This window comes from Emydura macquarii, unplaced genomic scaffold (assembly GCF_026122565.2).
Source record: "Emydura macquarii macquarii isolate MOO-44397 ecotype Brisbane River unplaced genomic scaffold, CSIRO-AGI_Emac_v2 contig_705, whole genome shotgun sequence".
Lineage (NCBI taxonomy): Eukaryota > Metazoa > Chordata > Testudines > Chelidae > Emydura > Emydura macquarii.
In genome coordinates, this window is record NW_027130842.1 from 14,163,335 (window position 1) to 14,307,513 (window position 144,179).

A 144,179-nucleotide genomic window follows, 5' to 3' on the forward strand; every position below is an offset into this window, starting at 1 on the left:
AAAAAAGCACCATGAGAAGCCATTGGTTGGAATACTTTGAGCAATCATTGTCTGTATAAGAACTTTTGATAACCAATAGCTGTCTCAGATGCTTTACAAGGACTGGTTCCAACCACTAGTTTTTGACTGAACTCTTGCCAGCTACAAAAAGGAACAAGAAGTCAGGCCTCCTTATGCTGTTGTCTAATTCAGCATTAAACATTTATATTACATTATTAGCCAAGCCCACAGACCAGATCAGGGCTACATTGTGCTAGTTGCTGGACAAATACATAGGAAGATGAGATCCTGCCCCAAAGATCTTACAAAAATGAGCTTGCAAGGACAAGCAAGAGGACCATCAACTGATGTCTTTGCAATAGTTAGAAGCAAAGCCTGTTTCCAGGGAGCCCCCTAATTACTAGCCCACTTTTGGCCTCTGCCAAAACAATAATTAAGTGAGCTGGAACATTTAGAAATCTGGATGTGTGTGCATGTCTATCAGGAATCAAACTGAGAACTGAGGACATTATTTATGTTCTCGCATATGCCTTCCGATCAGAGCCAAGAAAATAGTTTTAAAAAAATAAAGACGTTTCCATCCTCTGAAATGCCACAATTTGTGAACTTTTTTCGGTTGTTCCAGTTGGTTTTATTTATGCGGAGACACAACCATGGTAAATTTCAGAGCTATAATTTGTGGCTTTCTGACTCCAGGATCATTCTGAAGAAGTTCTCATGTGGCCATTCGGCTAGCTAAATGTTTACACACATACACTGTGCATAACTTTTACTTATACGTGTGGGCAAGAGCTCCACATATTTCACATAATTTTTCAGAGTCTACATGTGTTTCAGATCATGACAACATGTTGAAAATATGTGCCTACAAAACACATCTTAAATGTCTTTATAAAAAACATTATGTGCTTGTCCTTGAGGTGTTTTCTATATATAGAAAAACTGAAGATTTGATTTCCTGTTCTCCTTCCCCTCCCCTCAAGATCTTCTCTCATTATTAATCACTTCCAGGCCTTCAGTGGGGATCAATTGTGTATTGTTTTTATCAGTGTTTTATAAACTCAAAAGTTAAGTGAGATAAGAGACACACAACATCCAAAAAAACACCCAACTTATAAAAAAAACCCTGAAGAAATAAGTGACATTTAATAATTTTACAGTTATGGTGCAATACTTATAATACTTAGTCCTGCCTTGAGTGCAGGGGACTGGACTAGAAGATCTCTCCAGGTCCCTTCCAGTCCTCCAATTCTGTGGGACAGTACAATGAATTGCTTTATAGCCATTAAGGCCATATCTGTTAAGAAGCCACTTCTGATAGGTCCTGAATGCACAGCAAAACAACTGGGATTAAGAACGGTTGATAAACTCGGTTGTGGCTGGAACTCAATCATATATTTTTTTAAACCTGTTTACAAAACAGTTTGGCTTTGGAACAAATTGCGTTAGAACCTGATCCAGGCACAGTTCAGCTCCACTGCTTATGCTGTGGTTTTTACTGTATGGACAGGGTCATAAAGGCATTCTAAATCCACTGAGATCTCCTCCTCACTATAAGATCCAAGGGTCTTTGTTCTCAATAATTCTTAGGTCCTGCTTCTGCAATAAGTTATACACGGGATGAGTAGCCTCATTGATTTCAAATGGAAATACTCATCAAGCTAAGAGTTATCTATGGCCCCACTACTGAAGGGTTTGAGCACCTCAGAATCCTTAATGGTATTTATCCTCACAGCATCCCTATGAGGTAGGGCAGCACTGCAATTCCCATTTACAGATGGGGAACTGAAACAGATCCACAAAAGGACTGTAGTGCTTCGGATTTAGCCACCTAAGTCCCAATTTTAGGCACCCCTGTGATCCACAAAACCCTCACTTAGCTGTTGCCTAACCCGGTAGGTGCCTATACTCACCAGGCACCTACATTTCTGCTATTAAAGTTCCCTAGGCACCTAACTTTATGCCGTTCTCCTGCCTAAATTCTTTCATCATGCAGAGGGAGAATTGAACTGGAGGGTCTCCCACATCCCAGCTGAGTGTTCTAACCACTGGGTTAATGATTATTACAAACATTGTTCTCCTCCTCCTTCTGCCCCCTGTCTGTTTTATGTGGAGTTAGGCATCTCAGATCATGCCTACTGGATCAGGCCCTGCAGGCAAGATAGGTGCTCTTCTGGATGGACTGCCAGAGACACTCACATGTTATTTCACCCTCTAGTGCCTGATGTATAAAGAGGATAAAAGCCTTACCACTGCTGACAGTTTGCCCGGGTGGTAATATTATGTGTGTCACACACTTTCAGTGAGAAAATAGTCATTTCTTGGCAATTTCATGAAAAACAACATTTCAGCAAATAGCACAGAACCAAATGGCAAAATGTGCTGCCCAAAATGAGGTGAAAAAGTAAGCCCTTTTGCACAGCTTTGTTTAAATTATAAAATTTAAAAAAGGATTTGGGAAGGTGCATGCAAACCATTATTTATTAACCACCATCAATATTGCTCATGTGCTAGCCGCCATCTTGGCCAACACTCCATTGGTAGATCTGGGGACCTCCAGTGCTAAAAGCAAAAGCTGCTGCCAATTAAGCTAAAACTCTGTAGCTCATAGCTTCAAACTCATAGCCTGTGCAGATCAGGCCCAGACAAGCACCTGTCACATATACTCACAGATGGGTTACACTCACTACTGTGAAAACATAGAGGAAGACTTGGTCCTTGTCCATAGAAGTGGACATTCTAAATGAGATAGTGTATATAGTCCAAACACACAATGTCCGAGGGCCCCAGATGCTGGTCATACTGAAAACAATGCTGATGCCCCTGCCCTGGGCATTTCATGGGATCAGTTCCAGAAAAAATACTAGACAAGATATACTAGGCTGCTCCAGCCACTGGCTAATCCCAGCCTACAGTGAGGAGCAGAGGTGGCTTCAAGCCACATTTACACCTTTCTTATTCTGGGCTGTTCCAGAAGTCAGAGTGGCCCTGAGGGGCCTTCTGCAGCCCAGAACTGCCACAGCACCCACCCCTCCCCCCAATATAGGGGGCTGCATTGGAGGATAGGGGACAGCCATATACACCAACTGAGAGAATGCCCCTGGTAGCAGCTGAAGCCCCCTTTACGCCCTGGAAACAATGTAAAGGAATCATAGATTGAGCCAGCATCTGGTCCACTGTCCCCCCCTCTTGAGAAGATGCCACACCTTCTGCTGGGGTTGTTGGACAATGGAAGTAGATTCTGAAAAGAAGAGGAGCTGCTTCTGGCGGTGAGAGGGAGGAAGGAGCCAGTAGTGGCGAGGTACTCACCTGCCAGTGCCAGGGCAGCATTTGAGCATGCTTTGAAGGCACGTACCTTTCTGCTGGGTCTCTTAGCACTAATGTTCTCACCTTTGTTCAGTCTCCTAGTGTTAACCAAGTGTCAGAGGCAGAGATTGCAACTAAAAAAGCAGCACCAGGCATCATAAGCTCACCAGCCAGGAAAGGCAGAAACATGGGGATTTTCTTTCCAAAATACTTATTGCGCTTTTCTGACTCTCATACCAGGTTTCAGGTCTGTTTTAAGATTGGGGTAAAAGTTCAGGCCAGCTCTTGTTTTATCCAAATAGATTTGTTCATCCCTACTTAAGATGGGAATTCATTCAGAAATATAGGGCCATAATCTCTGCAGATAAAAACGAGCACAGCTTCATGGATCTGCACCCATTTTCACCAGCAGAAAGTCACTTTAACATTACAGTTAATCTGAAATGCCTTACCTTATCCAAGTGGACAGAGAAAGGTTGAGCCAAAGGATAAATGTGTCTATATAACCAATCGAGGCAAAATAAAGCATATTTTAAGAAGTGTAAGTGGCGCCTCGTAGTCTACAATCTGTCAAGTTAAGCAAACAAAAAAAAACAACAACTCACCTTGTAAATAAAGTGATTAGAAATCTAGTTTCTAAATTCTGGAATGAGGCCAGGATCTAAGTGTGAAGGGGTGAAAGGGAAATCTGTTGTAAATTCCTTCAAGTGAAAGTCTGTGTTTAAAAGGCACAGGATACCAGTTTCAGAAAGGTCATGAAGTCACAACAGCATTTCCAAAGCAGAACACAAAACAAAGCATAAATCTGTGGACTCTAGCAAGTTTAGCGTTCAACCTGGCACATTGTTAAAGACAGGCAGCCACCACAGAGAAGCAAATCCTTATAAGAATAGTGATTCATGAGAAAATTTTGCACTGAACTGTGTATATACTACTAGGCAGCAATGACCAAAAATTAAAATATTTCCAAGACATTGCATAAACATCAGTATCTGAACTATTATAAAGAATATTGGTTTTATATTCCAAAACTAAACAGAAGAAGTGTCAAAGAGTCACACCCTCCCCCACATACAGAGGTGCTGAAACTAGGAGCGCTGGCTTGAAGTGGTTTCCATCACATTTGGGGTTTACTCTTTAGTTCAATAGCTCTCAGCACCCTCACTATACAAATTGTTCCAATTTCCCTACTCACATATGTGTAAAATAGCAATTGAGGTATGTCACAGGGCGAGCTGTAGCTGATTTAACCTGCTTCCAGGTCATGGGATTGAATCCAAGGGTCAGCTGATAGTCATGTGACTTGGCTACAGTATATAAGGAGAAGCACACGGCTGCTGGGAGTGGTTGTGATAATGGTGAAAAAGTGGAAGCAGCTGATTTGGTAGTTTTCTGAAGGAAGCATGACAAACATCTAGCAAGTGCTTTCTGTGGTTTATTTGACCAGACTAAAGGCAATGGTTGAACCTAGGGAGGGTTGTAAGTAAGGGAAAGCCCTAATAAGAGTTAGTGAGGCTGGGGATGAGGGCTGTAAGCTCTGCTTTATGATAAGATGATAATTTATTTTAATAAACTAGACCCCAATATGGTAAACTAATTGAAAAGCACCAGTTGTAGGCCCTTTGACTGGAAGAGGTAAACTGCAGCAGTGGATGGGCCTGACACCACACCCGGTAAGAGACTGCTGCTCCAGACCTCTCATTGGACATTTGGCTGAACTCAAGCAAGCTTCAGTGTTATCGAGAGCTGGCAATCCCTGGACAGTGCTGGGAGTCTGGTAGTGTGTAGTCAGTCACGCTTCTGCTGTAACTACTTGCCTAATAATGCTGCTAAGCTTGCATGTATCAGTAGCTATTACAAACATTTCATTTCTCTCTTTTTTTTTTTTTTTTTTTTTTTTTAAGATGGAAACACCTGATCCTGCTGCTTCCCTAATTAAGTCAATGGGAGTGTGTCCATAGACTTCAGAGATTCCAGGATGGGGCCATGCTCAAAAAAGGGAGAAATGGGGAACCTAACTTTCCTCTCCCTGCCCCAGTTTTACACTGGTGTAACTGATTCCATTCCACCCACCTTGTGTTGTCCTGTGTGCTTGTGTAAAGGAGATGGGAAATGCTACCACTATGCTTTGACAGCATTTTGCATCCACTCTACACAGGTGTAAATGACTGCACAAGGAGTATTGGGCTAGGTTCTCTTCTTTGTCTAGCCCCTCTGTGCTGCTTCAAGTCAGAGAGTTTTTTGGATCATCCCAGCTAAGGATTCTGCTGACATGCACCAGCTTCCCTAGAGCCCCCCTGTGAAGTACCTGAAAATGGGTAAGAGAGTGTAGTCATAGCACTACTGTGCTCCAGTAAGCTCCAGCTGACAAAGTAGCTGCTGAGAGCCACAGTTGCTAATGTACTGTAGAGCACCCCAGCGATTGTGCTAAATTATGCTGGCGTTTGCTTTGACCAGGGAGCCCCAACTAGCTCTTTTGCCGTTCCCTGCTCCCATCTGAACCTAGCTGATGCTATGAATTTGGGCCTGGATTTTTAAATAACTTTAAAAATGTTGTTTGCACTGCGGCTTGGCTTTGTGTGTACATCCAAAGTTTAAAATTCAAGCAGCCAGTCACACACTGCTGTGACAAAGAACAAATTAAATACCCTTTAATATGACCACCTTCCTACTGTCCCATTAAATTGCTGTAATGAAACTATTTTCCACCTATTTGCATGTGTAACCAGTACTTGGCATGAACATAGTTTTTTCATCATAAAAGCAATTTACAAGCTAATTACACTTAAAATGCCTTATTTGAAAAATCTAACCAAAAAGGTATCTTAATTTTGGAAGAAATAATTCTTATAGGTGAATTAACGCACAGAGCAGTCTAACTCTTGCCTCCCAAACAAAATAGCCTCTTTATCAGTGCATTGCACTAGGCTCACAACCTGCCTAATGAGTGATAGTGACACGGCTGAAGAGGCATGTGTGTTACTTGTGGAAAGTGTCTAGGAGAGAAGGCCAGTGCCAGATGTTGCTCAGTGATATCACTGAGTCTCGAAGGAAGGAAGGATGGATTAGACCAGTGGTTCTCAACCAAGGGCATGCAGAGGTCTTCCAGGGGGTACATCAACTCATCTAGAAATTTGCCTAGTTTTACAACAGGCTATAAAGAAAGCACTAGTGAAGTCAGTACAAACTAAAACTTCATACAGACAATGACATGTTTATACTGCTTGTGATTTATTTTATAATTACATGGTAAAGATGAGCAAGTAAGCAACTTCTCAGTAATAGTCTGCTGTGACATTTTTATCTGATTTTTGTAAGCAAGTAGTTTTTAGGTGAGGTGAAACTTTGACTATGCAAGACCAATCAGTCTCCTGAAAGAGGTACAGTAGTCTGGAAAGGTCCAGGACTACGGGACTAGTCTACTAGCTAGTAAATTGTAAATAGGATAGATTGTAGTGTCCAGGCATGTCTCAATCTACTCCTGCTGCAGAGGACCTTGAAACACATCTATTATGCTAAAGTGAAAAAAGTTCCATGCCTGTGGGGGGCTTTTGCCACCTGATAAAAGGGTTCTTCCACGTGCTGCTCTTGTATTACTTTTGAGCTGTCTAAAGCCGGCTATGCCAGTGTAGATGGGTTACTGTGCTGCTCCATCTGAAAGAAGCAGCCCTAAATTTAGTGAATCCGGGCACTGAGAATTCATCCTGCATAAAGTCACAGTCGCACCCCTATAATCCACTCCCCTTTGGGCCACTGGTAGCCAGGTAGGACAAGGGACCCCAAATGTGATTTTGCACGTGCATCCCTGAGATGAACTGATGGTTCCTCAACTGCTCATCAGGATCTTCGTCATTATGGTTTCTCCTCTTGGGACACCAAATGGGAGATTTCTCTTCCCCTCAATAACCAAAAGGGATAGAAACTTAAGTCATTTTACATGACACTTTACAATCTGTGAAGTCATCTAGAGCAATGTGAGGCCATAGCATTCTTAAGCTGAGTTATTTTCCCCTTTTACAAGAGTGAGAATTAAAATGGGATTGGGCAAAAGAAATGATCTCTTACCTGATCACTTCTGTATCAGGGATGATCCTTCCTGGTATCTATAGTGTATGAAGAGAAGATTTAAAAGGCCAGTGTAATAACAATGTTTGGTTTTTTGTTTTTGTTGAAAAGTTCCAGAGGGGTAACCATGTTAGTTTGTATACAGCAAAAACAACTGATGAAGTGGGTTGCAGCCCACAAAAGCTTATGCCTGCAGAAATTAAATTTGTTAGTCTTTAAAGTGCTACTGGACTCTCGGGGGATGGGAGGTGTTTGTTTTTGTTATTTTTTAAGCTAAGCCACACAAAGTTTTGGCACAGTCAATCCTTCACTTGACGAGCCATCTAATCCCTAATACCTCCCCTTTCTATGCAAACAACTTAAATAGATTATTAGAAGAAATACCATTCACTTTCTTCATCTACAGAAACTGATGGAGCAACATTTCTGCCAGTAGGAAACGAGGGGTTTAATCGAACAAGCTGTCAAATTACAAAAAGGGGTAGTTTTTAGATGAGACTGTTTTTCAAAGTAAACTGGTGCTCCGACAATGCATCTCACAAGTTTGCTTTATCTCAAGGCATTATTCCACCTCCTTTATTGCAAATCTAATAAGCAATAGAAGGTAGTGATCTGAAGATTTTTTTTATAGCACCTTTCACCGATATTAACTTCGCTAAAAGATTGTGCAGATGATGGGCCTGCTCATCGTCATGCGTGACTTACTCAAATGAGGAGCAAAAACACTTCACTTATCTGTTCACAAAGGATGTTATTTAGTTGTCTTCCCCACATCCTCTTTTGTGGGTTTCGCGCCTCCAAACCCATGTGTGGAAATACAGTAAATCTGCTGGAAATGCAGGCTGCTATTCTGGTCTCCTGGGGGCTCCTATTCTATTGTCCTGCTTCAATAAGAGCTTCAATCGGTTCAGAGTTGGAATATTAATAATCTGGTGTGCTTGACATACACTCAAGATATGTGAATATCCTACTGGCATGTTCCTGTTGGCTTAGGAAAGCAAGAATTTGAGCCAGAGAACAGGATCTCCAAATGGTCTTCATAGGGTTGCCAACCGTCTATAAACATAGACGATCAGTAAAAAATTGTACAACTTTAACATTGTCCATAAACCTGTAAAAAAAACCGAAACTGTCTGTGAAATTGGGGTAGAAATAAAACATTGTATTTTGACACTGATTGTTGTAGTTCAGAATCACTTCTTGTATCAAAACTACACTGACCACGACTTTATCAATTTCCTGTTTTTTATTACTGAACAGGCCCAGAGAACCCGCTTGATCAATTAACTGCAGCTAAAACAACTGTGTAAGTCTGAATTCCTGTGTACAGAATATCATGAGTGAATGCACACTGTTGTGACATTAGTGTATTGTTTATGGTATTTTTAGTGATGTCGGTAAGAAATTTATCTGGGGGAGGGGGGAAATCAGCTTCAGATCTTCAGGTCAGTAAAAACTAAAATGCAAGGTTGGCAACCTTGGGTCTTCATTGGTGGGATACTCCATTCTGATCCAAAGCATTTGCTTCTGTCCCTTAAGCCTGTTGAACTCTTGCTATTATTTATTATGGTTGTGCCTAGAGGTCAAGTTAGATCAGAGCCCCAATGTCCTATTCACTGTACAAACATAGAACAAGAGAGTCTCTGCATCAAAGAATTTACAATCTAAATAGAATGGACAGGCACAGGGTCAACACTTGGAATATGGCACAAAATCAGTATGAACGTTTTGCAAAGGGTATGTATGTTCCAAAGTTTCTTTCTTGTTTTATTTGAATCTAAATCCCCTACTTTAATCTAAAAGTGGAGAGAGTTTCTCAAAGTAGGTGCAGGGAACAGGCAGCTAATGTTCTCACCACCTAAACTGCTTGTGTCCTATTCATGGGGGAACAGGAATGTGAGAACTGTATTAAATAGTGTTATGCCACATAGATATTTCTCTGGAGCAGCTGTTTATTTTAAATCGAGTGGCATTCTACCAAATTCTAGGGAGAGGATGAGATCCTGGGCTATGATCTATACCTCTTGTACCATTCTAGTGGCACCAAGTGCAGCCATATCTTATGTGGGGGAGATTCCTCCAGCATGGTGCAATTCCTAGTTGATACAGAGCCTGCATAGATGGTGTTTGTCATCCCATCCCCTTGTACCTCTTGATATAGGGGGCATATTGGGGGTGGGCATGCTGCACTTCCTGGCTAGAGGATGAAACCCCCACATCCTTTTAGTGGCCACTGCCTTCTGGTAAACTTCAGAGCAACCTCTATGCTACTCTAAAGTGGACCAGGGTCTGTCCAGAACATGCCCTAGGTTCAAGGAGAGACAGCCTGAATGAAGTTGAGCCTTTAGGCCAAGAAATGCTGCTAGAAATATACCCAAGTGTAACAAAAACAAAGCTGAGAATTACTTGATAATTATAAATAAAGAGTGCCTGGGGGAAGCACAGAACCATACCATACACATCTCCACTCCCCTGGATATCTTTTATTTAACCAGAGAGCACCCCCACTAATTCTAGAGAGTCTGCATTTGAAGCGGGAGTGTGGCATTTTTTCCTTTTGACTCTGCTTTCTTACGATCTATTGATTATCTCCTGGGGGACTAAAGGAGAGGAGACATCTCCAGCAGCATGCAGAAGACAATAGCAGTCCAATGAAGCGTGCCTCATTCCGACAACTCCTATTACATAGTTTTTTCCATGTGAACTTTGCAGAAAATGCATAAATGGTACATTGTGCTTTTTTTAATCAAATCCCCAGTTAATAGACCAAGTACATATCAACACAATCTATAACTGAGAAACAGAGGCATGGCATGTTTAACTATACAGAGAGTAGCACATTCAGATCAATGGCTGACAACAGCTACAGTTCTTGCTTGTCAGTATTTTTAATAACCTTTTTCCTGAGTTATTCTCTCATTGAAGTGTATAGCTATGGTAGTGGACTTATTTAATACTGCCAGCCTTTACTATCCATAGAAATCTATTCTAAAGCTGCATAATAAAAGAAAAATGTACAAAAGAGGATCTAGACAATGACTCACCAATTTTAACACCATGATACGTGTTGGTTTTAGGGGAAAAAAACAAAACCAAACAAACCAGGCTGTTTCTCTCACAGTAGACTGCAAAGACTCATACTTACCGGGCAGCAAGCGGAGAAGCAGTGCGGGTTTGAAAGCTCTCTTTCCCTCGCTGTAGCTGCATTTTGAAAACTAGTAATGCTCTAAGTCAGAAAGTGTTAATATTAGAGCCTATTAGAACAGCATTAAGTCTGGAGATCTCTGAGCAGGGGGGAACCGCTAGCTAATACAAACTTGCACCCAGTAAGCGCTCTGTAAAGATGAGGAAGTGCCTGTTTTACTTCTCTAATTGCAGTGCCCTTTTGTTGAAACCGTCAATTTAATACTCTGCACTTAAGGCTCCTTTTCTCCTCCTCTCACTCATGCCAGTGCAAATCAGGAGCAACTCCATTAAATCCAATGGAGTTGGTGTAAAACCAGTGTGAGGGAAGAATCAGGCCCAGTGCATTCTGGGAAAGCACTCCATGCCAGACTAACTGCTCACTCCCAGTATTGTTTTTCAGGACAAACATACAAAATATGAAACTCTGCCGGAGGGTAGAACAGTCTGTTTACAGAAATCTAAGTCTTTATTATAGAAATCGTGCCAGTTGTGCCATTAATAAAGATAAACCATGGCTAAGGCTGTCCAGAGGAACATATTACCGCCCGAGTTCTGCAGCAGTCCCGGCAACCTCCTCAGAGCCAGGCTAAAGGAAGGTGACACTTTGAATGTACAGTTCATCTTTGGAAATGGTTTAATATCCCTGGGAATAATGGTACATAGTGGCTCCTCAAGTGACAATAGAGTGCCATTGGATTATGGGAAATGTCCATTTCCATTGGTTGAGGGGGAGGGGATTTTTGGTCACAGGTGAGAATCATCAATGGGTGGACGGGGCCATTAGGACACTGCCTGTGGAGCATGCTATGGGGGTGCCTCTTAGCCAGTGGCTTTGTTTTCTTTCATAATGACCTTCATCGTCCCAATTCGTAGATTTAAACACAGTAAAGCCAGAAAGGATTGCTATGATCAGCATAACACAGGCCATAGAATTTCACCCAAGAACTCCTGCATCAAGCCCATATCTTGAGACCCTCCCTATGTAGAAGCAGGTGTCTCAGACAAATGCTCAACCATGCAAGCAACCTTATGGCTTCAGCAGCTGGGAGCGTGTTTCCCCCAGGGCAGGTAGACAGACATGCACTAGCTATGCTAGAGCTACTACACTAAACATAGCCGCATGGCCACAGCTGCATGGCTGGCAGCTCTAGCTACCCACCGAGTAGAAGTGGGATTGGGCATGACTGTATGTGGGTGGCTAACCCGAGTCACTGCCTGCAGCCCCATGGCCCTGCTATTTTTAATGTGCTGGCTTTAGCAGAGTTAGTACGCATGTGTCTACTTGCCCTAGGAATCTCTACCTACTAGAGTTAACTCCCTTCCAAAACCTGGCTTGGAGTGCAGCGTGGACATACCTGTAGAGAACTACACAAAATCAACAAAGTGATCAAAACCTGCTAAATGTGTACTTTTCATCAAAATTAAGAATGATTGTTTTTTATTTGATTATAAAACTGAGGCTTTCTAAATTTAGAAATTCTGATTAAATTTTGCATGGGGAGGGGACAGTAGAGGGGCTGAAATTTCAACATGGCGAACGGGGGCAGAAATTTTTCACAAAAAAAAATCTTTTTTTTTTGGACCAGATCTCAAAATTCACTTTTTTGATAAAATAACAATTACATGTTTTTTTTCCTTTTCTGTCATTTTATGTGTACACGTGCATGCACCCTCTTTAAATTATATTTTTAAAATGTAGGTATGTTTATCACTACTTGCGGAAACAAATATTGCTGAGAATAATGTGCAACAAAAACTTTATATGGCTTACAAATTTTCCATTCACAATTGCAGTATTGCCAGATTATTTGTGATTCAAATAGATTCACAGATTTCATCAGCAAATTATTCTTGGTCTGCAGTTCATCAAAACTGTGAATATTGTAATCAAATACACGAGGGATTCTCAAGCTGAGACTTTGCAATTCCCAGCGGATCAGAAAAAGGGTCACAAAAAAATGACAGGGGTGGAGGCAGCCCAGCCTTTTCCATATTGCTAATGGGAAGTAGTTACTACCGATTTCCCAGTTAATGAGAGAAATATTGGTGGGAATCCCAGTATGGAAAAATCTGAGAAGCACAACTAACTCAAAAATTGCCAGTTGAGTAACTTTTGTGACAAACAAAGGGATCCATTTAGGCAGATCCTCGACTAGGACCTCAAAGCCCTCTCCCACTCCATGCTGCTAGAAGATGACCCCACTGAGGTAGTTGATGGCCTATGGCCTTTGGGGGTTAATTCCCAGCCAGGTTTCAGAAGTAGCCCAGCAAGGCCTTCCTAGCACCTAAGACTATCTTTTGTACACTTTGTGTTTATGAGTTTATTTCTTAAAAGCACCTGCAAAAGGCTTTTGTCTCTGTAGTTAGAGGCTCCGAGTTGGTGTTCTAAAGGCCATAGCAGAGACTCTGCAATAAGACCCAATCCAATGGGAGTGATTTTATGTTGAAACCTGAACTTCTGGTTTTCCTCTCTTGTTGCACTCCTTGTCCTGGTATGTTATGTATTATGTTTACTGCCCTGAAGTAGATCTTCACATAAATTTAACAACAAATTGATTCTGCTTACACAATAGCTTTTGTCAATGTACCCTAAGTAATTTGTGTTCTCTCTAGGACTTCTTAGTGGTGCTGCAGTCATTTTAGTTAGCCCATGAAACAAATATACAAATTCTTGGTGGAAATTCCCAAGGCCTGCTCATTCTGTATTGCTCTTCTTTCATGTATACAAATGTGGAGGCCAGGAGGAGGTATTTCTCAGAACACCACACTTCAGTAGCAACTGAAAAGAGCAGACAGAGCCTCTTGCCCCCTCTGTATCAGTGTTCTCAATACATTAGTTCTCCCATAGCTCTGTTCATCGCAGGCTGGACATAATATTGGTTTAAGAGCTTGTGCCCACTATGGAAGGATATGCTAGGAAACCAGATTTTAAAAAACACTTAATTACATCAGGGAGCCTGATTACATTCTCCCACCCCCCCACACACTTAAAATAGTTTTTGAGAATTGTTCGAGTCTAGTAATTCAAACTGTCTAAAGCAAGTTCTGCCCTTTCTGCATGTGGTCAGGGGAGCAATAGCTGAAACAGATCTTAATGTTTTCTGCTGTTTGTCTGGGGAGCTTCTGAGACTCCCAACCTTCTGGCCAGTAGATGGAGCAGTACTAGCAGCTGATAGGGAAGAGTTTTCCCAGCTGGGAGATGCTTATTTCACTTCCTCCTCTCCACAGGAAACTGTGTGTGCATCTTCTCTGCCATGCAACTGGCTCTTCCCTATAGAGGGAAGAAAAGAAAAAAAGAATGGAAAGAAAGGAGGAGATGGGAATATAGCTCCTCCTCCTTTTACTAACAGAGGCTGCAATCTGGATTTACACTTCAGAGACCAGGAAAAGAAGCAGATTTTCCTTTGGCTCAAGACAAGTCATAGAGACCTTGAGTGTTTGAAAATGAAGGGCCAAGCTTCCAGACTCAATTGCCGCTCAGGGTGGTCCAAACATTTCTTAAGTGGAGTCAAAGCTGATTGCTTACTAAGTATTAGAGGAATTTTTAGAAAAGCCAAAGGCTTGAGGATGGCTCCTGGAAACACTGAGGCAATGCTATTACTGAAAAAAACAGTAAGACTCTGGCTGAAGTTATTTTAGGCAGTAAAACAAATGGCTGAATAAATACTATAAATAAAAGTAGCATTTATAGTTAACTGTTTGTGTAATAAATTCTTGGAGAGAGACCACTTGGAATTAATGTAATACGGGACAGACACACACAAACTAAGAGGGAAATACACAATTATAAGTGTAGTTTTCAGGAAGGTCTGATCAACATTAGATTATCTTGTACTCCCACTTTAAAAAAAAAAAAAAGGTGGATGTTTATGTGAAGTAGTCAATCAAGAGCTTTGATGTCAGAGAGGAGTGTTCCTCTGTAAAAGATTTTGGATTGTGAAAATCTCAGCTATAGCTACGGGGATTTAAAAAAAAAAAAAAAAAGCTTCATTTATAAATCCATAAATAGAACTTCTTATTTTTACAATGAACCAGGAGAAAAAGGACTATTGTAGAGAGTTTTAAGCACAGACCTCAGAAGACCTCATTTCGAATTCCTGGCATGCTTTCCTCCGATCGCAGGTGAATCAGTTACTGGTACACCACATGAGACATTGTGATCTAGGAGCTAGGAGGACTTTTGCAGAACTACGACCGTAGTCAGTTCTAAGAGCCAGCGGATGTTCTCAAATTGGGGAAACTGAGGCAGGAGAAGATAAAAGACTTCCCCATCTGTAAGATTTCTCACTAACCACTCAACAGCTCTCTCAGCTCTATGTAACGAGGCTAGTTGATGAATCTCATCTCATTACAGTCTAGTGAGAGAGGAGCGATGTTCTCTCTCCTCCAGAAGTTAACCTATAAAAGGGCATAGGCTTGTGCCGTAGTTGGAGCCTATACTCGGCTATTTAGCATTAATGTAAACTATGTGGAGAGAACCTGTATGTAACTGCCATAACTACTTGTAACAAACAACTCAGTCTTGTTTCTCATGTTCATCCAATAATTGAACCCAAATAGATGTTTTGAGATAGAGCTATTAAAATTCAGTTGATCACTTTGCAGGTGTCTCTCTCTCCTTGGACAATAGTGTATCTATGGCATCCCAAAAAACTTTTTCCAGCTTATGGAGTCATCTTTAAAACCTAAGTTTGCATACGTCAGCATGAACCTTTTCATTACTGATCAGTGGACTACCACTGTCCAGAAAAGTGTGCTCATGAATAGTGATGGAATGCACCTTTGAATTCTTGGTGTTCCTGTGAAAAGTCAATGTGGTAACAGACTGTCAAATCTCTCTTTGGCCTAAGAGATGTTCTATGGCTCTGAGTAAATATTCCTCTACAATCAAAACTCCTTGAAGGTTGCAGGGGAATGGCTTGAGACCTATTAGCCATTTAAAAAAAACAACCACAAAAACCCCTTCCTGACCAGTCCCACAGCCCCAGCAGCTCAGTCTTCAGCTGGAAAAAAGTCCATTGGGTTCATTAGATTCTGGGTGCTCTAGTTAGAGGGCTTTCCTCAACTACATTTCCTCTTACCCATCAGCCTTGAAGGAAAACCTTCCTCAGAGGTGAAATGTTATTCCTCATTTACACTGAGGGATTGGTAACCACTTACCCGTTCAGACACAGTCTCCATTGTTAGTGAATAAGTGATTACTAGCTGATGGCTGTTTGGTTTCAGTCCAATTCCCCAGGGGCAGATTTCCTCATCCCAAGCCACCTCTGTTTGGCAAATTTGTAGCCTCATCAAAGGACAAGAACTGAATGGGCATGGCCATTTTAACCATAATCTGACCATAGAGGCAGTCCTTCCAGGTCAGGCATGAGAGAGATTTGTTTTGCTGTTGCCTCTTCTACCTCTTCTGTGAATAAATACAGCCACAGGCTCCAGCATTAACAACTCCCACAAATACCTAAGAACCTGACAAGTTCTTACACTTAAACTGACCTAACTGCATAAACTCCACCTGGGATGAGGTGCTTGCATTCTTCCAAGGGATAATTGAGGTGATCATGCAGGAAGTTGTAAAAAGATATTTACATCTGTTCTAGGTCATGCTACAATGAGTGCTTCTCCCACCAGGAAGAGAGCTGGACAATACCCAGGTCTGATTTTCCTCCACTACACGTATAATCCTCTTCATTCATATATCTCCTGCTTGGCTGGTGTGGTACGGTGAGGACTGTGGTGGATCACCACCAACAGGATCCCTCTCGTTCTCCCTCTCTTGGCCACCATCTTCTGGCCCCACCTCCCATGGCCAAGAAATCCTACACCCACCTTGATGAACTTCAGGGGCTGCCTCAGGACCAGGCAACTCCTCTGCCCCTGCTCTTAAAGTAATAGCTTGCCCTTCAAAACACTTCTTACTCCACCACAGCTCTGAAGAATGTCAGGTCAGCAATATTATTAATGGGATTCGATCTTTCAGCACTAGACAAAGTCCATAGTGACCAAAAGAAGTAATTATCTTCCAGATTGCTGTTCGGTGCTCAAAGAGAAATTAACTGATTTCCACTACTACTGAGTTGAAAGGTTTTGATTGTGCAAACAAGTCAACTACCCTGTTGTTCTAACTAATCTAATGATCCCCTATTCCCTCTCTTCTCTCCCTCAGAAAAAGGTGAGTGTGCTGATTACATGGTTATCAAAGTGCAGAGTTCTCATAGCGCAGCTTGCAGGATGCTGTGGGGGTTTTTTATTTCAAACTGATGCAGCAACGTAGGCCACAGAGTTCAGTGAGATTACACATAAAAGCAAGCAGTTGACCGCTTTTGTCATATCTTATTGCTCAAGTCCCATGTACAGAACTATATATAACCACTTTGAAGGACTGTCCTTGTTTCATATATTTTAACACCACACAAATCAGAAATAAGCACATGGGGAAAATAATCACTTTAGGAGGTGTGTAGTTTTCTAAAACTATGATGGAGAGAATATGGAGATCTATCTTCTTACCAGACTAGAGCAGATTTTGTTCCCCTACCTTCCAAAACGTGTAACTAAATATTCTGAGCACTCTTCCTACACTTAATATTGTTTTTAAATGTATTCCATTGCTTTTTCAAGCATTCTAGCCCATTATAAAACTCGAAGGCTATGAGAAGATCACATCACATCTATGCAATTGCACAGATCTTTTATTAGGTTCTGCACAGGCACAGCAGGTCAGACATAGGATCAGGGCCGAAAAGAGGAAGGTAAAATTGAGAGCCTTATTTATTGTTATTGATCAAATAACCCACCCAATGCTTCACTTCTGTATCTGAGTAGCTGATGCTGAAGTCATGCTGAGACTGTGTAAACTGTTAGTTATGGTGAAAGTTAGACTAACACGTAAAAGGAAAATCTAGAAACCATGTGTAATAGGCTGTCAAGAAGGTGCATTTTCATGATTAATAGATGCAAGTTTCGTTACCCTGCCCAGTTAAAAGGGAGGAGTACTGAGAAAGAGGATCAAGGATGTTAGTTGAACAGTTCTGAGGAAGGAATCTTAGCAGCAGCAAAGCCCAGAAAATAGGTTGGAACTGAGTTTACTGTTGATTAGTTAAAACAAGCCCAGGACTGGGTTTAAATTGGACCATCCAGGGTGTGTCTGTGTGTTTAGAACTGTTGAGGAGGGACACATGCTCACCCTGGAACAAAAAAATCACCACTTACAACTTGTACTTGAAAAACAAAAATCACATTCCCGCAAAGAGAAGTCCAGTCATTCCTCCAAATGGAAAACTGTCCAATTTTTACCATCTGCTTCCTGATTTGGCTGAGTTTTAGGTTTCATGTTATGTTAAATGAACACACAAGTCAATATAGAATATTGTTTTAAAGCAAGTTTTGCTTAGTAAGAGGAAACAGCTTGTTAATTTCCTTTAGTCTTTGATTTATAGAAACCACACACATAAAACTTACCCTGTGTGTGTGCCACTGTTGGACAACTCATTTCTAAACAGCAGTTGTCCAGAACACACATAAATTTAGCCATCCCTAATATTAGAAAACCAAAACTGCTTCAGAGTTGTCCTGAATGTATTGTTACAGACCATTCTCATTCAACCAGCTCATTTATTTCACTTAAACTCTGCAGGCTTCTGTTGGCCTGGCTACTCCCTTCCACTGCTTTTGATGTAAACACTCCTGCAACTTCCACGTACAATGCACACACACAGCACACACTAGAATGCCAAAAATTCACTACACCAACATTTTCTGTGGAGTGGTAACTGATTTGTCTAATGTTGTTCCATTAAAATGTGTTGCTTTGTCCCCAGCAAGACATAGCAAACAGATGCAGTGATTCTGCACTGTTGTACCATAGCGGGATAATAAATACTACAGGCTTCCTGTACATTTAGTATTATTGCATACACAAAGGTCATCTGTTGCTGTATTCTTTAGTAAAATTAGTCTAGGTATTACACATTAGCGTACACACAGACTACATGCCAAGAGTCAAGCCCTTGGCAGCCAAGTTGTACTTAACAGGCAATCTTGAATGTGTATGTTTCCCAAGTTTTGGCCTGATTCCAAAAGCTTCAGAGCACCCACAATACTCATTGCAGTCAATGGGTGCTACATTGCTCAGCATCTCTCAGGAGCAGGGCCAATGATAAAAATGTAGGTCAGCAAATACACTTACGCTCACAGCACATGTGCATTAAACTGATGGGAAATAAAAACATCCAGAAGTTTCCCCCAGCCTCTGAGTCAGAAACAGCTATTTGATTAAGGTGGGTGGCATCAGAGATAATGGAAGGCTAAGAGAAAAACAGTCTCACTCACGCAAACAAAAGCTGTGAGGCTACCTTCTCCAGCTGAGAACTAAGAAGGGAGAGGCATGTTTTGTATAAATCACATTTTTAATACTTTTCTGTGTTACAAACAATGTTAAAGAATTAGAACTTTTAACAAAGGCAGCTATGGTATAGAATAAATACAATCCAGACTTTGCCGTACTCTGACCTTCATTACTGCAGGTTCTTCTCTGTACTTTAAATCCTTCTAGCTAAACCAGTAATTGCACTTGTTCTGTGTCATCTTGCTATCTGCTAAACTTCAACCAGTTAATACTGAAGCTTGGGGTGGAGGTAGGTAGCTGTTCAAGTAAGATTTTTATCTTAAGTTTATTCTTCTACCACATACTTTTTCTCTCATTACCAGTGAAGGAAAATAAGATAGGGAAGTAACCACCATCTACAGATATACTTTCCTTGGGCAATGACAACACCCACTGCTATCTTCAAGATGCTGCTCTTTTTATTCTGTGCATCTCCCCGCCCTGAGTTGGTTTTTGGATTTGTCATTCATTTAATGCTCATGAAAAGTGAGGGAGTTGATATTGACTTGGAAAAGATGTAGGACTTGATTGCCATTTACACTCAGGCCCCTGGAACATTACTTTAACAGTGTCAAGGGGCCTTAGCATAAATAATAATTCAGGCCAGCAGTGTGTACACACTTCCCCTTTACAGTTGTGACAAGGTCCCCCCCATTGTAGCCTGGACCACCCACCAGTCCTTCTGAGTAGACTTCCAGCTGTATGGCCATTTTTGCAATGTATACCAACAAGGTATTAAAAGCTACATGCTCCCTGCATTGGTGTGAAGGAGATCACTTGCACATTAATTGTGGGCCGGGAAACACATGGAATGTTCTCCCAGAGCCAACCACAGCCTCTCCACATAGAGTAGGCTCACAGAACTGAGAGAAGACTATGTGGCAACATGGCATGCTTTTCTAGCAAAGCAGGTGTGGAGCCAGAAATTAACAATGTCCTTTGTTGCACAAACTTCTGCCCATCTGCTTCCCCAAGGAAGAAAGAGCACAGCTAGCAGTGGTAAGCAAACAACTGGTCATGCTGCCCAAGAGAAGAAAGAGGCTTAATCACAGAACAAAAGGACAGTCTTTCAGAGGCTGAGCCTGAGATTTTTCTCTGGATTCTTGGACTCAATGGTTTAATAGCTACTTCCCTTTCCATGGTTCTACTAGCCTCCACTCCCTCACCCTGACCACCACCATGGTGGGAAGGTTGTTGCCTTCTCTTAAACCCAATCCAGTTTGTGAAGCATTTTCCCCTTGTTCTCCCTATTCATCCTCTTCCTCATGCTGTAGAGGGACAAAATAGCTCTAGGAGAAGACACTTTCACTTTGAACCCAGGTTGCCAGAGGTGAAAAGTCTGTGCAGTAACACACTGCACTACATAATGCCAGCTCCCAGCACCAGTTTAATGATCTACACTAGTCATTTAAATTGTCTCATTAGATTAGGAACTTTCAGTGATTGCCTTAAGTGTTCATAGCGTTCCTGAGCAATAAATTAAGATCAGGTCCTCAGGAAGGGAACGCACTTGCAAAAGGGTAGATAGGCCAGGGGTGCCAGAGGGCCACATTGTCAGACTGCCAGAAACCTGAGTGTTATCTAATTTACATACACTATCAAGGATATAAACATACACAATCATTATATTTGATGCTATTTCTAGCTTCTTTGATACTGTGTTCCTTGTTAATCAGTTTCAACAGCAATGAAAACAAAAAGCCAGGGAAGGCTGTTCCCAAGGATGTCAGAGAGCAGCAGTAGGCTTAGTCTGTTCTAAGATACAGTCCTGATTTTGGTTTTCTGTATCTTAGGTCTCTCTGCGCTGGACAGTTTACGCCTAAACAAACAAACTACTGTGCTGATAAGATGTTAATGTCTCTTTCTTCCTCCAACATTTTCTGACAGTCCCACTTCAAAGCAAAACTTCCCAGATGCTCCTATGGAAAGGAATATGGTGTAACCTCCCCAATTTGACAATCCAGTATATTAAAAAGAAGGAACCTCCTATCAGGCTTGCAAAGTGCCAGCTTCTCAAAGAAAGCAATGCTACAAAAGGAGCTTGCAATCTAACAAGGTAAGCAAAGCCTGGGGCTGAGAGACTTCTACGACAGGGGCAAGCTCAGGCAGATTGCTTGAACGCACATGAAATTCATGGTTAATAAGCAAGTGCCTTTTGCAGCATCTGGAGCCAGTCCATCGTGCTCTGCTACCGGCTTATGCTGGTTGGTGCTTGTTGACCCTGGTAGACCTGGCATGGGATGATCTATTATTTCACAGTTATGCTTAGGAAGAAGGCACTGAAAACTTATTTTGCCTGCTCTCAGAAAAGCAGTTTTCTTTGTGGTGGAATTGGCACAGGCAGCTTCCTCCAAGTCCGTTTCTTGCAGAACTGGGTTGTTAGCTTGCATGCCCTTATTTTCCCCCAGTGCAGCCTTAGTGCTATTAAAGGCTCAAGGTGAGTGAGGTAATATCTTTGATTGGACCAACTTCTGCTAATGAAAGAGAGACAAGCTTTTGAGGTACACAGCTCATCTTCAGGCCTGGGACTGGTATTAAGGGCAGGTCTACACTTAACATGCTGTATCAAAGCAGCTGTGTCATGTACTGCTTTAGTGAAGATGCTCCTAGGCCGACAGGTGAGAGATCTCCTGCTGGCATAGTTAATCCACCTCCCCAAGAGGTAGTAGCTATGTCTATCCTCCTCGAGAAGTAGTAGCTATAGACACAGTACCGTCTATAGCCGGGATTAGGGTCAGTCTAACTATGTCACTCAGGGATGTGGATTTTTAATTTCACATCCCTGAGCAAAGTAATGATACCAATATATGTCAGTAGTGTAACCCAGACTTAAGAGTTTCACAGCAAAATACAAGGTTGAACAGATAGTGCGAACTACTTATGATGAACTTTCTAAGGGACTGTTCAACGTGAAGCACAAAAAATACCCCTTGCCCTCCAAAATTCACCCTATTTGATGGCAGGACTTTTTAAAATGCCAGAGATTTCTCCAAGGTGAACTGTAAAGCAAAAAGAAACATGCTTGTGCCCTTCACTGTTCAATGATGTCCAAGCCCAGTGCTCCAAGGCGTTTCAGAGAATCCTCTCTCTCTGGCGCTTGCCTGAGGTGTCTTGCCCACATGCTCAGAGACATTGCGAGTCACCTTCTTCTGCAGCAGTGGGCCTGCTAGGATTGCCTGAGCCTATCCCACCTAATCACATTTCCCTGCCATTGCAGAGGCTTCTCCCACTGGTGTCACCTCAGTCCCACCTGTCCTCTGGCTCGCCTGAAGACTAAAATGCTTTGGTCTAATGTCACTGGAGTCAAAACAGGGGCAGCTGGATGAAATTTTAGGGTACATCTATGCTGCAATCAGATACTCGCAGCTGGTCTAGGCCAGCTGACACGGAGTTTGGGCTAAGGGGCTGTTTAATTGCAGTGTAGATGTTCGGCCTTGGGCTGCAGCCCAAGCTCTGGGACCTTCCCACCTGGCAGGGTCAGAGTCCAGGCTCTAGCCTCAGCCCAAAACATTGATACTGCAGTTAACAGCCCCTTAGCCTGAGCCCAAGACAGCTGGCTTAGACCAGCCACCAGTTTTTAACTGCAATTAGACATACCAACAATGGCCTGTGATAATACAGGAGCTCAGACTAGATGATGTAATGGTCCCTTCTGGCCTTACATTTCATAATGTTCATGAAAACAGTTTAAGATCAAGGGTCAGATTTGAAGGTATTTAGGTGCCTACATATGCAGATAGGGGCTAGTGGGATTTTCAGAAGTGCCTAGGCACTAAACTGCCATTGAAATCAAAGGCGGGTCAAGATTGAAATCAATTGGAATTAGGCACCTAGGCACTTGTGAAACGCATGAGGTGCCTATCTGCACCTGCAAACACCTAAATAGCTTTAAAAATCTGGCCCCTAGACTCAGTGTCACAGGTCCTCTCATTGGAGAAAATGAGTGATGCCGCTACAGCTGTGCGCGACGTCACTCTTGGGTTCTTCCAACACAAAGGAAGGAAGGAAAATCCTTACCATATCATATATTTGCATTACGAAGTCTGAAGCTGTATTCTATACACTGTAAAGGAGCAGTAAAGGGCAAGAATGAAAGTCTGGTTTTGTTTTGCAACTTAACTTGAAAGAAAAAAGGCAGGGAGGGGGAAGGGGGAATAGAAGGGAGACAAACAATTTCTAACATGATTTCTAACATGGTTTGGCTGACAGGTGTGGAAGTCACCAAACTGTTATAAGAATATTCAAAATATAGGGATGCTAACTGGCCAAATCAGATCAGCACAAAAGTTGGAACAGAGTAAAGTAAATTTAAGATCCAAAACTAGGGTTAGGATTAAGAACCGTTCTCAAGCACAGTTTAAAAGCCAGTATAGATTTAAGCTGTAACGACTACCAAAGTTTTAAACTATGGCTCAGTTAGGGCAAGCTTTTCTCATTATTCTTGTTGGACTGAGTGTGGCTTCCAGAGAATGGGACTGGATGAGCCATCTCTACTAGACCCAGAAGGGGGAAAAAAAGGGTTCTCTGGATGCCATCCTGCAACAACAGAAAGCAGGACACATCTCTGGTTCCACCCATCTGAACACATGTACATCCCTGTTCACAAATGTGTACTTCTACATATACCTTTAAGCCTATCAAAGATAGGATAGCAAAGGCAAGTAAAGTTTGTATACTATGAATTACTTTGAATTTAACAGCAGTGGTTGAATTGGACCACACTTCAAAAGCAGCCAGCCTGGCCTGTGTGCACAGGGCTGGCCTATGTTATAAGTGGATTCCAAACACAGTGCCGTTTGCCTAGATCTATTCATACCAGAGTAGTTCCTGCACTCAGCTCAGCCCCATCCACGCAGGTGGAACTCATCTGAGCTACAAATGCGTTTGGCCTTGTCCGCACTACAAAGTCTGTCATGTTGTTGGAGAGCAGCGCAGTAGGGCCCTCACTATTACAACATCGGATGGTCATGCCTATGAAGATGAGACCAAACTGTGTTATAACCATGTTACCAAATCGTCTTACAGTTCTAGGGACAAATTCAGCCATAGTGTAAATCACCACTGAAGTCAGAGTTGCACTGGCTTACCAGAGAGCTGAATTGAACCACCTCATCTCTAGAAGGCCGTAACAGAATTCCGTAACATTGTCGGAACATCAGCTTGGTCACACCTACCTTGGCAAAGCCATTCTGTGTTGCAACATGGTCAGGGCAGTACCCCAAAATGCTAAAATCCATAGTACAGACAAAGACTTCAAAAACTGCTAAACGGTTTTTCCTTTCTTTAATGTAGATGGAGCTCAAGAGGCTGTCATTACTGCAAGATCACCCAGGGCAGCATGTGTCCGTTAATTTAATGGAGAACATAACAGTATTTGTTTGGTGGGGGGTTTTTTGCGCATTGGTTAATTAGTGCACAGTGCTGTAGATAGGAATGTACAAACTACATATGGTTAAGAGTAAAAAAAATATACAGCTATATTTAACACAAACACTTTTTCTTTTTTTACATACTAACAACCTTTTGTACATTCAGTTTTAAACAATGATTCTTTAATATCCATAATTTTTACAAACCTTTTCCCTCCTCAAATACCTGCTGCTACTTGAGACTTTTGAAGGTGAAAAATTTGAGCTACATTTAAAAATAGCCAGGTGTCTTACCCACTAACATATCACAGCATATTTTAATTTCTGAAAACACATATCAATCAGCTCAAAAACTGAACCACTGTAGAGGTTTCATAAAACCAACAGGGTTTGTTTTTAAAAGGATTCTTTGGTTAACAGCAAATCATTCTAAAAGAAGGAAAAATACATTTCTTTTACCACCTCTATAGATACCTGTCCTTGGCATGTTGTAGCAATCCACATCTTTATGGATGAGCACTGTAGCAAATCAGAGAGCACTAGTTTACCTGTACTGAGATCTCAACAACTGGATTATAAACCAGGTTTGATAAATTCCTAACACAGTTCTCTGGTTATCAGAAAGGAGAAGCTACCTTTATTCCTTACAAAGTTAAAACTGCAGCAGTACTTGCCACAAAACCACACTATTATACAAAGTCGATGTTTCCCTTCTTGCCTTTCTGGTCAGGAGAACAACTCTAGATTACTGCTGAGCCCTACATATTCAGCAACCCAGTAAGTTGTGCAGCATCAGAGCATTTTAACAAATGAAGTGCCCCTGGACCTCATTGTAATGCAACAATTGCTTCTGCACAGGTCATACAGATTTTAGATCAGATATGATCTCTGAATTCACTGAAGCCTTACTTGTTTCCAGAGGACTGAATTCCCTCAACTCTGGGGCAGGAGAAAAAAACCCAAAAAAACAAAACTAGACCTTTGTCCCACTTCCATCTCATATTATCCAGTCCTCTCTGCTCCAATATATTAGGGCCATCAAAAAAAAAATCACAAAAAGGAGAGGTGTGTACAACTCGGCAGAAATAGATCAACACACCAGTCACTATATAATACTGTAGCTGAAAGGCAGAGAAGTCTGACTGAGGAACAAAGGCACTTGGTAACAGAAGATGAGAACATAGTCCATTAAACAATCAATGAGTCAACAGTTTAAGTCTCGTGATCCAACTGACCAGTAGTGAAGGCTCTGTGGAGGAAGATTTTGTGGGTGATGTAACAGAAAGTTTTTTAGCTCCTTCCTCCTGGAAAGGGATGGTTGCACTGTTATGGAGATCCGTGTTCACAAAGCACCTGCTGCCTCTGATGTAGTCTGCGCCCCTCACTAATTGCCTGTCGGCCCCTGGCCTTGCAAAATGATGCTGTACGGAGGAACTTTCTTCAATGATTGGGGGTATCCTCTCATTACTGAAGTACCTGCAGAGAACATCTTCACCTGCAGTAAAACAGATGGTAGAAAGTATGTAGTTTTTGCCTCTGAAACCCATTATTAAATATTAACTATTTTGCATTTTTATAATTATTCAGAGGATCTCAAGGCATGATACAAATATCAATTAAGGCTCAAAGGGTGCTTATGAGGTGGATAAGTTATTATTCCCATTTTACAGATAGGTAAATTAAAGTTCACAGAGTTTCAAGTGACTTTCCCATTCTGAGACCATGAAGTCAGTGGCAGAACCTAGGAGGGCTAGCATTGGTCACCTGTCCTAGGCCCACACACTTCGCCAATAAAAGGTATCTGTTCCAGAGATCACAAGGTTATTCGATACCCAAAGCAAAACAATAAAATTGATAAGCACGGATCAGTGTTTGAAGGTTAAGTGGAAGACTCTCACAGGGCAAAAACTGCTCTAAAGCAATATTTCACACGAGTTAGTACCATGATGATGCATGTTAGGAGACTGAAATAACATTGTTTTCATACTGTTGAAACACAAGTCGAACATACACCTGACTTGCTATAACCATCTTAAAGCCACAATATTAAGACTGTCTGGACACTGGAAACCAAATATTTGGAAGATATGAATTTAAGTTCTTTATTTCTGATTGCACATTTATATTGTCGTAACAGCTCAAGTACATTTAAAAGCCGCCTGAAATCTAAACAAAAAGCAGCCCTGCCACCTGCTGATCATTCTGTTGGATTGGCTAATTAGTCAGCTTTCAGCATTTTGCAAACCTCAAGCTAGCTTCTCTATATTGCAAAGGCCTTTCTTGGAAATACACAGACTTCTGTATCTGACTTCAAGAACAGCTAACAATAGTCATTCTGTCAAGCTTTCCTATTCTGCACAGGTTCTTATACAACCCCTACCAGTACAGCACTTGAACTTTGGAGAAACAATAGAAATCATGCTAACTTAACACATGAACCAGCAGCTAATGCCCAATACCATCAGACTAAGTTTTGCCAGCATAAGTACATGTTAAAAAATTGGATTTTCTCCTGGCTTTTTTTTTTTTTTTTTTTTATAAATGAAAAAAGTTCAAATGGAACCATGTCCCATTAGCAACAAAAAACGGGGTCCAAAACTTTAGAAGAGCCATGATGACCCAACTTTTTTGGATTTCTTACTTTGACATTTGCTGAGGCTTGAATTAGCATTTCCGGAGGAAGTGCTTCTTGTCTGTCTGACAATGATGCACTGTGTCTGATGGGATAAAAATTGTCTATAGCACTCCTGGTTTTCTCTGCCTTCCCTTTTGCTTGGTATCCTCACCTGTAATCTCTTGGCTAATCCTTCCCCTCATCCCAACCACTTTCTCAGACTATGGCTACACTAGAGATCTTACAGAGGCACAGCTGAACTGCTGTAAACTCTAGTGTAGCTGCTTTAAGCTGACGGGAGAGAGCTTTCCCATCAACTTAATTAATCCACCTTCAATAAGCAGTGGTAGCTATGTTGGCGGGAGACACTCTCCTGCCAACATAGCGCTGTCCACACCAACACCTAGGTCGGTGTAACTTATTTCGCTCGGGGGTTGCTTATTCACACCCCTGAGCAACACAAGTTATGCTGACATAAGTGGTAGTGCAGACATAGCCTAAGAACATCAAGCTTCTAGTCCTGGACACTAGCAGCAGCTGTAGTGGGAATAATTCCTGGATAGCTCTGCTTTGCATTGATCAGACCTAGGTTGCTTCAAAACCAGCCCCCCTACTTCAGCTTGAATAAACAGAAAAGCTCTGATCAAGAAACAGCTTAGTTCTCAACATTCATGGGACAGACATGGGAGGGATGGGGAAGTCATGTGTGAAATGGAACAGCTGTTAGTAGATAGCAGAAACAAATACAAGTGCAGATCTGCCCTAATCATTCCAACTCACCTCAGATGCTCAACTAAACTGCAAAACAGAACAACAAAGGTTTTGGTCTCAATGCAAACTCAGCCTGAGTTGTCCAGCCACTTCCTAGCACTACTAATACTTATGAAAGCATAAAACAGTGACATCAGGGCTGAACATATGATCTGCAAACAGCAGTCTTTATTCCTAAATTTTAGATTTTTCTACCCAATTAATCTCTTGATTGAAGGAAGTTTTTGTGTGTGTTTGTTTTAATAGTCTTGCCTTTTCTCCCTGGTGCTCGGGGCCTTGAGAAAGGATCTGCCACTCCCAGCCAGCTCCCATCTGCAGGCATCGACAAAGGGCGAGGTTTTCCTAAAAGCAACATGGAGAAGATTATAAGAGAAATGTACTGTTAAGCTTAGGAGAACATTTTCATTGAATGAACATTATCTCATCTCCATTTATCTCAGCGCAGTATTGTGGGAATGCAGTTGCAAGCAGTTAAAACGGAATATAAAAATTATTTCAAGACACTTTACTTATGAAACAAGGAAACATTAAGATGAGATCTGACAGCTACACAAAATGCTCATCTCCAGTGCTACTAAAAATAATGACCAAAAGTTACAATCAATGCACAAATGGGAAATCAAAATCTGATCTCATCCACCAGGACTCTGGTGCCAGCCATTAAAATAATGATTCAAAGGGTTTCATTTTAGTGAAATGAATAAGTGGTTTCAGACTTAGAATTTTGTTGCTTCTGTCTTCCTCAGCTTACCCTTAAGATTCAGCCAGCAGTTCTCACACACTCACAAAAACCCACACCCACCCAAGCATTTACATTCCAAATAGCAACAATAAAAGAGGCAGGAACTCACCATAAGACTGTGTTTTTTCCCTCATCTTTGTTGGCAGTATATTTGTTTCCATGGGATACCCAGGCAACTGATCAGAATCAGCAATAGTAAACCTTCGCCTTCGACTTTCCTGATCGAGGAAAGAATTAGGAGACTCTGCACCCTTGGAGCCAGGTAATGGCTGCTTAGGTTTATTGCCTCCTCCATAAACAAGACTCTCCTTCACATCCCTGAAAGGACATTTGCCTTGATTAGCAATGTGACAGGTATTTTAGTACTGCAGTCATGCGTCCAGAACGATCATTCTAGCTGATAGTCATGCTTCTTCCAGCTGTAACTGCTGTGCAAATAAAGTGCTGAGAACTTGCAGAAATGAGGCATGTTTAGAGATGGAAGACTTCATTAAACATTCATCAAGGAGGAAAGAAAAAGTTATTCTCCCAATAAAAATTCAGTGATGAGCTAGTAATTTAATGCATGTAAAATGTAGGAGTGTCCTTATAGACACCTACAGACAAAACTTTAGGGACTAGAACTGAAAATCTTATCATGAAGACAGCAGGGCCCTCATTGTCTAATGCCCAAACATATGGAGCTGATCAAGTACTTTGGATGCTGTGGTTCTCTTGTGATTCAATTAAAATTCTTTGAAGGGAAAAATGCAGGTAAAATAATGGCGTTCTTAAAGTTTTTTCAGTCTTGGGTGTGTATCCCATAGGTCACCCCTATCTGGGAGGCTTGGCATTTCAGTTGTTATAAATCATATTAGCCTGACATTAGGTTATATCACCTTCCCCCACACACACACTTACAGAATAGTGATTCTTTTAGAGTATTTAATTGTAAAAAATAGTCCAATTAGATATTTACGTGTTCTTGGGTGGTTTCTGTGTGAACTTTCCTTCCTAGAGTGACCAAGTGTTTATGAAAACCAGGAGCATCTGCTTAACTCTAAAAAACCCATACACCACCCCACAACTGTGATCTGACCCACTTTTTGCACCCACTATAATATGACTCTCTCAAGGACTTGCCAACCAGCTGAGCCAGTGAAATTGACAGCAGGCTCTGAGTACATATGCACCACATACTTCCCCCTTTCATGTAATTCTATCCAGCCCTCCATGAGACACAAGAACCAGCTCTCCCCCACATATAGATATCTATGGGGATTCAGAGAGAGCCGCACAGAACTGCAGCAAGTGTCTAGCCTAACAGAGAGCTCAGCTACATTACCACTATATGCAGGTAGCAACTGAATCAGGCTGGGCAAATGCCCATGGTTGTCTTCACTCTAAGGGTGAGGGTAGAGAAGTGACAACAGCATACAAAATATAAAAGGGAAGAGGGTACCCTATCTTCTTCCATCTGCCAAAAGCTTCCCATGTTTATTTCCTTACGGGAACAAAACCAACAATTCTCTACATCCTTTTCCTTCCCACTCCAGGAGGGGTGTCCAAGTTTTATAAACTCCATCAGCTTTAACTCCAACCACATCCCTACAAACACTCATTCAAGGTGCAGGCTGTTGGGCTTAAATTTGCTATTCTGGTCCTAAACAACTTGAAAAGGGCTTATAAAAAGCACTGCAGAGCCTCAGAGTAAAAACTGTTTAAAAATACAAGTCAAAGCATATTTAGTCTGACAAATTTGAGAACTGAAGACCAATGTTTTAAAAACTGAGCATCTCAGTTAGGCTGCTAAATACTTATTTATGTTTATGTTTCGTATTTATGCACAAGTGACCTGATTTTCAGAAGTGCTGAGCACCCAGCAGCTTCTCAGGGATATTACCATGGGAAATTAGGTAGGTTAGATCACTAATGATTTGGGAACAGCCTAAAGCTAACATGATCTCAACCACCTGATCTCCCTTTCATGTGACTAAGTCTGAATTTTATTATGGATTTAGATCCTCAAAGTAAAAAATACAGCCTGCCAACTGACTCTCTTTTACTCTGCCTAGAGTACTCCTGAGTTATGATTCTGCATGTTGAACAAATTTAAAACAGGTTCTTTTCTATCATAAAATTCTCCCAAGCAGTTACTGAAGCTGATAAGAACAGAACATGGGAAAAATATGCAATGAAAGGGATTAAGTATGGCTATTTTTGCTACTCAGTGTTTTTTCACATGCTCTAATAGCATCCGTTAATGTTTTTTGGGCAACTCTGCTCTATGTAGCACACAGTGATTTTCTAAAACTGTACACGACTGTTTTCTCCAACAATAAGAAGTACTGTTATATTCTTAGTGGCTTATGCATTTACTAAGCCCAGAGAAAATCTGCGAGATCTGCAATTTCCTCAAGATAATTTGCACAGAGTTTTGCAGGCAAGCCAGCACAGAAAAGTCTGTGATAAAAAGGAGCTTTTTGTTCAGTAGTGCATGCGTATTTGCATACCGAGGAGAATATGGAACAGCTGGTGGCGGAGGTATATAGAGGTCCAGAATGGCAGGCTTCTCTTTCTTTATCGAGGTATCCATGGTGCTTTCTGGTGACTGAGTTGTAGTTGGAGGAGGACTGGTCTGAAATTAAAGCAATATAATACCTGTAAGATATTTTAGTAACTACCTTCTTCAGCATCTCCTACCTCTCAACAGAAGAAGTCAATCCAGTGATCAGAGTTATTGTTTTTTTCCCCCTGTGGAATTCACTGTTTAAACAGGCTTGTTTAATAAATATGTAGCCGTACTACCTAAAGAATAGCTTACTGATCAGAGTTTATATTTCTTTCATGATGTCCTAACAAAGGCAGAATTTCTACACCCAAACCCTATTAATATGCACTAGAAATTATTAACAAATATGCACAAAGTTATTTTGCTCTTTCCAGTCACAAATTTAATACACAAAAGCTATACTTGACAACCCTCCTTGTATTTATACCCTTCTGTTGTAGAGCTGTAAATTGTTCAGTGTTTATATAGGACTATAAAAGTTATTGCTGATGTAGGGATGGTGACAGACATATTCAGTATGCTGAAGAAATCATTTCATTCAACCCAATGGTATGGTTGAGCAATTTACCCTATGTTTAAGGGGGAGAGATGAGAGCAAGATTATCAGACTCAGTGTAGCTAAGTCTGAGGTAATGCTGTTAGGGTAAGGGAAGAAAAGCATGGAATATATTTTCACCACTATTTGGAAATAATGCACACATTGTAAACCATGTAAAATAATGATGCTCAATGCGCATAGGTGTAACCTGATAGTCTCATTCATAAGCAGCAGGGAATTCAGATTTACAGCTTTTTGGAGCATGCATGCACATACACACCCCTCAAGCACTCCAGATAGTCATCTATACACTTTGCTGAGACACAATTACACCCAGAGCTATTGGGATCTTGTGCCAAAATGGAGGCTGGAACAAAGGAAAAAACGATACCTGTATTTACAGGTAATTTATTAGATTAGAATATAATTCATTGTCTCTTCCTGTAGCTGTTAAAGAACTTGCTTTTCTGTTATAACATGCTGTCCCCAAAAATAATTCCTTGAAGTTATTAACCCTTGTCCCTCCCCGACCCATTACCCATCCTGTGGCTTTTCCAACATCCAAATCACGCTTTCACATGTCATTTGAACATATCCTCAAAACAAACAAGAAGCTCACTCCCTTTTCTTTCAGTGGCTGAATTACTTTTCCCTCTCCAGAATAAAAAGGGAAGAATAAATTCGATATCATTAGTTTATTCAGCAAAAAGAATCTCATATCAGTTCTCCAAACCAATCTCAGTATTTATTGTTTTCTTACAAAATTCATCAGTACAGATTATCAGCCTTTTGGCCTAAAATGGCTTTTTTTCTAAAATCAGTGCCTTGATAACATGGATTATGAAAGCCAACATTAAATACTCTTATTCTTTTGGAATATTAGAAGAGATTATTTGGCTAAAAAAGGGACCCCTTCTCATTTTAACTATGAATCCAAAAGAAACAGCCACTTCAGAATGAGCAGCCCCAATACTCCATGAATATACGGTCACATGGGCTGTTGATGTCAAATATTAAGAATAAATTATGTTGGAGGGAATTTTAAGCAATACATATCTGACCAATAATATATAAACATAAATTCTTCCAGCAGAGTATCACCTGTACAAGTGGTGGTTTCCAGCGTAGGTTCTTCAGTGGGGCAGGAGTAAAATTAAAAGAACCTGTGGGACGTTTCTTAAGTAGCAGTTTAACTCCAGCAGGATTCTCTCGCAACTTTCCCACAAGATTTTTTAGTTGCCATCCCACCTTAAAAATAATACAAAGGTACCTCTTACATGCATTCAGAATGAAGGGAATATAACTAGATCAGACTGTTCCTCTCTTAAAAAATAGAAACAAACACAAAAGATAGACTAAAGCAGCCATAAAGGGTACAAATCTTGAAATGCTAACTTTTTTCTTCTTTAGGGGTGTCTCAAAAATATATCACATTAATTTCAAGCGCACATCCATTTGTGTTAGGTCAGGCTCCAGTCCTGCAGGGCTTATGCATACGCTCAACTTTCAACACAGGCAGTCACTCTGAAATACTCCAATATCATTTATTCCTAATATTTAATGCCATCGAGTTCTATGGGTCTGCTCCAGTGTGTGACGTTAGGTGCAAACGTGACTGTTTATAGGACTGGGACCGGGACCTAAAATAGGGGGAGGGGGAAACTTTGAACCATCTGAGGGAGAAAAAGGTATTTGCCAAAAAATATCCTTTTATTAATAAAAAAAGTTAGTATATTTTCTTAATGTACACAAATACAACATTTCACTGTAAACACAGGCCCTACATATGCTGTGTAAGATTTTAAGAAATCATTCTATCCAAAAAATATTTCAAAGATTTATTGGAAAACAATCTGCATAATAAAAATCAAATATTGCAAGTGTTTTCAGTGGAAGAAAAGATTTCTATATTAAAATCAAATCATTTTTACACACATTGCAATAAGGACAAAAAACCCTAAATACAACAAAGCTCACTATCCATATATTAGCTTGGAGGGAAAGTCTTGCAGAACAAACAATTTAGAAAAAGGTTGATAGGGCTTTTGATTACTTACTACAGTCTGACGATTAACCTGGATCACCTCATCCCCAGCATGAATCTTCTGAGATCGATCAGCAGGGGACTACAGAGGAGTAAATAAGAGGCATGTGTTTCAATAGACTTTCCCTTTTTCAAAAAGAAAAAGAACCCAAAAAAACTCTGCTCCTTAATTCCAAAACTCAGATTATAAAAGTAATATTTAAAACAGTAGCAGGTAACGTATGTATATATAATTATATTTATATACAGAACTATCACATGTGCATTATGTCCCCACTACCTGTATGGTAAAGTACTTTGCTTAATCAGAAATGGTAAGAAATGACAAGGCAATCAATGACTCACGGATGATATAACAAATTCTGTCATCAAGTAACTCAGAGGGACTCAGCCTGCAAACACTTACTGCCAAGCATAGTGATAGTCCCATTGCAGCATGCACTTACACTTGGGAGTCTCTACAAGGTTCATAGCAGTATTCCTTTTCACAACTGAGAAGGAGAAGGAACATAGGATAGCTAAGATCTATAAAATCCATATACATTAATGGGACAGAAGAATTCAAGTTACAATGGAATTATTGTGCATGTCATCCAGTTGTCTGGCGGTGTATCTGTCTGTCTTGGATTAATATTGGAGGTGAAGGGAATTTTCTGACAAAATGGTTTTTCATTGGAAAATATCAATTCAGCAAAACATTGTGTTTTTGCGGGAATGTATCAGTTTTAACAACAAAAAAAAAAAATCTATCATTGGGAACAGTTTCTTGAGTCTAGGATGTGATTTCTGGTCTAAATCAGAGGTTCAAGTCCCTGCTCTGCCTGATTCAGACCTGTCTCCATCACTCCTGTTGGATCTGTTCAGCTCTAACAGAGAGTTTGAGACCCCCCAACCCAGAATAGGCTGTTTGTCAGAGCACTCAGCTGGGATGTGGGGAACAGATGTTCAAGTGTCTGGTCTGAATCAGGCAAAGCCAGGGACTTGAACTTGTGTGTCCCATATTCCAAGTGGGAGTCCCTAACCAGTGGGCTATTCAAGGGTGAGATGCACCCAAGCACGTTCTCTTGGTTTTTTGGGGGGAAAATCATTGAAAGATCTCAGTTTCATCCCAGTGTGGTTCAGGAACACATCTGAAACCTTAACATTTTTCACTGGACAGGAAAACACCAAGCTCTAGTTAATATACACTCATCTGGGCCGATACCTTATCCCCTGCCTCACATCATGAACCTCTCTCTATCTCTCACACGTGACAGTCATCTCAGATCCAAATTAAAGTATGTTCTAGAGCCTGTGTTAACTATCTAATCTGCTTTTTGGCCACCATCTATAGCAACCTAAACTTAAGTAATGAAAAAATGGCAATTATGATTTTATGTTTGGGGGAGGGCTTTCTTCTGTGGTAAGAAAATCCAGGAACAGGAGCTAACAGGAATATCACAAATTGTTTGGTTCTACAGGGATGGAATAGTTAGCTGTGTTGCAAAGGAGTTTTTAAATCTATGTTATTTTAAATTTGATTTAAAAACAAAATTTCTACACAAACGACACTGAATAAAAGGTTTTAGAGGAGAAAACAGCTTTGAAGTGGATAATAAAAGATTAAACATATCCTATTAAACAGAATGGGTAGTGTTGGTTATTCATGTTGCCATTTTTATAACTAAATCTAAATGTGATAACTTGGTTTCATTTAGTGTGTGCACTAAAAGCCTTAAATCTTAAGTACTGAAGACATATGACAGAAAAGTAACAAGAGTGCAGCTGGGATCATTTCATTTTTCCTCACGGCTTATTAATCTAAATGAAAGCAAGTTTTTGAAGTTCCTAATTTAGTCATTTTAACCAAAACGCCTGACAACAAAATGCCAAGACAACAAGCAAATTATATTTAAGTAAAAGGACAACAGCATATGTGTGCTTGATGTGAGATATCAGTATTCTAAAACATTTAAACATTAATTTCCTCCCAAAACAGACAACATGCTCAGCTAGACATTATCAAACAGCCATTAAACGTGTAAATATTTACTTTGAGTTATCTAAAACTGGTGCCATGCACAGGTTACTGCTAGGGTTATTTAAAAATATTCCTGCTACCATAACAACCTATCAACTCTGATGAAGCCCTAGCAACACAGAAAGAACAGAGATACACTAGCCTAGTAAAGGTGCCCACAGTGCAAGTCACACAAGGAGCGCTATTCACCACAGAAAAAGCCTCATTCTCTCCCCAAAGAACAACATGGACAGCAGGGAAGTTCCCCTGAGCTACTGAAGAACTGAAAGTTTGGATGGAAGAGTCTCTCTAACACCAGACCTTCAAAAACTCAAGTAATATCTTTTAATAGAGGGAAGCCACAGGAGTAAATTGTGCAATGAAGAAGATGCCATGGATGTAATGGAGGCTCCAAATACTATGAGTAACCTCATTTCTTTGCTTCCTTAGCCAGGAAATGCCTGTTTGGAGGAGTGAATACTGACTAAACCAATGCTGATGACATCTTTGGGGCTGTGATTACATTTGTGGAAAACATTCTAGTGGGGACCCACACAGGTCAGTTCTGGGTCCAGTACTATTCAGTATCTTCATTCATTACTTGGATAATGGAGCGGAGAGTATGTTTATAAAATCTGTGGAGGATACTAAGGGGCTGCAAGCACTTTGGAGGACAGGATGAGATTTCAAAACTACTTTTAAAATTAGAGAATTGTTCTGACACTGAAGTCAATAAGATGAAATTCAATAAAAGACAAGTGCAGAGTACTACATTTATGAAGGAAAAAAATCAAAAGAACACCTACAAAATGGAGAATAATTGGGTAGGCAGTAGTACTACTGAAAAGGAGGTAGGGATTATAGTGGATCACAAATAGAATGAGCGTCAATAATGAGATACGATTGTGAAAAAGGCTAATATTTTCGGATGTTTTAACAAGAGCATCACATGTAAGACTCTACTCGTCACTGGTGATGCCTCAGCTGGAGTACAATGTCTAGTTCAGGATGCCACGCTTTAGGAAAGATGTGGAGAGCAACAAAAATGATAAAAGGTTTAGAAAACCTGACCTATGAGGAAAGGTTAAAAAACTATGCCTACTTAGTCTTGAGAAAAGAATACTGAAGGGGGACCTGATAATAGGATGGGATCAATTGCTCTCCATGTCCACTGGAGGTAGAACAAGTAATGGATTTAATCTGCAGCAAGGGAGATTTAGATTAGTTATTAGGAAAAACGTTCTAAATATAAGGGAAATTAAGTTCTGGAACAGGCTTCCAAGGGAGGTTGTGGAATCCCCATCACTGGAAATTTTTAAGAACAAGTTAGACAAACATCTGTCAGGTATGGTCTAGATTTGCTTGGTCCTGCCTCAGCGCAGGGGGCTGGACTTGACCTCTCGAGGTCCCTTCTAGCCCTTCATTTCTGTGATTCTAAGTGATTCATTAACCAATGAGCACTCATTTCAGAGTATCCTACTGGGTGACCAACAATCTGCTTGGGAGATCTCCAACAGTACCAATATACCCAGTTTCAGCTCAGAAGGCAGCTTTTCCACTCCTATGGAGAAGATGGAAGGAAGTGGGAAGTTTTGTTTTCGCCAGTGTGTTCTCATGCAACATAGGAAGTCATGAATAGGCAGGAAGACCTTGAAAATCCTGTCAACTGACTGAAATTAGACAGTGTATTGCTTCCCTGGAACCATTCAGTGTGGTTTGGTGCAAGTACCAAAGTTTTGATAACAGCCACCTGGCAGAGGTTTCATTTCCGTATGTTAAAAGTCATTTTTTGACTAGTAAATAAAATGCATTGTCAAAGCTGGAAAGAAAATGTGTCTACTACCTGTGTCAAAAAGCTAGTCTGTAGCCTGATATAAACTACATCTTTTGTCATCAGAAAGAAGAGAGAAGAAAGTCTAATTATTGCTAATAGATCTCTCACTTTCATCTCCTAGTTGATGTTATTTCCCCAAGGAGAATGCAGTTTCCCAAGAGATTCACTTCAGTTCAGAGTTTGGTTTATGGTTGCAGTAGAATCTCACTCAGAGCATTCAGGCTTTTTTTCATCTATCTATACATCTTAGTGGTGACCAATGTAACAATCATTCACATCTATCAAATGTTGACATTGCTGCACATTAGACTCAGTCTTTAAGCCTATGGTGAACTAGTTATGCCAAATAATCCATAAGGTTAAGAGTTAGCAGATATAAAAGCCTACAGTTTTCAAAATAAATGGTAAATACAGATTTCCATCCCAGTCCTCACTAATCCCTGTAATTTAGCAAGGGTTCAGAAGGAATCACCAGTCCTTTCTCTAAGAACATCACAAGCTGCACTTTCCAGGTTCTTCCTTTCAGCAATCACACCATCTACATAGATAATAGTATCTGGAATCTCTCTATTTGGATTATAGCAGCATCTAGGAGCCACAGCCATTGACCAGTGCCCTATTGCGTTAGGCACTGAATAAACACACAATAAATAGTCAGCAGTCTCAGCATCCCAGCAGATTAGTATCTAGACAGCCCCACCCTAAACCCAAGAGGCAAACTTTTAGTGATCTTGGCTACTGTTACTTTGCCACTGGGAAGTGCACACTTTATTCCTGGTCTAAACACACAGCTACCCTGGCCTGCTTTCTTTTGAGAAAGAAAAGCTGTCCTAATAAAAGCAAAGTGTGGAAGAACACATTTGCTCAGCAGGTATTTGTTACACAAGACACCGTAAGCTTTGTAACTGAACAATAATTTCTAGTAATTCTGTACGGCAAATATTCTAATGCCAAATGGTATTTTGAAGACATTTATATATTTACATGATGGAAACTGAAGTCATTATATAACAATTCTAGTCTTCTTCTTTAATATGGCAATTTGAAAAGCAATATTAAAGTTCGACATCCAAGACTGTCATCCTCTCTATAGCTTCCAGTGACATGGAACGAATCAAGGCTATCCCACCAGAGGAAGATCTTAGAGGGCAGCAGTTCAGATATGTTCCATGATTTGAATGTCTTCTCCACATGCAAATACAGGCTGTTTTCCCATTAGTGTAGTTGTAAATTGCAGTGCCCCTGTGAGGTTCTGATGCAGTTCACTGTGATCCATATCTTAGTGGCATGGTAAAGGCACGTGCTTGGTCTGTGGGATCCGTGATCAAGTCTTGATTCTTCACCCTGCTGTTTTCCCACAGCCTCTGCCACTTGTCTTTTAGTGACAATCTTCAGTTCGGGGAGCTTTGGCCACTAATCAGAAGGGGGTTCTGTACTTAAGGCAGCAGCTCTGGGGCTACTGGAGATCTTTGTAGATGTGCAAGTCCAGGTTTGTTCTCATCAAACCATGTTCTCATATTATTGCCGCTTCTCTTAAAAGAGATGGAGATAAGATATGTGTGACGATGGAGAGCCAGACTGTGGGTGTTGACTTCAGCACTCCTGTGACAATTCTCATAGCAGTGTTTCCATATGTACGGTCCCTGAGCATGCTGGTGTGCAATATTGAGCTGCTGAGAAGATGAGGGCTAAGGCAGATGTCTGCAAGTTGTGGGCATCTGCTCCCCAACTGGTCCCAGCTAGTTTGTGGATTATATTGTTCCTAGCTGTGATCTTGGCAATGGTCATTGTCAGATGTGGGCAACATGTGAGGCCATGATCCAGATCCACTCCAAGACATTTTAGGAAATCCTCATGCCTGAGTTTGGTATGACATTCAGGCACTTCTTTGCATGGTGGTTGCTCAGGTGGATGCAAAGTTTTATTTTTAGTTGGTTTGTATTTGGTTTGTGTTTTTTTAGGGTTCAATCTGAGTCACCTGAACCAATAGTACTCCTCCAGTTTTTCAGATCTTCTGTGAGGATACGTTCCACTTGCGTGAAAGTGCTTGATTGGATGACGAGCATGAGATCGTCCACGTAGCCAAATTTCCGTGACTGGGTCGATGACATAATACTGATATTAATAAGAAGGATGGTGCCAACACGGATCCCTATAGGAGCCTGCTGTGCAGTAGAGATCTACTGGTCTGTTCTATTAGATATATGTGAAACTTGCAGTTGGTGAGCAGAACTGTCAGTTGCAGCAGCGTTTTCCAACCCACTATTTTGACACTTTCAGAAGCAGACCATCCCACCAAACTGTGTCGTATGCTGAGGACAGGTCCACAAAAGCCACTGTTGTTTTAAGCCCGTATTGACAGACGGCTTTGACATGAGTGATCAATGCAATTATCTGACCAGAGGTGCTTTGTCTCAGTCTAACCCCAGATTGCTCTTTAGGGATATAATCCTCAAAGATGCTCTCCAAGGGCTTGTATGTTACACACATTAATGACATCAGCCGATGTTTTTTTAGATTGTGGTCTGCTTTCCCGGTTTTAGGATACCAACGACCTCTGCCTGTTGCCATATTCTGGCAAATGGCATACACGCAGCCATGCCGACCTAGGTTTTTCAGAAATGGAGGGAAGATGCCATCTGGCCTTTCAGCCTTGTTAATTTTGATGACCGTTATGGCCTTGTCCACCTCTTCTCTAGCAAATGGCTTTGATACATTCGATGTTACTGGGCAGTCAGATAGGGAGAAATGAAGCTCTTTCTTGACTTTCTTTTTGTGATAATTGGTTTCAGCCTTGGAATTCGGGAACACTTGGGTGGTGATGGAGTGACTGAGACATGTGGCACTCTACAATGGAGAGGGTTCATGCCTCCCAGATTACGGAGAAGCCACTAGGCTTTCCTGCTTGAGGGAGCGAAATCTAGGCTCTGCTAGATGAGAGTGATGGGCAAAAGCTATATGGTGTTCAGTGATTTCAGGAGTTGCAGCAGCAGGGTCTCCTGTTGTCCTGTACTCCTTTAGGAATGCCTCGCTGTCTGTAAACCAGCAGGAATTGTGGTTTTCCTGTAGTTGGCAGGAGGAGGGAGAATGTTCCATTCTGTGCCCACTTTAAAAAGACTGATGAATCTGTCATAGCTAGCTACGTTCGCAGGTATTCTGTGAACCACTTTTTCTGTGGTTTCTTCCTGAAATTCCAACTTGGTAGCGATGTGATTAGGGGGACTTGCAGACCAACATATACGAGAACAGGAGGGTGCTGGTTATGCAGAAAGTTTCAAGGACAGTTCTATTTCACCACTATTTCACCATTTCTGGCCACGGGACCCCAACCACAAGTTCAGCAAGTAGCCTAGTCTCCATCTGGCAGAATGGAAGGTTCCTTGCTGCTTAGAATTAAACAGCAGATCCTGGTCTTGATTCAAAGTCCATTAAAAAATGTGTTCTTCTATGGTATCATTGTAACCCCAGTGTTACAACTATTGAAGTCTACAACCCATATTAAAGAGTGGCTGTGATTCAATGAAACCTGTATGGCATAGGAGATATTTGGTGGCTTATAGACATTGTGGATCATAAACTCACCGATTTTCATTTTGAAGAGTTGTTGAAGAGTTTGAGTCCACAGACAAGATGTTCCAGTGCTCATTTCACAAACGTGGCCAGTCCCTGCTTTGGAGGTGTTGGCTCCCCACTAAATGTTATCTTGTAACGTGACATATTTTGATGCTTTTTTTCATTATCCGATAAGCATCTGTTAGATGCTTTGGCATAACCAATGCTATCAACAGAGCAATCACTGAACACCAGTTGATGGCCTCTCAGTCTAAAAGCAACTCAAGTGACAATCACGAGAAACGGCCCTTCTCAGGGTCATCATTGAAAGAGAAACATAGGATCATACCTATATGTATGCCACCTCAATGTAGAAGGCCTCTTCTGCAAAATGTGACTGCTTGACCCAGCTATTACATCAACAGAAGATCAATGTCCTTGTGCTATTCTATTAAAAGCATATACATATGCATAAACCTTTACAAATCTAGGATAAACTAGTGGTGTAACACACAAACATGCACACAGGATTTTGAAATCCATTCAGGGCAGAAACAAAAGCCTCAGGAATTTGCCTAAGCATAGTTTCATCCAGAATAGTTTAAATTAAAATTACATCTACTTCAAATTTAATTAAATGTACTTACATTTTCTGTAGTTCCAGTAATTACATGCAATCCATCATAAGTTGATTTGATATACATTCCCTAATGTGGGCCAAGAAAAAAAAAAAAGGAATTCAAATTGTCAAATTTAAGAAAAGCAGTGTCAAAAATTAAAATCTTGCATACTGATCATATAACATCTTAGGTTAAGCAACATCTAATAACAAACTTAAGACTAATTCTGTGTAAAAAACATCAAATGTATGAAAATTCATGGACTCCTATTTGTAAGTAGTGTTATTTAGTATCAATGTGCAAAATATTCCTCTTTTCCTGAATTCTTGGGCACTCAGTACATACAAATTAAAGAGTTTGAAATTTTATACTTCACCCTTTGCAGATAATCTTTAAAATACTTATTTTTAAATAGTGTAACTTAACTTCTTTATAGCCTGGACTACCCTGGAGAATTTTGGTGTGCTAGATAAAGTCATTTAGTCCCTTGCCTGCCAAGCCCCTCCTTACAAGTTTGCTACAACTATTCTATGGGTATGCTTTATACGTTTTGTTAGCAAACCCAAATACTCCTTTTTCTTAATGAGAGCCACTTGTAACATTACAGGGCTAGCATAAACCAGGAGTGCCGGCAAACCATGCGCTAGCACCACTTTATTATACTACTGGGTGTGGATGCACGGCTAAATGCAAATCAAATAAGTCTGAACATGTGGATTCTCTAACATACCGTCTACAAACAGGCTAATACTAACATTTTAATTACATATGGTAGACTTCTACAGCATAGAAGACTGGTGTATCAATTTCCATATAGGCAAAACAGATAATTTTCCTTCCTTATAGGCTATTTTGAAGATTATTTATTATCTGTGCTGTGCTTTTTAGCTGTGTAGTGTCATGCAAGTACTAAGTGCTATTTGTGTGCCAGGAATTACCATCCCCCACCTAGAAGCATAAATCAAGAAGGAGAAGAGAACACAAGATTTTTCTATTTGCAAAGATTTATCCTCCCTCCATTTCTTGCAGAGCACAAGCCATCATAGCGCTAGTCTGTGAATGTCCTTATTTGATACACAACACTCACTGAAGAAGTCGCCATAGTTCTGGGAACATGGTTAATTTATTAGTGCCCCTTCTGTTAGCCCTGGAATAATGTTGCTCAAAACACTGTAGCTTCTCCATAATTGCACCCAACCTATTTAAATGTGCTTTTAAAAAAAAACAGATGAAAGAGATATTTCTCACTTCTTCGTAGTTTTAAGAGTAAGTTAAATATTTATCTGAAATATTTTTGTTTCCTTTAAGTCATTTAAATGTGAACCACCTCCACTCCAGCCAGAAAGGTCCCATCTCTAATTTTTTATAAACACCATTCAACTGAATGGAACATCCAGCTGGACCAACTATATTCAGCAGTGCTGAGATTCACTGGGTGAATTTACAGGATATGCCATTGCATGGTCAAAGGTTTACCGCACACTCTTGCTAACAACTAACCCAAAAGACTTCTCACATGCCATCAAAGCTACAAATGAAAAAATCCTGAAAAAGTACAGACAAAAAATGTCCTTCAGACAGCCTTTACGTACAGTTGATGAAGGTAAGCAGGAAAGGTAAGGCACCACTTTCTTAACCTCCATTGGTGAATGCCCCCAAAAGCCAGGTGTACTCAGCATATTCCCACCTCAAAAATTACCTTGAAAACACACACACCCACACCCCTACCTATTCCCACCATGATTTCCCACTCCAGCACAAAACCTGCTATGGCCTTACGAACAAGGGACTGATCTTGCAGACAGTTGTGCCTATGAGTCTAGTTACTCCCACACTGAATCCTTCCTGATTTTAATGGGAGTAAACAATACTCAGAGGTGTAACCGCTTGCAGGGCCAGGCATTAACAATGCAGACTTAGTGTCCCCATTGCAGAGTAATCATAGGAGCAGACAGCTGGATTCTTACCAGGCCTTCCCCAGGTTTAATGTTGGTTAAATGAACCTCCTCCAGACACGCACTCTGGCTCATCAACGGATCTGTAGTTGATCTGATCATGTTATCACAAATTCCATTTAAAATCTTGGACTGAAAACAAACAAAAATAGGTTATGCCACTTTCTAGAATTCCTCCCCCATTCACTTTTCAATAAAGCAGAAGTTATTTAATTATAAAATCTGGCTCACTAAGAAAGCTTGAAAGAACTGCTAGTAGAATATCAGAACATCCAGACAATTCTCTTCTATGGCCTTATCTATCCTAGATTTCTGGGGTAAAAATCTGCCACTACGGCTACCACCAGTGCCCCTAAACCAGTGGCGAGAACGTTGGGACAGCTACAGCTGCCTGGAAAAAAAGGCAACAACAAAAAAAATGTTTTGCAAAAATTTAGTCGGTATTTTTCTGCAATTTTCATTTTGAAATCCAGAACATTTTGACCATCTCTAGTGCCAACTGCTGCCAATGTTTCACACAGTCATTTAGACCAGTTTTAAGAAGGATTAGTCAGCATGGTGCTAAAAATGTCAGTGGCAACTGGTGAGTTCTCTATACCAAGCTTTTGACTAGGTAGGCTTTTAACAATTAAGTATTTTAGCATCAGTTGTCTTCTTTGTGCCTGTTGCTGGAATCCTTACACAGGCAAAACTTATATTTGCTTGTTACCATAATATATCCAATCCCAAACTAATACTACATTCTAAGGACAAATTCTAACTTTAAACACATGTAAGTAACTCCTAATGAAGTCAGTGGGAGTCAGGCTTATGTATAAGAGGAGAGTGATTTGTCTTAGGCAAAATGACTGTGTTTAATCAGTTGAAACGTCTGTTTTTTCCCCACACTCAAATTTCCATTATACACCACACATTGTATTGTGGGTCTTAAATACGTTGTTTAAATTCATATCAACTCAAAGTTGTTTTCAACAGTTAAGAAAAGAGAGGCCTTAAAATGTTCAGGACAGCATTTATTGGCACTGGCTGGGAAATTAGAAGGTAGCTCACCTGAGACAGTAAATACCTCCAAGTGCCCCTGGGACTTCTCACTGAATGGAGACATGTAATTAAGGGGCCGCATAAAAGTGCAGCCTTGCATAAAGATAATTCTGTCATATCATAATGGGCACAGGGTAAGATGTTCTCAAGGTTTTGATTCTAAACCAGATTTACAGAACTGCAATAATGTAATTTAAATAAATCAAAACAATGCCTCAGAATGAATACGAGGAACTGCCAAAACAAGGGAATTCCAAACAACAGTACGTATACGGGATGGGGTGTGGAAAAATGGAAAAGTGAGAAACTGAAAACTCCTTGGCTTGGTTTCCTTATTTATGGACAAAATTATTTTTAGCTATTGTGCTACTGAATGCCTAAGCATCTATCAGCAAAGGGAAGGTCTTATCAAAGAACACAGCCTGGCTCATGTCAAAAGCAGGAAGCGATGATTAACTGTTACCAAATATTAAAAGCATTTCATTACATCCCACTGTTGGTCAGAACTCAAGGGCTTTCAAAATGAAGTATAATTAGACATAGATCTTTCTAGTTCCATAGGCAGGACAGTGCCTTTACAAGGATCACAAGAAAGTATATTATCTATTTAACAAAGTGAAATATCCCATGCTGTGGATCATGATATTTTTGCTTTACTTAGTCTAACATCCTTTCACATTCCTTCACTTCCCCTTAAAATCTGAGTCAGACATTGATCTTGCAGAAATATCTATGCAACAAAACCTTAAGGATTATCTATTGCATATAGCAGTGCTGAGTTACACACCATTAAAAATTCACCATCATCCCTTTTGAAAGAATAATGAATGATAAACACAGCCTGCAATGGGGTATTGCTTACATGGTACATTGAATTTATATCTTTCAGCTTTGTCAGTCTGATTAATCAAGCAGTCATTGAAATAAATGGGAATACAAATAACTAAGTTGCAACTGAAATGCATACTTACTACATGTAGAACTTTATCTTCCATTTCAGCCACAGTGCAATCCTAAAAAGAGAAACCAAGCAGTAATTAACAGAACTGTGTAAACAGACTAGGTTCCAAAATATGAAATACAGCTGCTCCTGACCTCAAGCAAAAAAAAAAAGCAGTATTTTTAGAGCAGGGATTAATCAGACATTTGCTTCATCTTCCAGAGATCAAATGCACCACTGAACAACAATTTTCTGACACCTGGTCTAAAAGCAATACAGACCTTCAAAATTTCAAGAGAATACAGGCCAGAAGAATTTTCCAGGAAAAATGAGTTATACACAAATAAAGATGGACTTTGGTAAAGTAAACCATACAAGCTTGTTTTAGACATTGCAAATACTGAGTCAGCTATTACTCTATTCAACATTTCAAAATGGATAAACACTTGTTAAAAATAGCTTCAGAAGTGCTTTTAAAATATGCTATTGATGGCATTCATGAAGGCAAGGGAACAGCACACAAAGCATTATTTACACAGCCCAGGTACAAAAGACTATGAACTGAAAAGAGTTCATTTAGCAGATTACAGAAGAGCCCATTGTTCTCTGTAAAAATAGCCAAATGGAACACACCAATAGATTCCCAAGCAAAAAGAAGGGGGGGGAGAGAGGGGCGGGAAGAATTAAACTACAGGTAAGGTTGTAAATATTTATTAATTACATAAGAACCCCCACTGAAAATGTTATTTTCTCAAAAATAACAAAATGTCAAAAAATAAAAGTTAACGTTATATTTGGGTAAAAAACCCAAACATTACAAGATCACCGGAACAACCTTAACTCTGACCCATATTGCACTACCTTTTCAAGCTGCACAACTGTCACACCCCATTGTAAAAAACTGACACATTTTAATAAAGAGATTTCATGAAGGAGGATTTGCTGAAGATTAAGTATTCACAGTCTGCATGTGCAGATATCTTAAATCTTTAAGTCTACTTACTTTATATAGTTTGCCTGTGAAGTCAAAGGACTCAGCACATAATTTGGGTTTTGTACATAAAGGTACATGTTGGTGTGAGCCCAATACACTGAGCCCTTAGCATTAAAGGTAATTTTTGGCCTGGTTCTTAAGGTGCATATGCATCTATACCAAGTCTGACAGTCTGACCACGCTTTTACATTTGATACTCCATATACGTTGAGGCGGTCACTTTTAGCAAACAGACAGAAGCCTCGCTTTTTCTGGTGACAGAGTGTAGTCACATGAGATGTAAAGAGTAGTTCGCTGTACTAATGTAAAACAAGGTTCATTTTGTTTTAAGTACTTCAATAGAAAATAATATATGAACAAGGGTAAGGTCCTAAGAACCATTTAGATCACTTCTCAATTTTTGGAGTCACTGACGTAATGATGACATGCACTCTGCAAGCAGGATTGTTTCTTTTGATTTTTGGTTGTTCTGTGGACAGCCATACAGGGACAGAAAATAAAAGGTTGTGTGGTGACTAAGGGCACAGCTACACTAGAGAGTTTACAGTGGTACATCTGTAAACTCTTTAATGGAACTGCTCTAAGCTGATGGGAGAAAGCTCTCCTGTCAGCTTAACTCCTCCACGTCCCGCGGGCAGCAGTAGCTAAGTCAAAGGGAGATGCTTTCCTACTGACGGTTATGTCCACATCGGCGCACGTCCATGTAACTTATGTCACTCAAGAGGGTAATTTATTCACACCCAAGTGACATAAGTAATGCCAACATAAGCTGTAGTGCAGACACAGCCTAAGGCCAAGTTTACACTACAAAAGTTACATGGATTCAAGTTATGTTGGCATATGGATGCCACAGTTAGTACATCGCTAGTGCCCGTGCATACTTGGATCCTTGTGTCAGCGGCACACATGCTCACCAGGAGCACTTGTACTGATACAGAGTGCAGTGCACCATGGGTAGGTATCCCACTGTGCAACTTGTCACCATCCAGCACACTGTCTTTTGGGAAGCTTTGGCAATGCATGATGGGGCCGAAATGAGTCATGCAGGGGTGACTGGAAGCCTGGAGTCAACTATTCATTTTGCAACCATCTATATCCCATAATTTTCAGGCCTTTTTTTAAAAATCACACAAACCTGCGCAGCCCTCCTCACTATCCACCATCCCTGAGAGAAGCATGGAGTCTGCACAGCTCTGCTCTATTGTCATGAATGTTGTAAGCACAGGGCGCACAATACTGGAACATTTGCAAAGACTCAAGAAAAACCAAATGAGTGGGGAACACAACAATTCCTTGGAGGACAGCTCGTTGTGGGACACAGTGAGATCAATTAAAGGTTGTTAGTAACATTCAGGAGCAGCTGCAGATGGTGGAGCACAGCTTCTGGACCCGAGAAACAAGCGCTGACTGGTGGACTTGGATCACAATGCAGGTTTGGGATAATGAGCAGTGGCTGCAAAACTTTTAGATGTACAAGGCCACATTCCTGGATCTGTGTGGACAGCTTGCCTCAGTCTTCCAGCACAGAGACACCAAAATGATAGCTGCACTGACAGTGGAGAAGTGAGTAGCAATCACACTGTAGAAATTTGCAATTCCAGATTGCTACCGGTCAGTCAAGAATCGATTTGGAGTAGGGAAATCCACCACAGGAGCCGTGTGAGGCAAGTGTGCAGGACCATTAATCACCTCCTGCTATGCAGGAATGTGCAGGACATAGCAGATGGCTTTGCAGCAATGGGATTCCCAAACTGCAGTGGAGCGATATATGACACGCATTACGCAAGCATTGATGGATCACCAGGAACGCTTCACTGACATCGTGGGCTGTCAAGGAAGGTGCATGACACTCTCATCTTTAAGAGCACAGGACTGTTCAGAAAGCTACAAGACTCTCTTTCCTGACTGGCGGATTATAACTGGAAATGTTGAAATGCCAACAGTGATCCTGGGGGAGCCTATCCCTTGCTCATGATGCCATACACCTGCCATCTTGACCGCACCAAGGAAAGATTCAACTACCAGTTCAGAAGGTGCAGAATGACAGTTTAATGTGCTTAGGTCATTTGAAGGGTCACTGGTATTGTTTACTTACAAGATTGGACCTCGGTGAGAAAAATATCCTCATGGTTGTAACTGCCTGCTGTGTCCTGCGTAATATCTGTGCAGCAAAGGGAGGGGGGATTTCCATTGGTGTACAGAGCAGAGATGGAGCAGCAGTCAGCTGAATTTGAACAGCCAGATATAAGGGCTATTAGAATAGCTAAATACAGAGCTATACTGCTCAGGGAGCAAGAATAGTGTGTTGTTGTAGTGTGCTGTACCTGACCCTGCTCTTTTGTGGCCTGGTGGGAATCGTGTGGTGATTGCAGTACATGTAGAAATAGAACACTGTCAATGCACCTATTCATTTTGTTTGTGAATGATCCTATGAGTTATGTGACTGTACAGTAACAGATAACTGGTTGCTTTCAGAATTGCTGAGCACTTGAAAGAATATGTTGTGAACTAATAAAGATGGATTATGTTCCAAATAATACACATTTTTTCTAACAAAATCAGTGCCAAAAAAAACCAAAAAAAAAAAACCCTATGCAATTTTAAAAAACAAACAATGTATTAAGTTTTAAGTTTTTTAATGTAAGAGAACAGAACTTATGAAGTGGAAAGAACATTATGTCCATTTCAGCTACACATACAGCAGCCATGGCTTTCAGAGGTATGTGAAGCTGCAATTGTCTTTAATGTCCCCCTGGGGTAGAGTGTAAGGGGTAATGCAATGATCCCTGATGCCATGTGGAATGTTGAGGGGGGTACAGGGAGGTCTGATATTAAGTTCTCAATGGGCTGCAGAGGGAGGTGAGCCTGGGATTGTTGAACCTGCAGGTCCACCAGAGGCTGCATCATCTGTGTTTGTTGCCAAAGAAGCCCCATTATGTCCTGGTGCATCTCCTGATCCATTTCCTGCTGGGACTCCTGGGCGTTTCTCCTCTCCACCAAATTCATCCTCCAGGCCCTGTGCTCACAGTACAATGCAGCACTGACTTGCAGTATCTCACTGAACTTGTCATCTCAAGTCCTCTTCTTTCTCTGACTCAGATGTTCTGCAGGTGTGGAGGGAGAGACCCTGACGGCTGCAATGGCAGCAGCTGAAGATAAAAACACAGAGGTATCATTGTCAGCATATTCGCTACAGAAAGCAAAACTTAAGATGCTAAGCTCATTCCCTTGCTCCCCTGAAGTTTTAAGCACTACATTCTCACTTCTGCTTGGGATTGCATTAAGCCAGTCACAGCACCAGCCATGGTGAGTATGGCCCACCAGAGGTTAGGGAAACGAGGACAGAATCTCTGGCTTTCATGATTCTAGTAGTACTGGGCAATGGCATGGAACACTAGCACCATTTTCCACAGACCGTGGTGATTTTAGCTGATATCTCACTCCTGAGATTAACGAAGGCAGACACCCCACAGTTGCTGTGCCATCCTGAAGTCACCCAGGCCTATATGATGCTGCTACTGCAATGGTGCCCGCTGAAATTATCACTGAGTGCCATGGAAAGTGTCCTCTCATGGAAGAAGAAATAAGACAGCCATCCCTATAAACTTTCAGGAGAGAATTGCAGAATACCTCAATGAAAATTTCATGTGGATCTCTCAGGAGGATTCAAAGGACATCCTTGTGTACATAAACAAACTGCTCCACGTGGCCCCCCGCCTAACTCTACAGGGGAATGAAAAGCAGATAACAACTCCACCACTCTTGGTTGTACCACTAACTCTTCTACCATCAGTAAATTAATGAAAAGTCAAAAGATGTGTCATGCTACTTTGGGGGTGCCATCCCTGTAACTGAAAATTTATCTAAACACTTACTCAAAGTTCCTTCCAATGCATCGGGCTCGCTTGTGCTCGACTGGCTGGACTGCAGTGGAGTCAAAAACAGGTCCTGGCTCATTGCGCAGCTGAATCCCCCAATTGCCTGTCCCTCATCCACCTCTTTGCTGTTCAGGACAGGGGCTTTTGACTCAGCGAGCTCCTCGGAGGTATCCACGGTGCTGAGGGAGGAAGGGGGTTGGCGGATGGTCCTCCACCAAGTATGGCATGTTGTTCTTTACAAAAGTGGCACATCTGGATCAATTGTTGGCCTCCCTGGCCTTCTGGTATGCCTGTCACAGCTCCTTGGCTTTCATATGGTATTGCTGCTGGTTCCTGTGGTACCATAGCCGTGCCTGCACAGCCTCTCCTCCCCACAGGCCCAGGAGATCCAATATTTCCTGTCTACTCCAAGCCGGAGGACTTTTGGAATGTGTAGCTGGACTGGTCAGTTGCACTCAACAGTGGAGAACTGCTATGTATGCTGGCCAAGCCGGGCAATCAGGAAAAAGGAGTTACAAAAATTCTCAGGGCTTCAAAGAGAAGGAGGGCTTCCAGTCTCCATGACAGTTTGGCAGTGGAATTTACAACGGTGATCAGAGAGGTCAGTGTGGGGCATTGTGGGACAGCTGCTGGAGGACAGTTAAGGTCGACATGAGTAACTCAATGTCTACTCTTGCACTGTGTCACTCAGGGACATAGTGTTACTATGTTGGTGTAACAGGGCGCTTACATCAGTGGGAGACCAATTTAGAGCGAAGAGACATGCACAACTAGGTTGCTGTAAGCTGCCTTGTACTGACATAGCTTTCTAGTGTAGACCAGGCCTAACTATGCCCTTCCATATTTGGTTTTGTTTTAAAGTGTAACCCTTAGAATTTTCAAACTTTCTACTATTTGTGAGAGGTTACTTTGAGAAAATTACAAGGCTCTCTGAAGGGTTGTGTCTTAAGTAATTGATAGAAATTTACAACGTTGACTCCAGCATGAAGCTGCTTGTTTTAAATTAGAATTTCCTTTGAGTATTTGAAAATCATACAACTATTCAATTAGTCCCTGTGAACCCTGCAAGCCGTGCAGAAATTACATCTTCCCAGTGACTAACCCTGCTTTAACTCACGTCCTAAACATGACCCTCAAACTGCAAATTTGATAGGGTAAATAGGCCCTTATCTCCCTATCCTCCTCCCCCACTAAACACAGCCACAACCCCTATTCCCAACTATTTCAATTTGAGTTGGCATGCTTAGTACACGTGATCCAACACCAATTGCTCCGCTGGTTAGAAGCTATTCTAAAAGCAGCAGCATCTAATTGCTTTCCATGCACTGGTTAAAAAGGGAGGGTTGTGAAGATGTGGGGGTGAATGAGGGGGAAAAAAGAAAAAAGGAAGCAGAGGTAGATTGAAAAGCCTTGAATGGTGATCTGCAAATGTGTAGTTAAAAGTTAGCCTAGCTACAGGGTTACGTACCGAATGCCCCACAGTGAAGGTAAGAAGGGCCTCGAGCAATTAATTAATAAACCGTATTTGGGTGCCTGATTCTCAACTGATGCATGTTGGAGGATCCTAGAAGAAGTCACCATAGGATCCTGCAGGAGCATGGAGTTATCCCAGAAGAGGAGAGCCAATTAACTCATTTTCTTTCAATGTCTGTCTGTGTGTCTCACTCTCCCACACACACACACACACACACACACACACACACACACACACACACACACACACACACACACACACACACACACACACACACCCCTCCACCCAAGAAGCTCCACAATCAAATCCCCAACACACACTGCTTACCTGACCACCTTCTACCAGGGAGTTTCATGATCCAGCAGTGATCAGCAGGAGCTGCATATCTCAGCATGGCAAATACTGAGGCATCAAAGGAGAGTGGGGAGCCAGCCACTCTGACCCCAGCTATACCCAAAGCATGAGATGAGTTGGTCTGCTGAAAGTCACTTATGTTCCAAATGCCCCTCTAACCATTATGATTTTGGCCAATCATAACTGACAGTCACTTTTTAATACAACATTGTGGAAGTCAGCATGGTGGAAGCAAAAATATGAGGGAAAGGCAGCTCTTCCACTGACCTGTGGCAGTCCACACCCAAAGGCTACTGCTCTCTTGCAGGGTGTAATTTGGGTTGCTACTGTATTTATCAAAACAAGTTACCGATGTCGATTCTAACTGGAGTTAAAAAGCCAGCTTGCAGGTTTTCAAATTTAAAGCAGCTATTTCAAGGCCCAACCCAGCTCTTATTAAAGTTAATGAAAACACTAGTGGACTTTTAAAATGGGAGCTGCATCAGACACATAACTAAACACTGTTGAAAAGTTTGAAAATTAACTGAACAAAAATCTCAACTACAGGAGAAGAGAACCAATGGAAGCTGGTGGCAGTCAGCATACACCTGCTCCCTACCACGTGTACAGTACTCCAGTGTCTGGTTTCCTCATTAACAAGTTACACATAACTAGTGCAGAGTTACTTCCCCAGCCACCCACCTTCCTTCCTTTTTGGAGAGGTGAGAAGAAGAGGGGAGGGAAAAAGTCAACTGACCTTCTGAACCGTGGTGGTGAGATCCAAGCACAGCTGAATGATTCTGTTCTTTGTCGCTGAGAAGTCAGCAATCCCTGTAAATGGGGCCCTGTAACAAGACAAAATCCCCTTAGAATAAAGAACCCTCTTGGCTCCCAACTCTGGCTGTTAATGGGCAGAGCACATAGATTTACACAGTTGTAGGTCAGATAGCAAACCTGAGACTTGCTGGAAATATCATGTGAACGCAGTAAAAATGTAATCTGAATAACATAGCTGCAGTAAATAAACTAAAGTGCCTTTTAATACAAGTGCACCGATATGGTTCGGAACAAACTAACAACTTCTCACAAGTGTATTCTTTACCATGAAAGATATCCTAGCCAAGATCAGCCTCTGTAATGGTTTGCTTTTCTTGAGAGAGGTAAATCAGAACAGCTGCTAACCTTTTAGCACTGTTTACAAAGAACTCAAGTCTAGCTCAGTCTTATAAAGGGTGATTATACCCTCCCTTAAAGGAGACAGCTTTGGAGAGCTGTTGAGGGGCCACCTCAGCCCCACTTGCTACTTTATGAGGGGCAGGGAGAGAAGTAGAAGAGTTCCAAACCCTGACTGGGTTCAAAGTTGGATAAGTCAGCATCTTGCTGCTGGGGCTGAGTAGCAGCAGACAGGAAACTTGGTGGGGGCTGGCAGTGACTGGAGGAAAGGAGAGGATCAAGCCAGAAAAGCAAGCTTCTGCCAGCGAACAGCACCTGACAGTGACAGCAGAGCCATTCATGGCATAACAGCTCTGCCTCCCCATGAGCTCCTTCAGACCTCCCTCCTCACAAGTTGGGTCCTCAGGAAAGCTGGCACCATGCGAGAGAATTCACAGTCATTCCTTATCCTGTCCCAGCATCACTGCTGGGAAACTATCTGCTCGGCTGCCTGTCTGCTTCCGCAGCAGCTGTCTCAGAGCAACCCTAGCCCATGCCAGGGAAAGCAAAGGAGTCTCTCTTGCTGCCTGTCTTTCTCCAGTCCCTTGAAGCACAGATTTGGGAAAGAGAAAATTCAGTCAAAAATTAAAGCCACGTTAACAAATGGCTGCTTTTTAAACAATCATTTTGTGTGCGTGTGGGAGGAAATTGCATCTATATGGGGGGGGAAGGGTGGAGTAGGAATCTACTTTAAAGATCTGTCTGCACTAGGGAAATTTTAAGGCCGGGGTGAGGAGGGAGGCAAAGAGTGTCCTACCACTGTAAACACTGGTCAGATCCATTGATTTTAGCAATATCACTCCCATACCTTGCAGCCACCAGCACCCTGGCAATTCAGCTTGCTAATTACAGACATTTCTTAGATTTAAAAAAAGTGGTGGCCTAGGTGAGAACAAAGACATGTACATCCAGACATCACTCTAGAAGCTGCCTTTGCAAACAAGAATAATTCATTTCGCTAACACAAGTGACCATGTGGATTTCTTTTAAAGAATACCAATCTCATACCTGTCCAACCATGCTAGCAAGGCCTTAGCAGCACCAATGAGCTCCACCACTGAGGTCAGAAATTCATTGGAGGGTTTGCGTGAGGTATTTCCATCATAATTTGAATTTTTCCTCCGGCTGCTGATATAATTCTGCAGGTTGTTGGAAGAAGCTCGCAATTTGAGAACCAAGTTCTTCATATTGTCTGTTTCAAGGCCATAATTCTGCAAGAAAAAGGTTTTGTTTTGTTTTTAATAGTTTTGTAAGTCAATATAGAGATTTCCATTTCAGCTAATTGCACCACAAAAGACTGTTTGGAATGAAGGGTCCAGTGACCTGCCTATCATTTCTATCCTTTGACCAAAAAAAGTTGCTTGGAAAAAAGCAACTCAATAGAACACACCATCAGACAACCTGTTCTGTGAAATGCAGTCTCTGACTTTTATTAGGCATTTGAAAGTATGCTATTAATCCTAGTTATCCCCAATGCTCCAAGCTCCTAGAGAACACAGGAAGTCCCGAAACTCTGCTGTGGATGTGCAGGTAACTGGTTTGGAAAGCAGAGGTAGGTGCCGTCCCAAATTCAGGGACTTGAAAAGCAGTCCATAGAATTCTGAACATATAGATGTAGCAGGGTTCCACTTCCATCTGCAAAATGCCACACAGACAGACAAACGTATCAGAAGCTACCTCTCTGAAGGCCTAACTTTATTAGGTGGCAAACCTCATCAATTTCCACTGAAGTCACGGGGAGTTGAGGGAGCTCAGAATCTCACAAGATTAGGGCCCAAGTCCCATCACATCACTTGATTCTTACCGGAACACATCAGCACTGATTCACTTTTCTCCCATCAAAGGGAACGGAAGGCTGGCTGCTCCCAGTACTATGGGGGAAAACCAGAAGCAACACAGCTACATTCCATTCACAACAAAAAAGGGGATGTTTAAATCTGCTGGGGACAAACGCTGAACTACCAGGGAACAGATATGGTTAAATATTTACAACAGGGGTTTGACTGTGAAATAACCATTCTAAGTGTTCCCCTATCAAGAAAGGGTATTTATTTGTAAGTGTATGGAAAGCATCAACATGAGAGAGAAAATTGCCTTAGATTTTCCTTTCCCCCGGTTCCCCACCCCAAAAAGGTAAAACCTAGGGTAAAATACTAAGCTTGGGAGAGTAGCAATAGATACAGAACCTGTAACATCTAGGTCACAAGTTCAAATGCAGCCCAAATCACTAGGAACAAAATTAGAATCCATTTCGCTTATGCAAAATCAGTTTGTCTCTGTACAAATGTCAGTCAAAAAACCCACGTTGTATCCGTTCTGTACACAACAGAGGTTAAGGCCAAGAATTTTCCAAAAGTGATGAATAATTTGGGATGGCACCTCACTTGAGACATCTTAAAGAAGCCTGATTTTCAGAGAGCAGGTAGCAGGTCCTCAGCACTTTCTGAAAAATAAACTCCCTTTAAGTCATTTCAGGTTGGGCACCCAAAATCCTAGTCATGTTTGAAAAATCTCATCCCTAGTGTCTAGGATGTGGTCTGAGATTTTTGTGAAATTCTCCCATCACTGCTTTTGCACAGATGAATCTCCACCATTCCTGGCTGTGGCAGAAGCCCAAGCGTAGACTAGCCCAGCTCTGAACTGGAGCTACACCACAGCCAGGGCAACAGTGGACTTTATAAAACCCTCTGTTTAGATGCAGCCCAAGCCAATAAGGCACCACTCCAGCACAAAGATCACTTAAAAGAAAAAAAACTAAAACAGCAACTCAAGGAATTATTACAGTTATTACATATCCTAGGAATGGGGAAGCTTTCTGATGATTTTCTACTGCACTTTGTATCTAAGTGCTGATTTACTGATTTGTAAGAGATCAGACAGAGATATCAAACCAGTTATTCCATACAAGTCCCATTCCTCCTACTCCACCCAATCACAGTATTCCTTCCAGATGCCCTATTATGGCCTTCAAAAACACTCCTCCCACTCCATTAAGCTTACAGGACCCACTCTCCACCTTCACTGGGAATATTCTTGAACTGGTGTAGGATCTCTTTTGCAGAGTGCAGACTATTGTGCTCCACTCTATTCAAGTCTCATGTACCCTGTGGCTTTCCCGATCAAAGGTGCATAATGAAGTCTGGGCTATCTTTCACAGAGGAAGCTGGTCAACAAGTGACAGAAAACTTTAAAAAAACAAAAACAAAAACCTCACCCCAACACACCCCAAAAGCCTACAAAACTCCACCCCAAAAGTATCCAGAAAGCTAAAATATGAGATTTTTCAGCCATCCAATTGCCTTTAAACTACTTCCCTTCTCTGGCCAGAGTCCAGGGGGTATCCACCACACAAGTCTACTAGAGCACTTGATAAGGGAGTACATAGTGTTTAAGTGCAACTAGAAATGTGTTGCTGAGATGAGAGAGGATGTGGTCTGGGAAACAGCAGCAGAGGATATCCTTAAATTTTCCTTCATCCTAGAGCAGGAAAGATTCTGGCTTCAATAAACAAAGTCTAAGCAACTACATTCTGTAGCTATATAAACTTGCCACCTTTCGATTTAAAAACAAAAACAAATAGGAGAACATCATTCTGATAAGTTTCTTGCAGCCAAGTTTTTTCATCCTCTTACAGGATACTGTAATATTGTTTGTTTTTGGTATGCTGCTTCCCAACCACCAGCTCCGAGTGCAGAGCCAGCTCCTGCAGCCACAAGAATGTGAAAGTAGCAGCGTGCCAAAAAAAAGTATAAAAGCTAATTACTTCGGCAAGGGGGGGAGGGTGCAGAAAATATTCCTTTACTAGGGACTGAAAACGTTATAGGCCTTTTTAACTCTCAAGGATAGCAACTTATTCAAATAAGTCCTTAGATGGTTTAGAACCACTCTTTACAGAGCTGTGATTCTTTCTAATGAAGTATGGTGAAAGACAACTGCAGAATTCCCAAGGCCTGAGTTTCAAGCACACATTCATACGCACAAAAACGAGAATGCAACTGCATGCCTAATCTGTGCAAGCAATCATCACTACTGCACGAAAACTTGCACCTGCACAACTGCTTGAAAGGAAACCAATCTCATACAAGTTTTAATGGGAAAATGCGTGTTTCCAGATTGGATTTAATTCTGTTCCATTTTATTTAAATTCCCATTCTGCACCTTATACCATGGATCTGAACACCTATGTTATTTTGATGCTTGATCTCCCTCTAGTTACTTCTTTGATATAACCACACCGTCTTTCATTCTAATTTATGTTTTTAATCTTCAAAACGTTTTACAAATATCAGTCAATCTTCAACACTGCCAAAAGGCAGCTAAATATAATCCACTTTATTTCAGTTTCTCCATCTTTAAGAACAGATTAAATGACTCACCAGAGGCCACCAAGAGAGTCAGAGTCAGATTAGAATCCAGGAGTTACTGCATTCCCCTGCTCCCATCACACCTATATATAGTGTGTCAGTCAGATGATATTTTCCTTTTAATGAATTTGTTAGATGTATTTTGACAGGAAGCTGAAGCCCAAAATATTTAGCTTTTTGCATTAAAAGGAATTTTAAGACATTAATTTATTATTTCAAGAAAAAACAGTTTTGTCGCTTGTATATATGGAAGCTTTTTTCTTGTTCAAAGATCAGGAAACTTGATAAAACACACAAAGAAGAGGGCCATCAGAAACACATTCCTATCTAGATATTCATGAATTTGAGAAGCCATATGCAAGGGTACAGATTAGAAAATACACCTCAAAGTGTCTTACTCCCTTCCTCTTCTTCCTCCCCAACCATGTTATAGTTTACAGAAACATCTGTTAAACATTGTACTGATCTGACAGCTCCTTGAGTTAAGTAGCTGAAATAAAAATAGCTGAAATAAAAAAGAATATTTTCAACTGGATGCTTCCTTATGATGTATTGTTGGGGCAGAAGATCCAAAAAAAGTGTAAATTCTGAATATACATTGATTCCAATTTCTTTCCCTTAGCCTCATGAATGTAGTGCTGGGATAAGTTGCTGGCTTGAAACCTCCACAAGTCATACGTCTATATACATGGACAGTTACAGCAAAAGCAGAGCAGTGCACACTTGTCCTGAAACAAGGCTGCTAACCAGCCTGGTAGTTTTGGTTCATCTTTAATTTTTCAGGTCAATTCTGCAAGCACTGCTTATAGGATGTCACTGGAATCCTCTGAAACGCCATCATGATACAACTTGATCTGGTGGTCCTGCATCAATGCATGGTCTGATCAATTTTTCACATGATGCTGATGACGACGATACACCAGATCATCATCATGTTGTACTGCACCATGCTGATGCAATGCCACAAACATTGCTACAGCGTAAGGGAAGAGTTTGCCCTATCAGGCAAAACTAACAAAGGCAGATCCACCGCACCAAGATTCCTCAGCTCTAAGGAAAGGAAAAACAGCTGCATCTTTTTACCACTGTTGACGTTCTAGTCTGCACTATAATACATATAGGAATATTACAAGTCAAGGGAGAATTCAGGAGCCTAAGCCGGAGATCAAACTGAAGCAGAAACTAATATTTCCCATTAACTGCTGCACTGTTCTTCATTCACTGAACCGATGCCTCCAAGTCTAGTTGTATCCTCAGCAAGATAGTCCACAATATTACCACCCTTCCAAGGTGATTTTTACTCCAATTCTCCTTCATTGCGACATCTTATTTTTTAAATTTGTGCTCCAGTTTCTGTGGTTTAAGTGGAGTTTAAAAAGCATGCATGTCCCTTTAGAATTTCAGTCAACTAAAGTGTCTTTTCCCCGGCAAATACAACCCTGTTTTCTCCCCCTTTAAATGTATGGAAAACCAGAGAGACTTTTTTTTTTATGTCCATTTTCTGACAGAGCATCCTTTTAATTGTAATTTTTAAATAACAAGAAATATACAGGGTTTTTCTGCCCTATCTACCTGTTTAGAAGGGTATTTTAGGCAGGCTCAAGAGCATCGAACAAATATGCTCAGAAAGGAGCCCTTCACCCTTTTCCTCAGAGCACACACTTGCCTGCTGCCTCTTCAGTTACAGCTCTGATGCAGCTGTTTCTGGTAAATTCCCTTCTGAAAAGGCTAGCAGGAGGATATACAATCAACCAAACCGTGAAACTGACTGTACACCATGAACTATCAAATGTGCAAAGTAAACAAACAGAAAAAATAGATCTACTCTAAGCTTCACTTCTACTTAGGAGTAGTTTACTACAGCAGCAGACAACATTTACAGATGCAAGTTATTTTCAAGTTGACAGTGTTCTTTTAATATCGTTAGCTCTTATCCTTCGATGTGATCCTCCTTTAGATTTTCTTTGATGTCCTTTCCATAGTGACATCTTGGATCAGATTCTATCTATCCTTTATTCAGTGTCTGGATGAGCCTGGAAAAATCTCAGAGGCTGACAATCTGGGGCCCATTTAAGGAGAAAGATGCTTCAAAGGCAACTCTACCTTTGTTTCTTTGGGGTCTCAAGAGTTCTTGTGGTACGCGGTGGGACCAGTGGATTCTCTTGAAAGAGGTCCAGAAAAGAACCCTCCTAGGCAGAACTGGGGGAAAGGGCAGTCTTTCATAAAGGCTCAAAGTGGAGAGAAAAAGCACCAAAATCCTGACAAGGCCACGTTTTTGTTTTGTTTTGTTTTGTTTTGTGTGTGTGTGTGTGTGGGGGGGGGGGGGGGGGAGAGAGAGGGGGAGTAAGCCCAGAGAAGTCAATTGCATTTAGAATGTACCAGGTCACATAGGAGCAGATTGTGGGAGGCAGAGGAAGAAGTCTTCATAAAAGTATGCTTCTAACAGCAAATATGGACTATTTGGGGCTTTTTAATTCAAGGGTTAAAATTTAGGGGGGAAAAAAAGTCACTTCAGCACAAAATACCAGAACACATTAATGCCTAAAAATGTATCTGAAGGACCTAGGGATGGTAGGGAGGAGCAGGAAGAGGAAGAGAAGACCTTTTCCCTCACTCAAAAAGTGACAGCGCTAGCAAAGCCATGGAAAAGCTGACTGACATCAAAACACGGAGCAGAAACATTAAGAGCACAAAATTAAGGCCGATTTTACACAATAAGCCCTTTCCTAAAAGAGAAATTTAGAAAACGCCAAAGGACACAGCTAAAACACAGGAACACCTCCCTCCAAAAACTCCCTCCTCCCAAAAAAAGAACAAGGGCATTTCAGTTACAGCATTCTGAACTCTGTCTAATGCATTAACTTGAGCTGTACTATACAAAGTATTTCCAGAAACGGGTCTGAGGTCAAAACTTTTGTCTACAAAGGAAATTAGGAGGAAATTGTAGGAGATAAAGCACAGTTTTAGGTTCTGGCAGTTGTCCAGCTTTGTTTTATTCTAATATTATAACAGTAAGAAGAAAAAATGCTTTAAGGTGGCTGCCACGTTCATTATTTCACTCAGGCCAGTTTACAGTAACATTTATTACTTTGCCAGGCTCTTTCTTCCCTGGCTGACACACTTACCTCCCTGCCCTGCCCTGGCATGAATGATAGTTCAGTTCTTCCATTAACATTCACTTAAAGTTAAAAATATTGATACACAAAACTATTTAGGAAAAAAAGCCTCTATTATTGTACAAATGTTTTGGCTGAAGTATTTGAAAAAATATTTATAAATTCTTTTGAAGAAGCAACTTGCTTTGTTATAGGATATCCCCTTTGTCCTTGGTTTAATCAAGTACAAATGATCTCTGTACCATCTTTCTGAAACAAGAAAAGCACATTTCACGCAGAGTAAAAGCTCTGTCCATTTTAAGAAGAATACTCTCTGTGTATCAAACGTGAGATAATGAATGGAATGTTGGCCAGTAATGGCAAAAGAATTGCTGAGCATTCTTTCCCACCATTCTCAATGATGTAATTGTATATATTTCTAGCTCTAGTTCATAGCATTACATCAAATATGTACTCAAAGTGTGTCCAAATCACAGCTTTTAAATAAACTGTATCTGTAATACTGTATCACCAATACAGACAGATTTATGCACTCTTTCCAGAGCAGGTCTACACTGAAAACCCATACATGCAATTATACAACAGGAAGGAGGGAAACAGCTGAAATTTCAGATACAATCAATGTTTCAGCCCTCCTGTTCAGTAGTCCTACCATGAAAATATTCCTTATTTCATTTTAAAAACTTTTTTATGATTATCTACAAGATATCTACAAGACTACAGAGTTCTATAGTTCTGCTAGTGTATGGAACAGAGATTTGGCTTGGCTAGCCCAGTTTGTGTCAACAATTAACAACATCTGCTATGACACACTATTGCAATTTTCTATGACCAATGCACTGTACTTGACGGTAATTTTCTTGGTAATGCGTTCAGTGACCGAAACCACATGATTTAACCTTAGTGCCACTCCAATAACCTCATTCTTAACATACAAATTATGGACTGTATTTGAACAGGGGGGAAAAAACAAACTACTAACATGGCATTGGTCTGAATTAAATGATTTTCTACAGTTTTATTTTCAACACGATGTATAATAAAGGGACCAAGCAATATGGATAATTTGTTTTGATAAACGATGCCATGGTTACAACTGACAGTGAAGTATTTTAAGTTTCTTAAACCACATCTGACGTTCAACGTATAACTGACCAGTGCACAGAGGAGATCCACTGCCTCCAGAACCAATTCCTGGTGTCCAATTCGTGAGATACCCAACTCTTCAAGATCCTGATGGGAAATCTGTAACAGCTGTTCACCGCTTATCTTCTCCCGTTCAAATTTGGGGACATACTGCTGCAGGCAATCATCCAAGCCTACAAAAGAGAGTAAAAGACAAGAACCAGTTATAATTTTTGTTTCTTTAATTCTAAACAGCACAAAGAAATGCTTTCACCAATATATGAAGCACCTGATTATCAAGCAAACACCTAACATCAGGTTGCATATTGGCAAAAAAGGGAACAGGTGTCCATGATTTTAGGTGCACCAAAGTAGTCTGGTCTGCAAAACAGACACATGCCCAACTTGGAACATGCTCTCAATTGAGTGCACACTCCAGGAGCATGTCCAAGTAGATAAACATGCTCCCTTTAGCTTCAGATTAGTATAGCGCTGTGGAGGACTGCACTCCTTTATTGGGATATTTTCAAGTGGTGAACAAGGCCTGCTGCAACTGGTGTTCAGTCCACCCTGAATTGGTTATTAGGATTGACTCAAGACTCCTACAGAACATATACTGCAAATAAAAATATGTACTATTTAGCAGCCAAGGCAAGCGAGGTGCTTTATCGGATGTAAGAAAAATCAAAGACCCCTACTTTGAAAAAAAGTACAGTTTAAAAACAGAAACACCACACGGAAGGGAAGGGAAGCAACATAAAGGCAAAGTAATCATGATATTTGACATGTCTCAATATTTCCATGATTTATGAGACAAATAGCATTTTCTATCATTCCCTGAACCATCCATTCCCCATTGCTAAAGTTGAAGACAGAGTCAAGATGAAATCTAGTTAGCTTTGTTTTTTATATTTTAAAAGAAGATTTAAAAGTAGTTCTAGATACTATTCCTGCCATCTGATTTCCCTTGCTGATTTTTACAATTATAATTTTCCTAGTTTTGCAAAATAAATAAATTCCGTCTCTTGTTGCTGCGTGCAAGGTCTTTAAAAACAGAGGAAACTAACTATGAAAAAGAAACAATGAAAATCAAGTACACATCACGTAGTCGAATGAACAAAGAAATCTTTCTTCTCCAATCCCTTACAATTATAGCAACCTTAGATGTTAGCTGTAAGAATAGAAGAAACAAAATTATTCAAAACAGAAATGATTTTAAAGTTGATGGGGTCTTCTTAATGCCCTTCTCCAATTCACAGACATAATTAAACAGAATAAAGGAAAACAAATCACACTGATTAAGTCAGCTTTATACAGGTGCATCAAAGTACAAAGCTAGAGACATGAGAACTACATATTTGAATTCAAGCCCATATACATGACAATTGCATAATATCCAAAAAAGACTGTAAATGTTGACAAGAATGTATCGATATGTTTTCAAAAGTTTAGTGTTAATATTTATTTCTCCTTCTGCATGAGATTGTGGTGGGGGTTCCACACATCACCAATGGAAACAGTAAAATATCTTGAACTAGAAGGACCGAGGAAGGAGGAGTACTGCGTACAACTCATCAGCTCGTGAGAGGTGGCAGAAAGGCAAGTGTTTCAGACATATGGGTGTGACAAACCGACATCTGAGAGAAAATGGAAGAGGACTTTGAAAGCGAAATGCAGTGCATTCATACCAAAGCAGCAGAGTGTAAAGTCACTACCGACATACAATTTTTAGCCACAGGATCCTTGCACATTGCAAGCTCCTGGCAGCTGGCACTTGTTTAACACACTTGACTGGCCCTGATTGCACTCTACAAGCAATGAATAATAGCAATAAGCACCACTGGGATTAGGCAGTCCGTCCCTTTCCAAAGGTTGTGCATGTTACGTTGTTTTGATATGTCAAACCCTGAGTGGATATTTGTTTGCATGCACATGCATGATTGTTGATGTACATGTGCTGAAAATCAAGCTGTTTTGTGCTGCCAACGCCTGCACAAGTCTTCAGATGCAAGCTGGATGAGCACAAATTTCCTAGTGCTTTGTCCCGTATTAAAGTTGCAGTCTGTTCTGGCAAGTCCTTGAGAGCTCTGAAAATTGAGTCCAGTGTTTTTTCTCACATGTGCCAAACTCCCCTTTGGGGTATGCAAACTCTTTTCCCAAAAAATCTGGCCTTCATTGTTTAAAATATTTACTTTTTTTTAAACAAATCTAAACCAAGGCTAATATACAGTACACATATTTGTCATTCCCAATTTTTAATGCTTGTCGCTTGTTTCCCATCACTTCCATTGGAAGCCCATAGTTTCCATTACAAATTGTATAGACACCTCAAGTAACTACACTTTATTTAGACTGCTATAGCTTTTCATTTTTCAAATTACTTGGACACAATATTCATGTTCCTAGTATCTGTCCCAGGTGCTGACCCGGGTTTCTGGACTGTTTCTTTGGCCTTTTTTTTTTTTTTTTTTTAAATGAACTCTGCACTAAAAGACACCAGACTATTATGTGCACATCCCTATATGAAATATAATCGTGCCTTTCAGTTTACTTGGAGTTTTCCCTATTCATGTTTTCCTCGTCTTGAATATCTATCATCACTCAACATCAACTTCTGAAAAGATGTATTTAAAAGAAAAATCCTGTGCTTTTCACAATAACCCTTCAGAACAATACTTTCATGGTCACTCTGTGAGAACAGATGTAAATTGAAATAATGCTACCAAATTATATGGTCCAAAATAGTCAAAAAGGCACAAGGATTGTTCATGGAGGGAAACATGTTTAAGACCAAAGTCATGAAAAGGTAATACTTTTTATGAAAAAGTAGGAAATTAAGACCTTGAAACCCAACACATTTTTATGGCAAGTATTCATACTGAGTTCAAACTAACTTTTTTTTTCCCTACTAAAGAACATGTGTTTGAGATTTTTTATATTTTAATTGAGATTGCAACCAGATTTATAGCCTATTGTTTAATTTTCCATAGTGTGAATGAAATATTTATGTATAGTATATAAGCCAAAAGAGCTCATATTCCCCCAATAGGGCAAAAGAAATTTCAGACAAACTCATGTAAGTCAAGTTAACAAAAGAATTTGGAAAACGTTTTAAAAAACACTCATGTGATCGGAATCTTGATATACCAGCAACATTCCATCTCCTCCAGCTATCTGAGATGTTCCAGCTTCTATCAAAATTATAGATACAGTTTGTGAAATTCAGAGTCTCTTATACACTTCAGTATTCTCCATCTGCAGAACCCAGATGCTTCAGAGAACTTGGATTTTTCAGAAAGCTTAGTTCTTCAGATGCAAAAGGAACACAATATTGCACAGACAGCAGCAAAGATACCCAGAATACATGTGCTTCTAGAAGGAAGAGCAACCCATTCTTCACCTCTAGCGTATATGGCAAGGCAACTCAAAAAAAAAAAAAAAAAAAGTAGCCTAGCTTCAAGCAAATTAATGAATCATTCAGTAGCACATTCAGGGCCAGATTCTGATCTCAGATACACTGGGATAAATAGTTAACTCCATTGATTTCAATGGAGTTACTTTAAGTTTATACCACGGTAAATTAAAAGAACATATACCTCATTCAGAAAAGCAAATAATCAAGCTACTTTTCTTCAGAGTAATTAGAACTCCTCTTCCATCTCATAAAATCCAATTCAGGATATGAAGTTGGAAAGACTATATTCAGTGTTATAAATCCACTTCAAAGATATCTCTAGAACCTCAAGTAACATGTGTAGCACTCAGCAAGGTATGGTATATGGAAAAAGTGTTTATAATAGATTATGAGTAGTTTTACCAGTGGTTCAGTCAGGGCATATCGAGTGGGGCCCCACAGGGATCAGTTCCGAGTCTAGTTCTGTTCAATATCTTCATTAATGATTTAGATAATGGCATAGAGAGTACACTGATAAAGTTTACGGATGATACCAAGCTAGAAGAGGTTGCAAGTGCTTTGGAAGGGAGGATTAAAATTCAAAATGATCTGGAGAAATGATCTGAAGTAAATAGGGTTAAATTAAATAACTACAAGTGCAAAGTTCTCCACTTGGGAAGGAACAATTAGTTGCACACATACAAAATGGAAAATGACTGCCTAGGAAAGAGTACCATGGAAGGTACAGTGGATCACAAGCTAAATACTAGTCAACAGTGTAACGCTGTTACAAAAAAATCAAACATTCTGGGATGTATTAGCTGAAGTGTTGTAAGCAAGACACAAGAAGTTGTTCTTCTGCTCTTTTTTGCACTGATTGGGCCTCAACTGGAGTACTGTGTCCAATTCCGGGCTCCACATTTCAGGAAAGATGTGGACAAATTGTAGAAAGTCCAGAGAAGAGTAACAAAAATAATTCAAGGTCTACATTCCACTTTTTCCCCCTTAGCAGATCCCATAGGGCCGGCTCCAGCACCCATTGGCGCCTCGCACACATGCTGCAGTATATGACGCGCTGCTGGCCCTACGCCCCCTCAGTCCCTTCTTTCTGCCAACTCTGGCAGCGGGGACGGGGGGTTGGTTGTGGAATAGACATGAGCAGCACATCTCGAAGCACATCAGTTACTGGTAAGTAACCTTGTTTTCTTCAAGTGCTTGTTCATGTCCATTCCACTACAGGTGACTAACAAGCAATACTTTTGGAGGTGAGTCAGAATTACCGGTGAGCTGCCCTCAGCACCGCTCTGCCGAATCCCGTGTCCTCTCTTGCCTGCTGGACAATGGTGTAGTGGGACATGAAGATGTGCACCGACGACCAGGTGGCGGCTCTACAGATGTCCTGCAGGGGCACTCTCTCCAGGAAGGCTGCAGATGAGGCTTGAGCTCTGGTTGAGTGCACTGTGATGGTTCCCGGAAGCAGCACCTTCGCCTGCTCGTAGCAGAATTTGATGCATGATGTAATCCACGAGGAGATGCGCTGGGTGGAGACACGTGAGTCTTTCATCCGGTCTGCCACTGCGACAAAGAGCTGCGTTGATTTTCGGAACGGTTTTGTACATTCGATGTAGAAGGCCAGTGCTCGTCTCATGTCTCGCAAATGCCATTTCCTCTCCTCCTCCAAACCATGAGGTTTGGGAAAAAACACGGGGAGAAAAATATCTTGATTACAATGAAATTGGGAAACCACCTTGGGTAGGAAGGCCAGATGCGGCCTCAGCTGAACCTTGTCCTTGTAGGATACTGTATAAAGGGGTTCCGAGGTCAAGGCCCTAATCTTGGAGACCGTCCTGGCTGAGGTAATGGCCACCAGGAAGGCTACCTTCCATGAAAGCATGAGCAGAGGGCATGAAGCCATGGGTTCAAAGGGGGGCCCCGTGAGTCTCGAGAGCCGCCGGTTGAGATCCCAGGGAGGCACCGGATTATGGACCTACAGATAAAGCTTCTCCACCCCCTTGAGGAACCTGACCAACATGGGATGGGAGAACAGTGATCTCCCCTCTAGCGGCTGATGGAAGGCCAAAATGGCTGCCAGGTGAACCTTCAACGAGGCCAGTGCCAGACCCTGGAGCTTTAGCTGGAGCAGGTACTCCAGGATCACCTGTATAGGCGAGAGGCTGGGCAGAATACCCTGGGACTCCGCCCAACAGGTAAATCGCCTCCACTTAGCCCGATACACAATTTGTGTAGTGTAGAAGGCTTCCTGCTGCCAAGCAGGACTTGCTGGACCTGCACCAAGCAGGCTCTCTCCCCCTCCATCAGCCAGAGAGCCATGAGGTGCAGGGAGTCGAGGTCCGGGTGCAACAGGCGACCGTGGTCCTGGGATAGAAGGTCGTGTCGCCTCAGGAGTGGGGCATGCTGAACCAGTGCTGTCTCGGCCAGTGCGGAGCGATGAGTATAACGTTCGCCCTGTCGCTCTTTATTTTCAGCAGGACCTTGGGCAGGAGCAGAACGGGTGGAACACATACATGAGGGTCCCCGTCCAAACCATGAGGAACAAGTCGGAAATTGACCCAGTCTCGTGACCCCGGAGCGAGGAGAACCTTGGACACTTGGTGTTCCAGGCCGACGCGAATAGGTTCAGTGGGGGAATGCCCCACTTCTGGAAGATCATAGCCGCCACCTCTGGGTGCAACGACCAGTCGTGGCGGGGTAGAAACGACCTTATAGTTCCTCACTCCCGGGAGGTGAGAGGCAGTCAAGTGGAAATCATGCCTCATGGCAAAGTCCCACAGACGGATAGCTTCCTCACAGAGGGCTCAGGAGCGTGCTCCCCCCTGCCTGTTTATGTAAAACATGGCTGCAGTGTTGTCCTTCAGCACCTGCACCACTCTGCCTGTCAGGAAACGGAGGAACACCCTGCACGCTAGGCGAATGGCCCTCAGCTCCTTCACATTGATGTGCAGGTGCCTCTTCTCCCTCGACCAGAGCCTCTGAGTGCCTAGGTTAGTGCTGATGTGGGCTCCCAATCCTACGTCTGAAGCGTTGGAAATTAGGGTGAGCGACGGGACCAGTTCCCTGAACAGAACACCCTTCATCACTGCCCTGGGTGTCCGCCACCAGTTTAGGGAGACTAAGACGGGTGGGGGAACTGTGACCACCCGGTCCAATGGGTGTCTGCTCGGCACGTATACCGAGGTCAACCATGCCTGAAGCGGTCTGAGCCTCAAGCGAGCTAGTCTCACTATGTACGTGCAGGCCGCCATGTGGCCCAACAGCTGTAGGCAGTGCCTGGCTGTTGTGGGGCATCGATGCAACTGGGAGATGATAGAGACCATCGCCTTGAAATGTGGCTGAGGCAGGAAGGCTCTGGCCTGGAAAGCGTCCAGGGTGGCCCCAATGAATTCTATGCGTTGCACTGGGGTTAGTATGGACTTCTGCTCATTTATGAGCAGTCCCAGCCTGCTGCATGTGGAGCAAATGAGGGTCATGCTCTCCTGCACTTGGGACCTGGACCTGCCCCTGATCAGCCAATCATCCAGGTAAGGAAAGATTTGCACCCCCTTTCGTCTCATGTGGGCAGCCACTACCACCATGCACTTGGTGAACACCCTTGGAGCCAAAGACAGGCCAAAGGGTAGGGCTGTAAACTGGTAGTGGGAGCCAGCCACCATGAAACGGAGAAAACACCTGTGGCTGGGGAGGATAGATACATGAAAGTATGCGTCCTTGAGGTCGAGGGCAGCATACCAGTCTCCTGGACCCAGGAAAGGGATTATGGAGGCTAGGAAGACCATGTGAAACCTGAGTCGTTTGACATATTTGTTTAGATGACACAGGTCTAATGTGTCTCAGACCCCCCTTCGCCTTGGGGATGAGAAAGTACCTCGAATAGAACCCCTTCCCCCTTCTGCCTTGAGGGACCATTTCCTCTGTTCCTAGGTTGAGGATGGTGTCCACCTCCTGCAAGAGGAGATGCTCGTGAGAGAGGTCCCTGAAGAGGAACGGAGGCAGATGTAAACTGCAGGGCATAGCCCCCTGAGACTATCCCAAGGACCCAACAGTCCGAAGTGATTTTTGACCATTCGGGATAGAAGGGCCTTAATCTGCTTAGGAAGGGGCAGGGCTGATCCAAGCGAGCAGTTGGGGCGCTACCCTTGGGCGCATCATCAAAACTGCCTCCTCTGGTTGCCCGACCTCCTGGGGGGCCCCTGCTAGGGAGCTGAGGACGAGCTAGGGGGCTGATTTCTTCTTCTAAACCCCTATTCCTAATCCTACTCCTCTGGAGTTGGAAAGGCCTGGGCAAAGGCCTTGGCTGCTGCTGCACCTGGGGCATTTAAAGTCCCAGGGAGCAAAGCGTGGCCCTGGAGTCCTTCAGATGTGCAACTTCACATCCGTCGGGACGGAGAATAGGGCCAACCCATCAAAGGGGAGGTCCTGAATAGACTGCTGCATCTCCTGGGACAGGTCTGAGGATTGCAGCCACGAGCACCTTCTCATACCGATGGCAGAGGCTATGGCCCTGCCCACCGAGTCCGCAGCGTCACAGGACGTCTGGAGCGCTGCCCTACCTACTGCGGTTCCTTCCTCCACGATGGTGCTAAAGTCTGCAGTCTGGTCCTAGGGCAGGGCCTCAGCGAACCGCCTGAGGGAGTCCCACAGGTTGAAATTGTATCTACCGAGGAAGGCCTGATGGTTGGCAATCCTGAACTGCAGGCTTGCAGCAGAATAAACCTGTCTCCAAAACAGGTCCAGCTTCTTATTGTCTTTGTTCTTGGGAGTGAACCCTGGCTGACCTCGCCTGTCTCGCTGGTTAGCCACATCTACCACCAGGGTTCCCAGGGTGGGGTGAGTGAACAAATACTCAAGCCCCTCAGCCGGGACGTAATCTTTTTTCTCGGCCACCTTTGACGTAGGGGCAACCGAGGAAGGCGTTTGCCATAGGGCCTTTACAATCTTAAGGACTCTTTCGTGGACTGGGAGGGCGACTCTCGCTGGGGCAGCTGCCGCCAGCACACTAGAGAGGCTATCTTCGGCCTCTTTTAGCTCCTCCACCTCCAGCCCCAAGTGGGAGGCCACCCTCTTGAGCAGCTCCTGGTGAGCCCTGAAATCCTCCAGTGGCGCCAAGTGGTCCCAGAAGACTGTCTCGTCAGGTGAGGAAGAAGACGACTCCTGGGGGAGGGTTGCACCTGCTGAGGGCCCCTCCACGGGATCCGACTCCTCATCCGAAGAGTGGTGTCCATGGGCCTTCTTCTGTGCCGGAGGCACGGACTGCACCCCTGATGACATAATGGAATGGAGCCCCGGCCCCACCTGGGTAACCCCTGGGGTCCAATAAGGCCATTGTTGCGGCCATTGTCCCTGAGGCCAACCCGGGGCTGACTGCGCCACAGGCTGTGATGCTTTGTGGTGGCATCGGCTCAACCGACGACTGTCCCCGCTGGGAGACCCCGAGTCATCCTCATAGTCAGAGGCCCTGGACCGGCAGTGCCGTGTATGTCCTTGGTCCCGGGCTCCCTTCCGTGCCAGGAACCGCCCTCTCAACGCCTCCAACCTGGAGGATCATGAGGACTGCCTCTGTCGCCACGAGCGGTGCCGACAAACGGAGGTGTGTGCCGAAGAGCTAGAGATACCAGAGCATCGTCTCGGTACCGATGATTTCTGCTGCCACTTGCCTTGCCGCCCTGCAGACACCCCTTCGGTGACCGAGGTTGGCGCCGCTCCAAACTCTTCGGTGCTGAGCCGGACTCCGGGGATCTGGTTCCGTGTCATGGACTGTGCGGTGCTGGATCTTCCTCCAGCGACCGGGCTCTGCGCTGTCTCGGTGCAGGCGAACGCCTCGGTGCCGGGGATGGGGAACGGGAGCTGTCCAAGCGCCGCCTGGCAGACCTCAACCAGTGCCGCCTCCTGGCATGCACTGCCTCCGGTGCCAGGGATTGACATCAGCCCCGAGAAGGAGACTCCATGTCCTGTGCCGGTGGAGGTCTGCTCGACGACGCAGACCTGGAGCAACTACTGGGGGGGCGGCTCTGCTTTACCCTCGGAGACCGTCCGGTGAGAGATCTTCCTCCCATACCGCCATTCAGGGGGACCCAACGCAGGTTTCCCCTGTGACACCGGCCCCTTCTCCCTTGGTGGAGGGGGGGCGCAGAGGTGGCATAGGCAAGACCAACAAGGCTCTTGCCGCCTGAAAAGCCTCTGGTGTCGACGGCGTCAGCAGGGGCACTCTCCCACTCTCGGGAGTCAGGGGAGGCTCCCTGACCGGAGATGCAGGCACCGGAAAAGACTCAACGACCATGGACCATGCATCTCTGTACTTGACCCTGCCTGTACCGATGGCGCAGGGGAATGTCGGCGCTCCGCAAGCTGCTTTTTCCTTTTCGGTGCCAGCGATGTCACGCAGTGCCAAGTTGAGGGTGGTGCCGACGGTGCGCTCTGTACCAAGGTCACACTCGGTACCAAGGTGGAGCGGGTCAGTTCGGACGTCGGGCGGAGCACTGCCTCCATCAACAGGGCTTTAAACCGGATTTCTCAGTCCTTTTGAGTCCTGGGTTTAAAAGCCCTGCAGATCTTACACTTCTCTTTTCTGTGGGCTTCCTCCATGCACTTAAGGCAGCAGTCGTGGAGGTCACTGAGTGGGAAGGCCTTCCCACAGGAGGCACACGGCTTGAATCCCAGGGACTGGGGCATGGCCCAGCCGCTTAAAGTCCCCGCAGGGACTTGCCTTATCTCTAACTACTCTTAATAACACTTAACAACTATTTAACTAAAAACTAACTTAGAATATCAAACAAGGGGAAATAAGGGGAATAGTATTTGCTGAGAGCAAGGTTGGTTCCAGCAACCGTCCCGGGCAGAAAGAAGGAACTGACGGGGCGTAGGGCCGGCAGCACCTCATATGCCGTGGCATGTGCGCAGGGCTCCAGGGGCCCTATGGGATCTGCTAAGGGGAAAAAAGTTCTGGGTAACCGTGCATGGAGGTGTGCACACACCTATAGTGGAATGGACATGAGCAAGCACTCGAAGATCATGATTTATGAGGGAAGACTGAAAAAACTGCATTTGTTTCGTGTGGAGAAGAGAAGACTGAGGGGGGACATGATAACAGTTTTCAAGTACTTAAAGGTTGTTACAAGGAAGAGGGAGAAAAATTGTTCTGTTAACCTCTGAGGATAGGGCAAGAAACAATGGGCTTACATTGCAGCCAGGGAAATTTAGGTTGGACATTAGGAAAAACTTTCTAACTGTCAGAGTAGTTAAGCACTGGAATAAATTGCCTAGGAAGGTTGTGGAAACTCTGTCATTGGAGATTTTTAAGAGCAGGTTGGTCAGATACCTGTAAGGGATGGTCTAGATAATGCTTTGTCCTACCTTGAGTGCAGGAGACTGGACTAGAAGACCTCTCGAGGTCCCTTCCACTCCTACAATTCTACAATTGCATGCGATATAACTGTGTGTGTGCGCTAAAAATCAAAGAAACTAGACATGAGAGTTAACATCTTTTCCAGTTATTAAAAAATCCTAGTCAGGTTCATGTTACTAATATCCTGAAAATCCTTCAAGGAGTCCCAAAGTGTTTATTTAAAATGTACAAATCTCTCCCCTTAATTTTGGGAGGTTTGGGGATATGCAACAGATCCTTAGAACAGTCTAGACTCTCTTGAAGAGCTATTGTAGACATCACCACTCAAAACAGCCCAGGAGTTACTTGATATTCTGTATCCATGCAAGAAAATTAGGACAATATTTGAGTCTACAGATTCACACTGATACCAGTCATTAGATGATTATAGCCAGTTTTCAGGCTCAATTTGTCATGATTAAGGAGGTCATTCTGAATAATAAAAAGAAATGTAGAGAACTATTAAAAAGGAATATATAAAGTTGGGTCCCAGCCATAGCCATCCAGTTCGCTGTGCACGGGGAATTAAAATTTCCACTATTTAAAAGACCAGTCACTCAGCAATGAAAGATACAGATTAAAAGATAAATTTGACTCCAGGAATATTGAAGACAAAAAGGTGCATCACCACAACATGAAAAAACACACGTATATGCAACAGTGATTTATTTTGCTTAATCCCTATACTAGGAAATATAGGAGAATTTAATTAGGACATAGTATGGAAAGCGACTGAAAATTTAAAAACTATTACCTAGTTTCCCTTCTGTTAAACAAATTATTTGATATGCTCAAGTCATTAACAATAATATAGGATCTGGCTGTAAAAGAATAGCTGAACCCTAGTGCTAACTGGAAAAACCAATTAAGTGGACACCTAACACTTTGGATAGCATTTTAGGTCTCATGTTGACTGCCAAGTCTTGTTACTCTCAAGCGAACATTCTGACATTGTAAGTATCTAACCTTCGTAAATGAAGATATTACAGTCTTACTCTGCTCCACTACTCCAGCATCTATTGGGGCAGTGACACCTACCACTGGGAAACCACCCCAGAGGAAAATCTACCTCAATCCAATCCAATCCTCTGGTAGTTTTAAAGAACACCAATCCTTGGCTAAGAGTCTCACCTATACCATGTTTTGGTGATACCATAATGTTGGATTCTTATATTTTATATTACATTTTCATTACTATTATTGTCATGGAACCCTGTTCATTTGTTTTCTTAACTCCAGGACTGAAGGGAATGAATGAAAGTTGTAGGAGACAGAGTGACCGTGGGGCAGAATTAAGGTAGGTGGGGAAGAGAGGGTAGGGAAGCAGCAAGTGAGCATAGGGGCCCCACAACAGGTAGATGGGAAAGGGAACAGGACCTAGAAAAGCTGCAAGCCAGCTCTGTGAAGCTACAGAAGCAGCTCAGGTAGTAGCTGAGTGCCTTACAGTTGAAGAGATATAATATTAGAGAGAAGAGCTACACAGCCAGCTCAGGAGAGTCAGATGGCTGTAATACAGACAGATTGCAGCACAGTGGAAGTGCTATGTTATGGAGTAACATCACTGACACCATTAGTCCCATGCAACCCATGACATGTCAGGGAATAATGCAGTCACAGATGTCTTCAGCAAACCAAACAGCCAAGTTCCTCTGACAGGTTTTTGGTTTTGTTTATAAAGAAGCAAGCTGAAACGAATTTCAGTCTTAATTCATGTTCTCTCCCCTCCACTCCAAATCACAGTTAGCAATATGTATTCAGCCCCAGTTTCAGGGTATTTCTTAAGTTTGCTTTATTATTCATCTTTAATTATCTAAAATATTCTCCCTCATTTGGAGTATGATTGGATATAGCATTTCCTAGGGGGCTTTTGGATTTGCTAAAAGAAGATACAAGGTTCCTGGAGATCTTTGAAATTTTTTCTAGCATATCAAGCAGAACAAACAAACCTCTTCCAATGTGTGCTTTTGACTATATATGTAAATTGCTTCATAGATCACACTCCTGGCAGAGTCATTATCTGATCCAAAGTATCACATTACAAAAAAGCCAGGAGAGAAAGAATGGTCTGGTCACAATGTAAGAGACTCTCATTGGCACAAAAATAACTGTTTTATAAAACTGCTAGCCCTTTCACAGTCTAGTTAAGGGCATATTAGCTCCTCCAAATTTTTGTCAAATAATGTAAGTAGGTCATGGAGATTCAGACAATGTCTGGTGCCTTATGATTAAGTCTGGGTTTTCTGGCTGCTGGCCTTGCATAGAACAGCATGACCTGGTGTTATGGGTTCTTGCCTTCACTCTACTTGTCATTCCGAGATGAGATTGAAAGGATTGCCAGTGTTCACCTGCCAGCTGGGCCACACCTTGGAGATGCCTCCCTTCTCATTTGCTCACGCAGATCACAACAGGGACAGGAAAGGTAATCCAATCTTCAGCTTTGCTAATGGACGCCTACTGTCCCACACAATCCCAATGTACATCTTTTGCAATATAATCGTTTTCCTTGTATTCCCTGTATGATGGATATTGTATTGTATGTACATATATTTGACCTGCAAATACTTTTTTTAAGCTTACCTAGAAATTAAATCAGTGTAGTCCACATTCACCCACAAGATTCACCTTTTACAAGATAAAACCAAAAGTTTTGTATATAACTTACCATCTTGACCAGAACTGGCACATTTGTCACTGTGAATTAATTGAATGGCTATGGAGACTGAATTACCTCTCATCCTTTAGACTGCACCTACACCATGCAGGTTTAGCCAACACAGTAGCAAGAATGCATGGGCCCATCTACACTGGTGCTCCAATAATTGCTACAACTGGTGGAGCAGCATCTGTGATAAGGCAACAGTTAGAGTCAGCCTATCCGCATGACATGCATTAGCAAGGCAGTAGACAGAAACTGCATTTCTATGTCCCATGCCATACCTATAGGACTGATTTACAGGTTTGAGAGTGCAGAGCCTTAGGCAAGTATCAACCTCTTTTTTGTCATAAGAAACTTTTTACCCTTTCTATAGCTTTTTTTATTTAACAATTAAATATCTGGATATTTACCACCACAGAGGCATAAGATCCTTCCACAATCTCAAATAATTTATTATAAATGAAAAGGGCTAAAGGTTTAATACGAACTGTAGAATGACAATTTAAATGAGAAAAACACAGCCAACATTTCACACACCAGCGAAAAAGGCTAGCAAACGTCAGACCCTGTAAATAATGCTATGAAATACACTGGGGTGAACTGCACAGCTGTGCATGCAGGTTTTAATCCAGTTGCGATATAAACAGCAAGTGGTAATGCACTCTGGGACTGATTTATAGGTCCAGACTGAAGTGTGATTTCTAACTGCAAAGTTTTCAACAACAAGACGAAGACGTATTCAGTATGGACAGACAGTGTCAGAGCACAACACTGTACAAAGTAAAAGACATCCCTGAGATAAATGAAGATGCAAAAATCTGTGGCTCATTCCCAGGGAAATCTTGGCTAAAGCTCAACCAAAATTCATTTTTAAAATCGCTCACTTTTAGGGAAATCTTAGACACAACAATATGGGTCTTTCTTTTGTTATCTTCAGCTAGAGTTATATATCATTTCCATTATTTTTCATAGGGATTTTCCTGTTATTTATGGCCTAGTTTTAAAAATTAGAATTACAGGCAAATACCTGGAAAGCTATATAAATAGAAAAATGAACTGTATTGGCAAATCACTGTTTTAAAATTAAAAAAAAGTTGACAATATAACTAAATTTGAGTTTAACCAGAATGACTTAATAAAAAAGTTATTTGGCATGAAAATATGAACTAAGAGCCAACCATGAACCTTCATCACAGCTGACACTGAAAAATAGGTCACATCACCACCACAGATGTAATACTACAAGATTTAAAATGCAGCTGTGCAAGTTTGCAAGAAATCATTGGCTATGGCCTGAAAATATAGACAACTCTAGAAGAGAGAGATTCCTTGTAGTACACACCCATATATCCCAAGGGCTTCAGAAGCCAAAAAACCTGTCAGTTGCATGCATTCTGCATAAAGATCATCCCCAATCATTTCATCTGCACGTGCTGGCTTGTTTTGTTTTTTATTTTAGCATGCTCATACACAGAGGAAGAGACACATGCAGACTATGAGAAAGTAAGCCTTCTAAAAGCCATGCTATACTATTCATCTTATTCTTCAGCCTAATCGGGTAACATTTGGGCTTGATCCAGAAATTACCAGGTGAAATGGCCTGTATTATGCAGAAGATCAGACTAGATGATAATAATGGTTCCTTCTAGCGCTAAAAAAAAAAAAAAATCTTATTAGTCGGTATTACACACATTTATAGGACTATTTACCTCTTACAAGTTGTACACAGTCACACGGAGAGATGGCCAGAGTTGCCTACGTTAAATGGTCATTTTACACGAGACAGTTCATTTGTTCACAATGTAACATAGTCAGATGAAAGCCAATAAAAGCGGCACTATGCATCATTGCTTTAGGAACATCAAGAGCATCAGACCTGTGCACTGTGCTATAAGAGAATTAGACACCTCTGTAAGTTGCTCAGTTCCTTCCCACATCACACTATCCATCTTCGCTCCCTTCCACCAGAACCCACAAATATGACTCTCTCTCTCTCTCTACTTTGGAGATTTGAAGGCAACTAGCAAGGATAGCATAATCTAGGGGATATGCATGATTTCCCTCACTGCAGTAATTACTTTAACATAAGTATAGACAAAATGTTCAAGGTGAGTCAAATAATAAAACATCTGAATGTACCATATTTTAGGTACCTATTATGTGGCTTGATTTTCAGAGCATCTGGTCATCCACCCACAATCTCTGTGTAGGAAAAGTGGATGTATGTACATTGGGCTTAGTTAATACATGCTAGCTAAATGTGACTTAAACCCAACCTTTTTCCTAGTGCAGGTGTAGGAAAGTTTAGGACAGGCTTAGCTAGCACAGATTAACTACATCTGACTTAATGTTGGCCACTTTTCCTAGTCAAGACAAAACCATTGACTTCCCCTTTGAATATTGAGTCACCTAAATAACTTTAGGCACCAAGGTTGAAAATTTTGGCTCAACAAGGTGGAGGATTTACCACTCAAACTTCAGTAGCCAGACTCTTCTTTGAGACACTGAATACTAAACTTGTAATGGGAGGAAGAACAGGAATTACAAACAAGGCCCACTTCCAGGTCTCAAAGTGCTGGCAGCAGGATGTGCTACTGGCAGCTCTTCAACACCAATTCCAACCAGCGCCAAAAACGGGATAATTGACTGTAGAGTAAGAAGCAATATCTAAGCAAGCAGTAACACACACACACACACACACACACACACACACACACACACACACACACACACACGAGGAAAAAACTGCATTTTCACTTGATGAGGTGGCTTTATGAATATACAGCACTGGTTTTTGGGCTGATTCACCTAACAGCCAGCTCTGGCATTTTGCTCATCTGTCAAATTTGGCTAAATCTTAACCTTTCCACATGTTAACCAACTTTGTTTAGCAAACTTAATAAATCGGATGAAAGCAAAGTGTGTCCACATGTTCACCGTGGACACCTGATACTTCAAGTCTCAACAAAAGCCACCTGCAAAAGCCAACTTTCAGCAAATGCATGCAATAAACATTAAAATAAAGTATACCTGGCATTGCATAGGCAAGGCCAAACCGTTTTCTAACCAGTGCCACAAAGTGTGCTGATGGGCATTGCAGACAGCACAGTCACCCAAAGGCCACCCTATCTGTGGCTAGATACAATTCACCTGCATCCCTAACTAGTGTACAGTGTGAAGCAGACCCCCCCAAAAAAAAAAAATCAAATAAATAGGGGCATATCCTAGCACAATTAAGGCATTTCCAAACATGTTATTTAATTGACATACAGTACTGTTTAGATGGCAGAGAGTGATGGAAGCCTCAACTTCAGCACTGTTTGTAGTACACAAACATTTCTCCACAGCTAAAGGGCTGGGGGCAAAAGGGAACTATATCTTTTGAAATAAGAAACCTCCCTTTAGATTTTCTTTTTTATTAATTAAATGTTTTGTTGAAATGAGCCATTGTAACTAGTGCCATTGATATACTGCCATCAAATCAAAAACGTGACCCAGATCTGGTTACATTCTGCATCTTTCCCCAGTTCATTATCATTGTATTTAACAATCCGCTCATTTCCCCAGAAAAACAAAAATCAACTACCTGCCAATTCTTATATGTACAAAAATTTCATTATACCTACAGAATATTCTGTACACTGAATACTCAACCCAGTTTAGGAAAGAACTTGTTAACAAATTCAGTCAAGCTCTTCCAACAGCAATCATCTCAAATAATTGTTGTGATGTATCCTACTGTTTATCACAATCTATTAGTGAAATCATCTGGCTAAATGAAGACACATGGCTGTGAAACTGTCAGTAAATAAACAGCTTTTAGCATGGTGACAGAACAATTACCAATGCAACTTTATGCAGGTGTGTTTTAAAGGGGGAGGGGGACAGAAATCTTCTATTGTAGATATGTCAGAAGTAATATAGATAATGATCATATAGAGCTAACAAGACCTTACAGACTGTGCCTTGACCAGCAGCACCCAGTCAGAACAATTACCAATTCCTCCTTCGAGACAGGTAATGGACATCTTAACAAAAGATTGCATCCATTTAACTATGGTCTTGTCTATACAGAAAAATTATACAAGTTTAACTAAAGAAACGGATTTTAATTAACTCAGTGCAGGTTGTGCATTTACACTAACCACACAGTTCTTTCCAAACCCCCACTCCCCCTCAGTTTTATGTAGTATCAGCACTAATTATCACCCTTCCAATTTACCTTAAATACAAGGCACAGTCAACAGAGCTACAAGTCCCAAAATTCAGCACACTGCATTCAGCGGGATCTGCTCTACTGGTTTCAGCAGTGTAATGCATGATCTTGATGAGTTATAGCTGAGTTTCTGCTTTTTCACTCAGTGAACCATTCAGTAACAGAGATGCCTTTTCATAGTCCTCCTCCTATATCAGGACCCCAACCCAATTCTCCATGGTTTTTTGGTTTTATTTATTTATTTTGGAGACTGCCAGGAAAGACTCTGTTCCACAGAGGGCTTGAGAATGCAGTCATCCAGGAAGAAGAAAAGTTTTCCCAGCTGAGTGGAGTCAAAGAGCTACTGGATCCTCTCCTAGCAGTTGGAAGCAGAAAACAGAAGCCCCAGCACAGGAACAGAGTGACATGGGCATCACTTCTGTGTTAAGGCTGACTCTAGACTAGAGAATAGCTTGCGTTTTAAGATGTGTTAGTCAACACATTTTAACGAAGCTTTAAACAGACAATTACACCTAGTGTACAGAGATGACAATCTTACTCCGAGAATTTTAAGGAAGTTTATGAAAAAAGTTAGGGAGAAATTAGGGAGTATGCTTGGAACCCGCTCTTCCCCCTGCCTCCCACAGACTACACAATGACTGTTTGATAGAGCATAGCCTGCAGCTTGCTTCCTAACTATGCCACATGGACCCGGCCGGTGCACTCTTAAGTACTGACAGTGCGTTAACATAGTCCTACAAGAGCCGCCCATGGCTAGGCTGGTGAATCCATGAGCACCTCAACCAATCTATAACCGCCACAGCTTGCCTCTTACCAGCTCCTCACTGCACACTCTGCACATGTGCCACAGGGCAGTGGGGAAAGAATGCCCCCCTACAGCTATGGCACTATTTGTTGTGATCATCGCACCGTTGTAGTGAGTGACACACACATTTTTATACATATAAAAAACATGCATGTGCCTGCAAAATTTCTGGATTTAACCTGAATTGGTCATATCGTAATTACATGCAAAAATTGGGAGGACTATGGAAAATTAGGGAGGGCTGGCATTTGAGTGTAGCGTACACAGGGCAAGAGGTATTAACTGGTCCTGGACAACTCTAGACCCTTCTCCTTTAAACAAGGATCATTTCTACCAGTGCAAATGGCAGCTCTGCCTAGCTACACTGGGGCTTTGTCCTGGCGCAACTATAGTAGAGTCTGGCCACTGATGGCTGTAACTGAGGATAGTCCCCGGTATAGACAAGGCTTTTGTTTCCCTTCTCATACCATTTAGGAATTTGGAAAGAGTGCATAGCATGCTTAAATCACACGCGTTCTTCTGTGTATAGGATCTAGTAACAACTCTTGAAACAGAGAACACCAATGGGCAAATCATCCATTTGTTTTTGCAGGTAGGTGGCAACAACCTTTCAAAAACAAGCTCAAAATACTGTAACTAAAGTTACTCCCATGGTTATGAAAACCAGAGAATTGTTTTCCATTAAAAAAGATTTCTACAAAACAAACAACAGAATTTGGTTTCCTGTAGTGAGTATCATATTGAAGCCTTATCTGCACTAGGAGTGGTAAGCCCTGTAATTCAGTTTCCAATGATGGAAACTGTGCACTGAGCTCAGGCCTTTTTTAATCACTGTGTTGCCCTCACTGTAAGTGCTGTTGAGAGTGTAGTGCCCAATTCCAGTCTACACTGTGGACTATACCTTTGTTGCCACCACCTGAGGTGAATTCTAGGTCATACAACAGTGTCACATTCTTCAAGGTATTACAAAACAATTGGCTAGATATCGGATGCATGTTATGTACTATGTACACTCACGCAGCCTCACACCTCAGATCCCCTAGTTACTTGGAGGATACGTCAGTGAGAACTCTGTGAAGTGCCATTTAGTCTGCATTTAGCTTGCACTAAAGATAGATGGAACATCATTTTTATGCCTCAGAGAGTAGCTCTTCAAAGAGCCCATCCTCTCCCTGCACGTGCTCTGATTTTTACCAAAAAAGGCAAAGACCAAGTGACATTTAAAACGAGATCTGTTGAGAGAGGCAATGAAAATACATATAGCACCACTCTCCACTATTTTCATTCTAAAAGATCACCTGATTTTGAAAGTAAAGCTGTTGAGTAAATCACTACAAACATGACCGCAGGCTGAAACAATAGCAGCAGGAGAGATGTGAACCTTCCCATTCAGGTTCATGGCATGTTCTCATCAAAACGCAGTTGTAACAATGCGGGTTTAATACTACCTTTCAAAACAAACAGGTAACACCCAGTTCGAGTCATCATCATAATATTAACACAAAGGAAGGCTTGCCACAGTTTTGAATTTCTGACACACACACGCACGCAAAGAAACATCGTCATCTTGGAGTGCAGGGGGAGAACACATGCACACCACTTGGTGTCTAGTCAGTTTCTTTGTCTTCCCTGTATAGTTTCACCTGCTGAAGAGAACTTTATACAAACAGGTTCTTTTCTTTAAATCAATTTTTTTTTAAATTGCATTACTTTAAAAGGATGCTTTTTTAGAAACTAGCCATTTTAAGTTGACAGTGTCCTTATAAGATTTTGTGCAAACACAGAACTCTTAGCTACACACAGGACGCCCTGCACCCCCATGTTCATCCTTACAGTATAATTGTGTATTGTTTAATGTAAAGTATGTCATATAAGATGTCTCTGGTATGCTCATGAGGTACTGATCATTATTGTTATAGTAATGTGTTTGTTGCAATTTTATGTGTATGGTTATGAGGCTTCACTATGTAATATGCCCAAAGATGTGTCCTCATGGCTTGAAAAGTATTCACTCCAGACAAAACTCTCAAGGAGCAGAGGGGCAGTTCACTCCTCATCAAGGCGTGCATAGGACAAACCCAGCACAGCCTTCAAGGAACAAAGGACTGACCTGAGCATCAATGGAGGATCAGTTGAACTCTTGAGTGAGTTACCTCCCTTCCCTTGATCATCTTGGAACCATGATGAGGTAATGCTCGTTGACTGAGGACATCAAGGAGTCCATGTAAAGACATTGTTTGGCGGGAGGGGGAAGAAAGAGGGGTGGGGGGCCCCAGAGTGGAGAAGGAACATTATAAAAAGAGGAGACATTTGCCATGTTCACGTCTCTTCCACCTCCATCTACTAACACCACCAAGCTGACCAGAGGGGAGAGTGTGGCTGAAGGGAAACAGCCAGCTTATGGTGAGAATCACCTACGTTTGTAAGGTTGCTGAAAGTGTTAAGCGTAGCCTGGAATGAGTTTTACTTTTATTTCTTTTGACCAAATCTGAATTATGCTTTGACTTAAAATCCTTCTGTAGTTAATAAACGTCTGTTTGTTTGTTTTATCTAAAGCTGTACGTTTGGTTTGAAATGTATTGGAGACTCCACTTGGAATAACAAGGCTGATGCATATCAGTTTCTTTGTTAAACTGGCGAATTTATATGAGCTTTCATTGTCAGGCATAACTGAACATTGTAAGAGGGAGGTTCCTAGGACGAACCTGGGACTGGGGGTAGTAACTGGGGTCATTCTGTTGCACAATGCAAAGAGCAGCTGGCTAGAAGCACTTACTCATTTAGCTGGGAGCAGCTTACATGATGGAGATTGTGCATGCACAGCCCAGGAGTAGGGAGTTCTCACAGTAGAGCAGAGTAAGATGGGCTCCAAGATTGGGGTGACACACCAATACACTAGTCCAGATTGCATCAGGGGAACGTCATAACACATAAAAGGAGATACAGTTTTCCATAAATGATTTGCACTGTGAAAGGTTGATAGTTTAATCCTGGGGGTTTTCGATCTAATCCTCCATGCACCTGCACCTCTACCTATTTCTAGAGTCACTTAGAAGAAAAAGCTTGTTTCTCTTTCAGTTTCTGATACAATTGTTCATTTATTGTTCTAATTGCTTAATGACTAGTGGTTTTTAGTGTCATTCATAATTTTCTATTTGTTTTAGCCTCCCATTGGTGCTCAGAGGCCCTACCTTGTCCATTAACAGTTATTCCAAAATACTGAGTTGCATGTACAGCCCTAAACAGGAATGTGGCTTGAGGGGAGAAGTACTTAGCACAATAAGAATTATTGTAAGTTATATAACAATGTGTTCTTTTACATAAAAAAAGATACACAGTTCCATAAGAAATCCAATACAGTGTGATCCTGGATCAAAAACAACAGGACACAGGGAGAATGGAAGGTAGACAGGCAGGAAAAGGAGAACCATGTTGTATTAGTTCACCATTCTAAACACCCACAGCTTTGTTGATTCTCTTTTTTGTAACAAGTCTAGCTGACTTTAAACTTGTCTCTTTAACAAAACAGTATTGTGTCTCTAATACGTTTACTAGGATGAAAACCATGCTGCTAGAACGATATATTAAGCTCTCCCCTTTTCCCGATCTATTACAGGAGTAATATTCACGTCTATCACACAGTGGTTTTATTGGTGCTACTAACTCAAAACAAATAAAAGGCTATAAAATCGCTAGCAAAAATAAAGTGTTGGTTTTGGAGTTTTTTAACTCTGCAAACACCACATCACTTTTTTTAAGGTTTCATCTGTTGGGGATAAAATCTATATAAAGCTAAAAAGGCATGGAAACTTATTGCAGCTGAAATATCTGCTAAACAAAAGATATTAAGTTTGATCCAGAAATTTTGTGAGCTTCGTGAATTCAAACATTGTGGAAAGATTTGCTTTTGATGACAAACTCATATACTAGACTGTCTTCTCATTACTCACTTTGTCTTATATTTTCAGTCTACATAAAATGATGAAGAACCCAAGGTAATTTAAATCTAGGAATTATTTTTTACAGAATTTACTTTCGTATGGTCACCTGTATGTTGGTGTGATCCTATTAAAATTCCCAGCTTATTTTCAGTGTTTCAAATCATGCAAAATTGCTCATCGACCCACATGGCAAATCTGTGCCAATGTAAACTCAAAGTAGTATTTGGTGCAAACATACATGTGTTATTTTGGGTGAGGAGAATTTAAAACCAAGTAAAACGTCCAGGTCAGAGGACTAAAGTCACTTTGACATTTAAGACATTTCTGGATTTTTTTGTTACCTCACATTTAACACATGAATTACATGTGTATTGATTTTATGTAACGATTTTTGAACACTTTACATCAAGCTAATCTTTATCTTTATTTGTGAGAGGTCAGAGGTTTTAGGGATTTTTTTTTTTTTTTTTTTTGGTGGCAGTTGTTTTTAAGAGTTTAAGGATTTTGCAAGATGCCAAACTGACAGCTCTGGAAAGTGAAGCCTCTACCCACAGAACAAGAACAAAGCAGCAGAAATATATGCATCCCACAACACTTCAGAGAAGAGTTTCAGCCCCAAACTAGAGAGACTGCCACTAGGAGCATCATTCAGTCTCCATGCCCAATACATCCTTCGCCTCTCCACTGAAACTACCAGAAAGGATATCAGTTGTGATGGTGGTTTCTGCAAAGTGGATTCCATTCACTAGGAAGTTGACATACTACTAACTGGTTTGATTGATGTCACCATAACAGCAACCATGTAATAATGAATTTTGCCACCATCAACTGGCGGATGATGAATGACTCTGTATCAGCAAATCCTGAAATCCATCAGCCACTGCTGTTCCACACAGCACTTGCTGGCCACATGGCTTTTGTCCTCCCTTGTTCTTTCTACAAGTGTCTGGGCTCTTCATTGCAAAGAACAAGGAAGGCAGGGAACAGGAACTACTACTTCAATGATAGCAATGCCAGTACAGAAGGAAATAAGATGACTGGACAGTTTATTCAGAAGAGCAGGGAGAAAAGATGAAAGCTAGGTAGGTATCTAGAGAGAAGTAGCAAGGAAGCTTGTGCATAGGGTGAGGATCAGGACAAAAGAATTAGAAAAAGAATTAGTAGGCAGAGATGTGTGCAGGAGAGAGGAGCAGAAAGGAAGGGGGTGGAACAACATTAAGAGTAAAAGAAGGCTGCTTAAGACTTTCAAAAATCATATTGCATTGAAGTTAGCTAAAATACATTACTTCCCTCATGTTACTTTTCTTCATTAGCCAGAGATAGCATGATCAGGAATGGAAAGGGAAATTGCCCACAAGACAAAAAATGAAAATATGTATAGCATATTGCCAGATTATCCATGTTCAGTCCCTTTAATTCATTGTTTTCTCTCTCTCTCTCAATGGAACTCCTACCTGTCCCATGTGAAACAGAAAACAAGTGTGAAATTTCCCTCCATCCCAGAAGTTTACAATTTTAAGTTTAAGGGAATTAGAATCAATCAATATTTGAGAGTATGCAGGAGCAATTATCATTTTTCTCTCTCAACTTCCACCTCTGCACCTTCCTTGCATGTGTGCATATAGTGCTTGCACATGTTAATTTAGTACTTGTCAAAGACACTGGACTAACAGCCTGTGACAGAGTGAACTCACAGCTCTGGTGCCTACTGCTGGCCATCACAGGGATTAGTTTTGCCCTCCAGTGCACTCCCCTGCTGGTTGTGCCTCGCCACCCTCTCTTCTTTTCCAGGACCCGGGTCACTCCTAGGACCATGGCATCCTCTCCAGTGACTCGGCCCTCCAACCGTGCCACACTCTTCCCCCTGCCCCTTTGGGGGGATCGGCAGTCTGCTGTGTAGCAACTTGCCTCAGTGGTTACTGCAGCCAATTGTCCAGCCACTTCGCCTGTGGTGGTGAGGTGAGGGACCAGGAACCGCCTGCTACTCTGGGCCCCGGCCCAGAAACCCTGTAGATGGTAGCTACTTGCTGTGTCCCCCCCACCTCCCCAATTCCTCCATACCTTTCCCCAGGCCACTTCCCTGCGACCCCAGCACCCTCTTCACCCTTGTCTCAGGGCTTCAGCCTGCAAGTCCCCACTACCAGCCAGGAGCTGTCTTTAGCTCCCCCGGTCCCTGCCTGCAGCACTGCTCTGTCCGGGGAGAGGGGGGGGGGGGGGAGGGTAGCTACCCTCAGCCTGCAAGACAGCCAGTCCTCTCTCCTCAAGCTCCAGGGAGTGACTGACCCTGCTCTGCCTTGCAGATCATCTTATATGGGCCTGGCTGGTCCTGATTGGCTGCTTCTTGCAGCCTCCTTCCTACTGGCTGCTTTTTGCACAGCTAACCCTCCATCCCACAGCCCTAGAAACCAAAATCTTCCATTTACTCCCATACAGTGATGCCAGTGGCAGTGCACGCTTCCCTATACTTTGACCTGGAGGGACCAATTCTAGAGCTGAGATGATCGGTCAGCCTCCAACCCATTCAAATCCTTGACCTCTTTGCTGAGACTTCCAACAAGTGATGCAATTAATTCCAGCTGTGGCAATGGCTTTTGTGATATGAACACCTGGTCACTGACAAATGGACTGAAACCAACCAACTCATTTCTCTTAGGTCAGCCAGGCAGATGTCCATGACCACTTCTGATCATAGATTATACATCCGATTACCCAGCCTCTAGCCATCTAGTTGTCCTTGCTTACCACTGTTGTTAGGATAACTTTTACTCAAGACAGGGTCGTTAATTTCCTTTAAGAAAGACAAAAACTGAGATGGAGAAGCGTGAAATTCAGTCGCTTGCGGTGTCAATAATCTTTGGTGTAAAAACAACATATGGGTTATTGAACCCAAAAAAACAATGCTCCCTTTGAAACATGTTTCTGAGGGATTTACCTTCATGGCTTGTCAACTAATACTTTAATATCTTAGGTTCCAGCTACGTGGCCCAAGAAAATTAGGTCAACACCTTTCTGCCAAGAAGAACTATGTTTATATTGTTTGGCAAACACAGCTAGGGCCTTTATTGACTTTTAAAAAATAAATACTAAGTTTATACAGGTCAAGCCCCAATTTATTTGGTTTTTAAAATGGTATTAGTACACTGTGCATTACCTGTTTGTATTTCTCATACATGAGGTGTGTGTGCTTGATCACTTCATGTGGTTACTGCAGTGCAGCTAACCCCCACACTCTAGTGCCTTCACCTAAAACATGCAATTAAGAGCTCTGTTCAGAAGCGTATGGATTTCTGTGGTTTAAGGAGTAGTAGTTCATTAGTCACAAGAGCTCCTTTTCTTGAACTCTAGTAATTAATGCTCTGATGTCTTGTTCCCACCATGGAAGCAGGAGTAAGTGTTGCAAAACTGCCTCTTGGTTCCCAAGAAGAAATGGGGCAATCTTTTTAATTTGGCTAGGCTCTCAAGCTACCATGTGGAACTGTTTTGGTTGATTGCAACTAGGTCTATTACTCACATTTCCCCTCCCCCCTTTGTGTATGCACATATGAATAATGTGCATATGTGGGAATCCACTGTGGTTATTGTTACACCCATGAGCTAGTCAAGAATGTAGTAAGGCAAAAACCGCTGAAGTTGACAGATAACCAGCCTATGAGATAATCTAGGGGATGACTACAAAATGTTACAAAACATTTATGACTAGCACCCTACAATCTAGCTGTCACCAGATGTTGTGTTTACGTCCCTCCTATGAGAATCACTAGCTATCAACAGCTATTAATCACTTAAATATGGCAGAGCAAAGCTTAAAATACTCTTTGAACTCCCAAACTAAAAACAAATCATGGATACATTCTTTAAGGCAAAGAGACAAAGGTTTTTACCTATTAGGACCAGAGTTCTGGCTCGCCCAGAGCATTATTATTTGTAATACTATAATGTCTCGGAGTCCCAGTCATGGACGAGGACCCCATTGTGCTAGTTACTGTACAGACACAGAACAAGATGACAGTCCCTGTCCCAAACAGCTCACTATCTAAATACAGGACAAGAGAAAACAGGTGAAGACAGACAGATGAGGGAGTAAAAGGAAAGAAAGACAATATAGGTCAGCATGAGGAGCAGTGGTCTCAGCACACCAGCAACCTGACCATTGTCAAGTTTTTTGTAGGCATCACAGCAAAAAAAAAAAAAAAAAAAAAAAAAAAAAAAAAAAGTTTTAAAGGAGGGATTTGGAGAACAAAGAGTTCGTTTTGAAGATATTTATGAGGCACTTCTCCTGAGCACGAGAAAGCACCAAGGGCTTGTTTGAAAATGTAACAAGTGAGCAATAGAGGCTGGCATCATGGGGTGATCAGACAGAGAAGTTGACATCTCAGCAGTAAAATACAGATGATAGGTAGGGAGGAAATAGGCCATAAGGGGCCTTGAAAGTGAAGAGAAGTAGATCACGTTTGATGAAACAGAAAAGGGGAGCCAACAACGCCCCAAGAGCGATGAGCTAGGAAAATTATCTCTGCAGCAAGATGTGCTTTTCCTGCTCAGGTGATGATATCACAAGCCCTATTCTAATTAGGGCAAAGACCAGTCTTCAGTCACCCCATTACTACAGAACTCTCTCGTTTTGTGAAACATGGTTAAAACACGATTCACAGTTTTCAGTTTAGCCTTATGGCACAGACTGAACCAAACTGTGTTCACAAATTATGCCCTCAACATAGAACAGGTTATTGGTCCAAGTTCACCTCTTTTCTCAGAGTTGCCTTTAGTGTTAATTTGAACAACAAAACAATGCTCAGCCTAAATTTCCTCCTGGGTCTGGCTTGTTCCTAGGGTTTCTCCCTGTAGAACCCCTCTATCCAGCTCCCTAAATCCTTTGCAGCAGAGACAGACTCCAACTTCAGCCCTCTAAAATACAAGGTCCTAGAACCTACCACTCTGTTATGGGTCTATTTACATTATACATTTTACTAAGCTGGAAAAAACAATGTAAACATAGTAGTGCCTCAGCGGAACTAGAATAGTTTGTGTTGACAAAAGCAAGATGGCATGGTGCAATATGCTATATTGATAAGTTTGACATGCTAAAACATGTAGTATGATTTAGCATCTACAATACTACAAATTTGATTTACCAGAGTACAGTGTGTTTGATTCTGAGATCAAACAAGATCTGTACAAATTTTTCCTCAGTCCCATATTTTTATAGTCACTTCAAAGAAAACCCAGGTGAGATGCACACTAATTGTTACTTCCCAATATGGCAAAGACCTTGCCTGCATACAAGCACGTGTGCAATGCTCAGTTAACTGTAAGAAAACTGACTAGCATTGTGAATTTTATGTTTAAAACACCAATTTATATAAAATATTTTGAAGCTTTGTCAAATTGACTTGTGTGTGATGTGTACTTACTATTGTACTCAAAGCACTTCTTTTGTATGGCTTGGGAAGGAAGCAATTGTTACAAATTTATATCTAGGTTTCATAGCCAGCACATTGCCGCAGCAGTGAACTGAAGAATGTCCTTCAGGCCCCTGGCAAAAGAACAAAGGGGACACTCACAGACCATGTGCTCCATCGTTTGCGACTGGTGACCACAACCACCTACAGATGTTTGCCTCATTTTCCCTTTAAAGAGGATTTGTCCACATTGCCCAAGAAATGTCCTGATGCGATTCAATCTGCACCAGTCTTTCCAGCATAAATCACAATCTGGTGGTTCCTCAGCAGGTTCAACAACGAGCTGTTTGTTTTGAGTGGTTGAAGCGTTCCATGTGGCTCTCCATTGAGCCTCAGCATCAAAGTTGAGTATAAGGGTCTTGATGCGGCTCTATAGAGGGTTGCGGGATTGTAATTTTGTCTTTGGCAGGTTCTGCAGATCATAATGCAACGGGATCCTCGTGTTTGCATTGACACGGTTAAGAAAGCGAAATGTCTGGGCAGCTCTTCTAATATGTGGAGCCTCGATGTGCGATAGGACTGGGAGCCAGTCAACTGGGGACGATTTCAGCATCCCTGACACTATGCATGTGGCATTATTGAGCTGTGTACCAAGGAGTTTAGTGTGACTGCTGAGAGACCACACTGGCGCACAGTTTTCAGCCGCAGAGTGTACCAGGCAATTGTTGTAGTTCATAGGATTCGTGAACTGGATCCCCATGATGTTCCGGCCAGTTTCTTAATAAGCGCGACATGAGACCTGACCTATTTCGTGTTTTTGAGATGTTGTTGGAAGGTCAAACTCCGGTCCAATGTAACATCAAGATACTTTGGATTAGCCCCAAGGGTGACACTCTCCCCGCAGAACTGCAGTCGAGTTTGGTACTAGCCATTTTATTGTTCAGATGGAAAGCGGTCACCACGTTTTTTTGGGGGTTAGGCCTAAGTTTCCAGCATTGGAAATAATCAGCCATTATATAAAGATCTCGAGTTAGGGTACAGCTGAGGGTATGGAGGCTTGTCTACTGAGCAGCTAGGGCAACGTCATCCACCTACACTACTTTCCTCAACTCTGTCATTGGTATATCCGCAGGGTATAAATTAAAAAGCATCAGGGCCAGAACGGCACCAACAGATGCCCGAGTTAGGAGTTGTCTGCTTATCTGGCCATTAAGGAGTACTTAAAAGTAATGGTCCCCAAGAGACTGATCTTTTGACTGCAGTGAATGACATGGGAGATCTTGAGGAGAAGGCCCTGTCTCCAGGCGGTGTTTTATGCCAAGGACAAAAATCAACAAGGGTGACCCATCTTCAACTTATGTTGGAATCCTCTAGGCATGAAATGGTGCTACAGAAAGTTTAACATGTTATTTTGGCAACTTTTATTACAGAGTATATTGCTTCACTGGTGCATGTCAGAGAGAGGCTGAAATTTGCAGAAAACAGTCACACAAACATACACAAAGTAATAACCTCAAAAGGGCCAATCCTGCAAGATACTGAGCACCTCTTGGGAATGCTCTCAAGGTAAAATGGAGGTTTCAGAAGTTAGCAATTTTATGTGAGAGCACAGTGGTTTTAAACAATTTATACTAAAGAACCAGAATGAATTTTAGTAAAGCTGTAAATTATGCTAAACATCTGTTGCAAAGTGTTAATAATCCATAATTTCAACACATTTGATCCTTGGAAACCTGACAATGATTTGATCAATAAGAACTTAGTTGAATATACAACGTATACAGATGGGCCTGAGCCACATGGATAGTCCATTCATCATCCAGCATTTCCTGCAGTAACCAAGTTCTATTAACTGAAGTAGAACCTTAAGTTCTCAGAAAAGTTCAGGATCTGGGAAGTGAATATTTATGTGAATGATTGCTGAACAAAAGGCCCCGAGCATGTCAGGCATGTGACTTGCCTACAGAGAGCTGGAATTCCTCTCCAATTAGACTGCCTTGGGATTTGTGTCAGTCCAATTCTTACTGAACTAAACCTCTGCCATTAAAAAAAATTGTCAATGTTACTATGACCACTATCTGGTGCTTAGATACCAAATTGAGAAGGGCCTCAGAAACACAAGACTTGCATCACTTTTAAAACAGATGGATCAAGCATATAAGAGTTCTCTAACAGGAGAGTATTTTAAAGCTACTTCTTAAAGTGTACAACTGAAGGTATTTCACGGATTGTTTTTATCAAGTCCAGGGATAACCATGTTGCAACTAGTTCCACTCCTATGGCCAATCCTGTAGTATAGGCATGGTTTTAGCTATACCAGGGATTACAATTAAACGCTGGAAGGGGGGTCCAAAGGATACCATTAAGGTAAAATGGGAAACATTCAGAGAGTATAAGTAGACCATTACACTTGGGAATTAACAGAAACTTGATACTACAAGACACATGACAGCATCTCTGTATAGTAGGTCACCCTTTAATCTATTCAGCAGCTGCTTTCCTGCCTTCTGATAGGTCAGCTTGATGTGTGTCCATTAGTAATATTTCACAATCCTACATGCAGTCAGGCTATGTTCTTAACACTCAACATTCCCTGGTTGGCTTGAACACAATGTCACTTTTTATATACTGTATTATGGCAGCACCTAGAGGACTAACACAGAGAAGAAGGATGGTCTAGTGGTTTGGATAGCAGCCAGAGACTTAGAGGAGGGAATTGAACCTGGCTCTCCTGCCACAGACTTCTTCTGTGACCTTAAGCAAGATACTTAGTTTCTCTGTACCTCAGTTCCTTATCGGTAAAATGAGGATAATAGTCTATCCCCAACACACAGGGATACTGTCAGGATAAATGCATTAAAGATTGTGAGGCACTCACATGCTACAGTAATGGGGACCAGATAAATATCTAGGATAGGATCTGGTCACCGTGCAAACACATAGAGGACACTGTCCCTGCCGCCAAGGAGTTTGTTTGCAGAGTCCTTTTAAATAGTTACCTACTTTTTGGTGTTTTTAAAAACAGATGAATCAAATCCTAATATGCCAGAATCCCACCATTCACAGACAGACGGTGCACATGCACACGGTCTGATTGATTACCACCAATGTCCGGGAAACTGGTTAGGACATCGCAGAAAAAACTAACAAGTATGAAAACACACCTCAAATGTGACTAACAGCAGGTCCCACATCTTAATCTTAAATTCAAAGGGCGTCCTCTGTGTCAGTGGTTCTCAAGGCCATACAGGTAGTATATATATATTGTGTGGATGTGGCCCACGTAACACAGAGCTGCATGTGGGGCCCAAAATGGTAAATAGGTTGAGAACTACCGCTCTATGCCAACACAGCCTCTTTCCTCCCCCACAAGGCCAATATCTGTGCCACACGCAGGACAGGGACCTGTTATGAGCTTGGCATTGCTGGGTCAGTCACTCCCACTTGTTTGCTCTCCCTCCAACAACGGATGAGCTCATCACGCAGGACAGACTGACATCACATGCTCTCTTAATAAGTCAGATTACAGTTGATCATTAATCCGTGCCAGAAAGGAGAGGGAAAACTAAAAATAGTCTTTTAGCCTTATTCATTTGTAGGTACCACTGAAGAAAGCTGCACTACTGTGAGTCACACAAAATACCTTTCAAAGGTTAATCTGTGGGTTTGCTTTTCAAGATTTTATTAAATTTTTTATCATATGGAGTTTGTTAATTTTTTATATATGTTTACATATATATAATCCATGATTTCATCCACTGATAATTAGATTTCATTACAAGATACCCAATTGCTATTAAATACAAATATTTTAAGTCAGTTTTTTTTACAGCTAGACAGATATTGACCTTTATTGCAGTAGAGGCCTGAGCACTCATCACAGGTGAAAGTATGAATCTGAGAGAGAGACGTACATATGTACACACAGTATTCCTAAGGGAATTCTGCACCACTGCACACATGCAGAATTCATGTCCCCCTACAGAATTTTTTTCTTCTCTGCAGAAAATACATATGCCTCAAGTACCCAGCTTTCATCCACCTACCCCATTGTTGTCTATGCCTTTGGATATGTATATGTTACCTACTATATATATGTTGCCTGTATTTGCTATATTTCTACCAACTGCATCTGAGGAACTGGGGTGCAACCCATGAAAGCTTATGCCTACTGAAATTAAATTTGTTAGTCTTTAAAGTGCTATAGAACTCTCGTTGTTTTTGCTGTATACAGATTAACACGGCTACCCCTCTGAAATAGACTACAACAGTACATCATATCTTATCTCCTCTTTCCTCCAAAGTACCACTCTTATTTTCTTAAGGAATTCCTAAAAGTTCTGTGTTTGTGGTTTGTTATTATCACTTTAAAATTGACTTTGAGTAACAGGAATTTTGTACTGGGGGTTTGGGAAGGGAAAAAGTAAAGTTAAGCAATCAACAGATACGGTTTCTTAAAATCATTCTGAACAAAAGTTACCAGGTGAGCAAACTAATGGGTCAATAGCACAGGTGAGCTCTTAAATCGGCTTTGAAAATGCCATCTTTCATGTTTTTCATATTGATGGTAAGCGTATTAAGCTATGCAGGTTGGGGGTTTTTATTGTTAGCTTGAGGCAGAAAATAATTATTTGGAAAGTTGTATCCTGACACTTTCTAGTTAAAGTAATAGTTTGTGGAAAGAGTAACACCTTTTTCTCCTGAATATTTTCGGTAATCTCACATCAGACTTCAGAAGTTCAGTTCAGAAGCTGCCCCGGGGAGAGCACCATCCTCTGATCTTCCAAAAGGGGTGTCTCTGTATTGTTTCTGATCCACATTCTTGAGGCATGTCTGAACTTGTTCCTTCTTGCTTTCTGGAGTTCCGGGGGTGGGGGTCCTACACAGAAATCCTATCATTCCATGTGCCAAAGCAAATACTTGAAATGAGGATATTATTGGGCAGCTAGTGCTAAATTATCTGCTCAGATACAGCATTCCACCATAGGACTTTTTTGGACAATGTGGACAGTAGCCAGCTTTCACACTAACTTTTCAAGATGCTGTTTGAAGCGGCAATGCTGTCTCTCTCCAGAAACAGACTGATTTAAGGAAGCGTTTGGATCAGCCAGTCAAGGGGGGGTGATTAGCAGACAAGGAGAGGGAGACTGCAATTCTGATAAGCAAGTTTAAGATGGGAATAAAATGTTATGTCTGTAGGTCAAATCATATGCACATTCTGAACTGCAATGGCAGCAACAGGAGTATGTTGGATCAGCATTTAGCAGTGAAGGGCAGAGACCTTTTTTCTGCCAGGTTGGGCCCCATTATCAACTGCCCTGTACCCCAGCCAACAAACCCAGGGTGCTAATGCAAGGATCGGAGGTGATGCATTGCAGAGCTATTCAATCAGGCATTGCCCATCTGCCTCTCCAATTACTTTGAACAGTATGTAAAATGTCTCCCCTCAGAGACTTCACTCAATTTAATAAAAATCATAGGCATAGCTTGACTTCTATATTTCAGGGGGGCAGCAAGGGGCTTAAGACCATTAATAATAGGTTCAGGTCTAACTTCTCAATTTACCAATTGTTTGTGATTAAAGTACAGTTTACATTCATTATTTAATCACCTTTATTTTTTGTTTTAACTTAATTATTTGCCATGTTTATGAGCTACCAATTATCAATCAACATCAGCATAAAAACAAATTCTTGAACAAACAGGACCGAGCATTTTCGTGTAATTATGAATCATGTCTCCTTGGGTTGTAGAGATACATAAATACGCGATGCACACAACAAACAAATCCACCGCTAAAGCCTCTCCCCTTTGCCCATCTGCCTAAGCACATTCCACTCACATTTAACCTTCTCTGTTCACCGCCTAGATGTTCACTAGGCTTGATGCTGCACAGAGGTTATGTCTATATTGATGGCGGCACTGTTGGCGGCACTGTTGGCACCGTCGGATCGATTCTTTGGGATCGAAGGAGCGTCAGCAGAGATCGGCTCAATCGACCTGGAGGTCGATGGCGTTAATCCACCCTTGCAAAAAGATTAACGCTGCGTTGACGGGAGGGCATTTCCTGTCGGCAGAGCGTAGTGGGGACGCCGCAGAACGTAGAAGTTAGGAAGTTGACAGGAGATACGCAAGCTACTCTATGCTAGAGGCTTGGGAAGCAGCTCAGATCTTATGTGGCCCATATGTCTAGATGCCTGTGTTTCTGGGGCAAATCTCTCATTTTATAGGCTAGTAAAAAAAGAAACAGACCCAAGCTGGAACTCTGTTGTGAGGGTCAGGAGCTGCTCTCCTGTCCTCCCCTTTGGCAGCCCACGTGGGGAAACAGATCTGGATGCACAGAGTCCCTCACGTTACCGCCTGCCCCCCAAACGTTCCTCTGTGGGGAAGAAGCAGAGCCAAGTAGAAGTGAGAAATCTGGGCACCCACCCCACCACGCATCACCTCTGTGACGTATTCAGTTTGGGGAGCCATCAGCTCCACATGCCTGCCACAATTTCCACCCATGATAAAAATCACTAGAAGTTACATCATAGGTGTTGTAACCATGCTCACTCTGTAACAGGGTAACACCCTGTTTTATGGAGAGATCTGATGGCTATGTTACTAGATACTCTCTCAATGCTGACTGCTCTCAACTGCTCACTGCTGTAACAATTGTTTTGTTTTTGATATTTACAAGACAAGGATCTGTGAACATGCCAATACTTCCTAAATAAACCAAGAGTAAAAAAATAAATCATGAGGAGGTTAGATACTATGACAACTGAGACCATGTAAGCACTGAAGATGGAAAATGGGATGCTTCAAGGCAGCCCATTTTAGCCTCTGGTCCCCATAAGAGTTTCCCATCTGCCCTGCCTAAGCCTCTTCCTTCCCACCCTACTGCTCCATGTGGCTGGGATCAGAAGAGAGAGGGCAGTCAGAGACAGAGACTGAGAAGCTGCCTGCTCAGCAAGAACAGCATCCCTAGTGGTGAGCAAGGTGACAGGCAGCCCAGAACCCAGGAAACCGTGACATCTAGGATGTAGAAATGAGTGAGGTGTGGCCTGCAAAACAGGCCTACAAATCAGGTCAGATTACACCATTATGAATAATAAATACAATTATTATTGATTCATTAGATCAACTAACAGGGGCACTGTTTGGATTAATTAATTAATACTTGTGACATTTTCCTATCAATATAAATTTTTCTATAACAAGAAAATGCAATAAACAAAGGGAAAATTGAGTGACTGCCTGATATTTTGGGAGGGGAATTGAGGTCAAGTCACTTCTTCTAAACTCCCCTAGGAGTTTAGGATTATTGGTTTTTATTAGTCACTGTCTGTTTTAGTTTCCTGGGGGCAGTTTTCTGCAAGAACACAGCTCACTTCAGACAGGTCCAGGGACTGTGATATTTAAAAAAAAACTTAAAACATGATTGCAAAACTGTAGGAGTTCTCTATGAAATTGTACACACACACACACATGCGCGCGCGCACACACCCCCCTCAGAACTACAGTTCACAAGGGTGTCATCTGTTGCAGTAAAAAAGCTAGAGTCTCTTTTCTGCTTTCAGCCGAGATGGTGACATCGACAGCATGTTGTCCAATATACACTATTGGTTTTCAGTAGCCCTTACAATGTGCCAGGCAATGTACAAGCATAAGGAACAATGGCCCCTACCCCAAAAGGATTTACATTCTAAAAGTGATCAGCTTTCTTCTACACTAAAATAAATGCCAGGTAAAAGCATAAAGCAAGAGCCTATAACACTAACAAGCACCAGTTTTCAACAGATAAAACCCTACTTCCACCTCAAAAACAATAATAGATACAGAAGCTTTCCTGTCACTGAAAAGCTTTTCTAAGCAAAAAGCTATTACTTGGTTTATATACCAATCTCTGCTTTTGGGCAAGTTATATATGGGTTTCTCTCAACTAAGTCACTTGACACCTCCAGTTAACTAATACTGAGAACACATCTTTGGATCCTGAGACACTTAAACACACTTTCATCACTCCTGCAGATTTCCATCCACAAGTTACACTGAATCTCTTTTTAAAAGTTTACAATCAACTTTCTAATAAGTCACTGTTGCTTTAAAGTTTAACATGTTTTTAAAATAGCCTGATGGTATTTTGTCTGTAGGCCTCTGATCCTTAGTTAGAGCAGTTTGATCAGTCACTTGATGTCAAAGTAAACAGACAGAACTGACTGTGTACACTCACATAAAAAACTCATTCATGGAATCCCTGAGCTGCTCAAGAAATTGCGACACAGCAAAACCTGAAAATGTGAACTAAATATACTAATGCAAAGGCTAGCTCTTCCTCTTCAGTTGTTTTTTGTTGAACATTCACTGATCTCAGTGGAGATAAATGAATAAAACTTTTTTAAAAAATTTAAAAACCCATCATGATATAAACTGGTTGTGCACTTATATATATATATATATATATATATAATTTTTTTTAAAGAATTGTCAGTTTCAATCCAGATAAGTGATCTGTTAATTATTTTCAACCTTCGCTAACAGACCATTTACAGGCTAGTTCTATTAATAATTTCAATAGACAGAGTTTAAAAGTGTCCATTCAATGCCATTTCCTGGTCTATTAAGCAAAACCTCTTTACAATTATTTCTAAACATAAAAAACAAAAATTCCTTCCGTAGCCCAATTACAACAGTTACTTTCAAGTCAGAAGAATGGAGATACAAGTACTTGCAAGTAAGAATCTATAATCCCCACAATATTGTGCTTAAATTATTTGGTACCCTACGACACTATTCAGTTTTCCCAAGAGACCATTACAAAAAGTGAAGGCTAAGAGAAGTCTGATGCCCATGTGCCATTCATAGTTGTTCCAGCTATGGTTTGCAACTTAATAGCATAAATAATTGTGGTACAGTTGACCTTTTCCAAGCTGCATAAGAAAAGCCACATAAAATGCATAGAGCTTTAAACAGTCAAGAGCCCCTCATGATGAATTGTTACTAACTAGTAGGAAGAGAAAGAAGGCATACCTAGAACAACTGAATTTACAGGTACCAAGAACAAAAATCAGAATAATTTATGACATACCAAAGGGCAGAAGCTAACGACACCCAAGAGTAGATGCAGAGAGTAACTAAACTTGAAGCTGCAATAAAAGAATGAAATGTCAACTTGGTTCAGGGCTACCTGAGTCGAGAATTGTAACAACACAGAATATAATCCATTTTGTAATATAAACAGAGATATACAATGAAAGCGTCTACACTCCAGTATAACATCACACTTTTGCAGAGTTTGGTTTGAAATCACAACTAATAGATATGTCAACTACTAGAGAAGAACATGGTGGCTATTGAGAACAAAAGAAGTAATCAAGATGATATTCCTTTCTGTTCCAGGAAGAGGTAACAGAAACTATTACTATTCTTTTACACAAGAGAATCATGCCACTAAAAAGTTGGAAAAGGACAAAGCTACGTTCTTCCCTATCAACATTTTTTCTGAAGAATTAATACAAAATGGCTAACATTGGATCTGAGGCCTTGGCCTCTGGGGACTTGTCTCTGCAGGAAAATTTACTAGCATAAATCATACCACTATAGTTATACCAATGTAATTCCCCACAGGGACACTTTTATTTCAGAATAAGTGTCCATACAAGTAGTCAGACTAGTATAACTATAGTGGTATGATTACCCAGGGGAGTTTACTGGCACAGACAAGCCCTAAATAACTAGGTGGATTCCATCCCGGATTGGTAGAGACTAAGGATATGCCTTCACTGCACAGTTACCTCAGTAATCAGCAGCCAGGTTGGCCTAGATTGAGTGAGAGTGGCCACATTGCAAAGCTACAGTGGGGTGCTTTCATACTGGCACTGCACACACTCCTGTGAGGGCGCTAGGACTTCTAGGGTGACTTCCCACAGATCTTAGAGCTGCAATTGAACCACAATATGATTCTTTCACAGTGAATATGGGAGAACTTGTCTGTCCTTCTGAGCACCCAGAGGGAATCATGGGAAGGCACTGGAGGACTATCAGCACTAGAGTGATTCAGCCTGTGACCACACCACAAAGTGAGCAAGTTACCAATTGGAGCATCAGCAATACTTGGGATACCCTAGGACAGACCAACTACCCTAGGGGTAAAAGCAACACCACACATGGGTGAGAGGTAAATCCTATCAACAGGAATAAGGTTGGGGGCAACACCTAAGAGCCTGAGTTGATTCTGCAGTGAAGACAAGCCCTGAGGGTGAAATCCTCAGTTCCTCGAAGTAAATGGTTAAACTCCCATCAACTTCAGTGGAAACAGAATTCACTCATCATCTAATGGCTGGTCAGACATTTATGTAAGACGGGTTGTTGACCTCAGTACAATCAGTTTCCAGTGAACAGGTGGCCATACCACAGTTGGCATTAATCTACACCCTTCCTGGCAGTATCTGTAGTGATTCAAAGGGCCTGCTGACCTAGACAATGGAGTATCTTCTCACTGCTAAACGTGGGCCCCAGAATGGGGACGAGATAAGTTTGTGGGTCAGTGCAAAAAAAACAAAAACAAAAAAAACAAAAAAAAAACCCACTTGCCAGCCACTCGGGATTTTTTCCTGTCAGCAGAGGAGAGCAGTCTGAAGCACAGTCCTCATTAGGGCCAGTCAGTGAATGTGCTCCAAAGGGTTTTCAAACGCTAAGCAATACAAACAAAGCACAAAGTAACATGGTTTGCAGCTATCATTACGGAGATTCAGGAACAGCACTATAGGCTTGTCAGAAGGTAGTCCTGAGCACAGCTAAGAGAAAAATTCTGCGCACATAGAACAATGAAACCATGATAAAGACATCAAACACTGATATTTTCAAACAATTTTAGCTAGCATGGTTCTGCTCTTACTGCATGCAGTGTCCAGTACTATCAATTCAGCACAGTTTAATCATAAAAACATATTTTATTAATACACTTGTCCAGGAGGATCATGGAGAACTAGTCTGAATCAAGAATCAGCAAAGGATTGATAACCGTGGTCTATATCAGCCATTAGAAGTTGCTGACCAACAATAAGGCCATACATTTTTTTTTATAAATGTGTGTATGTCTAAAGCCCATATTCAAATTCAATTTAAACCCTATAATATAAAGCTTCTATATAACTGTATCTTAGGATGACAGTCAGCCTGTCAGTAAATCCAAGGACAGAAGCCAGGAAACATATCCTAGCAACGCTTTTTTCCCCCTAAGGAGAAAGTCAAATTTGCTTAGAAAATTAAGTGCCTCTACAGATACTTCTACTAAAAGTTTTCTTTGGTTGTTTTGTTGGATTTCTTTTTTAAAAGAGAAAGGAATTCCAGAGGTTCTGCTCTAGAAGAATTGGAAGCTGAGAAGGCTTTAGTAGTAAAGAAAACCTCTTTTACAATCTCCTGTTGAGCATCAAAATGGGATCAACCAGACCCAAACAATTATTACGCCTACTCCCCACATTTTCTAAAGTGTTTTAATCCTTGTCCAACAGGAATGCATCAGTATCTGCAAACCTGAATCCTCCACTGAGAACTGCCATCTGCCATTGCATCTATTTATACCATTTTGGCAGGATGCATCTCTGTGCCACCAGAGTTCTGAGTGCAGGTAGAACAGAGCATCAAAACACAAGCAGTTTTTCCTCACACAGTGCTGTCTGTTCAGCTACACTGACTTTTTTCTTAGCTATTGCTCAGCGGCACACATATACTCATACAAATGCTACAGGTAGGTTTGGCAAAACTCAGTATTATGATTTTTATAGTTTTGATGGGGAATATTGATGTTTATTTTTTAGAATTTTTTATTTTTATCAATTTTAATTTCCCACAACTGTGAAAATTTCAGGAAGTCAGACAATTATTTAATGACAGCAAACACTGAGATTCAAGACATTTAACCTGTATAACCATTAGCAAACAAATTGTCGACATCACGTATCAAAATATATAAAGTATCCTTAAATCAAAACACTAATAAGTTCTCAAGCAACATTTTTCTTACTTTACCTACCTGTAAATTTTATTTTTGATAGAAATATTTTTCATCAGTTTGCCAGTGAACTGTGAAGTTGGCATTTATCAACATTTACTTATAAAAATCTAATCCAAACCTAGCTATGAGCTTCCCCCCCCCCACATGCATGCATGCTGTAATTGGAAATAGTCCTAAAAACTAAGCTTTGTGAGCCATAAGTAGTCACAGGATAACATTTAAATTGATCTTTGATCAGAAATAAAATCTGACAGTACTGTGCTGAAAGGCAGACTTATTCTGGATTTAAAATAATACATGAAACATTGTGCCAGCATGGTTATTACCCAGTTATTTACAGGCTTTTTTAAGTGACAATTCTGACATTCAGATGCAATGAAAGAGGTTAACATGTACCCATAAAGAAAACACTTTTTCCCTGCTTATTTCCTTATTACAAAATTGTCATGCATGCAGGGATAGCAGAAGGAGATTTTTGATGTGAAGCCAAGAGGTCAAATTCACACTGTGAAACTGAAAATCAATGACAGTCTTTAATTTATTCACTCATATGAGCCTCTTCCTTTCAAAGCACACGTGTCTTAGTGTCAATCAAAAGATTCAACTGCAGCCAGGCCTCGATTATTCCACTTAACACTAATTAAGTGAGAGCCCAAATAAAGAGTGACCTGTTAAAAGGCACAGACAAGCTAAAATAAATTATGCAAGAAAACAAACCAAGTTTACTTAAGGCATACAATAAAACCTTTTGAAATGATTAGCAGGTTTATCCCTTTATCAGGTAAGGCAATAAACTTTCAATGCCAAGATAAAATACAGACGAGACAGCCTAGTGAAGAGGAAAGAATGTGTTGGGTAAATATTTCATGTGAAAAAGCAAGACATATTTCAATAAAACAATGAAGTCCTTTAAATCAACATCATTGAAAGAAACAAATCTTTCTATGGAAGTAATTTATGTGGTGAAGTTATGCATTAAATCATATTTTTACAGCATTCTCTTTCATAGGGGTTTCTTGCATGCCATGTCATCCATCATAGGTGCTGTAGCATTCTTACATGAGTTCAGACTCAAGAATTCTGGAATTACCCAAGTCATCCTACATCAGAACACCAGCAGGGCTTCCAAATATGCCTCAGTCTTTAAACCAAGTTGCCAAGAACTGACCACAGCTATACAGCTCAATCAGAATTAAGATGCTTAAGCGAGTGCTTCTTCTGGTCAATAGGAAACTCTTCACAAGGGCAGTAATCATAGCTTCAAGTCAGCTCAATGCCAACGGAACATTTTGATCCATCTTACAAATTCCAATTCCATCTAACAAGTGAACCCTGCAATATAATGTAACTAAAAACTCTGGGGGAAAAATGCAAATGATACGTTGCAGGAAGTGAACCTCTCACCCAATTCTTAAATCATTTTCCTTTCTATGTAGCGTATTGCAACTGACAACAGCAGCTCGTCAAGTACTCTATGATGTGACAAGATTGTAACAGTCTTTAAAAAGTGGATCATAAAGTAAGTCAAACAAGAGCTGCCAAGATTTGACTATGAAAAAAACACAGACATTAATATTTGAAAGCTGCCTTTCCAAAAACAGTGTTGGCAGAGGGTTAGAGATGATCACACGTAAAATCCAAAGTGATCGGCAAAGTTCTGGCATCCTGCAGCTGCAAACGTGAGTGCAGCCGGACAGCCCTGACCTTTCCAGCTGCCTGCCTTCCCTGTCCCCCAGAAAAAACTTGCCCATTTGTTCAGCTTTGAAGATGCTCTACAAACCCCTTTCAGATGCAACACTGAGGTTTCCCACCATAACGTCAACACACTAATGAACCCTCATAATGAGGTGAGAAGCTTTGGTGGATAAAAGGAGAGAAATTGGTGTTTTAGTCTCAGAAGCTGGAGTTCAGAGTTCCACTCCTACTCTCTAACACACTAACTCCTTCTTCTCCCTTAGTTTCTCCACCTGTAAAACGGGGTTAATAATTCTTACTTACTACAGCTGATTGCAGTTTTCCATCAAAATTATACAAATTCAATGCCTTTTTGTGAGTAACTGGCTTTGTTTAGAACGTTGGAGGATGAATTAGAGAATGCTTGTAAAATTCTTTGGAGAAAGCTGCATTATTGCAGTACTAAATAGTATTATTATTGTGCAAGTAGACTAGGCAATATGACCACAAGCGAAAGGGATTGGACATAAACCAATGAAAGAAAAAAACCACATTACATATATATATAATATATACACACACACACAGTACCACACAGCTCTCAATCTCAATCTCAACCCGAAGCACAGTTATCCAGGTCAAAAATCTCCTCCTCCCCCCAAAAATAATACTGTAGTTTGTTGCTTTCTGAACTATGGAGCCAGGAGACTAAAGTCATGTAAGTGGCTGGGAAATCTCCCAGCCAACTGCCAGGTTTCCAAGCAGGATTCTGGAAATCCTAGACAAGGAGTGCCAAGCTTACACACGCTCATGGAAAATAACTTTTCCAGCCCAGGAAGACTGACTGACTGACTGACTTAGGGTCAACACATCAAAGAGAGCCTTCAAGCTGCAAAGTCGGTCATTTTATCAGCTCCTCTCCTGGCCGGGGTGGGGGGAAGGGTTGAGTGGGTGGTCAAAGCAGAAGGGCTACCGCTGAGCCAGGCATTCAGTAGCACTACGATTCTAGAGTGTTAATGAGCCTTTCGTGGCTCTTCAACAGGGGAAAAAAGCCCGCAAGAGTCCCGCTATGCCCCCGACGGCCCGCCACCAGGCATCAGAGCGTGATACAGAGACCAGCAGGGGAGGCCAGAGCTGTGCGGCACGAGCACGGGGAGGTGCTAACAAGCGGAGAGGAGGCGAGAACTAACGTTAACTCCCCAGCTGAGGCTTTCCCCCATCAAGCTGCAAAACAACATGTCCGGTGGTGGCGGGGCTGTCTGTCTTGCCTACAGCAAGTAAAAGTCCCTAGCAGTGGGGGCTGAGCCGGGCTCCACAAAGCGCTCGGAAGAGGAAAAGTGAGGGAGAGTAGGAACGGCTAAGAACGATCCGGATTCGGCCGTTCCCCGGGGGAAGGCGGTGTTGCAGAGTCACCTCCAGGCAGCTGCTCCGGTGCACGGAAAGTTGGTGGGCGCAGCGGAGCACGCGGGAGGCAGAGGGGGGGGAGCCCAGCCTGCAAGCCCGGTGCGCGCCAGCTGAGCCGGCAGCGGGACGAGTTTCTCTCTCTTACCCTTGGTCCAATCCACTACTTGCTTGGGGCTCCACTTGGTAACCGGCTCCATGCTGGGCGCTCTCCCGCCGGGCTGAGCCGCTCCGCAAAGGTCCCTGGCGGCCAGCGGGGCAGGCTCGCCTCGCCGCCCCAGCCACTTGCTCCCCGGCCCCCTCTCCGCTTCCAGTCCGGCTGGCCACAGGTTTCCCTCCCCTTGCAGTCGGTTCCTCCGCCCTCCTCCCCTCCAGCTCCGCCTGCCGCCCAGCTCCGCCTCCTGCCTGCCGCGGGCTCCTCCTCCACCTGCTCTGCCGCTTTCCCCGGCCAGCCTCCTCTGCCCACAGGCTGCCCGGCGGCGGCGGCGCGCGCTAGTCACTCGCCGGCTCCCCTTGTGCAAGGCTCTCGCCGCTCCTGCGAGCTCTGGCTGCGCCCAGCGGAGGAGGGCGGGGTGCGGCGCGACGCGACCGGCCGCTGGGTTCAGGTTGCGCTGGCAGCTGGTTCCTTTCCAGCTCGAGCGGGGGCTGAAGTGAAACTCCTGAGGGGCAAAAGGCCGGGCCGAGCCCAGCGCTCTCCGCTCCCCGCCCGCTGGCGCCCACGCGCTCGAGTCCGCACCGCTTTAATGCCGCCTCTGCACGGCCGGATTTTGCAGAGCTGCCCCCTTCGCCCGAAGAAAAGCGGGCCGACCGATAGCCTCCCCAGGGGAGCAGAGAGCGTGTGTGGCCCTCAGCCCCTCCCCAAGCACAGCTTCCCTTTACTGGCAACTGCCCCTCCGGTTTCTTCTTTAAACAATGGGGAGGGGGTGTCCCTTCTCTTTCCTGGGTTTCATTTTTTCCTTACAGGAGTTTTGTTGGGGGGACCCCCTCCTGGAACTCAAATATCCCTTCTACCTAATCAGGCAAAGACCTAATGTCAATTTCAGGGCAGCATTGCCAATCCCAAGTGGTCAAAAATCATGAGTCCGCCTCTCCAAAAGTCACGAGATTGGCTTTCAAATCATGAGCTTATGTCAAAATAATAGAGTTGATGTTCTTTTGCTTTGTCTTCTGCTTTTTGAACTTTTAGGGTGGACTGGGGTCACCTGCTGAAGCGTTCTTCACAGCCACGAGGGCTAGGAACTTACTTTTTCTTTAAGAATGAAGGCTGAAATCATCACATATCTACTTGGCTTCAGGAGCTGTGGCTTTAAGGAAAGCAATAATTATGATGAGCAGGACCCTATCAAGTTCATGGTGCATTTTGGTCAATTTCACTGCCGGAGGGTTTTAAAATTGGTCAATTTAAGGATTTCAGATGTTCACATTTTAAATTTCATGGTGTTGTAACCATGGGGGCCCCAACCCAAAAAGGGATCATGGGGGGTTCCAAAGCTGTTGTGGAAGGTTGAGGGATTGCCACCCTCAAATGAGCTGGGCTCGGAAGGCAGCAGCTGTGGAGCTTCCTGCAGCTGGAGGTAGAGTGACCAGATGTCCTGATTTTATAGGGACAGTCCTGATATTATATAGGCACCTATTGCCCCTCACCCCCATCCCGATTTTTCACACTTGCTATCTGGTCACCCTAGCTGGAAGAAGCTCCCAGATGTGGAGAGAATCCAATCTCCCCTGTGCTGCTAGAAGCGCCCCAGCCAGGGGCTCCTAGCTGCTAATCCCGGCCAGTGCCTAGGGGCCCCAGCCAATTTAATTCAGGAAAAATTGGTGCCCTGAGCTCAAGCAAGAGCCACAAGGAGAAGCCCCAAACCCGGGCACCACGAGCCATGGTAAGAGCCATAGGGGCTGAAGCCCGAGCCTGGTCAGCCTGAGCCCCGAGCCCTGGCAGAAGCCTCGGGGTGGAAGTTTTGAGCCCAACTCCGGGGCTGCTACAGTGCCAAAGTGAGGATGCTGTCTCTGGAGATGGGTCTGATCTCTTCCCCCTCCCACCCCTCTCCAAGTGGCTGAGAAGGGGAAGGACAAGTCCTGTCCCTCCCCTGCTTGGCCCAGACTAGCAGCCTCTGGCTGGGGTGCTCCCAGCAGCACAGAAGAAATCAGATTTAACAGGGAAGGGCTTATATCAGGGTCCATGACACGTTTTTCACAGCCATGAAATTGGTAGGACCCTAATCATGAGACTCATGACAAAATCATGGGAGTTGGCAACACTATCTACTGTTGCCAACGGGAGCTTCTCTCATCGGAGTCTGCACCTCCCTGAGAGGCGGTAACTATGTGGACAGGAGCAGCCCCCCCATCAACATAGCGCTATCTAGGGGTTAGGTCAGTATCCAAGCCTTCCTTTCTGAAGGTTAGCAATTACAGAAAAAGCCAGCCCTATTTTATGGCCCACTGAATAAGCATTATATTACAGCTGCTCAGAAACTGGAAGTCCCACTCCATGGGAAATTCTGAACTTTCAAAAAACTTCCATTCCAAAATGGAATGAAAAATCAAATTTTCCCATGGAACAGAAATTCCAATTTTTTATTTTTTAGAAAAAAAATCAAAAGGATATTTCATTTTGGCTTTCTCTAAACATTTCTGAGTTTCCTCAAGCTGTTCAGAGTTCCAGGAGCCTGCTGGGTTGGGAAGCCAGGCAGCTTGGGAGCTAAGGTTTTAGGCTGAAAGACCTAAAACTCCTGACAGACTACCCTTAGGCTGCTGAAGAGCAGGATGACCTGAGAGATGAGAATGATTTTCCAATGGAAAATTTAAATTGTCTGGCAAAAATTGAAATTTTCCTGGGGAAAATTTTGATTTGTCAGAAAGTGATTTTTCCAACTCTAGTTATATACTGTCACAGAACCTCGAGGCCAGGGCAAATCTAAAAAGCTAGTTTCTCCAGCAAGCAACAAGTGTATCGGTAATGATTTTAGGCTCAAAGGGGAATGCAGCTGCGGCACACTTTTGCGCTCTCCCACCAGCTGATTATGGGCTGGGGTTGCAGTGCAGGAAGAGTCTGATTGCTGCAGAATGGGCATATCAGAAAAAAGGTCACCCAACATTAAGACATAAATATTTTTAGGAACCTGTTAAAAAATTTGGGAAATGAGGCCCTCTTGGCATAGGAAACTAGGGCCCATTGCTAAAAGAAAAACAAATGGCTGGCTATGCCAACAGGACAGAGTATGGTCTAGTGGGTAAAGCTGGAGATCTAAATTCTGCCTCTGGCTCTGTCACAGACTAACTTAGTTCCGGACGTTGGATGAGTTACTTCATCATCTTTGCTCCAATCAACCATCTGTAAATTGGGGATAATATCAAAACTGCTTCACTGAGGCGTGGTGTGCTTTAATTCATTCATGTTTTAAAGCATTTTGAATCCTTGTATGGAAAGAATTATAGAGATGCAAAGAAGTATTATAATCTAACATATTCTGTCAGGTAGTTCCTTTAAATGTTTTAGACTGATACTATTCCAGCAAAATAGTTAATCTTTCAAATTTAATCCATTTACATTAAGTGGCATAGCAATCCTCTAATACAATGGGATCAGAGAACGTAGAATGGGACTAGAGATGGAAATGGTTGATTGTGTTTTAAATGGAAATTTCTTGCATGGGGCCTCCAAAATGGGTACTCACTCTGGAAAAAGTTTCAGCTGCTCTGTTCTAATATACATCATCAATCAAGGATTTGCTATACCATAGGGATTCTTACAGGAGCATAATTTGAGGAAATAGAGGAATTTAATCCTAAACCATGCAAGATCAGTAGTTACAGTAAACATTTTCAGGGGTGTCGTACACTCCACCCACACTGTAATTGGGGAACTCACCCAGATTAACCCTGCCCCCCATTGCTATTTTTCATCTTTGGAAAAAATGATTTATTTTTACGATCATGTTTGTTGTCTTTCATCCCCTACCTCCACTTCTTGGTTGATGGCAGAAATTGGAGACACTGATGGTATGTGGGGAAGAGCATCCCTAAGCACCTAGCAATATTATTTATTATGTATTTATGTATTTATTTTATTATTATTATGATTATTTATTATTTAACATTTATATTGCAGTAGAGGCTAAGCCACAACCAGGTTGGGCCCCATCATTGAAGGCACTGTACAAACATATAAAAATGAGAGTCCCTAAAGTAGCGTTCTGACCTAGATTATGCTAGGATAGTATCTGTGTGTTAAAGAAATGCTTTCCCTCGCCTTTCTCACTTTAATTCTAATTTGGGGTGGCCGAGTCCTACTACTGCGTGGGAGCCACTGTCTGCTTGGAGGAGCACCACAGGGACCAGGAGTGGAGCAAGAAATTGCCAACTCATATGAGTTTATCACAACTCTGCTGCTGGTGTTTTTCATAAAGCCCTGGCCTTTGGAGTCATGTGATTACATGAGGCTCTCAGGTTTCATTTAAAAAAAATTTGTAGCCCTCATAGTTGTAGAGAAAAGCTTGAAAGAATGAATCCTAAAAGGCTCAAAATCCAGAAAGCAATTGAAAAGAACCCCATTTTCTAAAAAATAATGTGTGATTTTTAAGTCAGTCTCATGATTGAGGGGGACACATGATTTGCAAATGCTTAGGGATATGGGTTGGCAACACCTAAAGGGCCTCAGACAAGACAAGGCAGACTGCTGCATGCTTATTATTAGTAGTAGTTATATTATCATAGTACTAGGAGCCCCAGTCATGGACCAAGACCCCATTGTGTTAGGAGCTGTATAAACACAGAACAAAAGACATTGCCTACCCCAAAATGCTGACAGATGCTGTGTTGAAAGCAGGGAATGGGAAAGGAATCTTTGACGGCCCAGGGTAGAACTGCTCTCAGAGATATCAGCAGCAACTGCAGGCTCTCCGGGACCACTCCCCTCCTCTGTTCGCAATAGCATCCTAGCATGTTAGTTGATATTCCTACTCTAAATGCTTCCGTTCTGGATGTTCCTGTTTTTGGAAATCCATCTCAGTAGATTGTTTCTCTCACTGTTACCCTCATTGTGGGAGCTGCATTAAGTTTTTTAATGTTTTTCAGGCTCACACTGTTCTGAGGAAATGTTTAGAATTTGTCCAAGGCAACTTCATGTGGTCAGAGCAAACCACTAGTGACTAATAGCCTGTACTTAGAGGTTCCATGGGCTATACGAACTAGTGTGCAGCACACACTTTCTTCAACTGTTCTACATTGCCAAGTATGTCACTCATCTCAGAATCACTTCTCCATTAACCAACATTAGAGAAACGGGGGAAACTGTCTGGGTGTTTATACCAGGTTCACCCCTAGGGTAGCTTGCTCAGCAACAGCTTCTTGCGCTCCCTACCTGAGGCCCATTTGTCAAGTGCATGAAGCTCTCACTGCTCCTCTTCACATTCAAGCCGAATGGCGAACTCTAATGGGATGGATGAGCACGTGTGCGTGAAACATGGTTCAACTACACAATGGGTGTGTGCAGTGGTGATGTAGCCTTGTTAGTCACAGGATATGAGAGAGACAAGATGGGTGAGGTCATATCTTTGATTGGACCAACTTCAGTTGGTGAGAGACATGTTTTTGAGCTTACACAGAGCTCTTCTTCAGGACTGGGAAACATAGGTCTGGTCTACACTACAGACCTATATCAGTCTAAACACATCGCTCAGGGGTGTGAAAAATCCACACCCCAGAGAAAGGTAGTTATGATGACCTAATCTCCCATGTAGACAGCACCATGTTGGCAGGAAAGCTTCTCCCGCCGACATAGGTACCTTCTCTCGGGAGGTGGATTAACTGTGCCTCGGCTTAAAGCATCTTCATTATAGCGCTATGGTGGTGCAGCTGTAGTTTAGACTTGCCCTAACTCTGAGGCCTTGTCTACACTAGCACTTATGCTGGCAAAACTTTTGTCACTCAGGGGTGTGAAAAAACATACCCCTGAGCAACATACGTTTTGCCGGCATAAGTGCTTGTGTGGACACCGCTATGTCGGCGGGAGATGCTCTCCTGATGACATAGCTATCGCAGCTCGTTTAGGTGGTTTAATAATGCCAGTGAGAGAGCTCTCTCCGTCGACAAAAGCAGGGCTACACAAGCGCTCTACCAGCAGCACAGCTGTACTGATACAGCTGTGCCACTGTAAGTTTTAAGTGTAGACTAGCCCTAAGTGTCACAGCTAAATACAAGGTAGAACAGACTGCTTAGCATAAGTAGTTAACAGATATTTCAAGGGACCATCCAAAGTGAAGTGGCCTGTTAACACACTCCAGTCAAAGGGAAAAAAGAAGTGGGGTGGGAAGCAGATGGGGGTTTGTTAGTGGGTTATAGATTGTTGTAATAGGCCATAAATCCAGTGTCCATTGATCAGTCCATGATTTTTAGTGTCCAGCAAAGTTATGAATTTAAGCTCCTAGGCTCGTCTTTTGAAAGCATTATGCAGGTTTTTCTTTGAGGATGAGGACTGATCACCTGTGGGTGAACACTTTTCACGATGCAATTACTCTATATCTGACCTATCAATCCTCATCCTAAAAGAAAACCTTCATAATTCTTTCAAAAGACAAGCCTGGGAGCTTAAATTTATAACTTTGCTAGACACTAAAAACTATGAACTGAATAAAGATGCTGGATTTATTATTACAATAATCTGTAACTCACTATCAACCTCCTCTCCCCAGCTGCTTTCCCACCCACCCCCTTTCTTTCCTCCCTATGATTGGAGGGGTGTTAATGGGCCACTTCACCTGGAATGGTCCCTTGAAATACGTTTTAACTACTTAGGTTAACAATCTGTTCTACCTTTTATTTAGCTGTGACACTGAGTAAGAGCATGTCTACATCACAAAATTAAGTCAATTTAACATCAGCATACAGCCGCCGCAGTAATTATCTCATTTGTGTGTGCTCCTTTTGTCGATGGTGCACGTCCTCACCAGGAGCGCTTGCCTCAATTGAACTGTCAGTGTAAGGCATTGTGGGATTGCCTCTTAAAGCCAGCAACAGCTGATGTAAGCAACACAATATTTACACTGACACTGCATCAGTCTAACTACATCAACATTGACTCTATATCTCTCTCTCATGCAGGTGGAGTTATTAAGTTGGTGTAGTGGTGAGTTACATTGTCAGGAGTGAAATTGGAGGCTATGTCTACACTACCAAATCTTACAGTGGCACAGCTGTACTGCTGCAGCTGTGCCGCTGTAGGTCTCCCATGTAGCTGCTCTATATCGATGGGAGAGGCATAATTAAACCACCTCCAATGAGTGGCAGTAACTCTGTTGGTGGGAGAGCTACCCACCAAGTTTCCCAGACCTGAAGAAGAGCTCTGTGTGGCTCACCAACAGAAATTGGTCCAATGAAAGATATTACCTCACTAACCTTGTCTTCACAATGGTTAGGCAGCTGACATGCTGGGACCACTGTCTATCACACTGTCCAATAATGTCTCTTTGTTTCCTTGTGCTCCCCCATCTCTCTAACTGTATCCATCTAATGTCTCTTGTCAGATACTTACACTGTAAGGTCTTTGGGACAGGGACTGTCCTTTGTTCTATGTTTGTACAGTACCTAGCACAATGGGGTTGTGATCCAGGACTGGGACTTTCAGACCCTGTTGCAGCAACATTGAAGTGAACAGATACACACACACACAAACAAACAAACACTGCACCCTGCAGCAACATCTGGAGAGGTTTATATAGCTGGATAAAGTATTTTAGACATATAGTTTTGAAAAACAGAAACATGATGAAGTTAAGACTTTTGGGGTGAGGGAAAAAATACACACACACACAAAACCCTCTCAATATTAATTATTTTTTATTTCTCTCAGAACCATCCATTTCCTCAATTTTTTGTTAAATTGTGGTTAATTTATTTGCTGTTGTTTGTGAAACGTGCCTATCAATTAACCTCCAAGCACCTTGGAAAGACTAAAATGCAATTAGTTAAAATCCACAAATTGACACAATACCCAGAAGTACCTAGTCATTCAAACTTCAACAACAAAAAGCAACTCCCTCCTAACCAAGGCACCTTAGGCAAAAACCTGAATAAACAGATGGGGCTTGTGTCCATGCTCATTTAGCAGTTTAACAATGATTAACGTGGCAATACTTCTATATTGTCTACACAGATGCTGAGCCCCCCAGATTGTAAGAAGAAAAGCAAATGCTTCTCTTTGTTGGCTTTAGAGCACTCATCAGCTGAGCAGCATCTCCTTTGTCATCAACTTGTCTTTGGGCCCCATCCCACTTGAATATCCTCCCCCCACACACACACTGGTTTAAGGCATACTGATCAGGTCCTTTTTCAGCAGACTAACAAGATGGTACATTCCTGTGTCATTCTTAATTATTCCTCACTGGTATATCTGACAGCTTTTTTAAATGGCTGGTTTAGTGTCCTTACACAAGATGAAATGGTGTTGGCTCTGTATCCGTGTGCCATACTGTATCCCCTTACCCTCAGCTTGCTAGGACCTCATTTGGAGCAAAGGCAGAGAGCCCATAACATATCTCCTGTTTCTTATATGGATTAATTTCTGTGTTTCTTCCATTTAAACCCACACAGGAACTGTGTATTAAACTGAGCAGCTTTTGTCTACAACTGCATCATCTCAGTCTCTTCTCCCCTTAAAATGAGATTCGCTGATAAGTGATTGTCATGATGCAATTAGCTGGAATGATTAGATGAAGTGCTGTTTGTTTAATCATGTCTCTGCTTTAAATACTTGCTGCAGTAAGAAAGGAGAAGGGAAAATTCACTCTTACCAGCTTTCCTCAGTGAAACCACGTCCATCAATACCAAGTTGAAAAACATCATCACCCCTTAGCATGACTTCAGATGCTGCATTCTTTACTGAACCTCTTTATTGCCAATATTTTGTCTGACATAATTGTGTTGTCAGAGAACATGTCAGTGCTCTTTCCTTGATTACATCTGACATATTCATGGAGTTCAATCCTCTGCTGATGGCCAGCACAAGGGCTGTCCAATGGTATGAATTTCATCCAAAATGCATCCCACGGATTTCATTCAGACAAACATGCAGATCAGTTGGTTGCTGACTCCCTCCAGTTCTCGTTCACAAAAGTTTTCCAACAATGACGGATGAGTATTTATAGGTCAGGGGCATCAACCCAGCAGGCATATTTGAAAATTTGCCCTGGGCAAGTATTTGCATGTGTAAGTGTGGGTGCAGATCAGGTAACTATAAAGAATTAATTACCCAATTTGTATGCTCTGCCATTGTGCATGAAAATGTGAGGATTTTGAACATGCAAATGCTTACACTTGCAAATTTACAGGCCATTTTTTGAAAATGTGTCCTCCTTGTTTAATATAAAAATTATGTTTAATCTCAATCCAGTAACAAGGTTTAATTTTAACTGTATTCTCCCAACAGATACATTATTTGTTTAATAATAACAATAATTAGTATTTAGAGCTAGACTTTTAGAGCTAGACTGACATTACCCCTAAGGTGATTGTGTAGGAGAGTAGGAGGGGATAAGGACTGCCTCTTAACCATGCAGCTACATTATGGCTTCTGGACTGGAGCTCTGGGTGTGGGAGGGAGTCACAGGGGAGTGACACCATTGTAGACTGTGTGCCTACAGAGGTTTTGGATGCCTATTGTAGTCCAGGCTTCTGTGATGTCCAGTATTCTCACAAGTCCTAGGTGTCCCCTTACCATGAAAGGTCTGGAAACTTGAGTCCCAGCCATTGAATGCCTAATACTCCCAGTCCCTCCTAGAGTCACATGTGCAGGAAGAGTATGAGGAGGGCAGAGTCATGGCTCCATTCCCTCCTTCACACAGCCAGCAAACCGGTCCAATGTAAAGGATGCAGTAAATAAGGGGGTGAAATAATGTATTCCCCCAGACACAGCAAGGGAAGAATTGTGTGAGTGTCCAAATGACAATCTTTCACTGTGCTGTTCCTGAGATGACACAGCTACGACTGCCCTATACTCAGGGCTGAGACTGAATGTAGTCCTTAATCTGCAAATCCCTGATGATGGAAATCAGATTCCTGCAGGTGGAATTCCAACAAAATCAGTGAGGCTCTAAATGGGCATAAGATTCTGTCCACACAGCTCCAATTGAAGGATTGGGGCTTAGATCTCAAAATCCTTTTTCAAAGGCAGGTAAGTATTATTATCTCAGTTTAGAGGCATGGAAAACTGTTTCATTGCAGGGTAGGCATATCCTTAGGGTTAAGTGACTAGCCCATGGTCACACACCAAATTAAAAAAGCATAAATGTTTTCAGTTCAGGGCACAAGAAAGTTATTCTTCTTACTGGACAATTTGTTAAAAGGTCAGCATATTACAATTTGTATCTTTGCATGCGGGGGTTGTTTGACCTTATCCTGTTTATTCCTTCAGCAAATCTTTGTTTTAAAGAGCTTCATTGTATTTTACGGCATGTGTCTAAAGGGTTTACGTATTTATTAATGTGGGGTTCACAGTGTACAAGAAATATTGGCAAACTTCTATTAGTAGAAAAATAGAAATGTTGGTAAAGAATCAGCTGCTTCCCTTTGTCGTCAATAGTTATCAGCTCATAGACGACCATTAGGGAATGATTTCCCTGAACATGTGTCATTCATTACTCCTCATCCTAATAATAATAATAACAAAACAACAACGATTTAACATTTATATAGAGCTTTTCGAGCATTGCCTTACTCATTCAGATAATCCCAGTGAAGTCATGGGACCACTCACAGAATATTAAAAGATTTAACCCTAATTAACTAATGTTCACAACATCCCTGTGAGGTAGGCAAGCATTTGAAACTTCACTTTACTGATTGGGAAACTGAGACAGAGAGATTAAGTGACTCACAGTGAATCAGTTCCAGAACTGGGACTGGTCTCCTGGAAAAAATAGCATGTGATCATATAATTAACAATTGTATCATAATACATATGCACAAGGGGGACAAATCAAGATTGCACAGATTTATATCCCACTCCCTACCTTGATATCGGAAATTGTCATGTGCTCAGTTGGTGAAGAGGTTTATATATGTGCTGCAACATGAAGGTGTTAACGTTCCACACTGCATGCAATAGATCTGTTTTGTCTGCAGCTTGAATATGGAATATTCCATTGGACTAATTTTCCTTTTCAGGGGTTCAGAATATCCTGCACAACTATGGCTGGTTTGTGCTGCACCACTGGCTTCAGAAAACGGAGTGTGGCCATGTTTTCTCTGTGCCTCAGAGATCCCAAGCTGCCATTTCAGCCCTTTGGGGCTGTTGGGAGCTGGCATTCTTTAGAGCAATTTGGGGGTTGTTCTCTACTGTACTGGGAACTGGCTCATCCGACAGCCAGCCCAGCATTGAGGAGTGTAAAGTCACCTTTGTGCCCTTTCCTTCCAAGATGCAATTTGTACTCCTTGGCCACAACTGAGGATTTCAACTCATGGTGTGTGTGTGGAGGGAGGAAGGGTGTAAGCAGGAGTATGTTACTGATGAAATGAATTTGACCAAAATAAGTCATTTCACTTCAGGTCCTGAATCTAAAATTTAGTTAAAGCCATGAAATTTCTTTCTGTAAGACCATAATATACATGTTAAATCAGAACGTTAATATAAAGAGTTTTTCCATAAGCAAAATATCTAAAGTAATGAAGAGAAATGAGGGGGTCTATTAGACTGAAGCATCAGGATCTCTTGAGCTCTAACCCCAGTTTTGACACTGATTCCCTTGACAGCCTGGTATAAGTCACTTATCATTTGCACTTCAGTTTCCCCATGTCTGAAATGGGGTTAATAATACTTACCTAGCTCACCTGCATGATGTGAAAATTAATTAGCTGATATTTGTAAAAGGCTCTGAAGAGTACTAAGTGATAAGTGTTGATTTGAAAGTAGAGATTGTGGCCAGACTTTTTCTTGCTTTTGCCAAATTAGTTTCATTTTCTATGGGTCTACAGTTGATCACAAAATTATATTTATTACCAGGAAGAAGGCAGTAATTATGAGTGTGCCGTCAATAACCACAGCAATCTAGCATGAAGGTTACCAAAAGCTCTTGATGGAACTACCAAGCTCTTCAGTGAAAGGATTGTTTTTCATCAGACTGTTCCAATGATACTTATTTCCTACAGATTTTGTTACAGGCTGGATCAGGTCTTATAGCTGGATCTTCCTAGTTTTCTTTCATTCAGGTTTCAGTCAGCAGGTTCACAGCTAAATCTCCCAACTGGGACTTGCTATTTGTAGGTACATTGGCTGCTGATACTTTGCCAAACACAGCTACACTTAATACAGAGGGCCTCCTCCTGCAGTTCTTACTCATGGTAAAATCCCCTCAACTCCAATGGCACATTGCCTCAGTAAAAGTGCAGAAATGGGCTCTGCATTATAATCTATTTACAGTGCTTAACACCTTGAGTTATTTTAGAAAGTCAGTCTCAAATCACTGAGCAGACAACATTTTCTTTTATATTGTTGTACTTATCTAGCACTGTTCATTCAAGGATATCAACACTGTTTACAACTAACTAAGCCTATCAGCACCCCTCAGAGGTACGTAAATACTAAGTATATTTTACAGCTGGGTAAGCTGCAGCACAGAGGGTGATTTGCCAGCCTGTCGGTGTCAGCCTTAAATAGAAGCCTAGGCTGAAATCCTGGCCCCACTGAAATTAGTAAGAGTGTTGCCATTGATTTGAGTGGGGCCAGGATTTCACCCCTGGAGTCTTGAACCTCCGTCCCTTGACCTAGCCCTTGGACCACACATAAGAAAAGAGATATCTAGAGCAGGCATTCTCATCACCCAGTTTCCTCAGCTCCAGAAGAATTATGCCCTGGGATGAAAAAGAGCTGGCACAGATTTAACAGAAGCAAATTGAAGGTTACACTGGTAGAGAGGGAGAAACACCGTGAGAAAATAGCAGAAGCCGTCTACTCCATCTGTCATGGATGTCTGACCAGCTATCATTTATCAGAGTAGTGCACAAACATAGATTCACACTCAGTTCTGTCCTCCACTTAGTCACAGAGGGTCAGATACTGCACTGTGCCTCCAGAAGGTGAAGTACAGCTGACACAGTGCTGGGAGCAGAGAGGGGAGTATCTTTAAGCCACTTTTGCACCCTCCTACTTATTGGCTATTTCAGAGGCTGAAACTGCCTCCAGAGTAATTTAGGTAGCCTGGGGGGCTATTCAAATTTAAAAGCATCTCCTGGCTTTGCCTATAGCATGCCAAACAACCCAGAATGACAACAGTATCATGTGCTACTGCCTGCCCCTTTCTGATGAAAACCAGGGCTTGCAGGGGGACTTGCATCAGAATACCTGTGGTTGTCCATCACAGTGCCTGCACTGTGGAAATTCTCCCCTATCCCTTCTACACTGCTGGAGGAACAGATAGGGGCTAAAGCAGGGATGAGAATCCCTCCCACATATTACAGCAATGGCCAGAAACACCTTCTGCCATCTCTGGCTGATACATTTTCTTTTTTTCACTCAGAGGAAGAGCTAAGGAATAAGGTCTCACTAATGGGAGAGAAGAGAGGACTATCTTACTTGGAGAGTGCTGATGGTTCTTGACTTCTCGTATCCGTGCCTAGATGATATGATGACGGCAGCGCTGGAAATACATAGATTAATATATAGATTTTAAAAGAAGCTATATAAGCACTTGCTTTCAAAAATACTGCAGAATTCTTCTCTTCACCTCCTTCCCCCCCAGTCTCCAGTCACCAGGAAACATATATATTTCCTCTTCCTCTTCTTTTGGAATGAATAAACATGCTAGGCAAGCAAACATTTTAATTCAGATACCTGTCATTCTTACTATTATACATTTGCTTTCAGACTCTAGTCTCTTGGAATACAGGATAGTTGTGAGGAAACTCCTAATTATTTCCATTGGGGTTTTACATGGAAATATAAATGTTATTTATGGCGGGGGGGATTCTAACATAAGGGAAAGACAGGAAATATTTCAATCTGCCTATTAAAAAAAACCCCAAATAATATGAGCAGATGTTTTGATATTTTCCTGCATTGACTCACATGTGCATTTTAAGTGTAATCCAGATCTCAGGAACTCATATTACAGCTGATTACTGCAGCCAAACAAAGCAGTATAACCAAGAGCTGAAGCTCCTACAAGTTTACAAACAGTTTACTTAGATGTCAGTAAACACACTATAACCAAAGGCAAATCCACAGCTATTATAATAATACTTTGTACTTCTGCAGCGTCTTCCATCTGAGACTCTTGAACTATGTTGCAAACGTTAATGAATTGTCTCAGTAATTACATGGGGCCCTGTGGTTAAGACACTGAACTGGGACTCCGTTCCTTGCTCTGTCCGTTATCCCCCAAACGACTGGGCAGGTTGCTAAGATCCTGATCCTAAAACAGTTTGCACACCTACTTAACTTCAGTTATGAAGAGTTCCATTAATTCAAATGGGAAGCATGCGGCTAGGAGTATGTCTACACTGCAATTAGACACCCACAGCTGACACACGCCAGCTGACTTGGGCTAAGAGGCTCAGGCTAAAGGGCTGTTTAACTGAGGTGTAGACATTTGCTCAGAGACTCTCCCACCTCACAGGGTCCTAGAGCCCCCAGGTCCAAACATCTGTACTGCAGTTAAACAGCCCCTTAGCCCAAGCCCTGCAAGCCCAAGTCAGCTGGCAGGGGCCAGCTGCAGGTTTTTAATTGCAGTGTAGACATACCATAAGTGTTTCCAGAGTAAGGGCCTTAATCTCTCTCTATACAGTGCCCAGCTATAACGTAGAGAGCTCACAAGGGTGCTGCAAGTTTAAATATGATAATGTTTGTGAGGTGCTCTGAGACTACAGCAATTGGGGGGCCAGACAAGTATGCAGACAGATAGGAAGGTATTGTCCTCATTTTACTGATGAGAGTAAATCGCAGGACTTCAAGGTTAAATGACTTGTTCAGGTACACATGAAGTCTTTAGCAGAGCCTGGAGGTGAACTCTGCTCCAGTCATGAGATGTTCATAGCACCTGTCCTCAGAGCAATGTTGTTTGTGCTGTGAAAGTACCAGTACCATAACACATCTGTCTTTTGCTTCAAATAGGAATTTTAAATTAAACTCATGGGTTTGTTTCAATATATTCAATTTATATAGAAGGTCTTTTTTACTTATCATCAAGACGTTTATTTCTCTGATAATTTTATTTAAACAAAACAGAAGAGCAATAGTGAAACACAGTAATTTTATTGTATGTTTTTCACCGGTTTTTCCGGATTCTTCTTGCTTTTGCATGAGTCAGTTCTTTCCTTATGTCAAATCTAAAACTCAAAATGAAACTGTGGCCGAGGAAGTCCATGCAGATAGACAAGGGAAAAAAGGTCTCATAACCTATCTGTGAACTGGAACTGGTTTGCACAGTTTTATGGATTTGGACCAAAGAGTAAGACTATCAATTGAATCAATGACTGCTTTGAGGGCAATAAAAGTCACAAACAATTGTTGGCTCTTTCTTTGAGAGTCCTTATAAATCATATAAGAAAGGGTAAAGCAATTATCTGAAGTACAATAGTCCCTCTTGAAACCTATCTACTCTTAAAAAATAGGTTTACTGTCTCCCCTCAGGACAGTAATTTTCAGGGCAGAAATCTGGCAAAAAACTTTGGAAACTACTTCCAGAAAATATATATATCTACAAGTCTTCCCTGTCTCCTATGCAGGATAATTATATTTCCTTTCCAGCTTAGAGGAATTGTTTCAAATATGATAATATAATTAAAAAGTTGAACAACAGGCAAGAAGTCCAACAGACAAGAAAAGAATTATACACTCGTGCAGGAATCGAGTTCATGCTAAGACCTTTTCTATTCCTTTGTGTAAAAACCACAGTAGTGACCTTCCCCTCCGTAATGGATTCTTCAGAACCAAACTGCATACAAGAAAAACTTAAAGGAAAAATCACAGGACATGAATAGGACATCAAAAACGGCTTAATGATGAGAGATCCAATGGGCAGAAATTGCAGCATCAACACCAACTGTGCATTGTTTATGCCTGAGGCCATAAGGAGACAAAGCTGTTTGAAGGCCTTGGCTTCTTGTGTATGTAATATGTCTGTAGCATGTATTATGACAGCACAAGCTAGACAACAGATATTTATTCTTTTCAAGAGCCACTAGAGATGGGGATGGGCAGAATGGTTTTAATATTTAAAACACTTCACGTCTGGCATCTCTAGTATATATCTCCTTAGAAGAGTATTGCCATGTCAGCATTAGACACGAGTCACAGTTGGGGTTCAACATATGATTTTCTGGCTCTTCCACATTAATGGAAGAATACAGATATTTATTAGTTTGGGGGCTATTTTTGTGCATGTGATGTATTTTGTCACTTTTTTTAAAGTGAATTTCAAGTTCAGAAAATTTCTGTATGGACAGCCTTCAAGACTAAAAGCCACTTTATATCCACAGAACAGGTACAACATGGTGGTGAAGTCAACCACCATGGGCTTTGGAACAGACCCAGAAGTTTTCCCCACACTGCTTTGCCAATGTGCCTCAACCACGTTCTGGAGGGACCATCTATTTGTAAGAGTATAGTGTATACTAATGTAGAGAGCAAAGTAAAACAGAAAGGGTATTAGTCTTTGCATTAATTCAGTCAGTGGCAAGGAGATCAGTCAATTCAGCTGATGGACATTTATCCACAACACAAAATTATGAGAACAAATCAGCACAATTGTGACTCTGCTTAGGATAGACACTTGTCTTTTAAAGAAGAAGTAGATAAATTCATGAAGGATAGGTCCATCAATGACTATTAGCCAGGATGGGCAGGGATTGCTGTTTGCCAGACGCTGGAAATGGCCGACAGGATGGATCACTTGATGATTCTGTTCTGTTCAATCCCTCTGAAGCACCTGGCATTGGCCACTGTCAGAAGACAGGATACTGAGCTAGATGGACCATTGGTCTGACCCAGTATGCTCTTATGTTCTAAAGAGATGTTACATTGGCAGATCTATTGGGGAGTGTGTATCTTGTGCAGTAATTATATACCTTGTCTTTCATGAACACATAATTCACTACAGTGTTTAATTATATCACAACACACACACATTTGCAAGAGTGAGACGACTTTAAAGTGGGATTTTCAATAAGCGATTAAGGAACATAAATTCTATTGAATATCAGTAGGACTTGAGCTCCTAAATCCTTTGGATGCTTTTGAAAATCATCCCCTTAACATGCATTCACTGTTTGCTTTCTAATGTTGATGTTACATGAGAAATAGCTAAGAAGTGCAACAACTCTGCTGAAGCTCCTGAAGTGTTTTCCACATCATTTTACAGGAAGTCTAAGTAGGTTTTGTTTAGTTTTTCTACATTTCTCCTTTTCCGGAGCTTGTTCTCAAAAGACATGCCAATAGCACATAAACAATGGCCCAATTTCAAAAGGTGCCATGACTTTAATTAGAGTTGTGGGTGCTCAGGAACTCTGAAAACCATGCCCCAAGGTTTTAACGTCAGGCGAACTGATGATGATGATGATGAACGAATTATTAAAGTCAATGGGCTTTGGATCAAGCTCTAACTCATCTTCACTCCTGGCAATTCTGCCAGCACGTTTGTGTCAAAACATAAACCTCTTCTTACTGAGAGCACTGATCAAATAGTTCCGATTAAAATGATGGCCAGGGATCTCAATGCGTTTTGCCTTGAAAAAGCAGATAGCTACCCAGACAATGTTGTTAGTCCTTTGTTTATTTTCTGAAAGGATAAAAACATCCCTAAGGCTTCACAAGTCCCTGTTTCATTCACTGTTATTGTACTGGAAAATCCTTTTATAAAGTAATATTTTCCTGTCTTTTGATATCTTTCTAGCGTTATGGTGGTCAATGTAATTTTTTTCCTGCCTTTTATTGTGATCGCGTGTGCGTGGTAAAGAAGGCCATAGTTAAGGCTGCCAGTATAGCATTTGAACAAAACAGGTTTAGAAATGCATTACTCGCTTGGCGAGGCATGAGACGGTTTGGCACATCAAGTCTTTGTGTCTTCTAAAATAATTACTTGCTAACAATAATGGCCCCACCAAGCCTTATTTTACAATTGTCAACACAGTCGCCGGTTCTTTTCTCACTGACTTTCTTTTGGACAAACATATATTCAAAAATATAAAGCAACCAGCCATGCTGTAGTGTAGAATAAGAAAATGTGGTGATTTTGTTTGAGCAGGTGCTGATTCATCAAGGTATTTCAGCACAGGAGCAGTCCCCAGAAAATGATACTACCCCTGTGTTTAAAGCTACACATCTGCTTAAATACCTTGCTGAATCAAGCCTTAATCTTGAGGAGTTGCTCTCAACTGGAAAATCTCATTTAGAGGCAAGTAAAATAATCAGACATTTCCACGCACTGAGTCATTAAATAATTGCTTTTGTTAAAAGGCCAAAGGTGAGCCACTTTCAATTCACTGTATGCTATAAATCGGCAAGAATGAACCTCCGTAATATAATATTAGATGATTTAAGAGAACATAATCCATAAGAACAGATACCAAACAGGCATAAGTCAGTGTGGTATGAGAGACCTTTTGTTAGCTTCTTAATGCAAAATACAGTATAACAGTCCATTTAGCCAGGTAAAAAACCCCAAGTCTGAACATTTAAACCCATAGTGTTAAGCAATACTAAAAGGTAAACCAACAATTGCTGGTGTAAGTGTGCTCATTTCCCTCCAAGTTGTGTGACAATGGTGTACTATCCTGGTTAAGTGTTAAACATCTTGTAGCCTTCATCAGCAGTTTATCGGAAGGCAAGCTTTCCAGATGATCCTTTAAATGATCAATTCTGTTGTTTGTAATAGCAAGCTCCTCCTCCACATGTCTGCTTCCCTGCTGTTTCTGTGTGAAAAAAGGTCAAATCTTTAACCAGTGAGCAGCTGGGATAGTTTATGTAAACAGTTACTAGTGCTGTATTTGAGAATAGTTACCAGATCAGTAAGACCTGAGGTTGCATTTTTCCTTTAATATTTTAATAATTTTCGTATAGAAGGAGAAAGCTTTGTACGTAAAAACCGTAGTATCTACATGTTATATATATTTTCTCCTTTCTGTATGGAAAAAAAAATAAAATAAAAAAAATGTATTCTCAAGTCTTATATACAATAGCTAACTCTTCCAATGACAACATTATACACACACACACATGGACATAAGCCAAAAATACAGATGAACACAAAAAATGAAATACAAATAAAAGGACTAGAAAGGAAATATTAAAACAAAGGAAAAGCAATACATATTTGAATAATGCTTGTTTTCCGTTGCCAAATAAATCGAAGCCTCGTAAGGCTGTACTCTGTCTTAGTCTGAATTAAAGATATAGAACCTGATGTTGCTCTCACTGAAGTCAACAAGAACATTATAATTGAATTCAATGGGAGCAGGATTAGCCCCACAAAGAACCAGTGAGGCAAATTAATCTTTGGTGTAATCCATTGATGTTACTGGGTTGCAGTCAAGGTCAGTGGGACCCTATAACAGTAGCAATGCCTGCTTGTGTTAGTACAGTGCAGGGACTGTCAGATTTTTTAAATACAAAACCACAGTATTCATTTTATGAGGTTAGAACTTGGCCATGAAAAGTTAGAACTGTATTTAGATATTTAAAAAAAAGCAAAAACCATCCACTTAGCGTGTTTTAATTATAGAAGAACAATAGGAGTGTATTGCTTGTATATTCTCTCTGGCACTTTGGAAAGTTTAAATTGATTTTACCATTTAAAACTAAATTTTTCAGGCCATTTGTCCATTTGTACAGGGAGTAACACCTTTTGAGGTATGCCATAGGGCAGTGGTTCCCAACCCTTTTGGCTCGAGGGTCACAGATATCATTTTTACAACCCTGAAGGTCCACCAGTCTCTGCTGACAGTCCCCCCTCCCTCCCACTGCAGCCAGACAGAAGGAGTCCTGTGAAGAGGCTGCCTGATCTGGCTGCAGCAGGGAAGCAGCACGCGTCCTGTAACCCTGTGCGCTCCATCTGGGGCCTTAGGCAGTGCCTCCCTTCTGCAGCCAAGGAGACAGGACTCCCTATCGCTCCAGCAGGGACCCCAGCACCTAGTGAACCAGGCAGAGTGTTTTGCCATGCTCCCTGCTACAGCCAGGGGGAGGGGAGCGCTGATCTTTTAGCCCCATGGCAATGTGTTCTGCCTGGGTCCTTAGGCAGCAATTCCCTTCCGCAGCCAGCAGGAGGGGAGCCACGGGCCACTTTGAAAGCACCCGCGAGCCACTTTTGGCCCCCCAGGCCACAGGTTGGGAACCACTGCCATAGGGCATGCCCGCCCTGTAATGCCCTCTGCTGGCCAAGCTAGTCCCTGCAGGCACACTTCCCTCAATACCTTCCATTGGGGTTCAAAAATAACTCACTCGTCTCCAGAGTCTTTCTTCTTCAGGGGTCTAATATATTTAGTTCCGACATCTTCCGCAATAGAGCTCCCTTTTAAGTTCAGTGGTGTTAACAGCCCTTTCTTCCGGAGCAGTGGGGGTTTTAGTCCTGGCTTTCCTGGCCCATAATGTTTCCCCTTCAGGTTTGGGAATCTTCCCAGGCTCCCTTAAAGAAACAGTGAGAGGATTTCCTCCAACACACTACTTATTCCCAGGACTGCTTCCTCTCTGTCAATATCTCCTAGGTCCTTGTATATACATCAGACCTTTCAAAATCTTAAAGGGCCATGCTACGTGATGGAGGGGGGGCTAACTCCTAGACCCGACTATGCTTAAGGGGACGACTACCCTATTACAGGGTATTTTCAATAAATCATTTAAAGGACTCAGATCTGTTCCTCATGAAGTCAGTGGGAGTAAGATCATGCCAAAATGGCTACTGTATTTGAGTCTAATAATTGGGCTACTGCCTATGTGCATTAATTATTAGAGCTATGTGAACTTTTCCCATCAGACTGCAAAACGTGGAGTTCGTGTGTTCATACATATACCTGAAACCCATTGCATATTGTGTGAACCTGTTCTTGGCCTGTAGACCTTTGTTGAAATTCAAAGCAAAATTATTTGCTAGCACTGAAGACTGAATGTCATGGTTTCATTGTGGTTCGTGAAGCTTCCAATACTTGCTGATGTGGTGTGCTCTTCTGTGTTCAACCCCTGTTAACTCTTCTGAAACCCCTGTTGCTAAAAAAAAAAATCGATTGACAACTCTTGTGCTTCATTATGAAAAATGTTCAAGAGCCCAAATAACAACATTTAGCCAATTTTATTGTCTAAGACAGAGCAGAACAATATAAAAGGGAGACAGACATACTCCATCTTTTGGAAAGCAATTCTCCCAGCATGTTCAACTTACACAGTAGGCGTGCTTCAAAATGCACCCACAAAGCCATTTATATCTATAGCACAGTTTCTTATGAGTTAGACTGCACTTCATACATCACCTAAGATCCAACTCACCCAGTTTGTACCAGTTCCTTAACATGTTGTTCTGTACCTTTCCTTGTCTCTGTTTTGGATGCTACATTTTAAACTAGTTGCCCTTTCCCGTGAAAGTATCTGTAGTAGGACGTGCAACATATGTATTTTGCCTGTGACAGGCTTTATATTTGCTAATGCCAAAAGCTCCATTTAGCTTTGCAGAGTCTTGTGAGATATGTCTCTCTTGACATAAGTGAGGAGAGTGGACAGAATTGTTGGAAATCACAAGATACTTTGGTTAACATAGCTACCCACATGCTGGGTATAATACAATATTAACATATGCCCTACACTTATGTATTCACTAACACCCCAGTAACCAATATGCAATGTAAAGAACTTTGTGAAACTCATTGGTTCTCTTTTGGGTCTTATCTTTGCCAAAGTGGATTCAAACCAAACCAATGAGCCCTTATCATGGCATTTGCCATCCTGCTCCATTTTTCAGATGCACGGGGTGGGATCTTCAATAGCACTTACTGCTGGTATAAATCTGCTCCCACTGAAGTCAATATAAGTTTTGCCATTGACAGCAATGGGAGAAAATTTAGGCCCAGGTTTTTTAATATCCCACCCAAGAGATATAGATAAACATCCAAGCTTTTAAGAGTTTATCTGAATAATCTGATCCTTTTGGAAAACTTCCATCATTAGCCATCATCAGTGAATTATGATCCTGCATTGCCCATCCATTCATATTGTCCATTCATTTGTAATCACTTAGGACCAGATTTTTAAAGGTATTTAGGTATCTAGTGGGATTTTGCAAAAGCATTGAGTGTTAGGCACCTTGATGCTTTTGAAAATCCCTCTAGGAACCTAAAGATCTTTAGAAATCTAGCCCTTAGTCTTCTCGTGGATGGACAGTGTTTGATATTAAAATCTTCCGAGTCTCTTCAGTTTTCTGTTTTTGTTTCAACACCGTTCTATTACCATTGTATTTTTACTTGCATTACACGTTAGCTTTTTATTTCATGCAGAACAGGAAGAGCTCCTCCAAATCTTCTACTAGGCTGCATTTGAAATTTGGCAGCTCTTCTTTATGGAGGTTCAGATAGGAGACAGCATTTATGAAGTTTTCTGTGGACAGATAATTCTTTGTGTAATTCCATTATGTTCAGAATTATGTCCAGATGTCTTAAAAAGCATTGTTCTATTTTTATTTATCCAGATATGTGGTTATTTGCATACTTTGGGTGGGGGGGGGGGAGAAGGCCTAACCATTTGAGCCAATCAGAGGGCAGTAACAGCATAAATTTTATCTGTGTTTTGCTGTAAGAAGTTAGATGATTATTTAGAAAAAAAGACACATTGCTAAATAAATATTAATAAAGCTTTCATGTGACTTCTGTATGTTGTTTCAGTGTGACTCACAGTTCCTGAACTTGAGCATTGATTTTGAAAATATGTACCTTGGAGAGATCTTATCTTAAGAATTCCCAACTTTTATGCCCATTCTCATTATTGGTTACATGCCAACAGTGTGCTTGGCCTGGTACACAATATAGAGTAAGACATGAACTGTGCCTCGAGGAACATACAGTCTGAGACAGCAATAGCACATACTTGAGTTGAGTTGGATAGTGGTGCAGTAGTCACATACTTGAGTTGTCACATACTTGGATAGTGGTGCAGTAGTCACTTTTTCTTGGGGGAAGAGAGAGGAGTTAAGTGTTGTTTAGTTTTGATTAGCTGTAGATTTCAACCACTAAAGATCTTAGGTCTTTCAGAACTATTGTATTTTAAAGATGGAACAGAAAGAAAAATGATGCAGCTTACCATACTAGGATGGAGAGGATATTCCAGAAACAAGGAACAGTGTGAGAGAAGAAATGGAGAAGAAAGTAAGGGAAGCATATAAAGGGGTCAGTGAAGCATGATGTGTTGGAGGAGTGAAGGATAGTAGTAGGAAATAAAATTGGAGATGTATTCTGGGGCAGAGTTGTCCAGGGCCTTAAAGGTCAGGAAAAAGAGCTCATATATAATGCAGGTACAGTAATATAAGATAATGAGGCAGATATTCTGCTACATGCAGTGCCTGCCTGCTGTTGGATAGCTGGAACTCTTGCCCTATGCCTCCTCAATGGACATTCCCCTGGTGTAAGGAGTGCAATAATAGCTATTTATTCATCTAAACGGGCATTTGTGGATCTCTGTGTCCACATGGCAGGCACTCCTCATTTGCACTAAAAAGTAGAAAAGTAGAAAGTAGAAAAATCGTTTAGCTATCTTTAAAAAGTGAGGAAAGTGAAAACTTTTCCCGTTTTAATTTTTTGGTGACTTCTTTGCACCATCTCTAAATTCCATGCTGTTTCATGTGCCACTTTGTCAGTCAGGGTTTCTAGCGCCCATGTGATATAGATTGTCCTCAGGTTTCATTCTGGGTTTGTTCCAAGATTAAAACGTAAAAGATACTGATTTTTATCAGTTATAGTACAGTATTCATTTTTTTCTCAAATGTGTCTGCAGCAGTGCAGATACAGGTCAAGGGTTATAGTTCAAAAATCAACGCATGGAGCTTTTTACACTAATGCAAACTGAACAGCTAAAACTCTAGACATCAAGTTGAGAGAATACTATGCATCACACTCATTATATAATACAAATGGCTAATGCAACTGCATTGCTATAATGTTGAAAATAGGTGGAGTTTACATCATGAAAATGTTTGTTCTAGCTTTCACTGGAAAAGTTATGATACATTTCTAATTATTTTCAGTTAGAATGCAAGGAAATCAGAACTGAAATCAGAACTTCCACATAACTGCAAAACTAATGATGTCATAAAAAACAATTTATAAAGCAGACAATGTATTCCAGACAATATAAGATACAGAAACATATTATCAAGTAAAGCACATGGGCCTTTTCCTTTTGGCTGTATCATGTCATGACATAGCATCTATCATCCAAAGCTCTTAAAGAGCTTTACAAACAATTAATTAAACCTCAGTGAGCTAGGTGTGGTCATAAACATTAACTGACTTGGCCACAGTCAGACAGAAGCAGAGTAAGGAACAAAGCTGAGGTCTCCTGACTCCAACTCCTATGTTCAACCCACTCAACCACAGCTGAGGTCCTGACACTTCAAGTAATTACACACATGACAAAGTGCCTAAGACTGAGTGCAGGCCTGAATGTGGAGACTCAACCCACCAAGACAGTCTGGTAAAATGGGGATGCTTGCACTGCAGCTGACTTCGGAATCTGTTCGGTTGGTAAACAAAGAACTTCAACCTCTGGGCCTTCTTGCTGCAAACACAAAACTGGCTTTTCAAAACATTAGATCATGAGCCAAAGAACTCATCCCTCACATCAACAGATTGAGTGATAGGTATGAAACCACACAGGTGCTGGCCGTTGTCATGCCCAGGAAGGCAGACTCCAATCCATAGTGTACTCTGCAGGTATAACCCAATTTTTTAGAAGTTGTAGAGTAAATCAGAGCAGATACTGTTTCACATTTTTAACAAAATGTACAGAGGCTTGCCGTCTTGAATCCAACACTCTAAATCAATTACTGCTGCTCTATTTTTCATTAAAAGACAGTTTTAACAATGATGTATATAATGTAACAGTTCATTAAAAAACCCATGGAACTTAAGTGGATTTACTTGCTGTAAAATTATCCAGAGATACAGGATCTCCAACGTTCTTCACTTCCTCTACAATAGGCTTTTGAACTGGAGTGGTATGTTTATGCCAGGGGATTACATTTACAAAAATTATTTGCTGTCTTTGCCTATAATGTATTTTAAAACATCTGCCAGAAATCAGGATAACAAAACCAGCATCTGGAGTGAATTCAGGCAGATATCTGCTGCTCTGGCCCTAAATCACTGAGCTGTAGTCATTAATAAAATATACATTCTTTCGACCATTTCTTTGTGCTCTCCTAGGGACTGCCTATTAAAGAGAGCAAGGTCATTTTATAAAGACAAAGAAAGGTTTTACATGTCATAGGAAACTGTTATCTTAGTACGTACTTAGCTGAAGGGATCAGTTTCCCACTGTCTTTCATCAACAAAGATTCCTTCCTGACTCAAATAATTAAAAAAATATTCAGTCAGCAGATTCGTTCCAGATTTTTAAAACCTTTGGAAACAAGATTTCAAGGAAACAAAAGATTTAGAAATTAGTTAAAATAATGAACATCATTGAGCCAAGGATGCTTATACTCTAACCCCAGATTTGGAAGCCAGCGGGGGTGCGGGAGGGAAAAGCACAACTAATTCATTTCCAATTAGTTTCAGAAGTCTATAAAAAAGGATAGCACGAGCTCAGTCAACACATGGATCCAAGTGGCTGCTTTTCTATAAGGTCATTAGAAAACTGTGTGTGCATATCAAAGTCCCCACTTAAAAATACAGATACTGTACTCACCCACCAGAGACCTTTATCCTTCCCACTGCACACACAGCTACAGAGTACAGAACATGCCACTCAACACACACAAGCACAAACACACATTACAACATGTATGCACACAGAAAAGGAGGAAGAATAAAAAGATCCATGAATAAACTGATCCAAAGAAGATGGACAGTAAAAATATGTAGTGATTTATCTTGAGGCCCACAGCATTTACACAAAAGGTACCTACTTCAGCCTGGCATAAGAAATTCAGAGAATTGTTCTCCCCATAACAATGGATAGAAAGGGAGAGCTGAGCTGACATGGTAGTTTAGTGGATTAAAGCATTAGTTCATTAGACCCTGATGCCACAGGTCAGGTCAGCACTGTTTCTACTGTCAAGTCAAATCATGTCCATGTGACTTTTGTTTCTGGAAAGGAAGAAATACTTGCGTTTAGATACTTTGTTTCAAATGGCAAAAATAACCACTCAAAGCCATGAATGACTTGCTGACTCTGCTTAGCCACACAAGTGCCTAGCTGTGGAGTGGAGTTGATTGTGTTCCATAAACCAGTTTACTCTTACAGGTTCACTTCCCACGTGTTAAGCATCACAAGTGATGGCCAAGACTCAGACATCTAGGAAGTGAATTTAGGCACAGTTAAGCACACATTAATTCGAGCTTTGTCCCAAATTTCATGGCATGGAAATCCCAACTGGTTTAAAACAAAGGTGGAAATAGCATAAGAACAGACTCCCCCACGGGTATCAGGCGTGTCATTCTTGCTCCCAGCCAAAACCACCTCTAGGGATACATTTTAAGACTCTATGCCCACATTCTGCAGTTGGCTTCTCTGCTGAGAATGCTTTTGTGGAAATATTAATTGAAAATTGTCAACCGGTTCCGGTTGGTACCTGGATTTTGGAACCAGCAGTGTTTCTGTTGGTCAGTTCAGAGTTGGTCACAGTTGGTCTATTGGTCAGTTGGTCAGAGCTCAGTTGAAACTGACAGAACACATCAGAAACCAATACAGAGCAATGACTGCATTTTAATGGAATTTCCACCAGAGTGCCAACTAGGATGTTATCAGAGCCAAATATGATGGAGATTTTATTTTAATTTTACAGTGGATATTTGTCCATTAGGGATGGAACTGACATCTCCAACTCATTTCACACAGACCACTGAAAAGATGTGAAATGCTAATGCTTTATGAGTCACTATTGATCTGGGCCAGATTCAAACTGCTGGCACTGGGGTGAAAGGCTTCTTATCCCGTTCTCAATTCTCAGCCACCCCGTCTCCAGTCTTTATTTTTTTCATTAGTTACAATAAAACCCCCCACAGCATTTTAACTTGATGCCTCCCCCCAGCATTTTAAAAGAACTAATATTAACTTTTGTATTTTTCTAAAGGGGCTTTGGCTATAACAAGCACAAAACACCAATTCACTTAGCTATCGATTCAGATGCTTTGTGTCATGCGATTTGATTTTTGAGCCTTACATTTCTATCCAGTAAGCTTAAATTTCTTTGACATGCTTTATAACACATATCAACACACCCTGCTTTCCCTCCAGCACTATAAAATTCCTTGGATACTTAGGAGAAATTAGGAGCACAATGAGTTGCATGTTGTTGCTATGGGATGTTGGAAGATAGTTATATAAATTAATATAGTCTCCCTCCATTCAGAAGACAGTCCACACTGGGTCTCTATTGGAGAGAGGTATGGAAAGGAGACTTGAGGAAAGATTTCAGCACATCACTTTCCTACATTTGAATCTTTTTTATTTTTCCCTTGTGCAAGTTGAGGCTTTGCATGCGAGTGGGACTATTCCCCCAGACATATTTAGCATTCTTCTGAAACAGCTGGATCTCCCCAGAGTGATTTGCCATAGCTGAGCTTTTGTGCTGTGCTGCAAGAATTCTCCTTGAGATCACCACAGAGTACATGCATCCCTAATGAGGTTTAGGCCAGGGCTTTACCTGACAGCTGTTGCCATGAGATGATCTGTATTCCTTTTTGTGGGAAAGAAAGGTCTGTAGCTCTTACTCAGGTCAGGGATCTTATATTTTTGAGCTTGGAGAGTGTGGGGAGCCAAACAAGGCTGTTTTATGTAAGTTGAAAATAAACCAATTGACGCAAATATGGGAGTCAACTGCTATTTAGAAGGGCTGGTTTTGAATTTAGTTAATAGAGCAAAGCACTTAGGAAAACGAAAGTAATGACTTGCAATGAGTGATAACAAAAACTAGGATAAAACAAACAACCAAACAAACCAGCACCTGCCTGAACTCAAGGGTGGAAAAGAAATTACCCACAATGAGATATTACCTGTCCTCCAAATTACATGAAAATTGGTTGGGTGTTGGAACATAATTACCTGAAAATAATTAGGTGGGGTGAGGTTAAATGATATGTTGTCTAGCCACCATTCAGTGCCACCTTTTTTTGGTGGAAGCAGAGAAGAAGAAAAAGGGATACCACAGAAAACTGAGGAGAGAAAAAGGAGAGTATAGTTCACCCCTGTTTATCTGAAGTGGCTGATTATGTAGCCACTGCTGAATACAAGCCTATACTGCTTAGACTAGAGGTCAAATGAGGCATTTGGATATACAGAGTTTAAGATTAGAGTTGGTTGGGAACATTTTTTCAGATTGATTTTTCAATGGAAAATGCAGTTTCTGCAAAATCAAAATTTTCCTAAAACGTGGCAGTTTTTTGTGGGGAAAACCAAAAGGAAGTATTCTGTTTCAGGTGGGCTTGACCTGCCTCCGAATACTTCAGATTGTTGAACTGCCACCTAAAGTGTTTCATTTCAGGTCAGGTCAGCATTAACTGCTTTTCCCTGCTGTGGTGCATTGGGAGTTGGAGTTGGAGTTCAGGCCCCCATTCTGTCCTATGGGCTGGCCTCCCTGTAAGGACCATTTCTCCTGTGAAGCAATGCCGTCTTTGTTCTAACTGACCAGCATGGTGCATCATGGGAGTCACATAATTGTAAAATGCATGATGGGAGATGTAATCTGGCCAGGGATCCTGAACCATGGGAAGGATAAAGTTATCAAGCTTCCAAACCACAACTCTCATGAGGCAATATGGCCACCATAAGGAAATGCAGTTTAATGTTGAAATGACTCAAAACGAAGCATTTTGCATCACTTCAACAAACTGAAATGAAATACTTAGATTATGGAATATCAAAATGTTTTATTTGGGTAGGAAATGAAATGAAATGAAATGTTTAATTAATTTCAGATTCAAATTGTTTTGGAACTTGTCATTCCATTAAAAATGTTGATACTTCTATTTTCCTTCCTGACTACAGATTAAAACAAATGTTGAAATGTCTGAATTTCCCCTGAGATGGAAACTCTTTTTTTTTTCTCAGTGCTATTTCACACACAGGAGAATGATCCAGTGTGTACTTACATAGCCATGATTCAGCTAAATTTTTAGTAGTGGTAGTGGTATTGTAGGGCCCCACATGTCAGTTTCTTTATATGCAGTGAGTTGAGAAAGGGATCCACTGCAGAAAGATTTCAATGGGTGTCCCGGGTACCCTGAAACAGAAGAAAAAAGTCTATGGTAGACAAGGAAGAGTCAGTACTGGCAGTCATTGCCAACAGTTTGTACAGTCTTACTCAACAACTACAGTCAGACATTTTTTGGGGCTACAAAGAGAATGATTCACCTGATAAGGCATTTACCCATTTTTTAAACCTGTGGGTGAAATCCTGGTCCCACTGAAGTCCATAGTAAAATTCCCATAGACTTCAGTGGAGTCAGGATTTCGCCCAAGGTGTTCAACCGTATCTTCCTCTATTCCACATGACTTTTTTGGTCACACAATTTACTGAAGGGTTTTTGGGAATTAGAAGATTCTATAAAGAATGATGAAAGCATGTGCCATAAAAATTTGGAGAAGAGGCACCCAAAAGTATAGATTGAGGGCCAAACGCAGCCCATGGTATCCTAAAATGCAGTCCATAGCAACTCTTTCCCTGCAATTTCAGGATTAGGACAAAGCTAAACAATTGCAGATTTTTATTAATAATAAACTCAACCAACAGGCAATTTTTATTAATCTAACAAGAAACATGCAAGTACGAGCACACATTATGGCAGTGGGTATTTATTCCTGATAAAAACATAGATGGAATTTTTATGCAAGCTAGGTGCAGCTCTCTACCTCCTGGGAAATCGCCAATATCAATGCCACAGATTTTGGACAATGAGGGATCTTAAAAATTACTTTATACATACATTTACATACTAGAGAGTCGTAAGTATGCAAGCATTGGAATAATTTCAAATACACCTTATGCTAAAATAGAACTTTTAGTAAGAAGTGAGAGCTTAAGCCCTGTAAAACAAGCTAAGGCCTAAATGGAAAAAGCCGAGTGAACAGGAGTATAAGGGGTCACTCAAGTTAACTGAAATTGGCACAGGAAAGTGCTGATACTGCAAGATTGCCAAAATATTACTAAAATATGTAGCAGGTGCAGAAGGCACCAAGACATCCTGATGCCAAAGAGATAACCAACTCCCTAAAATGACACTTTGATGGATAGAAATGACAAAAGGTGATACATGGAGTTGTTTTGCCCAAATCAGCCAATTAATGGAAGAGGGTGGCAACTACCTACATCAAAGGGGGCAGAACGAAATTGTATGAAACTATGTATAAAAGAGGGTGTCAGAGGGAATAATATTGTCCGGTCTAGGGGATAACAGAAAGTCCCGCCATTGGGCCGTGGCCATTGTAACGCCGCCTATATGAAACTGACCCAGAGATACTCTGTAGGTCACTTCTTATTGTGCCGCACGCAATAAACCTGGCCTGGGTGCCTTCGTTGCTCAGCTAATCCATGGTCGTGTCGATCCATTCGATCATGAGAGCCATCTTGGTTACCTGCGCAGAGCTGGGACAGCATCTACACAGGGACACACGCACCCAGCCTACACTGATAAACATCGGTGACCAACACACCATACCACAGAACTTACAGTAAACATCTGATGATATATGCCACTCCAATCTTAATATTACCAATGTTAGGGTCTGATTCTACCATCTGTATTCATGCCGCCTAATACCTTCTTTCACAGGTTGTACCATATAATTCATTCATTCTTTGATATACAGTACAGTGCTTTTGCTGTTAAATCAAGCAGCATGACTAGCAATGCACAGCTTTGAAAGAACAGCAAGCTTTTCATTCGCTGGTGAGTATATTTTTGGAAGTGGAATTTATTTCAGTCAACGCACTGGAAATAGGTCAGTTTTTCTTTCCACTGTGACCAACAACAGATTTCTGCATTTCCAATATGCAACTACAACTTACTTGGGAGCTACCATAACTCTATATGCAAGAGTTTAATTACATAAGGAAAGGGTCCCCCTAGCCCACCACATTTGTTTCCCCCATGGAGAAAACTAAAATGTGAAGGCTTTGGCTGAAAAAGACTGAGCAATACAGCTCACAGAGATCCTGATTCAGGAGACAAGTTAAGCATGTGCGTAAGTCCCACTGACTTCACTGCACATGAATAAATGCTTTTCTTAACAGGAACGCTTTCAACTGCATAAATTTCAGGCTAGTGGGATATATGAAATTAATGCACAAGATTGGTTTGATCTGTAAGTCTGAGAGTTTAACAACCACTCCACAATAAGGGAGCTTTTTCTAGGAAACCAATATCTTCAGTTATTACTGAGCAGTATTTGTAAAAACCCTATTGCTCCCGTTATATCATAATACCATGCAAGGGCACAGTTAGAGAAAAATCAACAAATGGATGTTGCCAACTACTGGGAAATAGCCAAACCAATCCCACTATCTGCCAGTCCCACCCACTGATAAAATAAATTCCCTTCCTCCTGGCTACCTGCCCAAACCAGGGAATGTTAAATTATAGAAGTATTCTGAGAGTCAAGAGATATGACTTCTGATGCACTGTGAAAGAAAACAAATGATTGATTCAAGGACTTTCCCCTGAGACCCTCCCACCACCACCCCCAGAAGTTCAAACTTGGGGACTGACTGTGAGATCTCTCAGCCGATTGTACTGGCCACTTCAGGTCAGACAGGGAAAGGAAACTTTGAAATCCCTGGCCTAATCCTGTAAGGGGTTGAGCCCCTCCCAGGAGTTGCTAGATGAAGTCCATCGCAGCTGAGAGGATTCAGCACCTTGTACAATTGGGCCCTCTGACATTAAGATAGGTATGTTGGTCCTGTCAGCTAACCTGAGAATTTCTGATGGACATTTAAAAGTCTAGGCCCCTCCTTACCCAATCCCTTTTTCACTTGTGGAACAGATTCACCCACTGCAGATACAGGGGATGCACACTGTACCTAATTGTACCTACAGGGACAGCTGTGTCAGAGCAGATGTACATTGGAGGAGAGCAGTTTTAAATCCTATCTGATGGTCCACAAAAGCCTGGCCAGCTGACTTTCCCCGCACAAATCAAGATGAATCTGCATCTGACGAAGTGGGTTTCTGCCCACGAAATAAATTTGTTAGTCTTGTTAGAACTCTCGTTGTTTTGCTGAAAACAGACTAACACGGCTACCCTCTGGAACACCACAAATCAAGGTTATTCTTATTATCTCTCTAGGTTTCTCTATCACAGTAGTCACTATAGCATTTGTGGTCTGTGCTGTTGGCCCCTTGTGTGGGATGAAGCATGTGGATGGCATGCACTGCTTTGTCCACCACCAGGCAGACTTCCCAGAGCTACCTACCACTTGACACCTACCACTTGAGTTCCACTGGGGCAAAATCCATCCCTATATCTATATCACATAACTCTATTGCCATTCAAGTGTGAAAAATCCTTGGACTTTGAAAATGAAAACTTGCCCTTACTTCATCCTACACACTGTCCTTCCTGATTTACACTCACCAGAGAAGAGAATCAAGCCCTACATTTGTATTTCTTATATGAAAATGAACATTGAAAAAAACATAAATCGATAACTAAAATCCTTAGCTATCAGCCTTAATTTTACTCAAGCTGAGCACCTCTAATTATTAGCAGGAATGTATGTCAGAGGGAAACAAACCCAAAATAGCAATGGATGCAAAAAAAAGACCATTTGAAATAGATCCTATTCTAACTACACATAGCTGTGTAGTAATAAGGATTTGACAGTGGTAAAGGGTATATGTCCCATCATAAAATGAATGTGACTATGGGCTGGGTTCTGATTTCAGTTACACCAGTGTAAATCAGGAATAATGTCTTTGAAGTTATGGAATTTAATCTGTTATTGGTGTGAGATTAGCATCTGACTCATTGTGTCTTTTGTGTTGAGTTGAGAGACACAGTAAAAGGCAAGAAATTCAGAATTCAATGATTACAGACAAATTTCTAGTGTCAGGCTGCATCTTTCTGGGTAGAGAAAGTGGAATGAGTGTACATCACTAGTAGAGCTGGCTGGAGGATGATAATCCTGTTTTGTGAGGTTTTAAAATCTGTTTTCATTCTGAAGTGGAACAAAACCAGAACCTTTTGAATGTGTCACAAAAGGGAGTTATGTCAAAATGGTGTTTTCACATCCAAAAACTTAGGATTTCGATTCAACACACACCACACACTCCCCCCAACACCCATATCAGAAGTTACCAGAGAGCCCTGGACATCAGAAAAACTTCCAAATGAAAACTTTTTCAAAATCGAGACATCTCCATGAAAATTTTGGCTTTGACAAAACGGCATATTTTCATTTAACTAAAACTGTTCCAACCAGCTCTGTAGTATCGCTTCTATGTTTTACATTACTAGACAGTGTGTGAAGACAGTGTGTATAATAGCAATAATAATAATAATAATGCTTTTTCTTATATAGCGCTTTTCATCAGTAGATCTCAAAGTACTTCACAATCTTTAATGTAGTTTTCCTCATAACACCCCTGTAAGGTAGGGAAGTATTAGTCTCCCTGTTTACAGATGGGGAACAGAGACACTGAGAGGCAATGCATAGGTCTACACTGCAGTTAGACACCCATGGCTGGCCAATGCCAGCTAACTTGGGTTTGCAGAGCTCGGGCTAAGGGGCTGCTTAACTGCAGTGTAGACTTTCGGACTTGGGCTGCAGCCTGAGCTCTGGGACACTCCCACCTCACAGGGTCCTAGAGCCTGAACTGCATGCTGAGCCCAAACCACAATTAAACAGCCCCTTAGCCTGAGTCCCAGTCAGCTGGCATGAGCCATTCCCTGAGTTACTTACCCAAGGCCTCTCTCTCTCTCTCTCTCACACACACACACACACGGAAGCACAATAGATTTTTTCTCCTCATAACCAATTTCTCACAATAAAGAAGGCAAAGAAATTCAACACTTTTACTTCTTGTGAAAAACTCAAATTCCAGAACCTCTTTTGTTCTGAGTGAAGCGTTTCCATGCCAAACCGATAGATGTTATTTTCGTATATTTAAAGGAATGCCTTAAAGCAACATTTTACAGGCATTTGCAGCACGTCACAGCATCCATCTGCATCAGGTCACAGGACCCATTCCCACCCTTCTCCCAAGGTGAAATGAATGAATAGCAGCAAAATGCTGATGGGGGAATGATTGTATACAACAAGCCAACTTCACTGATTTTCTGTGGCCAAACGAAGATAAATATATAAAATAAACAAAAAGCACAGATTGTGACAACTAAATTGGATTTTTGGAATTTGTTCTATAGTAATAATACACCTATACTAGTAGTGACACCCTAAAGAAATGAAACATATGCTGTTTAAATTGATGGTGTTGCTTTAAAAAAAATGTTAGGGTCTGCTTTACTGAACCGCTGCTGGGCATCCACGTCACCATTTGAAGTCAGTGGAACATGGGTGTGCACAGTACCTCTGAAAATCAGGCTCCCTCTACCAAAGATCTACAGAGCTACAGAGTCAATTTTTCCACTTGGGAAGTGTGCTTCACCCCAAGCCAACTATCTTCTCACTCAGTTTCCAGATCCGTAAGTACAGAAATACAGTATAAGAGACATTTTTACTTTTGCAACAGTTTTCTGAATTACCACAGGAAGGATCTCTCAGCTACAGTGTATGAAGGATCCTTCCCTGAACACTTCCTTTTCCTCTTTTGCCTTTTGAAATCCCAGTGTATTTGGGTGGTCTTTAAAAAAACAAACAAACAAAAAACCTCTTGTGGGTGCATGAAGACACATTTAAGTAATGGGAACATTTGCTCAAACAGCTGTCACATCCCCACATTCTGTCAGGAAGCTCTCTCCTTTTGCTGGAGACACTTGCCTCTTTGGGGAAGCCATCCACAAAATGGGTATTGTTTTGAAAAGTTCTTATTTATGCGGTTCACATGGAACTGGCAACAACACTCACTGTTCATTAGGAAACATCTGTCTGCAGGTTTTTACTGTGGCAAGCAGTTTACTGTGCAGTATAACGATCCTGGAGGTAGATAGGTTACTTTACAGCAGTTCTATGCACAGGCACATTTTTACAAACCAAAATAAAGTAAGGCGGAAAATCCATGACACTGATAAAAGGCCAACATGCTGATGTACAGGAAGACAAGAGGAACATTTAGTTCAGTAACTGTTTTGTATTTGTAAGGCACCTATCATCCAAGGTTTTCCACAGCTCTAAGAAAACTGCCTATGCTTCACAAAATACCATTATGGATGTACACTTAAATAAATTAGGGTGGTGGCTTTTAAAACCCAGACCTGCTCTAATAATTGGTTCTATGCTTCACATTACCTAAACACTTCACAGACCTAAACATTTCTTGGCCCACAACAATGAAGAATATTAATAATATAATCGGACCATTTGTGCATCAGTTAGGCCTTCTCTACACTACCACTTAGGCTGACAAAACTTTTGTCACTGAGGGATGTGAAAAAACACACCCCTGAGTGACATAAGTTTTGCCAGCATAAGTGCTTGTGTGGACAGCACTATGTTGGTGGGAGACACTCTCCCGCTGACATCGCTACCGCCACTCATTTAGGTGGTTTTATTATGTCGGCGGGAGAGCTCTCTCCCATCAGCATAATGCGGCTTCACAAGCACTCTTACAGCGGCACAGCTGTACTGATAAAGCTGTGCCGCTGTTTTAAGTGTAGACTGGCCCTTACATAACGCTTGCCTTTTCCTTCTGTAATGTACTGTTCAGTGGATGCTTGCTTGTGGACAATACTGTGTCAGTCATGCTGAATTAGGACAGTTAAACTCTGTGTTCCCAAGTCAGAGGGAGCTTATGCCAGACACTCCAATAGCAGCCAAAAGAAAAACTCTAAGGACAGCTGATTCTAGAGCTTATAGGCCAGAGACTGCAAAAATCAGTAAAAGTGAGTGAAAAGGAATTTTAATCTTTTGGTGCCTCCTCCACACACAGAGGACAGTTATTATCCAACTAGTTATCTGCCAACGGATATCCAGACATTGAAATTAGATTTAACCCGTTAGCAGAATGCCCCATTTGATAGCTGTACTCAGTGTGTGTGAGACCTGCAACACTATCTTCTGCAGGCAACAGCCCTGCTACAAAGCAGGGCTCAATCCTGAAAGGTGCTGAACACTCCCTTGAGAACCTGTGACTCCATATGAAGTCAGGCAGAGTCCAGGGGACTCAGTACCTCACCAGACTGAGTCTTTAAAGGGGAGTCTATGCTGTCCTGCTCAGTCAAAATTCAGCTAATTAGCATGCACGACATTCTGATTAAAGTGTGTCTAAAACCTATTTTTGACATGCCAAAATGTTTGCAGTTGTTTTCCCTGAAGAGCCTTTGTGGAGTTACTGTGCTAGTATGGCAGCGACTATTGGTATGGGAGGGCCAGAGCTAATGAATGCATTAACTTGCCCCTGAGCATGCCCAGTGTGAATTAACGGTTTCCAAAAGTAGGCTCAGACTGTGCCTTCGCTCTGGACAAATCTGACTCTGCCCTGGGTGATTACTAAACATTTCAGATACTGACAGATTTCTTTGAAATGCAAATACCAGGTGACAATAGAACATTATAGATCAAGTAGATGCAATATTTAAGGTTACCAGAGAAGACACACACAGCGCATCAGTTATAGCTACCTCATCACATTTTGTTTGTGAAGTTGGAGGAAAATAGCAGATACAGACAGCTTTCCTTTTGTAGTAGAAAGGAAGCACATAAGACACGAGATTTTACACTTACTGTAAATACATCTGTCAAGCTGTCCTGCAGTGGCTCAAGACCATGGGTACGAACATCAGGGCAAACTATTAGGAAACAGGGCACAAAACTCCAAACTGAACGTCAGTTCTATACTTAGATTTCATCAACCAATTATCAAATGTAAAATCCTCATGCACTATATAGAGCCTTAACATGGAGTCACAGACAGTCCCCTTAAATACTCCAATCTGTCTTTCCACTCAGGTGAGTTTACCTTTACCTTACACCAAAGATCACAGCTATATTCAGATTACTCCCAGTCCCAAAGGACCACTCATTTACTCCAAGTCAATTGAACTTTAGATCTCACATCAAAGACAATGAGAGTACCCAATTTTATAATAAACTATCTCAAGATTTATTATATAGGAAAAGGAAATAAGAGATTTATTTACAAGGTTAAAGCAGGTAAACACATTTACACACAAATGAGTTCCAGTCTTAAGTTTCAAAAGGCAATAGAAGCTTTTATCATAAGCAAGCTTAATATGTCCTTTAGAGCTAACCCAGGCTAAACACTGGGGATCTCTTACTTATGCCTAGAAATCCTTACTCATGACAGTCCAAGCAGTATAGAGAAAGAGTTCCTCCATGTTAGGGATTTTTATTCCTTCCCCCCTTCTGCTTTGAATTGCAAACTCAGCTGATTAGAGGAATTCTCTTGCACATGAGGGGGAGGGAGAGGAAGGGAGGAGACCAATCAACAAAATCTTTTGCTCTCTTTGCTACTCCAAAATAGGTTATTTGGTGTCACAGGCCTTTCTTGTGGGGCAGAACATAACATCTTTGGCTGGAGATCAGAATAATGAATGTGTCTTTCCTATCTGGTGATTTATTCAGTCACAGAGGCTTATAATCAAACTCTTAAATATTATCTAACAATATGGGATACAGATGTTATAAGTGAGATTCATACATGCAGCAACTTACAAGAATTTAATAAAGTCAAAAAACTAAACACATTTTATCATTCTAATACCTATTTTAACAATACTAATGCACAAGTGAGCCAGACTGATTCCAGTTATGTGTTTGTCAGTATTCAAGTCAGACAAGGGAACCTTGGCATAAGCTGGCACCTGATTTGCCAGTGTCACAAATCTTTATAGATCACTGATTTCTTGAAGAATTTCTGGACAAATGCACCACCAAACAATGATATACCTGAGGTACATCAGTGATATTTTCATCCTCTGGACAAACAACCTAAACTGCCTCATAGATTTCCACCACAACTTCAACCATCACCACCAATCTATCATACTCTTTCTAGAACACTCCCACACCAGCATCCACTTCCTGGACACCACGATCAGGTTCAACATTGGAACCCGACAGACAATCATATACCAGAAACTCATGGATCACCACATCTACCTTCACAGATCCAGTAACCACTCAAACACATCAAGAAATCTGTTATCTATAGCCAGGCACTCAGATACCACAGAATATGCTCCAAGGAGAAAGTCCAGGATACACACCATAACACACTGAAAACCACCTTCATTAAACAAGGACACTCCACCAGAGAAGCAGATCACATCATGGAACAGACCACTCAAATACCCTAGAGAACAAGCTTCAATACAGAAAAAAAAAAACTCTGACTGCACACCCCTCACTGTAACCTACCACCCCATATTGGAACCCATATTGGGTGTCTGTGATGCATGTCAAGGCCGTTTGGCCTCACTGAACATTGACAAATGCATAGCTGGAAACCAATCTTGCTTACCTGTGTATTAGTATTGTTAAAATAGATATTAGAGTTATAAGAATGTGTTTAGTTTTTAGACTTGATGAAATGCTTGTAGGATGCTGCTTGTATTAATCTTACTTATAATGTCTGTATCCCATGTTATAAGGTAATATTTAAGTGTTTGCTCTGTAACTATAAAAGTGTTTGCTAAAACTGCAAAGCCCCACAGTCACTGGAGAAGCATTACCAAGTGCGAAATTCTAATTTGCCACAAGAGGTGTCATCTTTTCCCCAATAAAAGAAGGTCTATAGACACCAGACAAGCCATGCATGCACAAAAGACTTTGGTGATTGCTCCCCCCACATCCATGAAGAGGGTAGTGCACAAACCTTCACATCACAGCTTGAACGTTGGGGGAAGAGCATAAAAATCCCTATCAAGGAGGAATTATCATCACTATGCTACTTAGAATTTGGCGAGGGCAATATTTCTAGGCATAAGCAAGGGATCTCCAAGCTGCTTGGCTTGGTTTAGCCGTAAAGGACGT

General features: G+C 41.6%; 1 protein-coding gene across 3 annotated transcripts; it reads right to left on the reverse strand.

Annotated features, from left to right (window-relative positions):
* Window positions 1-24,204: 24,204 nt before the first annotated feature.
* On the reverse strand, window positions 24,205-105,763 carry CNKSR3 (CNKSR family member 3). 3 transcript variants are annotated; one of them, XM_067542438.1, is made up of 13 exons: window positions 105,041-105,763; window positions 62,037-62,200; window positions 54,410-54,612; window positions 52,947-53,034; window positions 45,542-45,583; window positions 43,542-43,661; window positions 41,602-41,661; window positions 33,583-33,651; window positions 32,627-32,773; window positions 30,929-31,053; window positions 28,546-28,754; window positions 27,947-28,036; window positions 24,205-25,804 (listed from the first exon to the last, which is right to left on the reverse strand). In XM_067542438.1, exons 1-13 carry the CDS (start codon window positions 105,090-105,092, stop codon window positions 25,506-25,508), a joined length of 1,668 nt encoding a protein of 555 aa, XP_067398539.1. In that variant the 5' UTR covers window positions 105,093-105,763; the 3' UTR covers window positions 24,205-25,505. The 3 variants fall into 3 exon arrangements, with proteins under 3 accessions (XP_067398539.1, XP_067398541.1, XP_067398540.1); XM_067542440.1 differs by lacking the exons at window positions 52,947-53,034; window positions 54,410-54,612; window positions 62,037-62,200; window positions 105,041-105,763 and adding an exon at window positions 45,792-45,805; XM_067542439.1 differs by lacking the exons at window positions 52,947-53,034; window positions 54,410-54,612; window positions 62,037-62,200; window positions 105,041-105,763 and adding an exon at window positions 45,666-45,741.
* Window positions 105,764-144,179: the final 38,416 nt, after the last annotated feature.

Coding starts and splice junctions, on each gene's coding strand:
- CNKSR3 (XM_067542438.1), bottom strand. CDS start 105,092: ATGGAGCCGGTTACCAAGTGGAGCCCCAAGCAAGTAGTGGATTGGACC. Junction 28,755..30,928: donor GCTGTTCCATATTCTCCTCG/GTATGCAAATAC, acceptor ATGTCCTTTCAG/GGATGTGAAGGAGAGTCTTG. Junction 25,805..27,946: donor CCGAGCACCAGGGAGAAAAG/GCAAGACTATTA, acceptor GTTTTACTGCAG/GTGAAGATGTTCTCTGCAGG.